Source organism: Sminthopsis crassicaudata, chromosome 3, assembly GCF_048593235.1.
Source record: "Sminthopsis crassicaudata isolate SCR6 chromosome 3, ASM4859323v1, whole genome shotgun sequence".
In the NCBI taxonomy this organism is placed as follows: domain Eukaryota; kingdom Metazoa; phylum Chordata; class Mammalia; order Dasyuromorphia; family Dasyuridae; genus Sminthopsis; species Sminthopsis crassicaudata.
Window position 1 is genome coordinate 113,076,981 of NC_133619.1, and position 144,179 is coordinate 113,221,159.

A 144,179-nucleotide genomic window follows, 5' to 3' on the forward strand; every position below is an offset into this window, starting at 1 on the left:
ATGAATGTATATGCATCCCAGTGACTTAAACCTCCTTTCCTGATCACCAATTCCTTGTATGTTATAATGGTCAGCATATAATTTATAATAAATGATTATTAATTATTAATTTTAGTCATTACAATTTCTCTAAGGTTAATTGTGATTTAACTGTATCAAACTTATCTTCCTTAAAAACAAACAAAAATATATTACTTTATGAGGTTTCATTATTTGCAGCCACATAGAATCAGTGAAAGATCCCTGGTATTTATTACATTACATTTTATGTTATGTCATTTTTTGCGATAAGTTAAAACTGAATCATTTCTCATGTTCAGATTTTCCAAATGATACAGGACAACAAGAAGGACATAAGTACATAGTGATTGTCCTCACAAAATGCCATAAAAAGATGAACTCAAGGAAATGGATAATCAAATAGAAGTATCTTCCATGTAGCATTAGCAACAAATAAGAGTTTTCATGTACTAGTATCTAAAGGATGATAGAAGACTTGAAGGATTGAATTTTTCTTGCAGAATATAAGAGAAAATATGGAGAAAACCCACAGATAATAAGGGATGGATTGAGTGCTATTCATAATACTGAAAAAAGTACTCACATAAATTCAGTGCACAATTAAATTAAGGTTGTTTTTACACAATAAGTAGCTTTATAATTTCTATTAGAGTTAAACAACTCATAATTGTGTTATTATATATTAACTTCCACAAGTTTAGAAATGTATTCACAAGTTACACAGCGAGGAGTATTAAGTGTTTGAGGTCAGATTTGAACTCAGGTCCTCCTGACTTCAGGGCTGGTGATCAGTCTACTGTGCCACCTAGCTGGCAGATATTATCTCTGTTTTCTTGAATATTTTATTTCCCTCTTTTCAGAGTAAAGCATAATATTGGCAATTAAAAATCATGTATACATTTAAGACATAATTTATGCAATAATTCTATTTTTTAAAATTAGAAATTAAATAAAATACATTACTATAATTACAATAATAATAACATTTTATTGGTTTTCCCCCTTCATTTTATTTGTTTTATTTATTAATTTATTTATTTATTAATTTATTAATTTATTGTTTATTATTTATTTTTTTATTTATTAAAATAGAATAGGTACTAATACCAAGAGTGAATTTTTTACTTGTCTTAGTCCATTCCCTTCTATATTAATATGGTTTTTCCCAGAAGTGCTTTCAGAAAGCAAAGTGTTTTCTTCTCTGACAGGGGAAAATAAAGAAATGTTAAGTGATTACTGTGCATATGTTTTCATTAATAAATTAAGACCTCTGTTTCTAACTCAATGTATTCCTTGTTTGTTAATTATTTTTTTCCAAATCCTTAATTATATTCATAACTACAAATCAAGGAGACTTTCATTAGAAATGTATTTTTTGAATTAAATGCTAATTTTGCTCCAAATTATTATGAAATTATATAAGATGAAATAGCTTTATAAAGAAGAAAACAGATGAAAACATATACATACCAGCAAGTCTCAACATTCTTATCTTTACGTTTGATTATAGTATTTTTGAAAGACAGGTCAAGATAGCAGAATATAGGCAGGAACTCATGTGAGCTTTACCCCAAAGCTCTCCAAATACCTTTAAATAATGCCTCTAAAAAATTCTAGAGTAACAGAATACACAAAATGACAAAGTGAAACACTTTTTCAGCCCAAGACAACCTAGATGTTCCATGGGAAAATCCGTTGCATCAGAGTGAAGCTTAGTTGAGCACAAGATATATCAGTACAGAGACTCCAGGAAACTGGGAGTAGGCCTTGAAGTGATTAAATTAGTGATACCAGTAGGAGTTTTTAGACCTATCAGTCCACAATGGTAAAGGCATTGGACAATGGTCAGAAGGATATTTACAGGGGGCTCTTTGCTGGCACCAGGAGCAGAAATCTTTTGCTTTGCCTGTACTTGGATCTAGTTCCAAAGTCATAGATCTTAGTCCGATTGTGAGGAGGAGTACTAGAACATCAGAACTTGTAGCCACAGGAGACCATACACCCTGGTCACTTTTCTAGGACTGAAAACAGTACAGAAGGATAGTAAACACATTTTCCCCTAAACCATATCACTTTAGAAGAGTCAAAAACTTCCAGATTCCCGTAATTATCTCTGAAACCAGGTACAAAAAGTCCTGAAGCTTGGGACAGTGAACTCTTTACTTGAGAAATCAGAGTCATACTTTAGCATAGAGTTAAAGGTCAAGAAATAGCCTAGAAAATGAGCAAACAAGAAACAAAAATAATCTGACCATAGAAAGTTACTATGATGACAAGGAAGATCAAACAACATATTGAGAAAAAGTCAAGAAAGTTAAAATCCCTGTGCCAAACAGCTCCAAGAAAAATAAAAAATGGTGTCAAACCCATGGAAGAACTTATAGGAAATTTTAAAATTTAACTAAAAGAGGAAGAGGAAAAATCGGGAGAGAAATGAGAGTGATGGAAGAAAATTATGAAAAAAAGAATCAATAGCTTGGTAAAGGAAACACAAAAATACCGGGAAAAAAATAGTGCCTTAAAAAAACACAGAAAAGGCAAAAATTTAATGAAGAGAAGAATGCCTTGAAAAATATAATTGGCCAAATGGAAGAAAAAGGTATACAAAACATCATGAAAGAAAATACTTCCTGATAATTTAAAATTGAGCAAGTGGAAGCTGATAACTTTTTGATGCATCAATAAATAATTAGAAAAAAATCAATTAATGAAAAAAGAGTAGAAAATATGAAATATTTTATTGGACAAACAAATGACCTAGAAAAATCAATCAAGTGAGCTAATTTTTAAGAGTTATTGGACTCTCTGAAAGTCATGAATAAAAAAAGAGCCTAGACATCATTTTTCCAGAAATTGCCCTGATTCTCTAGAACCAGAGAATAAAATAGAAATTGAAAGAATCCACCAAATCATATTCTAAAAGTGGTTCTAAACGAAAACTCTTGAGAATATTATAGACAAATTCCAGAGCTCCCAGATCAGGACTACATACTGCAAACAGCTAAAAAGAAACAATTTAAATATGGGAGTACCACAGTCAGAATAACACAATATTTATAAATTTCTACATTAAATGAACAGAGGACTTAGTATATATTATGAAGGGTGTAAGAGCCAGGATTACAACCAAGAGAAATCTACTCAACAAACTTAAGTATAATCTCTCAGGAAGAAAATGGGTATTCACAATTAAGGAAAAAAATGCAAAAGTAGGTGACTTAGCACTACCAGACCCTTTTTTCTGTTTTTCCCCTATTCCATGTTTTTTTTTTTTCTTTTGTTATGATTTTTCTCTCCCAACATTATTCACAAAATAATGTATATTAATAATTAATTTATTAATTAACTTTAATTTAAAAAAAATGGACATTCACTAACATAGAGTATTTTTAAGCATTACGAACGAACAGAGCAGGCTTGAAGAGAAAAATTGACTTTTGATTGTAAAATACAAAAGAAACATAAAAAAGTAAATAGAAAAGAAAAATCATAAGGAATTAAATAAGGTTAGATGTTAATATTTCTAGATGGAAAGATTTTAAAAATTCTCATTATTAAGGCAAATGGAAGGAGTAGACCTAGACAAAAAGGAGATGTAATTTGAATGTAATGGCATGATTATCTTAAAAATTAAAGTTAAGGGATGAGCAAAAAAATACACTTGAGGAAGAGGAGAAGGAGAGTTAAAATGGAATTAATTGTCTGATATGGAAGAGGCCTGAAAGCGATTGTATAATGGAGAGGAATGGGGGGGAAGCAGGAATTGAAATTGGCTCAAAAGTGGAGATAATATTCACATTCATTGGGGTATAGAAATCTATCTTACCATACAGGAAAATTAAGAAGGGAAGAAGATGAGAAGCAAGGGTGTAATAGAAGGGAAGGCATTTTGGAGGAAGTAAAAATCAGAAAAGAAATACTTTTGAGAATGAAAAGTGTAAAATGAGAGAGGCAGAGAGAGGTAGGGCAGGCATAAATAGGAGAAAATAGTATGCAGAGGAATACATAGTTGATAATCATTACTGGGAGGAAAATACTGTAACTTTATTTGATAAAGCCTTCATTTTTCAAATATAGAGAAAATTACCTCAAATTATTAGAAGTATTCCTCAATTGAGAAATGCCCACATGTTATGAATCAGAAATTTTCAGATCAAGTAATGAAAACTATCTATGGTCATATAAAAAGATCTAAATCACTGTTGATGGAGAAATGCAAATTAAAATAACTCTGAGCTACTATATCACACTTGTCAGACTGGCTAATATGACTGAAAAAGAAAATAAGAAATGTTTGAGTTGATGTGTTAAAGCACTGTTGTATTATTAGTGAAGTTGTATTCTGATTCAACAATGCTGGAGGGGAAGTTAAAACTATATATTAAGGGCTATAGAACCATGCAAAACTGCTAATGAAGTAAGCACTACTACCACTACTACTTCCATATCTAAAAGAGATAAAAAACAAACTGGAAAAGGACCTTTTTGAACAAAAATATTAATAGTAGTTCACTTAGTGTGGTGACAGTGAATTGAAAATTGAGGGAATTTCCATCATTGGGGGAATGGCTGAACAAATTGTATATGATCATAAAGCACTTTTAAAAATGATGATAACCACGATGCTCTCAGAAAACATGGAAAGGTTACATGAACTGATACAAAATGAAAGGAGCACAACCAAGATGACATTTTATACAGTAACATCTTTATTGTATGATGATTTTCTCTGAATAATTTCAGAGGAACAGTAGAAGGCAGGGAGAGAAGCAGGGAAATGTTTTTTAATGAACAGAATTCATTCTACAATTCTAAAATGGCATTCATATTTTTGAGTTGGTAAAAAAAAAACAGTGGTCAAAAAATCAAATAAACAATATCATTAAAATAATTAGTAAATGATATCAGGAAACAATAAGGTCTTTTCATGTATTAGCTAATAATGACAAAAATTAAACAGAAGCATTAAGACCTAGAAATTGCAATACATTTTCAAAAATCAAGGATATTTTTATAATTGGATGTAAATATAGCTAAAGTTATATTTAGTAAGCATCAGTTGCAATTAGAAGAATTCTTCAATTACCTCTCAACTGGTCATTAGATGATGGATTACTTCAACTCATAAAGTTCATATGAAATCTCTTATTGAATTGTCATTCCTCTGCCTCTATCTAAGGGAAAAAAGATATCTGAAGAGAAACCCTTACTTCCATAAAGTTAACCTCTAACACTCATAAAGATGCATTCTGTCTTTCTCATAAACTACATAGGTCCATTCGTTTTCATTTCCCAACTAGTATTTATGTGTATGCATGCTATGTATATTAAGAAATTAATTTATAATCTACCTATAAAGAGGTTTATACAACCTGGACTGATGATTGGGAGGATTGGAGGAATTCTTTGAGGGAAATATTTCAAGGCAGCATAGGTAATACTCTCCATTCTTTTTGAACAGCCTTTTCTATTTGTCCTGTTTTCTGAGGCTGGTTGATGCAGGATTATGAATTTCAGAGTATAGAAGAGCTATCTAAAGTATACATCAGCTTTTGCTGTGAATTTATGTATCTGTCAGTTTGAATGACAGAGCTTCCATTTCCATGGTCATCAGCCTTTGTATCTCAATGACTTTCCAATTTTATAAGCTGTATGGTTTTTCTGGGCTCTTATGAATCTTGTGAACTCTAGACAATTGTTTCATATATGAAGAACCCAAAATTTTCTCTATTTGTAAGATTTAGGGTAGGCATAATTTCTTACCTAGTCTTCTGAACTTTAATATATCTGCTGCCAAAAAGTAACCAGCTTTGCAAATTGAAATAGAGATAGATTTTGTTTTCAATCCTTATGGCTATCTGTTCTTTTATCAACTCAAAAAAGAAGAAAAAAACAAAATTTTAATTTTAATCCAAAATCCCAAGGTTGCAATGCATATAATAAATGGGCAGAAAGGTATCTTGGAGTCTTGATAATACTATAAAAAGAGAGTTCATTACTCACATGGCATGACCTGAGGTAAGAGAGAAATGATCTGAGCAATAGAGTTGTAAGGATGAAATATAAAGAGAATAGGAAGATGGAATTTATGAGAAAAATTGAGAAGAATGAAAATGTATGGAGGCAAGATGCAAGCCTAGAAACTATCTATCCTAAACCTTTCATTTTACAGGATGGGAAATAAAAATTCATAATATTACATGATTTGCTAAAAGTTATATAGGAAATTAACAGTAGAGGTCAGATTGAATTCCAGGTCTTCTGACTTAAGCACCCATGCTCTTTTCTCTAGCTGTGATCTGAATCAGCAAAGTAGGTATGCACACTTTAAAAAAAATGCTTCTAACTGTTCAATTATGAGGGTCTTCTCCCACATTGATTCTTTTGTGAAGGCAAATAAAGTTATTTTTTGTCTCACTTCTTACCTATACTTTAATCACTGAATGGGTTTTGCCTCACACAAACTGAAACCTGGAAAAGACCTTAAAGGTCATGATCTTTCACTGCATACAGAGCATCATCAGTGATCCTGATCCATGTCTTGACCCTTGACTCCATTGATGTCTGGAGGAATGATCTGATGATTTTGCAAAGTTCTGAGTCACTCAAATACAACTCATTTGCAGATCAATTCATCACCCTCCTGATGTCATTGGTCCTGTTCCAGAATGAAGTGCAAACAATAACAATAAATAATAACACTCATGTACATATACATATGTAATGTAACATATGTGTGCATGTATGTGTGGGTATGTTCACATATGTGTATATGTTATATAATATTTGAATATATACCCACACATGTATATGTGTGTACATGTGTATATTATATAATGTGTGTGCGTGTGTGTATATATATATATATATATATATATATATATATATACACACGCACACACACATACACACACACACACAAACAAATACACATATATAAACAGACATACACTAAGTTTTCTGGTGATAAACTTTCACATATATACCTGAATTGACTGGAACAACTCATAGAGTCAAAATTGAGATCAAGATTTGAGACTTTTGGCTTGAGAGGGACTTCCTATTTCAATAACTGAGGCATAGCTCTATTATGATGAAGAGCAGGAATGAGATTTGGGAGAATAATCAACCAGTCACTGTATTTATTCTTACCTAGTCAGAACAGAACATTATACTAGGTGCTGCAGGAAACACTGGTGACTATTTTGTTTAGCAGTAATATAATAATTCAGTAATGATTTTATTATGAAATAACAAAGGTTAAAGTAATTGTATAAAAATATCTGTAAATAATCATTGTTGGAGGCTTATTGGTTAAGCTATTTTACAAAAGTCAAATAGACTCAGAGCACTTTAACTACTATATAACAGAAAACTGTTATCCTATTCCCTAGGATTTCTTTGAGTTTTTAGTTAAATATAAAAAAATTATATTTACCAGGAATATAATTTAAATTAAAATCTGATCTTTAAGGAAAACATTTTTTATTTAACTTATAACTAAGTGTTCTCACCTTTTCTTCTTTCTGGACCATCTATTAAGAAATAGTCCCAGAGCACTTTAACTAATATATAACAGAAAACTGTTATTCTATTCCCTAAGATTTCTTTGAGTTTTAAGTTAAATATAAATATAAATATATATGTATATATATATGTATATTATATATATATATATGTATGTATATATGTATATATATATATATATATATATATATATATATATATATATATATATATATATATATATATATATATATATATATATATTTACCAGGAATCTAATTTAAATTAAAATCTGATCTTTAATGAAAACCTTTTTATCTAACTTATAACTAAGTATTCTCACCTTTTCTTCTTTCTGGACCATCTATTAAGAAATAAAGAAATTAATTAACTTGAGTCCTCATAACTGTTCCTATATGAAACAATTCGGTAGGGTATAGAATAATCCCTTAATCCAAGGGTATGTTGAAAAATATTAAACAATCTCTTCTCAAAGAAAAATAATACACAGGATACATTTTAAAATTTAATCTGAATTATTTCCATTTTCCCAATTCCTTCTAGATAATCAACAAAACAATAAATTGAGCCTTGATTTGTAACATTTGCTCATTTCTTAGTTGTAAATGCTTGCAAATAATATTTAATATTTAGTCCTCATGAGATGATTCAAGATGGCTGCAAAAAACCTCTAAATAATCTTGGTATTTTTGTTTTTCATTAGAATGAATCATACAATCTCATAAGTGGAAAAGATTTTTAGCAGTGTTACAATCCAATCACTAACATGTGCCTTCCTATAATACGTCATATGGTGACAAGGCCTCCCATTCTAGCTTTGGAAAGCAGTGTTAGGAAGGGATTTTTTTACATTTTAAAAAATTATTTTCCTTTTTGTACCTCCTACTTTTTGAGTCATTTCTTTTTTCTTTCTTCTTTTCATATTTTTTCTCAATAGTATTTTATTTCTCAAATGTATGCAAAGAATATTCAATATTTATTTGCATAAGACTTTGTATTCCAAATGTTTCTTCTTCCTGCCTTTCCCTGCTTCCTCCCCAAGACAGAAAGCAATCTAATATGGATAAATATATATAAAATCAGATAAAAAAGGGAGAAGAAAGAAAAGTAAACAAACAAAAATGTGTAAATACTATGATTTGATCTACATATATTCACTCTCCATAACTCCATCTGAGGTTGCAGATGGCATTTTCCATCCCAAGTCTGTTGTATCTTGAATCACTGTATTGCTGAGAAAAAGCTGAATTTATAACAGTTGATTATTACATAATCTTATTGTGTATTTATTATAAGTACATTGTGTACACTTGCTGTGTAACTGTGTACAATGTTCTGGTTTTGTTCCCTTCACTTAGCATCAGTTAATGTAAATCTTTCCAGGCTTTTCTGAAATCATCCTGTTTGTCATTTCTTATAGAATAATAACATAATTTATTAATGTATTCTCCAACTGATGGGCATCCACTCAATTTCCAGTTCTTGCCACTATAATAAGAGTTGTGCTACAAACATTTTTGCATGTGTAGATCCCTTTCCTTCTTTTATGATCTATTTACAATACAGATCCATTAGTGACTTTGCTGGATCAAAGGACATATACAGTTTTATAGCCCTTTGGGCATAAATCCAAATTGCTCTGTAGAATGATTGAATCATTTCACAACTTCACCAACAAAATATTAGTCTCCCAGTTTTGCCATATCCCCTTCAACATTTATAATTATATTTTTCAGTCATTTTAACCAATCTGAGAGGTATGAAATGGTACCTCAGAGCTATTTTAATTTGGATTTTTTCTAATTGATAATGATTTAGAGCATTTTTCATGACTACAAATGAATTTAGTTTCTTTCTTAAAGCCTTTAATACAGTTTCTTCATTTTAATAATCTATGGATTAAAATGTTCATACAAATAATAATAGTATCAATTGTGTCATTTAAGCATTACAACATGCTATTTGTGTAATTAATTATATATAGAGTGATTTTCACCTATTCTATCACAATCATATCTTTTACATATGAATTCATTGTCATTTAGATTGTAGAAAATTTTAGGGCTTAGGCCTAAATGCTGTCTCTCTCACTATGTGACTTTGAATAAATTATTAAGACTCTTAGTGCTTCCATTTCCTTACCAGTAAAATGAAAGGGTTAGGAATAGTTGGAATCTTTAGTTCTGTCAAATTCTTAATTTATGATGCTAAAATAAATTACTTAATATTTAGGAGAAAATATGAAATTATTTGGTAAATATGAGAAGTTGATGAACAAATTAAAAAAGTTCATAACAAATGTCTACTGAAATCAAAAGACAGACCTAAAAGTATGTTTTGCAAATTTCTAACTTATCTACAACAGCTATATAATTACATCAGGTAATTTTCACCTCTGTTTTTCCCATTGCACAGTGAAAAACTTTCAGCAACAATACAGTTGGGTAGTATTACAGAGAATTACAAGGGATATTTTTGTCAGATAATATAAAAATGGTCTTCCAAAAGAAAGAAAACAAATACTCTAACAACTATCAGAAGCCATAGCTTCACAGTAGATATCTATTAGATAGAATTAAAAATGAAGACTTATTTCAGACTTATTATTTCAGGGGTACATTTTTCCTGAAAATCCTTAATATCTTAAACTACACCATTTCTGAGCTTCTGACCTTGTTTTCTGAACACCCAGGAACACTGGGAAGTGAGTGTAAACTGTTAGCATTTTTTGTTTTTCTCATCAGATTATTTTTATTTCGGAATCCAATTCTTTCTTTACATCAACAACACAAAATTCATTTCTGCATATATATATTGTACCTAGGATATACTATAACATATTCAATGTGTATGGGAATGCCCATCATCTAGGGGAGGGGGTGGAGGGAAGGAGGGGAATAATTCGGAACAGAAGGAAGTACAAGGGATAATGTTGTAAAAAATTACCTATGCATATGTACTGTCAAAAAAATGTTAGAACTATAAAATTAATTTAAAAAAAATGAAAAAAGTATTCATCTCTTTCCTTTGATTTCTGGTGATTACAGAATATTCTTGTATTGTATTTTCCTTTTTCTTAAAGAAGTTTAAAATTTTGTTCTATATCTTTGGAATTATTAAATTTACTCACTATGTATCTTGGGATTTTGCAACATTTATGGTTGGGATTTTTTTTTTTTGCTTGTTTTTGTTTGTTTCTTTCTCCAGTCCATGAATTGGTAACATTTCCAGTGTGAAAACTTGTCTAGTCCTTTTCAAGGCTTCTCATACCTCTTTGCTATCCACCTGAAAGTCAATCCTCATCTGTGGCTCCAAAAAGCTATAGAATATACACTGGCCACTCACTCCTAAGCAAACTATTTCCACATACAGGCTAAATCAGTTGAATACATAAAAAAGCTCTCAAGCCAGTTGATGAGTTAGGGGTATCAGGGGATTCTTATTTTCTTCAAATAGATATACCTTATTTTGTATTGCATTTTTCCTGGTGCTAGCCCCTTTTCCAATATGTTCTTTATTTATTTTCTACATACTTATTTTGCATATACCTCTATCTGTTCAAATTGTTGCTCCCTAAGGAGGTGAGTTCCATAAGGGTAAAGAAAATTTCATTTTTGTCTTTCAATCCCCAATGCCTAGGATAGTGTCTCAAACATAGTAGGTACATAATAAATACTTGTTGATTAACTAAATATTTTAAAATGAGGAAAGCATATTTTAATACTTCCCAAGATCCTGAAGTCAATTATATTCAAAGATTGTTTGATAAAAAAAAAAAGTAAGTAGTCAGAATAGTTGTGTTACTCTAGTTATGTAAATGCTATGAACCTGTTTTCTTTTATATAAAATAAGATGAAAATGGCAGTGTGGCCTATGTCATTGTTTTGCCATAGAGAAATCACTTCTTGCACCATATAAAATATATTCATGCAGTTTATAAGCATTATAATTGAACCTAATGACCACTAAAGTTTTTTCTATTTATAGAATTTTGTAGGGACTACCTTTGTCTACTTTTTGTGCAAGTTCAGCCTGTAAATATTTGTAAATTTCTATTTATGTTATATATGTTTGACTTGAGGAAAATCAGATTTACTTAGAAAAATACTTCATGTAATTTTAAAAATAATATAAATAATTGAAGAACCAGTCAATAAGCATTTATTTAGAAACATCTATATCTTAGGAACTCTTCAGTACTTAGAACACCAAGAAAGACAAAAATACTTTATCAAAATGATAATGATAAGCAGGATGCTCTCTGGAAAAAAAAAAAAAAGCAAAAAACATCTGCATAGTCCTCTATGAACTCAAAGTGAAATGTACTGAATACAAAGTAATAGCAATGTTCTAGAATGCCCTGATGCAAATGGCTTTGCTACTCTTAGTAGTACAAACATCCATGACTACCCTGAAGGACTAGAGAAAGAAATAGCTGTGTCTGAGCACAGATTGAACCATTCTCTTTCTCTGTCTCTCTCTCTGTCTCTCTCTTTTAAACTTAATTTTTCTTAAGGATTTTTATTTTCATTAGGACAGGAGATGTATGTTTTCTTTCACAGCTTGACTTTTATGGAAATGTTTTGTATAACTTCACATGTGATTTCTTAATTGTGGGTGGAAATAAGTTAGAAAATCCAGAACTCAAAAATTTTAAAACAAATGTATTTTTTTTTGTTTTGAATGTAATTGGGGGAAAATATTAAATAAATAAATAAAATATTTTTTTTAAATACTCTCTTATCACAAGGAACTCACAATCTTTGTTCGAGACAACATGCAAAATATACATCGTCCATTATAGATGATAAATTGGAAGTGATCTCAGAGGGAAAGGCCTAAGTATAGAAAAATTTGTGAAAAACTTTTTGTAGAAGAGGTCTTTGAAGAAAGTCAGAAAAGCCAAGAAGCACAGATGAGGAAAGATTATGTTCTAGACTAAAGAATAGCCAGTGAAAATGCTCAGAATTGGAAGATGTATGGTTTTACATAAAGAAAAACAAAAAAACAAAACAAACAAACAAACAAAAAAAAAAAAAAACTTGTTTTTGGATTTCAGTGACATGGGACAGAATAAGATATAAGATTAGAACAGAAGTAAGGAGCCAGATTGTGAAGTGCTTATGTACAATAAGGAGTCACTGGAATTTATTAAATAAAATTCTAGGAAATTGGCCATGTCTGCACATAGGTTGTAAGCCTTAGTGAGCAGTAGAATAGAAAAATCCTTAGCAGTAGCAGGAATGTTAGGAACAGGGGAGCAGAGAGTGATTTTAGTTTTGGAAATTTCCTTATCATTTCTATTATTAGGAAATTTAGGATTACAAAAGGAAATGTGTGTGTGTGTGTGTGTGTGTGTGTGTGTGTGTGTGTGTGTGTATATACACAATTAGTGAGGGCAGTGACAAGGGTATTGAGAACAGAATCAGGAAGATCATTTTCCAAAGTTCAAATGTGGCCTCAGATTTATTAACATATATTATTAATAAAAATATAATTATTATTGTTAACCTATGGCAAGAGACTTAATCCCAGTTTCCTCATCTATAAAATAAGCTAAAGAAAGAAATGGCAAAACAATTCATCAGATTTGCCAAATAAACTACAAATTTGATCACTAAAAGTCAGACACAATTGACAAAAAAAAAAAAAAAAAGACCACTCTAAACAGCTATAGATCTACTTATATATATTTCCTGTTCTTTTAAGCTTTTTTCACTTATATTACTTCTTGATTGCTTATTATAAGACACAGCAAGAGCAAATTGTTCATACAGTTATACCAAAATTATGTTGCTAATATCAAGCATACCAAAAACATGCTTGATATTAGATATTTATACTGTGTCCAGCTTTAAAAGACAAAAAAAATTTTTTTCTCATAAGTATTCTGTGTATAATATTTATGTATAATATATTTACACACATACATATATGTCAAGAGTATATTGTGTGCTTGATTAATACTGATATACATTTTTATTTCTCATCTATTCCCCATTTTTTCAGGAGACAATAGGGATCTGAATTATCTATTATCTCTCTGTCCTACACAAATCGAACATGACAGTCACAACTTGATGAACAGGCATGTGTATCCTTCACAGAAAGTGCTGTGTATTGAAAGAAGGATATATTTGCCCTATTAGTGTGAGCTATTTGTATTGAAGAAAAAACAATACAATGTTGAGCTACAGGCATATTTAAGGGACTTTGATGTGCTCACCTGTTGGGAAATGATATTGTTACAATTGCCATAAGGCTGTACAAATAAACTTCAATGTGATTCATTATTACAGCTAGCAATGATTAAAAAAAAAAAAAAAAAAACACAAAACTTTTCACTGGAGTGAAGTTCTAAAAAAAAAAAAAAAAAAAAAAGGATGCACTAGGTTTTTCTAAGTGTGTTTACTTTCCTTTCAAAGAGCTTAAATCTAGGAATTGTTCCCAGAAAGGAAAAGTATACATTTAAGGGAATAGGTAAATAAAGGAAAACAATAATTCACAAGAGTATAGTGTTACATTATGGGGGTTAGAAACTAATAAAATAAGGAACTATTACAAATTCCATATTGTAATTAACTTTTTTCCATGACTGCCATATGAGTATCACTGATAGTTTCAAAAATGAGAATAGCAAATTGTAAATACAATTATGCCAAAATTATGCTGTGTAATATAATTCATATAGCTTGATATTAGGCATTTATGCTGTGTCCAGCTTTAAAAGACAATACTTACATATTTCTTTGCCAAAATATCCTCTCATGTTCCCTCTCACTTGAGAGGAAATACACAATATCCCTTTAATGTACTGTAAATGTGTGGGATAGGTCAGTGCAAGACCTTCTTCCCCATTAATTAATTAGAGACATCATCAGGTACAAAGAGAAAGCATTCATTTAATCTTTGCAAGGAGAGTCCTAGACACACCAGAGAGCCATCCCAATCTTCACCATGTGCACCTGGAATCTGGCCAACTTCAGGTTTGTCCAGGGTTTAAAAACAAAAGACTCATTGGATAGACTAAAAAGATGTAACCATCCTTGACCAATGGTTACCAATGCTAGCTGCCTCCCACAGGTCAAGTCACTTGCTGCAACTTTCTGTATGGCCAGATTCAAAGTTTATCCCTCCAGAGATCAAATGACCTCCCAAGGTCTCAGTTCTGGATCATATGACAATACTGAGAAATAATTCATCCAATCAGTCCCATTCATTAATAATATCTAATAATTTTTTTTACAATATTTTATTTTTATTTTTTTCATCAACATAAGGTAACAAACTATTGTGCCATAATTAATTCAAAAACATTTTTCAGGCAACTTCATAAGTTCTGTAATTTTATTACGTGGATAATCTTTTCACTAATATAAATAGGAAATTCTCTGTGATATGCCTTAAGTGACAATAGTGGAATCAGGATTACATTTCTCACTATAATATTATTTCCATTATACCATATTGCTTCCAACAACTAAGTCACATTAATACAGCTATGGAATCACCACGTCATGTATATAAATTATATGTGATATATTGTGCAGTAAAATCTATGGATTCCTGACAGAGTTCAAATCTTTCTGTTAATCTTTCTACTAGTCAAGATTTCTTATTTGACTATTATGAATACTTTCTTAGTTCAACTATATTTTTTGAATTTCTAACTTCATTCCTTTGATGAGTTTTTAATCATCATGTTTTGAATATGAATTCTGACTTTTTATAATATCTGTGTATTTTTTTTCATTTCCAGGGAAGCAGACTAAGCATATTAACCTTTGCCAAGATGTACCATGTCTAGGATAGAGTAGGCAAGATTTGAAGTGAATTTGGTCATAGAAAAAATGTTTGCTGGAGTGAACAGAAGAGGTTACTCTAAGAAGTAACAAGATTTGGAGATTAAACAAAATAGACCATTAAGAATTTTATATATCCACTCTTTGCAGATCACATGATGGTATACTTAGACAACCCCAAAGACTCTGCTAAAAAGCTATTAGAAATAAATCAGAACTTTAGCAAAGTTGCAGGATATAAAATAAATCCACATAAATCCTCAGCAATTTTATACATTACTAACACAATACAACAGCGAGAGATACAAAGAGAAATTCCATTCAAAATAATAGTCGATAGTATAAAATATTTGGGAATATATTTACCAAAGGAAAGTCAGGAATTATATGAGCAAAATTACAAAATACTTGCCACAAAAATAAAGTCAGATTTAAATAATTGGAAAGACATTAAGTGCTCTTGGATAGGCCCAGAGAATATAATCAAGATGACAATACTCCCTAAACTAATCTATTTATTTAGTGCTACACCAATCAGACTCCCGAGAAAGTATTTTCATGACCTAGAAAAAATAACAACAAAATTCATATGGAAGAACAAAAAGTCGAGAATTTCAAGGGAAGTAATGAAAAAAAAAAAAAAATCAAATGAAGGTGGCCTAGCTGTACCTGATCTAGAACTATATTATAAAGCAGCAGTCACCAAAACCATTTGGTATTGGCTAAGAAATAGACTAGTTGATCAATGGAATAGGTTAGGTTCACAGGGCAAGATAAATGAATAAAAATAGCAATCTAGTGTTTGACAAACCCAAAGATCCCAACTTTGGGGATAAGAATTCATTATTTGACAAAAACTGCTGGGAAAACTGGAAATTAGTAGGGCAGAAACTAGGCATGGGCCCACACTTAATACCACATACTAAGATAAGATCAAAATGGGTCCATGATTTAGGCATAAAGAACCAGATCATAAATAAATTAGAGGAACATAGGATAGTTTACCTCTCAGACTTATGGAGGAGGAAGGAATTTGTGTCCAAAGGAAAACTAGAGATCATTATTGATAGAAGATAGAGATCAATATTGATAGAAAAATTTGATTATATCAAATTAAAAAGCTTTTGTACAAACAAAACTAATGCAAGCAAGATTAGAAGGGAAGTAACAAATTGGGAAAACAGTTTTACAGTTAAAGGTTTTGATAAAGGCCTCATCTCCAAAACATACAGAGAATTGACTCTAATTTATAAGAAATCAAGCCATTCTCCAATTGATAAATGGTCAAAGGATATGAACAGACAATTTTCAGATGATGAAATTGAAACTATTTCTACTCATATGAAAAAGTGTTCCAAATCACTGCAAATTAAGACAACTCTGAGATATCATTACACACCTGTCAGATTGGCTAAGATGACAGAACAAATAACGATGAATGTTGGAGGGGCTGTGGGAAAATTGGAACACTGATGCATTGTTGGTGGAGTTGTAAACTAATCCAACCTCTGGAGAGCAATCTGGAATTATACCCCCCAAATTATCAATCTGTGCATACCCTTTGATCCACTAGTGTTACTACTGGGCTTATATCCCAAAGAGATACTAAAGAAGGGAAAGGGACCTTTATGTGCCAAAATGTTTGTGGCAGACCTTTTTGTAATAACTAGAAACTGGAAGATGAATGGATGTCCATCAATTGGAGAATGGTTGGGTAAATTATGGTATATGAATGTTATGGAATATTATTGTTCTGTAAGAAATAATCAACAGGATGAATACAGAGAGACTTGGAGAGACTTACATCAACTGATACTGGGTGAAATGAGCAGAACCAGGAGATCATTATACACTTCAACAATGATACTGTATGAGGATGTATTCTGATGGAAGTGGATATTTTCAACATAGAGAAGAGCTAATCCAATTCCAATTGATCAATGATGGACAGAATCAGCTATACCCAGAGAAGGAACACTGGGAAATGAGTGTAAACTGTTAGTATTTTTTGTTTTTCTCATCAGATTATTTTTACTTTCCGAATCCAATTTTTCCTTTGCAACAACAACAACAACAACAACAAAATTCGGTTCTGTACATATATATTGTACCTAGGATATACTATAACATATTTAATATGTGTGGGAATGCCTGTCATCTAGAGGAGGGGGTAGAAGGAAGGAGGGGAAAATTCAGAACAGAAGGGAGTAAAAGGGATAATGTTGTAAAAAATTACCTATGCATATGTACTGTCAAAAAAAGTTATAATTATAAAGTTAATGGAAAAATAAAGATAAAAAAAATAAATGACAAAAAAAAAATTCTATATATCAAAAAGCATCAATGGAGTTCTGATACCTGAAATCATTAAGGGCTAATACTGACTACTAAGTAAATCCTCCATGAGAGAAGACTGACAGATTTTTTCTAGATAATTCCATTTTAAGGAATGAATTGGGATTAGGAGTTAAGCAATCATAAATTCTTTGTTAGTGGTTCAGAGTACACTGTCAGAATATGAAAACAATAATTCCTCTATGATTTTCCTAAAGGTATTAATGGCCTAAGAAATCTTCTTAAGTGACAATTACTAGAATAAATGAGAGTTCAGAAGTGCAAGAATTTTGAGCTTTTCAAAGGGAAGATATTATAAGAATTAAAAGATCCTTTATTCTGGAATACAGAGAAATACTGACAGTAAACCTTATTGGGCCTAATAACAATGATGATAACAATCTAACATTTATATATTGCTAATTACAAGTTTGTAAAGCTCTTTACAAAGAGTATCTATTTTATCCTCTGTGGGAGGCAGGGCTATGTAATCCTGACTTGCCCATAGTCATATAGTTAGTATGTATCTGAGTCTTTATTTGAATTAAGGTGTGGTCTTTCTTTTTTTAGGATTACTGCTCTATTCAATTTTGCCATTTACACACAACAAAAAGGAGGAAGAGTTATAGTATCCTTTATACTATCCCTATATGCTCTATATATGGATATTCATCCATAACTGAGATGTATAACTAAGGTGTATCTCTTTAAAACTGTTGTTCTTTCTAATAAGTGTTAATCATCCCTTTTATCCCTTTCACTTTTCTCCTTCTAACAGTATCCAATTCAATACAATAGGCATTTACAAAGATCCTACTAAGTGGAAGACATTGTTTTAGGTCCTGGAACTGAAAACAAATGAAAAGCAATCAACACTTTCAAAGAACTTATATCCCTCTTTTTTTGTGGGGAAGGGGTTAGGAGGCAGGGGTAGTTTCTAAAATGAAAATTAATGAATATATTTTTTATTATTTATTTAAGGGAATTTAGATCATTAACTCCTACAATGTATAATGAAAAGTTGCTTTGCAGGAAGTCAGAAGGTCTAAGAGCCAGATATTTATATATATATATATATATATATATATATATATATATATATATATAGGTTCTGGGAAGTAACTAATGAAAAATCATGGAAACAAGAAGTGGAAATCGAGTTAGGAAACGTCTAGTGGGATGAAATAGAAAATTCAAACAAAAATAATATATTGGGAGAATATTCTCCCAAATTCAGGAATTTGGATGAGAGGAGTAGAATTAACATGTCTTTATTCCTGTCTAGTTAAAGATTGAACTAGATTATTTTTAAATTCAGTTATTCTAGAATGTAGTATATGGAATGCTATTGGAAAATTAAAATTTAAATTCTGCTTCAAACATATTTTCTGGATAAAACTGAAGAAGTCATTTAACTTCTTTCATCTCAAGTTTCCACAATATTAAAAAAAAATAGTAAAAATAGAACTTAACCCAGTGGGTTATTGTAAGGACCATAATTTTTATAAAGCAGTTCACAGATTTTAAAGCATGATATAATTATTATTGTTGTTGCTATAATTAATATTATTATGATGGTAACTAAAAGTGTTAAAGTGCTAGATCTGGCATCAGAAAGACTCATCTTTCTGAATTTAAATATGGCCTAAAATCTATATTAGCTGTGTGCCCCTGGGCAAGTCACTTAATCCTGTTTGTGAGTTTCCTTATCTGTAAAATGAGGTGGAAAAGGAAGGGACAAACAACTTCAATATCTTTGCCAAATAAACAAACAAACAACTCTAAATGGGGTTACAGAGTCAGATAGACTTAAACAACTGAACAATAGCAGCAACAACAAAAACATTATTATTATTATAAAAGCACTTTTTCCTGTTTATTTTCTAGGTAATAACAGAAAGGCTGGGCACCAATATATTTTTGGTTTTATCTTCTACAATTTAATAATATGGTTTCTTGCAGAGCAGTCTTAATAATGAAATTCCCCTGTAGTAATACAATTTGGAAGTTTCCTAGAGTATCTTTTAATGATATCTTACCTGTATTATTATAAGTTAAAATTAGTACAACTCTTAACAAAAAAAAAAAAAAAAAAAAAAAAAAAGCTAGGTCAGAGACATTGTGGCATACTAATTGAAAATTAAAAAAAAAAAAAGCTAGGTCAGAGACATTGTGGCATACTAATTGAAAATTAAAAAAAAAAAAGAAATAAAACTAAAAATATTGCTAATAAGTAGTTTGTCATTTTTAATCACTAGGAGTGGCCTTTTCCTTAGTTTTGTTATTACTAATAGGAAGGCACTGTTCCTGACATTAAAGTATAATCTAATTTAAAATGAAGGAGACTTGGATGAGTTTTCAGAAGAGCAATCTGCTCAGCTATATATACTTTCCATTTGAATAGATGTGTGCATTACCTCTACAAAATGGTCATTATAGTATATGTTTCTTGTTCTGAATTATTAAGAAAACATTTTTCAACTATATTAAACAAAGCTAAATCTCTCACATGTTCTATATAGATATATATTTTATATTTCATGTTTCCTGGTTATATATAAAACATTTTTTATATTTATGTTTAAAATTTTGAGTTCAAGATTCTCTGCCTTCTTCCCTGCTACTCCCTCATTGAGAAGGCACATGTCAATTTATGCAAATTATTTCTATAAAAGTCATATGGCAAAAGAAAATATAGATTCCTTCCCCCACCAAAATAAATAAATAAATAAATACAATTAAGGAAAATAAAGTGGAAAAGGAAAGTATGCTTCAATCTTAATTCAGATGCAATAAATTCTTTGTCTGGAAATGGACAGCATTTTTCACACAAGTCCTTTAGAATAGTCTTGGATCATTGTGTTGCTGAGAAAGTCATTCTTAGATGAACCTCCCACAACATTGCTATTTTCTCTCTCCTTTCATCCCCTCCCTTTTGACTACTCCTTCCTACAATACTCTTTTTTTGATCACCCTTCCCCTTTCCTGTATCCCCTTCCCCTCCTACTTTCTTGCAGGGGAAGATAGATTTCCGCACCTATATTTAAGCATGTATGTTATTTCTTCTTTGAGCCAATTCTGATGAGAATAAAGTTCATTCACTCACCTCCATCTTCCCCTCCACTGTAAATTTCTTTTCCTTCCTAATTTATGCTGTTTCACCTCTCCCTTTCCTTTCCTTCCATTTCATTCTTTTCAAACCCCTCAATTTCATTTTATAGATATTATTCTTCATAATCAACTTATACCTATGACCTCTCTCTCTCTTTCTTTCTCTCTCTTTCTCTCTCTTTCTTTCTCATTCTCTCTCTATATATATATCTGTCTCTGTCTCTATCTCTCTCTATATATATACATCCTATACATATACATACATATATATACCTATATGTACATATATGTATTTATGTATACACACACACATATATAATATATATACACCCTTCAGAAACAGATTTGACTATATTAAGTTCCTTATAATTACCTTTTCCTGATTACCCTCTTATGCTTCTCCTAAGTCATGTTTTTGAAAATCAAATTTACTATTCAGTTCTGATCTTTTCATAATGAATGTTTGAAAATTTTACATTCTATTGAATATTCACCTTTTTCCTTGAAAAATTATACTCAGCTTTGCTAGGAGAATGATTATGGGTTGTAATTATAGTTCCATTGTTCTCAAAATATAATATTTCAAGTCATCTGATCCTTTAATATAGATGCTGCTCCATTATACTTAAATTATTATTATTTTTTTCTGGATGTGTATATTATTTCCTTTATGACCTGAGAGTTACAAAATTTGGCTTTAACATGACTGTGAATTTTCATTTTGGAATCTCTTTTTGGAGATGGTCAATAGATACTTCCAATTAGAATATCCTAACATCATTTTCCTTGATAATTTCTTGCAAGATAATTTCTAGGCTTTTTTTTTTTTTTTTTTTTTTTTTTTTTTCCTTTTATCTTGGCTTTTAGGTAGACTAGTCAATTTAAAATTATTTCTCCTGGATCTATTTTCCAGTTCAATTGCCTCTTTGTTTTTGTTTTTGTTTTTTGTTTTTTTTTGTTTTTTTAATGAACTATTTCACATTGTTCTCAATTTTTCGTTTTTTGGGTTTGTTTTAGTGTTTCTTGATTTCTCATAAAGTCACTAGCTTCCATTTGCTCAATTCAAATTTTCAAGGAATGTTTTTCTTCAGGACACTTTTGTACTTCCTTTCCCATTTAGCTAATTTTACTTTTTCAGGCATTCTTCTACTAACAAGTTTGTTTGTTTGTTTGTTTTTATTTCCTTGTTCATCACTTTCATTTCTCTTCCTAATTTTTCCTCAACCTCTCTTATTTGCTTTTCAAAATTCCTCTTGAACTCTTTTATGTTCTGAGACCAGTTCTTATTTTTCTTGGAGGCTTTGGATATAGAAGCTTGGACTATGTTACTTTTTCTTAGTATGTGTTTTGATTTTCCTTGTAACCATAGTAATTTTCTATGGTCAGAATCCTTCTTCTTCTTCTTTTTTTTTTTTTTTGTTCACTTTCTCAATCTATTACTTAGATTTTTAACTCTGTTTAATTAAACCTCTGTTTCCAGAGTGAAAGTTTCATTGCTTTTGTGCAGTTGTTTTTAGAGATCCTTCTAGGTACCTATATTATGAGACAGCCCTACAATCTGGATTTCATTATTGTCAAAGCAACACTGTCTTGCCTTAGTGTTTATGAAGGAACCCATAAAATCTACTGACCCTTTTACTTGTTTACTATGTTATTATGTGTTTATGTAATCTATGTAATTATGTGTAATGCCTCCCATATTGATGGATTTATATTTCAAAATCATGACCACCCTATGTTCTAAATCAAAAGAAAGGGGGAGATGTTAGGTTCTTACTAAGTGCTAATGAGATAATGAGATATTAGGTTCTTACTAAGTGCTTAGTCGGTACTTAACAATTCTCTTGTTCTGGCCTTTACTGGGAGTTTTACTTCTGTGAATTCCTGGGGAGGAGCAAGTTCATTGGTTGAAGTAATTTTTCCCAGAAGCCCTTGCGTTATCCCACACCCATTCTCTGGGAGAATAAAAGAGGGCAGCACTCAAGAGATAGAGGGTCTGGACCAGACATGAGGTGGCTCTCTGGAGGAAGAAGTCTCTCCTCTAGGCCAGAGAACAATTGGCAGTTTCTGGAGATGACAGCACATTACAGGCCACTATATTTCTTGGCATTTTGATTTTAGGGTCCTTTTCAGTAAGTGATCCATGAGTTTTTTCAATGTCTATTTTACCCTCTGTTTCCAAAACGTCTGGGCAGTTCTCTTTGATAGTGTGCAGGCTCTTTTTTTCCTCACATTTTTCAGGGAGTCCAGTTATTCTCAAAGTGTCTTTCCTGGATCTGTTTTCTAAGTCTGTTGTCTTTCCAATAAGGGACTTGACCTTCTTTTCAATTGTTTTATTTTTCTGGTTTTGCTTGACTACTTCTTGGTTTCTCCTTGAGTCATTCATTTCTACTTGTTTGAGTCTAATTTTCAATGATGGATTTTCTTCACTCACTTTTTTAATATCTTTTTGTAATTGTCCAATTGAGTTTTTAAGTGAGTTTTTTTCTTCTATGGAATTTTTTTCCATTTCATCCATTTTATTTTTTAGAGAGCTGTTTTCTTTTTCCAACTCACTAATTTTATTTCTCAATGATTTGATCTCTTTATCCACTCTGGATGACTTCTACAGACACTCTTGCCAAGCTTCCTTTTCCTTTTCCCATTTCTCTCCTAGCTCTCTTGTGAGAGCCTTTGTGATTTCCTCTATGAGAGTTTTGTATATTGAGGAGCAGATCATATCCCTCTTAGGGGATTCCTCTGGAGACAGTCTGCTTTTTAGTCTCCTCAGGGTTTGAAGTCTGCTCTCTATCCTTACAGAAGCTGTCAATGGTTAGAGCCCTTTTAAATTTTTTGTTCATTTTGTCAGAGTGGGGATTGAAGAAAACAAATTGACAAGAGAAACAATTGGTCTGAATCTACTGTTCCCTTTACTTGAAATCTCTGAAAGATGCTGATTTTGCTACCACTTCTGTTGCTGCAGCACCTTTGTGATTTAGTGGCTCCCAAATTCCCTTCTTGGTTTGCTGGGATAGGCCTTATACCCTAGGCAGTGGTCCTCAAACTTTTTAAATAGGGGGACATTTCACTGTCCCTCAGACTGTTGGAGGGCCGGATTATATAGTAAAAACAAAAACTCATACTCTGTCTCTATCTCTGCTCCTCAGCCCATTTACCATAACCAGGTGGGCCACATAAATGTCCTCAGCAGGCTGCATCTGGCCCACCGGCTGTAGTTTGAAAACCTCTGCCCTAGTGAGATACATCTTTCTTGTCAATCTTCCAAGTCATCTCTAGTGTCTGTGGGCTGAGCTGTTTAGAAACCACAATTGCCACTGATTCAGAGGCCCTGCTCCTGGTTTCCTAATAATGAGGGAAAGGAATGGGGGAACCCCGTTTGTCAGTGCAAAGATAATCCCATGAGGCACAGTGTCCCTTGTAAATGAATTTACAGGCCGAAAACCTAGATTGATAAATAAAAGGTTTATTATAGAAATTTGGAAGTAAAGTTCAGTTAGAAAGACGCCTGGGCCAGAGGTGGCCACTGGGTGGGCAGGAACCCTTACATGGTCCGAAGGATACCATGTGTTGTCGGGGAGGGCTCCTGCAAAGAGAGTGCTCCGGCTCATTTCTTTTATACCTAGAAGATGATAGGAGGTATCCAAGTTCTTGATGAGCTTTTCAGTTAGCTCAGATCAGGTGAAGGCCGGGGGAAGCTGAGCTGATAGTGGGGCTGGGCCCGGATATTCAAAAGGGTGCTTTTGACCAGGATTTGTGAATCTAGGTCAGCCATGGGCAGTCAGAGAGGAATCTTAAAGGGACCTCAACCCCCATCACTAAGGCCAGGGCTGTACTGACCCTGTGTGTACAGGGTTGCTCTGCATTCCCACCCTGGTAAAACAAACCTTTTCTGCTGACCTTTGAAGTTGTGTTCAGCTGGAAAATGTTTCCATTTTTTTGTGGGTTCTGAAAGTCTAAAATTTGTTTAGAGTCATTATTTGAAGTTAATTGGAGGTGTTTGGGGGACAACTTGGGCTAGTCCCTGATTTTCCTCTACCATGTTGGCTTTGCCTTATGTCCTGAAATTTAAATGAAACAAATTCCTATAATTTTATTCCTAAAAGGAAGCTTTTATTTTCACATTGTTTCAAGTGCCAGTGAAAGAATTCATTGAATAGGAGAAGTGAAGAACATACAGACTAAAACCACAAATGACTAAATAAGAAACAAAAACACTAATTAGAAAAATGAGTTTTGAACTGACAGCAAATATCCTATATTTCAAACTACAGCTGGTTTCAATTTTCAATTCAAATATAATTATATGGAGATGAGAAGAGGAATAGGAAGCCAAAATTTCCTTTGCAGAAAACTCTCAATTAGTAGCAACAGATCAAGAAGCATTGTCTGTTCTCTTACTCACAGATGCCCATCAATATGTGATCTGAGAAATCAACATATTGAAACTCCTAAATAACACATAAGGACATGCCCAAAGGACTGTATGGGAGCAAATTCAAATATCGGCATGGAGAGAAAGAAAAGACACAAATGAAAAATAAAAAGAACCAGGGCTAAGATTCCAAAAACAAACAAACAAAAATGTTCATCCACATTTACAGGAAATCAGTAGCAGAAGTGGAAGCTGAATGTTACAAGGAAAGCATTAAAGACAAAATAGCCAATATACTTTTCCTGATCTCTCTTTGGAGCATTTCTGTTGAATAATTTGAAACTCCGAAGTGAGGACAGGGAGAAATTACTTTCCAAAAAGATTCCTCTAGTTTTCCAGCATTGAGTGGATTGATTTGTTTCCTCCCCAAAAACTATCATGTGCAAGTTGAATTGGATAAGATGGAGAAAACAGTCAAGGAGACTAAATGGGGAGCTATTGCAATAGTCCAGGTAAAATGTGATAAAGTCCTGAAATGGAGTAGCAGTTATGTAATTGGAGAGAAAGAGAATAAGATATATGGAATTATTAGTGTCAGGACTTAATTAATGATCAGATATGGAAGGTTAAGAAGAATCAGAAATATAAAGTTAGAAAGTTAAAAAAGTTCTCAATGGCCATAGGACAACCCATTCATGAAAGAATATTACTAATAACATACTTACCAAGAGGCCAAACATCCTCTGCTAAATTACTTTAAGAAACAGGAAATTACTACTTGTGAAGCAACCTTATATACATTGAAAAATTACTCTTGTTAGGAAATTTACTCTGGCATCAAAATGAAAATTGTCATTAGCCATTATTTTGTCTAATTTTATTCTTAGTGTCAAAACAGCACTCACCTTAAGATTTTTTTTTTTTTTAATGTGCACTTTTCAAATAAATAAATGAAAACAGCTATCTTATCTTTGTTGAATCTTCTCTTCTCTAGGATAAACATGCCTAATTTATTCAATATAACCTTTTGGACTTTTGGCTCTTTACCATCTTGGACTCTGTTCAGATAATAAATGGTCTTATTAAAACAATAAAAGTTAGAATTGAACAAATATTATTAAAGGTGTCTGATAAATGTAGAATAAAGTAGGATTGTCTCCTCTCTATTCCTATTAAATATAATTCTTCTAAAGTAATTTAAGATCACTATACATATACGCATATATGCACACTTATATACACACATATCTATGTAAACATATTTGTATATGTATACTTATATAACTATATATGGATGTAGATAGATAGATAGATATGGTCACCACATCACTTTGTTAATCATATTGAATGTGCACTTCAGTAAAACGCTCAGTTTTGTCAAGCTAATGTCTAAACCAGGGGTTCTCAAACTACGGCCCACAGGCCAAATGCGACCCTCCGAGGACGTTTACATGGCCGGCCAGGTTATGGCAAATGGGTTGAGAGGTGAGGGGCAGAGACAGAGTGTCAGTTTTGTTTTTACTATAGTCCGGCCCTCCAACAGTCTGAGGGACAGTGAACTGGCCCCCTATTTAAAAAGTTTGAGGATGACTGGCAATGACATCAACTTTATATTGAAGGTTATTTTTTAATACTTATGCAAGTTTTCATTTTTTCTGTTGAACATCATATTAAATATCACTCATTTCTTTAGTTTCTCATGATTGTTCAATATATTTATGTGAGACATGAAAGATAGAGAATGAAGTATTTTCAAGTCTGAAGAAGTGTATATTATAACGTGATAGACAAGTACATATGTATATGATTAATGCATATACATATCAATACACTAGATATGATGTCTAAAAATACATAATATTCATATAAACATATTAGAATAATTAATAAGAGGGGAAATAAAAAGTAGTGGAAAAAATAAGGTAAAACAGAGAGTCAGACAGAGAGACAGTTCACTAACAGCTAGGTAAAGACAATCATGAAAAAAGGGCTTATATAGGAGGAATTATTATTGATGGAAAAGATAATATCTAAGAAGTAGCAATTAGGAAGTTAATTCCAGTCTGAAGGGATAGAACTTGCAAAGGCACATACGTGGAAGATGGAGTATTTTTGTGAGGAACAAAGAAAGGTACTTGTCTTCAGAGTAGCATGAAAGTATGAGAATAATGTACAAGGCCAGGGTTTTTTTTAAGATTAAATTCAAACAGAGAAGTTTGCACTTTATCCTAGAGACAAAAGGGAACTAGTATAGTGTGTTAAGTAAAAGGGATTAAAGCAATCAGATTTCTGCTTAATGAAAATTACTTACATACCTGTGAAGAAGATGCATTATAGTAGGAAGAGAACTGAAACAAATAGCAATTAGGAGGGCAATGCAATGATTGACACAAGTGGTGATAAACAGGACTTACAGGATGTGAGAAAAAAGAATGGGGCAAGCATATGAAAGAAATATGGTAAAGGTGCAAATGGTAAGATTTACAACTGCTTGCATATATGCGATTGTGAACAATGGGAAATACAGAATGTAAGTCAAAAAATGAAAACTGAGAAATGACTATCAGAGTTGTCAACCTGTAGGTAACTTTGGACATAAAAATTTTAGTTGTATGATAAAGTAAAAAATTAATCTGAAAAAACTAAGGAGCATATAACAGGAAAGAAAGTAGAAAAAATGAGTGCAGGCAGTTTTTTGGGAGAAGCCATTTTAAGGGAGGTCATATAGGAACAACAGTGAAGGGAAGATGAGATCTAGTATATTTACACACACACACACACACACACACACACACACACACACACACACACACACACACATAATTGCCCTTAACAGGAGAAGATTGAGTATATTTAAAGGTAGAATGGACAGACTCAGCAGATAATAAAGAAACTAAATAGTAGAGAAATATGAGATGATGATTTAGGAGGTAGTGGTTAGGAAAAATGGAGGGTGTTAGAGAAAAAATCTGTGATTGAGGTAAATTGACTGTGATATATGAAATATAAATTTTATGCAAGAGAGAAAATGTATCAACATAGATATGGATAACCTGACAAAAAAAAGTAGCAAGTCATACAAGATAAGGTGTAATAAATAGATTTCTCATGTGCTCTTAATTCCTGAGGCCTAAAGAAAGACTGGCACATTGATTCCATTCCTAACATCACTATAGAAGTAGACAAATAGAAAACATAAAACTTTGGAGAAATCCTAGTAATTAACTAAGATGTAAAATAATATGCACTACATGTTTAAGGGTAACTTGAAATATATAGATAATATTAGCTTTTTCTGATTGTGAGAATATAAATAGCTCCATTTTCTTGATGATAATGCATATCAGATAAAGTTTAATGTGTACAAACAATGTTAGTATCAAATGCCAAGAGGCTAATAATTTATATTTTATTAGGTTACTCTGGGGCAGCTATGTTTTGCAAAGTCTTAATAAGCTTTTTCTTTGTCTCTTGTCTTTCTATTATTGCCATTTCAAAATTTACATGCTAATTAGAACCAGTATATGCTAATTAGTTTTCTTTTATATTTCTTTGTGAGAGACAGGATTCTGTGCTTGCCTAATCATTACTAAAGGATTAATGGGTAAAATGATAATATGAGATCATCTATTCTCTGTTCAGTAATCCCCATGTTTACATTTATGCTACATAGTATATAATTTTCAGCATAAGGAGAACAATTTTCCACAACACAGTTCTTATATCTTATAAGAGACTGTTTTTCTAAGCTTACTTTAATATAACTATAATTATTTGTTACATCATTTTTGGTACACAATTAGCTATTGAAATAAACATAAGATAGGCCTTGTAAATCATTTTTTATAAGACTACTGAAAACAATTAATTAGCATGCTGTGCTAAACTCGTCATTGGAGTTTGTGAGCTTGAAAGGACTTGAAGCTCCAATAATTTTGTATTTTATTATATCCTAATATGGTGACAGAGAATAATATGAATGAAGAGAAGTAGAATCATTCAATTTTGAAATCCTTATGGGGAAAAAATATTTTGGGGGGATGACCCCAAGCCAATCATTTTCTCACAAAAATAAATTTAAAATATTGCAATTTTATCTTCTATAAACAGGTTGAAGTAGGATTCTAGCAAGATAGAGGAATGGGTCAAAAAAAATTCCATGCTTTCCAAATTTCCCCCACAAACAAACAAAATTGCAACTCAGAATGAACACTGACCAGTGAAAAGGAAATAAAACTCAGACACAACAGGTGAGAGGAGTTGGATCTAAATCTGAGAAGTCTGAGGGAACCACAGCTGATTAGGAATGCCAGGCCCTGATGTTTTACAGAGATTGGGCACTGGGCACAAAGTAACCAACATGCCTATTGAGTGCAGAAGCAGTTGTGTAGGAACATTGCGGGCTGCCCACTTGTTGTGGAGCTTTTGGTTTTGAGTTCCAGTTCAGAGGGAATATCTGAAGTGAAATTAGAGGAACCATCCCACACCCCTAGAATTTGAGGTGGTTACACTAAAAGAGAAAGAAAAGAAAGAAAGGGGAAAAAAGAGAGAGAGAGAGAGAGAGAGAGAGAGAGAGAGAGAGAGAGAGAGAGAGAGAGAGAGAGAGAGAGAGAGAGAGAGAGAGAGAGAGAGAGAGAGAGAGAGAGAGAGAGAGAGAGAGAGAGAGAAAGGAAGAGAGGGAGGAAGGAAGGAAGGAAGGAAGGAAGGAAGGAAGGAAGGAAGGAAGGAAGGAAGGAAGGAAGGAAGGAAGGAAGGAAGGAAGGAAGGAAGGAAGGAAGGAAGGAAGGAAGGAAGGAAGGAAGGAAGGAAGGAAGGAAGGAAGGAAGGAAGGAAGGAAAGAAGGAAGAAAAAAAACTTCTATTTAAATAGCATTGAAATATACTTTTCCCATAATTCCTAAACTCATAATTAAGAATTCCCCTCAACTTCCTAAACTCATAAATAAATGACATGATTTCTTCATCAGCTCTAAAGCGATGGCATTCCAAAAGAGGAAGTTTACAGAACAAGTGAGAAGGTGTCAGCTGTGTGTAAAGTAATTGTAGCTTTGTTCATATAGTTACATGACTTCTAAAAGCATTTAATGACTCATTTTATTTTATTCCATAATACTTTTATTGCTCATTGTATATAAAAATGTCCATGAGTCCTTGTATCAAGCAAAACTCCATCTAATGGTTACCAAGATAAGTATTTTGTGCCAACTCCTTCCAAATGAAAAATGAAACAAACAAACCAAAAAAACCCACTAGCTGTTAAGTCAATTAAGGAGATATAGATGAAAGAGTCATGCACTTGGTGTCAGAAAGACTTGATTATGAATTCTTACTATGACACTGATTGGCCAAGTGATTCTAGGCAAATAATTTAACTTCTTAGTGCTCTAAGCTAGTTGTATCAAACTCAAATAGACATTGGAGACACTAGTCCATATACAAGAATCTCTTTAGGCTAAATATTGATTTAGTTTTTAGATAAAATATTATCTATTTGATGTTTTTAAAATTGTATTTTATTAAATATTTCCCAATTTTATTTTAATCTGTTTTGCACTTGTTCTAAAGATTATGCAAGTCTACCTGTGCTTCTTTGACACACCTGATTTTTGATTATTCACAAATTGATCTGCCTTATAGGAAAGGTTGTTGTCATCTTAAAGTCCGCCATACCAATAGATTACCCCATAGATCCAATTTGTTATCTCTCATATGTAGTATACACTATGAGGCAATTTGTATTTAATAAACTATATCAATTAATCAAATTATTTGAGATATGTTTAAAGCTTAAACTATAACTCACATACGTTTAATTATTGCTATTAATTGAAGGCTGAGCCTTCAGAAAAGGAAAGTGAATTTGGGAAGGGAGCATCTAGTTATGAAAATGGCAAAGAAGGATTCAGATATCTAGAAGATGGCTTAAATGAAGGAACAATAGGCTACTGAGAGAATAAGGATGCATAAATAAATAGAGACAGCTTGGTGAAATACAGTGCTAGTTCAGAGTCAGGAAGATCTGAGATAAAAGCTCTGCCTCTAACACATATTGATTCTTTGTAAATTTAACTTTTTTGTGTAAAGAATTCTATGCCTAACTCAGGCACTCTAAGTATCAATCTGTATTGCTGGAGCGAGTTTTGTATTTGTTTTTGCCCAGAATCCCAATGAGGAACTTCCTCTACACATCCATACCTGTTCTACAATTTATGATTTTGAAGAGTTGCCTTGTGACATTACATGCACGCACACAGGTGTGTGTACACATGCTACCATATAATTTTATAAATCTGTCTAAAGTATAACCAGGCTGAAACTGAAAAGAAAAGGAGTTGAAGAAAATTTCCTTCCGAAGTCTGCTGAACAAGATACTCTACTGAATACCAACTACATCAGAAGAAAAATTGAAATTTCTAAAAGTGCACACTCTAATCCAACAAGCATTTAACAACAACCATGTATGATATAGGATTTATGCCCCACTATGCTTAGTGCTGTGAATACAATGAGAAAAAGAACCTAATCCCTAGACTCAAGGAATAAAGAATTAGGTTAGTACATGATAATTTAAGGAGATAGGAGATTATTAATAACATGGGAGGAAAGGCTTCTTGTAGAGAATTATATGTGAGTTAAATATTAAAATAAGTTAGGGATTCTAAGAGTCCAATGCTATACATTCCAGGAACAGGGAAATAACCAATACAAAGATACAGATATATAATAGGGCAGAGAGGGGCAAATAGATTTTCATTTTTTTTCCCAAGGGAATGGGATTTCTGGAAGAAGTAGATAGGAGAATATAGGAGAAGCAGCACTAAATTTTGGGAACAAAAATTAGCTTATGTGGCTGAAATATAAAATTGTAAAGCTGAAGCTCAGCACACGTATAAAATAAGGAGCTCTTCAATTTGGAACTATGTCCAAAGAGTTAACAAACTGTGCAAATCCTTTGATTCTGCAGTGTCTCTACTGGGCTTATATCCCAAAAAACATCTTAAAGTAGTGAAAGGGACCCACATGTGCAAAAATGTTTGTGGCAGCCTTCTTTGTAGTGGCAAGAAACTGGACACAGGACCCATCAGTTGGAGAATGACTGAATAAATTATGGTTTATGAATGCTATAGAATATTATTGTTCTATAAGAAATGATCAGCAGGATAATTTCAGAGAGGCTTGGAAAAATTTACATGAACTTATGCTAAGTGAAGATTATACAATGATTAACTCTGATGGACATGGCTCTCCTCAACAATCAGATGATTCAAACCAGTTCCAGTTGTTCAGTGATGAAGAGAGCCATCTACATTCAGAAAAAAGGACCATGGGACCTGAGTGTGGACCACAACATATCATTTTTACTCTTTCTGTTATTGTTTGCTTGCATTTTTGTTTTCCTTCTCAGGTTTTTTTCTTTCTTTTCTTCACTTTCTTTCTAGATCTGATTTTTCTTGTGCAGCAAGATAACTGTATAAATATGTACACATATATTGTATTTAACTTACACTTTAACATACTTAACATATATTGGACTGCCTGCTATCCAGGGGAGGAGGTGGGGGGAAGGAGGGAAAAAGTTTGAACAGAAGATTTTGCAAGGGTCAATATTGAAAAATTATCCATGCATATGTTTTGTAAATAAAAAAACTATAATAATAATAATTATTATTCTAATATAATAATAATTGTTATTATTATAATATAATAATAATAATTGTTATTATTATAATATAATAATAATAAAGCAATAGTTAGGAAAAAAAAGGAAAAAAAGGAAAAAAGAAATGATCAGGAGGATGATACCAGAGAAGTTTGGAGAGACTTACATGAACTGATACTGAAGTGAAATGAACAGAACCAGAAGAGCATTATATACTTCAAAAACAATGATCAATTCTGATAAACATGGTTCCTTACAACAATGAGATGATTCAAATCAGTTCCAGTTGTTCAGTGATGAAGAGAGCCATCTATACCCTGAGAGAAGACCATGGGAACTGAATGTGGTTCACAACATAACATTTTCAATCTTTTTGTTGTTGTTTGCATTTTATTTTCTTTCTCATTTTTTCCTAGTTTGATTTGATTTTTTTTTGCAGCACAATAATTGTATAAATATGTGAATATATATATATTGGATTTAGCATATATTTCTATCATGTTTAACATATATGAAATTACTTGCAATTTAAGGGAGTGGTTAAGGGAATGGAGGAAATTTGGGACAAGATTTTGAAAGGGCTAATGTCAAAAAATTATTCATGCACATGCTTTAAAAAAAAACTTTAATAAAGAAAAAAATATGGAGTTTTTGTGTCTAAAGTTGTCCCTTTGGTTATAGCCTTCCCCTAAGTATCCTCCTTTTTATCAGCCGACCACACCTCTATTATCCCCATCCCTATTTACTTCCTTATAAGGCAAGGTAGATTTCTATATCTGTGTATGTTATTCCTTCTTTACGCCATATTACATTAAATATCTATAGGACTTGATATATAATATAACGTAAAGCAAAGGAGTTCGGATTACAACCAAGAATTATCTACCCAAAAACATTGGATACAATTTTTCAGGATATGAATATTTTATAAAATAGTGAATTGCATTCAATGATCTCTTTTTGTTGATGATCAGTGGGATTCTTTCCATTTCTGTTTTGCCCTCTCATTCTAATATCATGGCAGTTTTCTTTGATAATTTTGAAAGATTTTGTCGACTTTTTTTTAAAAATTGTGGTTTTTTAGTCTATATCCATTTTCCTAGGTCAATTATTTTTCAATGGAAAATTTCATATTTTCTTCTTCTTCTTCTTCTTCTTTTTTAACCTTTTTTGATTTTATCTCATAGAGTCATTACTTTCCCCTTGTTCAATTCTAAGTTTTAATTGTTTATTTTTGTTTGTTTTTTTTGGCTCATGCCATTGGGGTTAAGTTATTTGCATAGTCATACAGCTAGGAAGTGTTAAATGTCTGAGACCAGATTTGAAATCATGTCCTTCTGACTTCAGAGCTGGTGCTCTATCCACTGTACCAACAAACTGCCTTCATTCAATTCTAAGTGTTAAAGAATCATTTTCTTTAGAGAGCTTTTGTACTTTCTTTTTCACTTGGCCAATTCTATTTTTTAGGGAACTATTTTCCTCAGTAAAATTTTATATCTTTTCCCATGCTTTTTTTTTGTGTGTGTGTGTGATTTCTTCCATTATTTCCATTTCTTTTTCCAATTTTTCTTCTACTTTTCTAAATATTTTTTAAACTTTCCAAGAATTCTTTTTAGATCTGAGACCAAATTACATTTTTCCTTGAAGCTTCATATTTAGCCATTTTGATACAATTGTTCCCTTCTAATTTTATGCCTTGATCATCCCTAACAATCACCATATTAACTTTTAGTTTTTCCTTTGTTTTGTTTATTTATTGCTTTTATGCTTTTTGTGATTTGATGTTTTCATTTGAAAGCTGGGCTTTGGCCCTGGACTGTCCCAAGTTTTTCATGCTGGATATCTGTGTCTTACTACAGTCTTTCACTGGGGGTTAGGGCTCAGCTGTTTTCTTTCTATGTAAGGTAGGCTTGCCTTCTAACTTAGACTTCCCTGTTGAACTGACTCAGGGATGGGACCTTGTTGTTAGATAATTATGGTCACATACAGTTTCTGGAGGATGACCCTAGAGAAGGGATCTTGTTGCTGGTCTGCCCCAGGGATGGGACACTATGTCAATTGGTTCACTTTGATGGTAGGCTTTGGGAGGGGTCTCACTGTTGGCCAACCTTGGGGTATGGACTCACTGCTGGTCAGCAATGGGGTCAAGCTTTCCTAGTAGCTTATGCTAGGGCTAGGGGGGTTTTGGAGGGGGCCTTTCTGTGTTGCATAGATTGCTCACTTACCTAGGAATTACTAGTTTGTAGGAAGGTAGGGTTTTGCTGTTGGATTGCCCCATAGTGTAACCTTTCTGCTGTGAGACTGATTAGTACTGGGTTTGCTATCTGCTTCTTGTAGATTTTGTTGTGCTGGTAAGCTTCTACATCCCAGCTCCTAGATCAATTCTAAAACAGGTGTTTCTTGTAGTTTGAAGAGGATTTTGGGAAGGCTTCAAAGGATTCATTCCTCACTTTACCATTTTGAAACAAGATGTCTGAAGACAACTTTTAAGAATGCTTTTTTTTTTTCTCTAAGATTCTTCAGATTTTCTGAGTGAAAACATTTTAAATAAAAGGAAGGCAAAACATTTTAAGTTCTTTAAGCTATATAGTTGATCAATTCATACCATTATCTTATAGATGCTGATATCAGGAATTGATCCGTTTTGACAAATCATTTTTTTTTCCTTCCAAGGAACACAATAATACTGTTGTTTACTTCTGACACTATAGCAGCATGATTTTATCAAACTACATAACTGAAATTCCAAATACAACTTTTGGCTATTGTTTCTTTACATATCATCACTGTTCAGATCCTTTTTGGCTCAGGTGGAATATAAATAACATTCCCTGTTTCATTTATTACCAATTATTAATTACTGATTGGATATTGCCTCTGTTAAAGACCTTAGTTTAAAAAGGCTAACATATCTGGGGCCATCTCCAGTCAACCTGATTTATACCTTAACACATGAGGAGAAAGTGAGGCAGGTGACCTTGCACAGCTTCCTTGAAATCCAATTTATTTGCATGTCATGGCATCAACTCTCTGATATAATAGTTGCCTTTAAGAACAAGGGACATAAAACTACAATGTCATCTGAACTACATCTAAAATTTAAAGAAAATAGAAGCAATGATTTTTAATAGGGAATAAATACAGAAGAATAACACTTTTTCATTCTTCCTTTATATTCCAGTCTCAGAGGAGCAAGTGACCCTTCCTCCTTGCAAAGCCAGTGTAGCAAAGCCAATAAGGATTTGTTTCCATCTCTGCCCGTCTCCTGTGCTCTTCCTTAATTTGAAATCAGTTTACTATTCATTATTCCATGCTGCCTCTGTACTGATTCATTATTTAAAATTAAATTATTTAGTCATTGTTCAAGGCTGACATTTATTCATATATTATTGATTATGCCTTTTATTGTGTTAGGATCCATAAAGATATGTTAAATATTTCTGCCCTTTTCCATTTATTTGTCCTTTATGTCCTAGCACATTGTCAATTTTTGTAAAGGTGTTATGCAATGCTCAAAATAAGTATACACTTTAAGAATATCTTCAGTAATCTCCCAGGATCAGTCATGTTGATTTTTCTATTATTCTGTTCAGATTCTTAACTCCTTTTTTGTTTCTCTTTATATTAAATTTTATCCGAGGGTAAAAGAGACACACTGAGTTTTTCAACAATTAAAACTAACTCCCTAAGGCTTCTCCAACTTCATTTAGTTTTTCAATTAAATGTTAAAGTGCTTTTTCTGTTCTGAGCCTTGAAACTGAGAAGACTTAGGTGGAATCATTATTGAAGCTCTATATGCTGCTAGAGTACCTATTGAATTCTTAGTTGGACCTACCTTTAATTACCTTCTTTGAGGCAGTAGCCACCACAGCTACTATTCCAACCAATGTGTCTACATTAAGGAGACAATATCACTGTACCTGAAGCTAGGTAGAGAAGGTCAAGCTGGTGCTGGCTGTGATGGTAGCAGACTTAAGGAGTCTAGGAATGGGGAGATCAGAGAGGGTTTTGGTTATTATCTGCATCACCTATGTAGTTAGTTTCAGACTTTATTTAACCTAGTTTCAATAATAAAAATAAAAGCCTGTAAAATGAGGTTGAGGATAAGGGGCCTTAGGGTGAGCAGCACAGGTTACAGGTTCAATTTTTGGTATTTTATTTACTATATATTTTTTTAATTCTGTGAGGATTTTCTCTATAGAGTAGCTTTCCTTTGTTATCTTTTGAATTTTCCATTACTATTTTTGCTGCATTTCTTACTATATTCAAAGTGGTGGTGGAGAGGCCTAGGTTTGGCAAGGTAGTTTTACTCCAATGTCTTGCAGGAACAATTCCTTAGCTTGCCATTTAAACCCTACACAATTTGTTCCTATCTTTACTCCTTTCAAGTCTAATCTCATACAAATTTTCCTGTTTAGGTCAAATTTTATCTAGATTATTCAACTGGTTATTTCCTCAAGTTGAAATATCATTTACCATATCTCACTCCTTTTGCCCTTTTCCTCTTCCCTTTAAAATTGATAATTTTTCAAGACTCATCTCATTAGATGTTTTGTAGAGAACTTTTTCTGATCTCCCTCATTTATTAGTGATACTTCCCCTTTGAAACTACTATATATCTATTTGTTTGTTTATATGCTTTATCATCTCAATAGAATATAATGTCTTTGAAGGCTTTGCATATATTAGGTGGTAAATTAATGCTTTTGGAATGAATTCTATTTAACTGAATATGAATGGTTATATTTGTATTATATTTGTATAGCACATTGAAATAGCAAACTGATTTATCTACATATCTGATTAGATTCTCACATGTTAAAAAACAAACAAACAAAAAAACTTGTTCTACTGTAGGTCACACAATTTAGAAAACTAAATTTGCTGATTCCAATAGTCCATTGTAACAATGGAATAGGAATCAGAAGGGGGAAAATATGTCACCATAAAAAAAAAATTGTTATGAATATCAAACTGAAGAAGGAACCCCAAAACTCATTCTCCCTCATTTTTTTTGAGAGTTCATTTTTAAGGAAGAAAAGAAATAAAAATCAGAAGACTTATGTTTTTATAAATTTAATGTTGTCTATAATGTTTTAGATCCATGGAGTCCTACCTTCACCAAAAAAAGAAGAGGAAGTATTATGTTCTTATATCTCTTTTTGATGGTTAAACTTGTTCTTTTATTCTTCTAGATCATTGGATATTGATTCTTTTATGGTTATTTTTCTTATCATTTAAATCATTGCTTATGTTTTTAAGTGCTTATTTTATTTACATAAATTCATATAATCTCCCATGCTTCTCTGTATTCATTATATTTATAGTTTCTTTGTACAGATTTATATACAGTGAGTCAATTTGTTTTTGTCATTCCCTTATTAATGGGCATCCACATGGTTTCTAGTCATTTGCTGCCAAGAAATGCATTATACATATAATTTGTTTCATACAAATGGTTTGTGTATGAAGATTATAAGAGATTGTCTCTCTGAGCCTGCAACATGGAACATTCTGACATGACAATTTACTTAATGTGACTTGAAACGTCAAAGTACTTTTGATTGGTATTTCTCTTATTAGTGGTTTAAACATTCTTGCATATGGCTATAAATTTTTTTATAATCTCTTAATTGAAATTTGTTACACATATGTTTTCATCACTTCTCTTTTGAGGAATATTTCTATTTGTTGTCAATTCATCCTAGATAGCAAACTAATAACACAAAGATTTTTTTCCCCACTAGTTTCCTTTCTCCTCTTAAATGCATTAATTTTATGTGTTTATGTTTATCAAACAATGGGTTATTAAATTCATTTATTTTTGTTTCTTCTTTATCATCTTATCAACCTGATTCTTGATCAACTTTTCCATTTTTGCCATTATCAAATAGTCCTTATAACCAATGAAAGCATCTTAATGAAAATTAAAGCATTTTAACATAGTTTACAGACAAGGAGTACTATTTACTCCTACATTTCTACCTTTTTTCATTATCCTCCATGATATTCTATATATTTTGCTCCTCCAAATTAATTGTTTTTATTTTGTCTAATTCTGGAGAGGGAGGAGGGAGAGGGAGGAGAAAGAGGGAAGAAAGAGGGAGGGGAGAAAGAGAGGAAAGAGAGGGAAGGGGAGACAAAAGGAAGAGAGGGGGAGAGAGAGAAAGAGAGAGAGAGAGAGAGAGAGAGAGAGAGAGAGAGAGAGAGAGAGAGAGAGAGAGAGAGAGAGAGAGAGAAGGAGAAGGAGGGAGGGGGGAAAGAGGGAATATGAGAAGGAAAAAGAGAGGGAGGGAAAGAGTAAGGGAGAGGGGGAGAGAGGAGGGAGAGAAAGTTGGAAAGGTGGGGAGAAAAGGGAAAGAGGGAGAGGGTGAGGGGAGAAGGCCAGGAAGAGGAAGAGCGAGGAATGGAGGGGAAACAAAGATGGGGAATGAGTCATTCTAGGTATGGGAGACTGAAAACTGCAGAAAACTTTCTAAAAAGTAGTGCCTAAAAATGAGTACATTACAATAGATGTGGTCAAACTGTCACATCCTTATTTCTGGATATTATGTCTTTCTAAATGCAGTTTATACAACAATAAAAACTTATTATGCACCTGGGAAGCCCTGTATTTTAACTTGGAGATGTAAATGCAGTAAATGAAGTAATTCCTATTTATTTTATTTATTGTCAGGCAATTGGGGTTAAGTGATTGCGCATACTCATTCTTCTAGTGTTAAGAGTCTGAGACTACATTTGAACTCAGGTCCTCCTGATTTCAGGTATGGTAAGCCAGAACTTTTGAATCCTATGGCTATTATTCAAAATGGTGCCTATCTCCAAAATATTGAGCCAAAAATAGAATGGGTAAAGGCTATCTATAAAATTGAAGTTTCAAAATACCATATCTTTTACTCTCCAAATAGCTATTATTTGTTTATTTAATTTAATTTATATATAATTTAATTTATATGACTTGAAAATTTTATTTAAATTTATAATTTATAAAAATATATATAATTTAATAATTTTAAACCCTTGTATTTATGTGATATTTTAATTCGCTTAATTATTTAAAAATTTACAGATAGGATTATTTGTATATTTATAGGTATTTATTGAATTTCCTTCCTCTTCCCCCAAATAAACTATCAGTTATTTTTATTTGTTCTACTCCAATAATCTAGAGCAGAGAGCATTTCCCTAACAGCTTAGTTATCACTGAAAGCTATCTGAATCTATTTTAAATCTGGTTTGTTTGTTTTTTCGTATGAATAGTTTTCATTGAGGAAATTCATACATTTCAGTACTGTCATTTATGTAATATTTTGAGGTTAAAAAGTATATTAGTTAAATTATTTCATCTCGGCTTCATATTCCCTAGGATGTAAATAACATAGATGTTATGATCACAATTTTTCAGAAGACCAAACAAGATTAAATCATTTATTTTCAACTATATCCAGGTCTTCTTGACTCATATTTCAACTATCTTACCTCCTGACATAATCTACACATTAAGGTGTAGATATGGGAAGAATATTTACAGCTGAACATGATGAAATAAGATATGAATTAGGTGACCACAAACATGATAAAATAGAAAAGTTGGGGAAGAATGAATTTTATGTCCTTAACTTGGAATAAATACATTATAAAAATGAAGTTAGGTGCCAAATCACAACATAAAATATGGGAAAAAATATCCTGTGAATATACCCAAAGTATGAAGTATGTGTGGCTGTGGATAATCTACAACATCTAAGCACTGATCCATCATTCACCTTCACTTAGAAGTCAACACCTGATAATTTAATCAAGGCCACACTGCTGGTAAAATTGCCTGGTCTAGGAACGATAAATGTCACATCAAAATTTAAGGCATTGTCATTTTTCCACATAATATATAAATACATACATATACATATATATGTATTATGGAGAGATAAAAATGCTTCAAATTAGCACAAATAGAATTGCCATTTTAAAAAAATCAACATAAAGTATACAAGCAACCAAAAAGCTAGAAACCATGCATGAAAAATTTCTTTCTTTATGGGCTCAGAAGGAACATTCTTTCAGTGTAATGTAACACTATTTTAGTACCTAGATAATTTATTAAGCATCATTTAGAGGTTGCCCCTATATTTCATTTAAGTAAATCAAAAAAGAACTTTGAATGCTTCTGCTCTTCTTTAGATCCTGTTGAATTTTAGAGTTATGAAAAAGATCAAAAAGGAATTACTTGATTGCAATAGCTTCACATTACACATTCAGATTTATTGAATACAATACACATACCTCAAAAACTATAAATATATTTTTTTTAAATTTACATTTAACCAATTTGAATTTATGAATCTATTCACAAAGTATTCACAAAGTATCTACGTCACAAAGTTGGCATAATAATTTAGAAGCCTCACTAAAAAAAGCAAAATACAGATTTAAAGGCAAATATGTATATAGAGTCTAATTTAATCTCAATGTCAGGACAATATTTGGATTAATAAGAATACAGCTCTGAAGAAATTTGTCTCATCTTATTATTAATGTATCTAAGTATCTCTTCCAGAATCTAACTAATCATTCTGATGAATATATAGATTACCCTGTATTTTATAATTATATTAATAGATGCTTCATAGGTATAAAATAAATCCATAATTCCCTTGAGAACTTACTTGATTTTGTTATTAACAACTCTTATTTCTTGAAGATGATAATGAGATATAGAGGGGGGAAAAGATGTTCTTGAGGTTACATATTTTAACAATGTTATTAGCTACCCTAGAGAAGACTTTTTTTTTCCTCTTATCTTTTTTTTTTTTTTTTGCCAAAATTCAGATAATAATTTGGATTCCATCCCATTCATTAAAAACAATTCTGAGAAGTCATTGGGTTGCTTCAGTACCACAAGTTTTATAGTTGTGAGAAATATATGAGAAATCCTGCAATACCTAGAAGTTAAAAGAATTATTCTTAGTTCTTTATGGTTTTCACATACCCAAACATACTCACATACACACAAGCAACACGGTCATTCATTAAAAAGGGCTAAGAGACAGATGCTGCTTTCAACACAAATACAGATTTGAGGGTTTTCTCTCAAAACTATAATACTGGTTTACTTTTCCTCCTTCAACAAGAATTCATTTAAATAATTATATGCAAAAATGCTATATATGGAATAAAGTGAAAATAATTTCAGGGAAGACACTCAAAGAAGACTAGAAAAGGATCCTTGTAGAAGGTAGGATTTTGCCTGAGAATTGAAGAAAGCCAGGGAAGTTAAGAGGCAAAAAAAAAAAAAAAAAAGACAGAGTTCCAGCAATAATAAAGAATCTATTTTTGTTATGTAATTTTCAGTTGTGTCTCTACTCTTCATAACCACATTTTGATAAAATGATAGAAGGAATAGGAAGAAGAGAACAGGAGGAGGAAGAAGAAGAAGAGGAAATTTTTTATTGAGATGAAAATGATGAAAAAGATGATGAAGATGATAATGAAAAAGATGATGAAGAAAAGAAACTGATGATGATGAAAAAGATGAAGGTGATGATGTTGAAAAAAAGTGATGAAAAAGATGAACAAGGTGATGATGAAAATGGTAAAGAAGAAGGTGATAGTGAAAAAGTTGACAATAATGAAGAAGATAATGATGATGGAGATGATTATAAAAATGAAGAAGATGATGATGAAAAGGAGGAAGAAGTAAAGAGAGAAAAAAATGAAAGCATCACATAGACAAACAGAAAGAGACAGACTAGAGACAAAGAGAGAAAATGAGAAAAAGTGGTAGGCCTAGAGGGAGAAAAGTAGAAATGGAGAGAGGGGGGGGGAAGGAAAAGAGAAAAAAAAAGAAGAGGAATCGAGTGGAAAAGGAAAAGGGAAGGAAAATGAGAGTAGGAGGGAGAGAGGGAAAGGTGAGATAATGTAAGGAAAATGATGTAAAAACAAGTTGCTGTCTTGCCTCTTGCTGTCATCATTTAAAGGTTGTTTTTGTTATTTAATCTCAACTAAATGGTATAATGTATAGAGCACTGGAGCTGGAGTCAGGAAGACTAAAATTCAGCTCTTGAGTCACTTATTTGCTGTATCTAGACAAGCCACTTACCATCTGTTTACCTCATTTTCCTTATAAGTAACATGGAGATTAAATTATATGGATAATAATGTAATTAGTAAAAATAATAACAACAATGTCTAACTCTCAGACTTGTAAAAAAAAAACCTGAGATGTTGTATTTTATAGAACTATGTCCATTTTAACTTATGTTCAGTAATTATTTAAATGCCTTGTTCATTTTCATAGCTTCCAAAAAAAAAAACACCTTTCACTTTGCTTTTGTAAAAATAAAATTTGATGGCTACAGAAAACTTGTGAGTCTTTGAAAATTTTAAATGCAAGCAGTAATTCTCCAGTGAACTGACAATGACCAACTAAGGCAAGAAGAAGAAAAAGAAGAAAAATTTCCCTCAGGAACTGTGGATTGTACCATAGTTAATTAAAGACCTAGTATTGCCTGGGCAGAGTATAAGCAAGTGAACTACCACTTTGCAAGTTCCTGATCAAAACCTGCCCGATTCAACCTATTATAGAATATTAAAATTCATACATTAATTAAATATATTACTAATATTTTGCTCTTTTATGGTGATTTAAAGTTTTCAAATCTAATTCACATTCATTACCTCATTTGATCCTCAAAACATTGAAACAGGCATAATTTTCCTCTGCTGATACCCAATCATTATAGTGTGGCACGCAATAAAGAGTCAGGAAACCTATTTTCCTAAATCATTTAATTTTTTTAAAAATCAAATAAAATAATATACATGTCAGTTTGCAAACTTTTATTTTGATTATTATTATTTGTCAGTTACATATAGATTATTATTATTAATTTTAAAATATAGATAATGAATTAAAAACCCCAAATCACTTACAATATATGCCAGTTTGATAATTACAGGGAATAAAAACAAAAGCACCAAGACTGTTGCCCTCATGAAGCTTCTAAATCATAAAGGAGAAAACAACTCAAATAAGGGAGTACAACTTGGCAAGGAATTGAGAGGGATGTTTATGACAGAAAAGTCAGAAATACTGGTGAATGGAGTAATAGGGCAATTGATTTACTTGTCTTTAAAAAAATTGTAGTGTTGCAATCAGAATCTAACAGTTGTCCCTGTGGAGATAAATAACATTTTTTATCATAAGGTTTTCAGAAATATCTTAGATCATTACATAGATTAGAATATCCAAGTTGATCATCTTAGAAATTTGCTAGTACTGTACACAGTATTCTACTAGATCTTCTTACCTCACTCTGCATCAATTCATTTAAGTTTTCTGAGTTAATTTTTTCCTGAAATATCCTGTCTGTCATTTCTTTTAGCATAATAGTATGCCATCACAATCGGATGCCACAACTTGTTCTGCCTTTTTCCAATGCATGGGAAACCTCTCAATTTCCAATTCTTTGTCATCTCCCCCAAAAATATGCTGTTATGAATAGTTTTATATATCTAACATCTTTTCCATTGAGATAAAGACCTAGTACTGCTATCACAGGGTGAAGGGATATGTACAGGTTGTTTAGCCCTTTGAATATAACCTTACCTATTTCTCCAGAATAGTTGGATCAGTTCACATTTGACTAACAGTACTTTATTATCCCTATTTTTCTATATGTTTCAAAATTTTCATTTTCTTGTTCTAATAAGCATGTGATGTGTGATGTGGCACCTCAGAGTTGTTTTAATTTTCACTTCTCTAATCAATAGTAATTTGGAGCATTTTATTTCACATTAACTAAGAGATAGTGTTGATTTCTTCTTCTGAAAAATACTTGTTCATTTCTTTTGACCATTTATCATTTGGATAGTGATTCATTCTTATTTGTATTTTTTTTAAATAAATTTTACTCAGCTCACTAAATAGTTGAAAAAAGAAACATCATTTCTCAGAGAAATTCACTTTCATTCATATTAATATATAGAATTAGTATGTATTCTTCTGAAAACTACCTGTTTATATACTTTGACTATTTATCCCTTGGGGAATGATTTGCATTCATACAAATTTGACTGAGTTCCATATATATTGAAAAAATCTTTTATCTGAGAAACTTCCTATAAGTGTTTTTCATGTTACCTTATTCTCTATGGTCCTTTTTTATTTTATAGTTATAAATTTTTGACAGTATATATGCATGAGTAATTTTTTATAACATTATTCCTTGTATTCATTTTTCCAATTGTCCTCTTCCTCCCTCTACTCCCTCCCCTAGATGACAGGCAATCCCATACATTTTACATGTGTTACAATATAACCTAGATACAATATATGTGTGCAAATCCCATTTTCTTGTTGCACGTAAGTATTAGATTCCGAAGGTGTAAGTAATATGGGTAGATAGACAATAGTGCTAACAATTTACATTCACTTCCCAGTGTTCCTTCTCTGGGTGTAGTTCTTTCTGTCCATCATGGATCAACTGGAAGTGAGTTGGATCTTCTTTATGTTGAAGATACCCACTTCCATCAGAATACATCTTCATACAACATTGAAGTGTACAGTGATCTTCTGGTTCTATTCATTTCACTCAGCATCAGTTGATGTAAGTCTCTCCAAGCCTCTCTGTATTTCTCCTGCTGGTCATTTCTTACAGAGCAATAATATTCCATAACCTTCATATACCATAATATACCCAACCATTCTCCAATTGATGGACATCCATTCATCTTCCAGTTTCTAGCCACTACAAAGAGAGCTGCCACAAACATTTATGCACATACAGGTCCGTTTCCCCTCCTCAGTATTTCTTTGGGATATAAGCCCAATAGCAGCAATGCTGGATCAAAGGGTATGCACAGTTTGATAAATTTTTGGGCATAATTCCAAATTGCTCTCCAGAATGGTTCTTTCACAACTCCACCAACAATGTATTAGTGTCCCAGTTTTCCCACATCCCCTCCAACATTCATCGTTATTTGTTCCTGTCATATTAGACAATTTGACAGGTGTGCAGTGGTATGTCAGAGTTGTCTTAATTTGCATTTCTCTTATCAGTAGTGATTTGGAACACTCTTTCATATGAGTGGACATAATTTCAATTTCATCATCTGAGAAATGTCTGTTCATATCCTTTGGCCATTTATCAATTGGAGAATCTTTTGATTTCTTATAAATGAGGGTCAGTTCTCTATATATTTTGGAAATGAGACCTTTGTCAGAATCTTTAACTCTAAAAATATTTTCCCTATTTGTTACTTCCCTTCTAATCTTGTTCGCATTAGTATTGTTTGTACAGAAACTTTTTAGTTCGATGTAATCAAAATCTTCTATTTTGTGATCAATAATGATCTCTAGTTCTCCTCTGGTCATAAATTCCTTCCTCCTCCACAGGTCTGAGTAGACTCTTCTCTGTTCCTCTAATGTATTTATGATCTCATTTTTTATGAATAAATCATGGACCCATTTTGATGTTATCTTGGTAAATGGTGTTAAGTGTGGATCCATATCTAATTTCTGCCATACTAATTTCCAGTTTTCCCAACAGTTTTTTCAAATAATGAATTTTTATCTCTAATGTTGTTATCTTTGGGTTTGTCAAAGATTAGATTGCTATAGATGTACCCTTTTTTGTCCTTTGTACCTAATCTGTTCCACTGATCAACTGGTCTATTTCTTAGCCAATACCAAATGGTTTTGGTGACTGCTGCTATATAATATAGCTTTAGATCAGATACACCTAGACCACCTTCCTCTGACTTTTTTTTTCATTAGTTCCCTTGCAATTCTAGACCTTTTATTCTTCCATATGAATTTTGTTGTTATTTTTTCTAGGTCATTAAAATAGGTTCTTGGGAATCTGATTGGTATAGCACTAAATAAAGAGATTAGTTTGGGGAGTATTGTCATCTTTATTATATTCTCTCGGCCTATCCAAGAGCACTGAATGTCTTTCCAATTATTTAAATATGACTTTATTTTTGTGGCAAGTGTTTTATAATTTTGCTCATATAACTCCTGATTATTCTTTGGTAGATGGATTCCCAAATAGTTTATACTCTCAACATTTGTTTGGAATGGAATTTCTCTTTGTATCTCTTGCTGTTGCATTTTGTTGGTGATGTATAAAAATGCTGAGGATTTATGTGGATTTATTTTATATCCTGCCACTTTGCTAAAATTCTGAATTATTTCTAATAGCTTTTTTGCAGAGTCTTTGGGGTTCTCTAAGTATACCATCATGTCATCTGCAAAGAGTGATAGTTTGATTTCCTCATTTCCTACTCTAATACCTTGAATCTCTTTTTCGGGTCTTATTGCCGAGGCTAGTGTTTCTAGTACTATATTGAATAGTAATGGTGATAGTGGGCAACCTTGTTTCACTCTTGATATTACTGGGAAAGGATCCAGTTTATCTCCATTGCATATTATGCTTACTGAAGGTCTTAAATATATCCTCCTGATTATTCTAAGGAATAGTCCATTTATTCCTATACTATCAAGCCTTTTTAGTAGGAATGGATGTTGGATTTTGTCAATTGCTTTTTCTGCATCTACTGAGATGATCATATGGTTTTTATTAATTTGATTATTAATATGGTCAATTATACTAATAGTTTTCCTAATATTAAACCAGCCCTGCATTCCTGGTATAAATCCTACTTGATCATAGTGTATTATCCTGGGGATGATTTTCTGAAGTCTTTTTGCTAATATCTTATTTAAGATTTTAGCATCAATATTCATTAAGTAAATTGGTCTATAATTTTCTTTCTCAATTTTCGATCTACCTGGTTTAGGTATCAGTACCATGTCTGTATCATAAAAGGAATTTGGTAGGACTCCTTCATCCCCTATTTTTTCAAATAGTTTATATAACATTGGGGCTAATTGTTCTTTAAATGTTTGGTAGAATTCACATGTAAATCCATCTGGTCCTGGTGATTTTTTCCTGTGGAGTTGATTAATAACTTGTTCTATTTCTTTTTCTTTTTCTGAAATGGGACTATTTAAGCAATTTATCTCCTCCTCTGTTAATCTAGGAAGCCTATATTTTTGGAGGAAGTCATCCATTTCACTTAACTTATCAAATTTATTGGCATAAAGTTGGGCAAAGTAACTCCTTATTATTTCTCTAATTTCCTCTTCATTGGTGGAAAGATTCCCCTTTTCATTTGTAAGACTAACAATTTGATTTTCCTCTTTCCTTTTTCTGATGAGATTTATCAAAGGTTTATCTATTTTATTGGCTTTTTCATAAAATCAACTCTTGGTTTTATATATTAATTCAATTTTTTTTTTTACTTTCAATATTATTGATTTTTCCTTTTAATTTTTGTATTTCAAGTTTGATTTTTGGTTGGGCGTTTTTAATTTGGTCTTTTTCTAGCTTTTTAAGTAGCAGGCCCAATTCATTAATCTTCTCTTTCTCTATTTTGTTCAAATAAGCCTCTAAAGATATAAAATTTCCCCTTATTACTGCTTTAGCTGCATCCCACAGATTTTGGTATGATGTCTCATCATTGTCATTATCTTGGGTGAAATTATTAATTGTTTCTATAATTTGCTGTTTCACCCAGTCATTCTTTAAGATGAAATTGTTCATTTTCCAATTACTTTTTGGTCTATTTACCTGCAACTTCTTACTGAATGTAGCTTTTATTTCATTGTGATCTGAGAAGAAGACATTTATTATTTCTGCCTTCCTGCATTTGATTTTGAGATCTTTATGTCCTAATATATGGTCAATTTTTGTATAGGTTCCATGAACTGCTGAGAAGAAAGTATATTCCTTTCTATTGCTGTTCAGTTTTCTGCAAAGGTCTATCATACCTAGTTTTTCTAATGTTCTATTTCCTTTTTTAATTTCTTTCTTATTTGTTTTATTTGTTGTTTGTTGTTCTTATTTGTTTGTGGTTTGATTTGTGTAAATCTGAGAGTGCAAGGTTGAGATCTCCCACTTTTATAATTTTGCTGTCTATTTCTTCTTGCAACTCTCTTAACTTTTCCTTTAGAAAGTTATATGTTGTACCACTTGTTACACATATGTTTAGTATTGATATGGTTTCATTGTTTATGCTATCTTTTAGCAGGATATAGTTTCCTTCCTTATCTATTTTAATTAGATCAACTTCTGCCTTTGCTTGATCTGAGATAAGGATGGCTACTCCTGCTGTTTTGGCTTTACCTGAAGCATAATAGATTCTGCTCCAACCTTTTACCTTTACTCCGTATGTATCTCTTTGCTTTAAATGTGCTTCCTGTAAACAACATATTATAGGGTTCTGACTTTTGATCCAGTCTGCTCTCTGTCTCTGCTTGATGGGAGAGTACATCCCATTCACATTTACAGTTAAAATTATTAATTCTGTATTTCCAGCCATCATATTATCACCAGATTATGCTTTTTCCCTTGACCCCCCCCGAACCCCTTTCCCAATATTTAATTTATAGACCCCACTTGTGACGGGCAGCCCTCCCTTTTTAATATCCCTCCCCCCTCCTTCCAAGTCCCTTCCCTTATTCGCCTTTTCATTTTCCCTTTTCCTCTCCCCCATTTTAATGAGGTGAGAGAGAATTCTCTGGAAAACAAATATGTCAATTATTTACTCTTTGAGCCTCTTCTGATGAGAGTAAGATACACACAATGTTTCTCCCCCTCTCTAAATTGCCTCAGATATGGTATATTTGCTATGCCTCTTCCTTGGATGTAGTTTCCCTCTTTTTATCACTCCTTCCCTTTTTTCTGATACTACCCCCTTCTCTTTACTACTCAGCCTTTTTTTTTTTTTATATCAGTAAAATCAAATTATCCATGCAGACTTTCTATATATCCACAACAGAGATATAGTTGTCAAGAGTTCTTTTTACCTTTTTCTGTTTCTCCTCAGTCTTGTGGATGTAGATCACATTTTTTGTTTAAGTCTGGTTTTTTTTCTTAGAAACAAATGTAATTCCTCTGTTTCATTAAATGACCATCTTCTTCCATGGTAGAAAATGCTAAACTTGGCTGGGTAGTTTATTCTCAGTTGAAATCCTTGATCTTTTGCCTTTCGGAATATCACTTTCCAGGCCCTTCGATCTTTTAATGTGGAGGCAGCCAGATCTTGAGTGACCCTTATTGTGGCACCTTTGTATTTAAATTGATTTTTTCTAGCTGCTTGCAAGATTTTCTCCTTTGTGTGGTAATTCTGCAGCTTAGCCACAATATTCCGTGGTGTTCTTTTTTTTAGGGTCTTTTTCAGAAGGAGTTCAATGTATTCTTACAACGCCTATTTTCCCTTCTGTTTCTATTATCTCTGGACAGTTCTCTTTAATGACTTCATGTAAAATACAATCTAGGCTCTTTTTTTGGTCATAGTGTCAGGGGAAGTCCAATGATCCTCAGATTATCTCTCCTAGATCTATTTTCCAGGTCTATAGATTTTCCCAGTAAGTATTTGACGTTATTCTCCAGCTTTTCATTTTTTTTTTTTTTTTTGTTTTGTTTGACTGATTCTTGGGTTCTCAATGAATCATTCATTTCTATTTGTTCCGTCCTGATTTTTAAGGAGTTATTTTCTTCATTCACATTTTTTAGTTCTTTTTATATATGCCCAATTGAGTTTTTAAATGAATTATTTTGCTCTATTGAAGTTTTTTTCCCCACTTACCTAATTTTTTTAGAGAATTATTTTCTTTTTCTAATTCAGAAATCCTACTTTCCTGTGATTTTTTAACCTTTTCTAATTTATAAATTTTATTTCCCTGAATCTCCTGTGAATTCTTTATTTTTTCCAACTCAAATTTCAGAACGTTGTTATTCTCTATCATAGCTTCTCTTTCCTTTCCCCATTTTTCTTCAAACTCTCTTAACTTTTTAATAGTCTCTTCTAGGAGAGAGTTATGTGATGGGGGGCAGGAATTGTTCCCCTTTAAGCTGTTATCTGCTGACTCTCTGCTATTAACTTCCTTGGGGTTGGATACCCGCTCTTTCTCTGTGTAGAAAGAATTAATAGTTCTTCTTGGCTTTTTACTCATATTTAAAAAATCTTTGGGGTCTGTCCCTGGGGTAAGAAATTTATTTATTTATTTATTTATTTACCAGCTTCCTCCTAGACTGGATGGATGCAGAGGCTCCTAAGCCTGAGCTAAGAGAGAGCTCTGGGAGAGAGTTCCCCTCCCCCTCCCTGGAAGTGCCTCAAAGGTGATTAGCAGGGCTGCTCTTTGAGGGCACTGTGTGTCTTAGTGACTTCCCTGAGGTTTAAGACTGAACAGTAAAGGCGACACAAAGCCCAGCCAATGCGTCCCGTGGGGTGTGGATGTCAGCAGTTGATGTGAAAAGCCCCTTGTTCTCAAACTGGAAGTGTCTGCCCAGAAACCGCGGTACCTATTTCAAAGGGTCAGCTTCTCTGGGACTTCCATGGCTGAGTTCCACAGCCTCCAGCCGAGCAAGGAACTGTGTGGATTAGATATTGCCTTGAGATATGAACAGACAATTCTCAGATGAAGAAATTGAAACTATATCCACTCATATGAAAGAGTGTTCCAAATCACTACTGATCAGAGAAATGCAAATTAAGACAACTCTGAGATACCGCTACACACCTGCCAATTGGCTAAGATGACAGGAACAAATAATGATGAATGTTGGAAGGGATGTGGGAAAACTGGGACACTGATACATTGTTGGTGGAGTTGTGAAAGAATCCAGCCATTCTGGAGAGCAATTTGGAACTATGCCCAAAAAGTTATCAAACTGTGCATACCCTTTGACTCAGCAGTACTACTACTGGGCTTATATCCCAAAGAAATACTAAAGAGCGGAAAGAGACATATATGTGCCAAAATGTTTGTGGCAGCTCTTTTTGTTGTAGCTAGAAACTGGAAGATGAATGGATGTCCATCAGTTGGAGAATGGTTGGGTAAATTATGGTATATGAAGGTAATGGAATATTATTGCTCTGTAAGAAATGACCAACAGGTGAAATACAGAGAGGCTTGGAGAGGCTTACATCAACTGATGCTGAGTGAAATGAGCAGAACCAGAAGATCACTGTACACTTCAACAACAATACTGTATGAGGATGTATTCTGATGGAAGTGGAAATCTTCAACATAAAGAAGAGCCAACTCACTTCCAGTTGATCAATGATGGACAGAGGTAGCTACACCCAGAGAAGAAACACTGGGAAGTGAATGTAAATTGTTAGCACTAATATCTGTCTGCCCAGGTTACATGTACCTTCAGAATCTAATGCTTATTGTGCAACAAGAAAATGGTATTTACACACATGTATTGTATCTAGGTTATATTGTAACACATGTAAAATGTATGGGATTGCCTGTCATTGGGGGGGGAGGGAGTGGAGGAAGGGGGGGATAATTTGGAAAAATGAATACAAGGGGTAATATTATAAAAAAATATATAATAATTAAAAAAAAAAACTAAAAAAAAAAAAAAAAAAAAGATATTACCTTGAGCTGTGTCCCCGCTATTCAAGCTCTTAACTACCCCAAGGAGAAGCCCCAGACAGCAGAAAGCGGCTGCACAGCCTTGCTGAGATCTGTTAGGTCACTCACGGATTGGGGTGGTTCTAGTATCTGGCTGTATATTTTAAAGTGGCTTGATTTCTCTTCTGGACTGCTGTTTTATAAGCAAAGAAGAGCTAACAGCCTGTGCCAGATTCTTCTATCTCAGTGGTTTCTCTGATTCCAGAGTTCTCCCCAGCGCAATTGGTGCAGTCTGCTAGCACCCAACCGTCTGTGCTGGCCTCTTTTTTTTTCCTCCCCTGGGAACCGACCTTTTCTCTTCAGCTGGTAAGTTGTGCTTCCAGTCCTTGTGGTTTCTATCAGTCCAGCATTATTTTTGAGGCTGATTTAACTAATTGGTAATGAGGGAAGAAGAGAGCTTACAAAATTGTTTGTATCTTCTCTGCCATCTTGGCCCTGCCCCCTCTATGGTCCTTTTTTCAAAATATTATTTGTATAATTTTAATTAGGTTTATATTTGCTTTTCCTTTTATTTTTTCTGATATTATGGTTCCTACCGCAGACTTCTTTTTCTTCAGCTGATACATGATATATTTTTCTCCTTTGGGTATGAAACATTCTGATTCAAGTGTACCTTTTTAAAACAAATGTTAAACCTGGTTTCTAATTTATTTTACTACCCACTTATGTTTTATAAGTAAGCTAATCCTAGACATAGTCACATTTATGCTTATTGTAATTTTATGTTATTTATATAATTATTTTATATTTATTATAATTATTATAAATTTCCTTCTATCCTGCTTATCCTTCTGTCTTTTTTTTTTGTTTCCACAAAATTCTGTTTTGTTTGTAACCACTGTCTTCATTAATCTATACTTTCATTTATCACCTTCCTCTTTTTCTTATCCTTTTCCTCTCCTACTAACCTGTTGGGGAAAACAGATCTATATAAATGTCTGTGTGTCTCTACCTACAATTATCTATATGTATACATCTGTATATGTTTGTATACATATATATATAATGCATGTACATATACATACATGCATATGTACATATCTCTTCTTCAACCAATTTTATGAGATTAAGGATAAACATTCCCCTCTTCCCACTTTTCCCCAATATAAAAACTCTTCCTTGAACACTTTTTTATGTGACATCATTTATTTTATTCCATCTTTCCCTTCCCTCTTGTCCTAGTGCATCCTTTTTATCATCCCTTATTTCACCCCTTAAATTTTTTATATTATTCCAAAATTACCAACTAACATCAATTCCCATTTTCTATGTAGACTTCTTCTAATTACCCTAATAAAGATACAGTTCATAAGAATTACAGATGATGAGATGATATACTTAGAGAATCCTAGAAAATCATCTAAAATCCTACTTGAAACAATTCATAGCTTTAGCAAAGTTGCAGGATATAAAATAAACCTGCACAGCTCATCAGCATTTTTATATGTTACTGACAAAGCCCATCAGGAATTGATAGGAAGATAAATTCCATTTCAAATTACTATAGATAAAATAAAACACTAGGAGGTCTATCTGCCAAGACAAACCCAAGAACTATATAAACACAATTACAAAACATTTCTCACATAAATAGTCAGATATAAACTATTGGAAACATATCAACTGTCCATGGATAGGCCTAGCTAATATAATAAAAAATCTGTCTAAAATGACCTACTTGTTCAGTGCCATCCCAATCAAGCTGCCAAATCATTGTTTTTTAATTAAAGCTTTATTATTTTCAAAATATATGCATAGATAATTTCCAACATTCACCATTGGTAAATCTTGTGTTTCAAATTTATCCCTCCCTTGCTCTCACCAAGTAATCCAATATATGTTAAACATGCAATTCATCTTATATATGTCCACAAATATCATGTTGCGCAAGCATAATCAGATCAAAAAGGAAAAAAAAAAATGAGAAAGGAAATAAAATGCACACAAACTACAACAAAATAGAGTGAAAACACTATGTTATGGTCTCTGGGTGCAGATTGTTTTCTTCATCACAAGACCACTGAAGCTGGCCTAAATCATTTCATTGTTGAAAAGAGCCACATCCATCAGTATTGATCATTGTATAATCTTGCTGTTGCCATATACATTGATCTCCTGATTCTGCTCATTTTACTCAGCATCAGTTCACATAAGTCTCTCCAGGTCTTAAATCATCCTATTGATCATTTCTTATAGAAGAATACTATTCCATAAAATTCATGTACCTTAATTTATTTAGCCATTCTCAAATTGATGGGCATCCACTCAGTTTCCAGTCTCCTGCCACTACAAATAGGTTGCCACAAACATTCCACAACATTATTTTATAGAACTAGAAAAGTAATAAAATTCATCTAGAAGAACAAAAGGTCAAGTATATCAGGGGAATTAATGAAAGAAAAAAAAAAAAACTTACCAGCAGCTTACCAGTATTAAACCTAAAACTACATTATAATGGAGTAGTAATGAAAACCATTTGGTATTGCTAAGAAATGGAGTCATAGATCAGTTGAATATATTAGATACATATGACAGCATAATCAAGGCCTGTGGCAACCTAGAATTTGATAAATCCTCAGACTCCAGCTTCCAGAATAAGAACTCACTAATTGACAAAAATTGCTAGGAAAACTAGAAAATTATATGTCAGAAACTCGGTATAGAAATATATCTCAAACCCCCATACCAAAATAAGGTCAAAATAAGTACATGATTTAGGCATAAAGGGGAGTAACATAAACAAATTAGGAGAACATGGAATACTTTTCCTTTCTGATCTTTGGAGAAGGGAGAAATTTATAATCAAAGAAAAAGTAGAGAACATTATGAATGGCACAATAGACAGCTTTGATTAAATAAAATAAAATAGTTTTTGTAGAAACAAAAACAATAGAAACAAGATTAAAAGGAAAATACAAAGCTGGGGAAAAATCTTTACAAACAGTATTTCTGATAAAGGTCTCATTTCTAAAATATATAAAGAATTGTCTCAAATTTATAAGAATACAAGTCATTCCCCAATTGATAAATGATCAAAGGAGATGAACAATATTCAAATGATGAAATTAAATCATTTACAGTCATATGAAAAAATGTTCTAAATCACCATTGATTAGAGAAATGCAAATTAAAACACTTCTGATATATCCTCTCACACTTCTCAGATTGCCTAAAATTATAGGAAAAATAATTATAAATATTGGAGGGAATGTGAGAAAACTGGCTTAAGGCATTGTTGGTGGGGTGGTGAAATGATGGAACAATTCTGGAGAGCTATCAGGAACTATGCCTAAAGGGTTATAAAACTGTGCATACTCTTTGAAACAGCAGTGCCATTACTGGGTCTGTATCCCAAGGATAAAGGAAGGAAAAAGGAAAAAAATGCAGAAATGTTTACAGCAGCTGTTTTTGTGGCAGCAAAGAATTGGAAAAAATTGGATGCCCACCAATCGGATAATGGCTGAACAAGTTGTGGTATATAAAGGTAATGGGATATTATTCTTCTATATAAAATGATGAACAAGCTGATTTTAGAAAGACCTGGAAAGATTTGCATGAACTGATGCTGAGAAAAACAAGCAGAACCAGGAATATTGTGTACAACATAACAGCAGGAATGTGCAATGATTAACTAGGAAAGTTTTGGTTCTTCTACTGAGAAGTTCTTCTAATACTGAGTTCAGTGATCCGAAGCAAGTCCAATAGACTTATGAAAGAAAATGCAATCTGCAGCCAGAAAAAGAAATGAGGAGACTTAATGTAAATCAACACATTTTATGTATACTTCCTTTTTTATGTTTTTTTCCCTCTTTCATTTTTTCCTTTTTGCTCTGATTTTTCTCTCCCAACACAATTCATAAAACAATGTGTATTGAAAATAAATAAATTTCAAAAAGAAAATACATGTAATATCTTCTCATATAAGAATTTAAATGGTTTACCTTTATTGATTCTTATGCTTTCTCTTTCATGTTTAACTTTTTATGCTTCTTGTGAGTTTCGTGTTTAAATGTTAAATTTTTCTTCAGCTCTGATCTTTTCATCAGGAAATATTGAAAGCAATTATTTCATTAAATATCATCTTTTTCGCTTGAAGTATTATACTTAATTTTTCTGGGTAGGTTATTTTTCATTGTAATCCTAGCTCCTTTACTGTTCAGAATATTATATTCCAATTCTTTTTTTCCTTTAATGTGGAAATTGCTAAATTTTATGTGATTCTGAATATGCTCCACAATATTTGAATTGTTTCTTTCTTACTGATTACAATTTCTGCTTAACCTAGAAACTCTGGTTCTAAGCTATTAGAAAAGCTTTTTTTTAATAATTTCTTGAAAAATTATGGTTGGACTATTTTTATTGTGTCTTTCAGATATTCCAATAATTCATAAAGTATCTCTTCTCAATCTATTTTTCTGTCACATGTTTTTCCAATGAGATATTTCACATTTTCCATTTTTTTATTCTTTTTGATGTCCTTTTATCTTCTACTTGTCCTTTTAAACATTATTTTCTTCAGTTAACTTTTATGTGTCTTTTTAAAAAATTGGAAAATTCTAAAGAAATTCTTTTCAGTGAAATTTTGTGCCTCTTTTATCATTAAGCAAATTCCGTGTGTGTGTATGTGTGTGTTTGTGTGTGTATGTGTTATTTTTCATGATTTTGTTCCTCTTTTACCAAGATGTTAATACTCTTTTCATAATTTTCTTGTATCACTCATTTATTTTCTCATTTTTTTCTGTTACTACTGTTTTGTCTTTTTTTTAACTCTTCCAGTAATTCTTCTTTGGCTTGTGTCTACTTAGCATTTTTGAAGACTTCTATATATGATATAAGCAAATGTGTGAAACATGGAAAAAATTTTACCTTGCTTCCCTTATTTGCTTTTATTATATTTTTTGTCTAAATAAGGATCTTATTTTTGTGCACCTATTTTGGTGTACAATGTGAGATACTGACCTATACCTAGTTTGTGATAGCCAACTTTCAAGTCCCTCCCCCAAGGTTCTTATCAAATATTGAATTTTTACCCCTATAGTTAGGTTATATGGGTTTATGAAACCTAGCAATAACACTATGTCTTTACTCACAAAGAAATGAAAGAAAAAGGAAAAAAAAAATCATGTGTACAAAAACATTTATAACAACTCTTTTTGTAGTGGCAAAAAGGTATGTACATCAATTGGTAAATAGCCAAACAAGATGTATCATGTGATTGTGAGTGAGTGCTATTATGTTATTAAAATGCTGAAGGGCATAGTTTCATGGGGAAAACACAGAAATACCTAGATGAAGTGAAGCAAAGTAAAGTGAACAGAACCATAAAAACATTGTACACTAAAAAAGACATATTGCAATGATGACCAATTGTGAAAGACTTAGCTACTTTGATCAATACAATATTCCAAAAAAATTCCAAATAATTCATGATGAAAAAGTCTATCCATCAATAGAGTAAGACATTATGAATGGTGAGACAAAATTATAGTTTTCTCAATTTATTTTTCTTGATTTTTTGGTATAATATAGCTAATATGAAAATATCTTCTGCATGATTTTTTTATATATAACTGGTATATAGCTTGCCTTCTAAGTATATACAAAGGACAACAAGAAAAGAGGGAATTTTGATATAATTGTAATGTTAAAATGATGTTATTAAAAGAAAAAAAATCTTGTTCTTATATAAATGTTTGATTAAAACTATTAAATATGAAGAGACTGTAAGTGGGTGCAGACTGTAAATGTAACTTCCGTTTAAGGGGAAAATTGATATGGTTTGTTTTGATTAAACTGAACCAAATATTAAGTGTCTTCTTCATGCATAGGATTATACTAGATCCTAGAGATCTGGGAATTCAAAAATAAAAGCAATAAGTCAATATTTGACCTCAAGAAGATTTCATTCTACTATATATTATGTAACCAACATATACACAAGTAACTAAATACAAGATATTTGGATGAATTCCTAGAGAAGCAATTTTTAAAATGAGAAATTTGGACATTAATGAAGATAGCAACTGATTGGAACCTAGATGTATTGAAATGCTTTCAGCCTGGAAAAATAAGGAGGGAATGCATTCTGGGCATGGAGAATGAATTGTTAAAGTGCACAGAAGTGGGAAATTGCAGATAAATTTTAGACTTCAGGGAATAGTTACTCATACATTTGAAATGGAAAATCATTTAAGGCTCAAGGTCAGTAGGAGATAAAATGAGAAGCTGGGAATAAGGGAGAAAACAAGGGATCACTATAGAGAGAAGTATAACTTGAAAAATCTTTCAGTTAAACATGACTAGAAATCAAAAGAATATTTTTTCCCAGCAGCTTTGGGGATTGTGTGGAACATTCAATAATAAACATGGGTAAATTAAGCAATTTCAGTTTTGAGATCACTGGGATTTAGAAATCATTATAGAGAGAAAGGAATGTATATCTGAAATATTATAACTGAAGTATTGCAGTGTGTTGGTGGTTGACTAAATGTAGAAAAAAAAAAAAAAAAAAAAAAAAAAAAAAAAGGATGAGACATATAAAACTGATTAAGAACCCAGATGTCTCTGAAGGAGTAAGTGAGTCTAGTGATTTTGTATAGCACCCCCCTCCATTCTTCAATTCTGTTCACTTGCATGTCATGGCATCACCTCTCTGATGTAATAGTCCTATTTAAGTTCAAAGGACATCACCCAAAATGAATATGCTGGAAAACAAGTTGGTGATAAATTTCAAAAGTAAAAGGAAAGGAAGGAAAAAACCCACAAAAGAACAATAGGATGTTATTTAGAAAAGAGTAAAGAGATAATATGGGATGGGAGGGCATATCCCAAAGCTCATAAATTAAAAAAAAAATAGAAAAAGAGAATTTCATGATGTTCTTATTAGAAGGGTATTTTTCAGATCGTGTTCAGTAAAGGAAGATAAAATCTATTTAGTAAAAGGAATGTAACTGTCTGAATTTCTGAGAACCTAGATAAAACTTTACTTGATGTGAAAGGTATTTAGAATCTAAATGAAACCCTTGGGTAAAGGAAAGATACTGAGATGGTTTAATGATATTAAATAACAAGGGAAACTGTGCTAGTTTTCTTAGAATAAGATTGTTGAAACCTGGAACTATGATAATAGTAACCCTCAAAGAGAAAGCTGTGAAAAATACTTGAGAGAGAAAAGGAGACACTGAATATTGTAGAAACCACTTAGAATTTTGGAAATTTATAATAAGTTTATTTTTTCAGGGTTCTAATTTAATTAGAGAGGTAGGACCTTCTGAATAGTATGAAACTGACCATTAGTGTCTGTCTATATGTTTGTGTTTGATTATTATAAGAGAACTCCATGATTTTAGACACAACTTTCTCATATCTACCACACAATTCTCAGATCCATATTCCCAAAACATAGGTTTAATTATATTAGACCTTACTTAACAATCTTCATTGACTTAAAATTGCTTCTTAAAATACAACTGTCTCATTTGTGATTCAAAGTACTCCAATATCTTGTTCCTACATTTATTTATACAGTTATGGAATTTTTCCTCCCCATAATCTTTGTATTCCAACAACATTGACCTACTAACTGTTTTTTCAATCTGATATGACAACTTTCATCTATGCCTTTGGATAACCCATATCCTATTCCTACAATTCTGTGCTTCTTCACTTCTGACTCAGAAATTCTATTTTCCTTTAAGCCGCTCACTATCTCACAGATAGCCTTTCTTTTATCTGTCAAATAGTATTTTTCTACTGTTTTATGTATAATAGAAATATGTAATAATATTAATAATATATAATTATATTATATTCATTATTGTTAATTTCTATTAGTAAATATTAATTATTTTAATAATATATTATTAAATATTATTGCATAATAATAATAATGACATATAATAAGAATTGTCTTGTATCTTGCATTTTGTTTTATAAAAGGATAAGTAAGCTCTCTAGTTCATGTCATAGCTAGAGGTCTTAAAGAAACAGTCTTCAAGATAGTAACTAAGAGGAAGGAAAATTGGCTTTATGGTTGAGCAGCAGCATCACTGGATTAACTTCCCCAGTTCCACACATAACAAACTGAGCCAGAAAAAATAAGTCCTCATTGGAAACAGACAAAGGGATAAAGAAAAAGTAGGCAGCATTCCAATAGACTTGTGATGGAAAGAGCCAAACACATATATAGAGAAAATGTCAATCTTAATATAGTATTTTCACCTTTTATTGTTGTTGTATGTTTACTTGTTTTGTTTTCAATTCTTATTTTTTTCCTTTTAATGTATTTTTTTCTTGGACAGCATGATAAATGAGGAAATATGTTTAGAAGAATTTCAATTGTTTAATCTGTATTGGTTTACTTGCTATCTAGGGAAGGGAGAAGGTGGAGAGGAAAAGAGAAAAATTTGGAACATAAGGTTTTGCAAGGGGTGAATGCTGAAAACTATCTTTGCATGTGTTTTGAAAAATAAAAAAGTTATTACTAAAAAGAAAAGAAAGAAAGGAAAAGTAGCCAGAGTCAAGTAGAGTCCTATTTCTACATGAATCTCAGAGATTTAGCCTGAAGCCACAGATTACACCCAGGTCTTTAAAGACTAAATGGAATTCCAAGAAAAAGGTCTTTTCTCTACATTTTCCTCTTGATTTCTGACCATTGATATACACTATGTCACTCACTTCTTTTTTTTTTTTTCTTATTTCTAATATGAGAAGGGATCCTTCTTTTTTAAAGTGTTTTAATTTTTAAAATACATGCCAAGATAGTTTTCTACGTTCATCTTTGCAAAATCTTGTATTCCAAATTTTTCTCCCTCTTTCTCCCTCTCTGCCCAAGACAGCAAGCAATCAAATATAGATTAAAAGTCACACTCATTTCCAATAACATGACTTTTGCTTCAGCCTTAATAAAGCTAGGAGTTACCTAGATATAAACATAAATTTAAATTATTAAGAGAGGTACATATTTGTCTAACTATTCAGAACATTGCAAACTAGATTCTTTGAACAATTATGATTGCTCTCCTGATTTTTCTTGCTATTGTTTTTGTTCATTTCATGGAATTGTTTCAAATCCTGGAGACTCATCTCAGAATTTTTTAAATGTATAAAATAAAATACAAAAGATGTAAAGCATATCACTTATACTGATATGAGTTTAGGCACTTTCTCTGATACTCTTATGGACTGCATGTCACAAAATAAAATTGTCAACTTTGAAACCCTAAGAAATCAATCCTTTATGTACCGTTTATTTTGCAGACATTTATACTTCTTTGAGAGACTTTCTGAATTTATTTTCATTTCGAGTTAACCATTTTTTTCTTCTAGAGATGAGTAATTTAGAAACTGCTTTATATTTCCCTTGAAACGGCACATATATGTATTGGTAATAAATACCTAGTGTTATGGCCTACTCAATGAAAGGTATCATAATGTCTGGATAAAAGCCTCAAAATGGAATCTTTTTTAGGGGAAGATGTACATTTAATTTCTGCCTTTGATACTTCCTAACTGTATAATTTTGAATGTTATTTAATTTCCATAATTACTTATAATTATAGTTCCCTCTTTTCAAGGCAATTCTAATAAACTTTGGATAGAAAACATCAAATGAATCCAGAAAAAGAACTATGGAGATTGAATGTAAATCAGTACATGCTATGCTCACTTCTTTTTCCATTTTTTCTCCCCTGTTGTTTTTCCCTTTTGTTTCCGATTTTTCTCTCCCAACATAATTCATAAAGATATATGTATTTAAAAATTAATATACATAAATAATCAGAAATATAAAACAATTAATAAAAATAGTAACTTCTAATATAAACTGGAGATGCTTATATTTATAGTACTTGGAATGGATCACATCAAGGCCTATCTTTGTATTTAGGGTCAGGGGGAGAAAAACAAGTTGCTGCTGCCTACCAGAACAGATACAGGGTTTTGGGGCTGTGGTAAAAAGGACATGGTTAATTGCACACTCAGGTGCAAGCAGATTGTGTCCTAGTAAATTGGATGTCAGGAAGTTTATGTCCGGTTACGTGTTTCTATCCCCTGTCTTTCTCAAAATTTTGTCCAATCGTTATAAATAGCTCCTTCAAGAGGGTCTAACCAATCAACAAAAAGACATCTCCCCCCTTAGTTTTACCTTTCCCCTATAAAATGCCCACCTTGACATACCTCGTTAGATCAAATAGTCTTCCAATGCTGTTTTGTTCTGTCCTGTTTTATATGACAATAAAGCCTTTTTTTCCAAGAATTCTTACATGTTGAACTTGCTCTCCCACTGCAGTACCTTCCTAATTTTTTTTTTTAATGTGGCTCAATTGAGACAACATAAGCAAAAAGGTTTGCTTCATATCAGTTTTTATTTTATTGATTTGAAGGAATAAGTGATATTTTGAAGATAAAGACATAGTATGTATTCATTTGTTGGCAGCGTACTTAGAAATCTTAAGATTTTTTTCTACACTGAAATGGATTGGTGGTCATGGTTCATTTTGAAAATGTTTACCCAACCAAGGGTTGGGAAATGGGATAGGAAAGTGAAGAATAGAAGTCCAAGATATTCATCTTGACTTGAGCCTTTTTATTACATCCTAAAATATATTTGCTTTCTTCTAAGTAGTCATACAATCATTAATTTATGGTTTTTTTCTGAAATTATTTGATGAAAAAATATATTATATTGATGGATTATTTGGAACTTAGACAAATCAAAGTTCCAGACATCCTTTTCCATATTGCTATCTAAGAGTAAAATAATGACCTGGAAAGATTAAACCTTTTTCATTCTTTCTATATTCCTGATTATTCACTTTGCAAATACTTCCCATAGTTATAGAAGATGATGTCCTAATGGACTTTCCTGTTTGTTTATGTTTATACATGAAGTTTGTAGCATTGATTACAGTAAATCCAATCTCTTATTTTCTTAAACGTTCTTGTTTGTTTTTAATTTTTTTTACTTGGGGCTTTATTCATTTTATTTAGAAAGGATCTAAAAAAATTGCAAATTAGGTTGTTTTTTGGGGGGGTAATAGTATATGTCAGCACTATAAAATACACTGATTATCAAATACCCACACACATGTTCTATATATTTACATAAATACTGATAATTCTAAGTAACACATGCCTAAAATATATAATATATATATAATATATATATATATATATATATATATATATATATATATATATATATATATATATATATATATATATACACATATATTGCATTTAGGAAAGATTCCTATTCTTTTAAATTAAATTTAATATATAGTATAGCTTTAATGGCAGAATTGATGTGAAAGATAAAAGGAGATAAATAATATTTGATATTTCATTGTTTTTATAGGTTAAATTAAATTTTCATGTAATTATTTGAACAATATTTACTCAACTAGATCTATAGAGTTAGTTCCATTAATTTCATGAAGTAATAGTGTCAGGATTCAGGTATCAAATGTCACAGAGAATAGTGTCATGCTCTTTTATGATTTCCTAAATAAAAGGTTTAGAGTTTAGAAAGACGCCAGTGTTAAAAATTTCCAGCTGAAAAATGAAATTCTGAATGCCAAGTGCATGGTATTCAAGCCCATATGCTTCAAATGTCAAGGTTGTTGGGCTATATCAAGTGCTAGACTGATAAAAAAAAAAAAGGCAGTGAGATAGAACGTCAAAGAGAAACAAAATATGACATAGAAGAACTCTGTACAATACTATAAAAATGCAATATTATTTCATTAGAAAAGAAGTCTACTTGAATTCAATTGCAAATAAATAATAGGGGATTTTTAAAGTTTACTCATTATTAAGTCATGAAACAGGTGCCGCATGATAACAGCTCTTCCTACTGATTCTTTATACAGTCTGGATTTGAAAATTATATTGAGGCAAATCATGGACTTGATTCTATAATGACTAAAAACTCCAAACAGTAAGTTTATCAAAGTGAGATCTAGCAGCACTAGCAGCACTTTTTCTTTACAAGAAATTGTGCCACTTGGAGAGGAGGGGAGGGAGGGATAGAGAAGGAGGAAAGGAACCAAAGGCAGAGAGAGAGAGAGAGAGAGAGAGAGAGAGAGAGAGAGAGAGAGAGAGGAGAGAGAGAGAGAGAGAGAGAGACAGAGAGAGAGAGAGAGAGAGAGAGAGAGAGAGAGAGAGAGAGAGGATGTATAACATTTATTATGTTTATTTATAGCATTTATAGGATGAGACCTTTTCTGTAGCTTAGTCGACAAGATTACTATTGCCTCTTTGAAGAAAAGAAAATAATATTTTCCCATTGAGAAAGCATTTCAAAGCTGCACATAAATCTAAATGACACAGAATGTAATGTCTCCATGAAATTACATAGACCATGCCTTTTAAGGTTAGGCTATATAGATCATTGAAATATATCCTACATTTTGCTTCCTGGGAATATAGCCCATGAGTCAATGCTAACATAAACAAAATAGCAATAAAAGAGAAATTTGAGGCCCTGTGTGATATGATCTATCATACTTTTGTGTGTGTGTGTGTATATGTGAGTGCACGTATATGTATAATAAAAATAGAAAATGTAAGCACATTTATTCCACTTAGAAGTAGTGTAATCTTTCAACTACAAATAAAACCTTTTCCCTTCCTTTTTCCCCCCCTTAAACACAGAAGGTGTATTGTCACAGTTACAATTCAGGGCTAGTTTTCTCCAACATTATAATTTAGGATTTCTGCACATTATGTTTAATACCTAGCAATCAATCAACTCAAGTGCATTTATTAAGTGCTTATTATGTGCACTGAGTGCTAGCAGGCACTGGGCTAGGCAAAATAAAGACAAAAAACAAAAGCAAACAAACTCAACAAACACAAATCATACTCTCTGTTCTCAAGGATCCACAGACTAATGAGAGGTGGATGTATAAACTACATGTAGAACAATATACAGAATAAATACAAGTAGTTAAAGGGGGGCACTAGCAGCTGCTGGGGAGACCAGTAAAGACTTCATGAAGAAGGAGGTATTTAAGCTGCCTCTTCAAAGACAGGAGAAATTCTATTAAGAGAAAATGAAAAGTAATTGCATTCTAGGAAAATATTTTTTTTAAATTTCAAAAGAACTTTTGAGATTGCATCTAGTCTGTAACATTTAGTAATAGAATAACCAAGTTTAATAAACTGTCTTGGTATTCAAAGAAACAATCACTTTATAAAGCAGCAGGCTCTTCTGCCTGGAGGAAACAATAAGAGAAGGGACAAACACAATCAAGTAAAAGGCCTAATGAAAAATGCAATATATTATTCTTTTCTTCTCAAGTTCCTTTAAGCTGTTTCTTTGGGAATAGATGTATGTACAATTTTCTCTCATAGAAATATTTCAGGAGAAAAAGAAATGAAGGTAGAGTTGGCTAGGAGGAGGCCTTCATGTCAATAAATTAGAAGGACTGAAAAAATGTAAATTTCATGGGAGCAAGCAAAAATTGTAAGATGGTATAATAATTCAAGTACATAAGTGTGCAGTATAGATATATATACACACACACACACACACACACACACACACACACACACACACACACAATTTGTTTAATAAAAGATGAAAATCTTATTTTTACCAGTTTCCTAAATTTAGCAAAATGGCACTAAAATATACTTTAAAATACTTGCTATGATATGCTTAAAATATTTTAAAATTATTAAACTAACATTTTTCACATTTTATGCTAATTAGCACTGATATTGAAGAAGCTATTTAATACATTTGAAGCTTAGGCTCTTTTTCTATAAAATGAGGGAGTTAGACTACATGTTCTATAAAGTACATGCCTTCTAGTTTTAAAGTTCAAATATTATAGCATTTTCAAATATACATAGGAATACACAAGCCTATATATACAGAAATATATGCATACATTTGCATAGATTTGTAGAGAGAATGAGAGGAGAAGGAAAGAACAGAAGTCTTCATGAACTCCTAGAAGAATGCTTTTTTTTTTCTTCACCCCAATCACACATTCAAGACATTTATTTTAGAACAAATGTTTATACATTGTATGTACATGTGTGAGAGACAGATAGAGAGAGACAGAGACAGAAAGATAGAGAAAGATAGAGAGAAAGAGAAAAACAGAGAAAGAGATAGAGAGAAAGAAAAACAAAGAGATGAAGAAAGAGAAATCAGAGGGGGGGGGCGAAGAGAGAGAGAGAAAGGGAAAGGACAGAGAGATGGAAAGAGGCAAGGAGGGAGAGAGAGAATTCCAATCCCACTTTTTTCCAGTCCTGGTTTAGCTCGCTCTCTTCAGGGCTAAGCGAAAAAACAGGTAATCCAGCTCCAAGAGAGCTTTTGATTAGAGATCAGATATGTGTATTTGAGTGAAAGGTTCACTTTAATGGAAGCCATTACAGTATTATATAAACAAACCTCATAAGTAATTTTAAAATCTAGGTCAAGGAGGAGGAAGTTAGATTTCAAACATAGGAAGACACCTATTTAGCCAATATGCCATGTTATCTTTCAGCAGTTAATTTTAAAAACAGACATGGCTATTTCCATCTCTTTTTCCTCTCACCATCACGGAATACCTGAATGACTCCTATTTCATAGTACCTATACATGTAGAAATCATAATTTCTTGGAATTTAAGAAACTGTCCTTATAAGAAGATCCATTTCATCCTTAGTGAGAAAAAATTCACACTTTTGCCTATGTATTCTCGGAATTTTTTTTACCCCAACACTTGTCACTGAGAGGTTTGTAAGTTGAGGGTTAATAACTGCTAATTTCACTTTAAGGATATTTCTATGAGTCTACACTCCTAAAACTTTTGCCAATGAACTTTAATAACTCAAATCTACTGAATCTACTAATTCCCTCAATCTCTTTTCCTTCCTCTAGATGTTTTCAAAACCTGAGTACAGAATCTCTCATGAGCAGGTAACATTCTGGAGAACTCTATGTCCTTCCTCTTTTTTTTTTTTTTTTTTTTTTTTTTGCCTTGTGTACAGAATCTGTGCTGGATAGGTAGCTAATTTTGGTAACTTTGATGTGTTATATCATTCAGTCATCAAATTTCTTTATTTTTTAAAAATTAATTTTTTCCCTGAGGCAATTGGGGTTAAGTGACTTGCTCAGGGTCACACAGCTAAGCTGTGTTAAGTGCCTGAGGGCACATTTGAACTCAGGTCCTCCTCACTTAAGGACTATTGTTCTATCCACTGCATCACCTAGCTGCCCCTCAGCCATCAATTTTCAAAGGCTTTCTCCTTGATTCCATCATTGGCTTTCTTCTATGCTACCAAGAATTATTTTCCTTAAAGTTTATAACCAACTTGAATGCTACCAGTGTTTGTATGGAAAAGTATGACTATCTCTTCTATGTCATGAACTTCTCAATTTTCCAGAATGTTTGACTGATAGATGCAATGTCTCCAAAAAAGTCATTTTTTTTTTTAGTACTTTTGTGTAAGGAATTGAAGAACACATATTCATTTTAAAAATATATACCATTTTATCATTTTCCCCAATTACATGTAAAAACAATTTTTTAAATTTTGATTTCCAATTTCCCCTTGTCTTGCTACTGAAAAAGCAAACAATTTGACATAAATTATTCATGTGTGGTCATTCAAAGCATAATTATGATTTAGTTGTGTTGCAAAAGAAAACATTGACAAATAAGTCCAAGAAAAATGTAGTTAAAAAAAAAATATATATATATATATGTATATATATATATATATATATATATATATATATATATATATATATATATATATATATATATATATAAATCATGCTTTCCAAACAGACACAGAAACAGGAAAAAAAAAAAACAAAATAAAGCATCAGATAGCTTTCAAGGAAAAAAACCAATTCCACTTTCCCTATTCATAGCTCCAAATATTCAGTGGTCCTGCTTCTCATCCTTTTTTATATCATATTTTTAAAAACTTCAGATGCAGAAATCTATCTTTTCAGATCCCTTATCTCTTTTTTTTGTTTTCTTTTTGGAGTAATCTCTCTCTCTCTCTCTCTCTCTCTCTCTCTCTCTCTCTCTCTCTCTCTCTCTCTCTCTCTCTCAGTAATGAGTTTTTATTTTACCAAATACATGCAAAGATAGTTTCCAACATTCATTATTTCAAAACTTTGTGTTCCAAATGTTTTCCTTTTCTTTCCCAATCCCCTCCATAGACAGCAAGCAATTAAATATAGATTAAATATATTTCATTATTCAACATGTTGCACAAGAAAAAAATCAGATCAAAAGGTGAAAGAAAGATCAAAAACAGGAGAAAAAAAAGAAAACAAACAACAACAAAAAGGTAAAAACACTATGCTTTGATCCATATTCAGTCCCCATAGTTCTCTCTTTGGAGACAGATGGCTCTTTTCATCATAAGACTATTGGAACTGGTCTGAATCATTTAATTATTCAAAAGAATTAAATCCATCAGGATTTATCATCACATAATTTTGTTGTTACTGTATAACACTACTTTACTTAGCACCAGTTCATGCAAGTCTCCCTAGACCTTTCTGAAATCATCCTGCTGATTGTTTCTCATAGAGCAATATTATTCCACTTTCTTCATATATGGAATAATTTATTCAGCATTCCTAAGTGATGGGCATCTACTCAGTTTCTGGTTTGTTGCAACTACAAAACAAACATTTTGCACATGTAGGTCCCCTTTTTCCTCCTTCATGATCTTTTTGGGATACAGGCCTAGTAGAGACACTGTCAGATCAGGATATGCATTTTGATAGCCTTTTTCCAAATTGCTCTCCAAAATGGTTTTATCTCTTCCATTCTTTAAAAGAACACTTCTTTCCCTGAAAACCTGGGTAGTAAAGAAATATTCTACAATGTTCACCTTCATCTCTAGTATAAAGTACAGAGAGCTATTTGGTTGCAGATGCAATTTATATTTTGTCATACTTTTTTTCTTCCTATGCATAAATTACTTGGAATAAACATCACTAAAACTTAGAACTTGGAATAACAAAATTCTCTAACATCAGGTTGTTATTCTTTAAATTTTTGAGAGTGTTGAATGTTTTACACAAAGTATAATTCACAAAAATATGAGATGACTTACTTGTCCTCTTGGTTAATTACCTTTTTTAGACCAATGCCTTGGGATACAGAAAATTTTAAGATGCTAATTAGAGTTCCAGTATTGCCTTACCATGCACTTTAGATGGTTTTTTTTGAACAATGACTTAAGGCAGGTATAACAGACTAAAATTAAAAATATTTCTTTTTTAGTCAGGAATTTTAGTACATTGAATGATTTGAATCATAAGACTATGAGATATTCAGGATTTTTAAAATAATAGAAACATAAGGAAAAATACTGACTAAATTTGAGTTTCTTGGAAGGTATATGTAAAGCACTTATTTTTTCATATTAAGAAATTCAAAAATATTTTATCACTAATTTACATTCAAATATCATTCTAAGTAATTGGAAAACATGAGTCAGGATTCTATAATATGCATTTTGCTCATTGATTTAGAAATAAATAAAACATGGTCACTACATTTGAAAAGTTTGAGAAACGTCTTTGTTCTAGACAACTTTCAAATGAAGAAATTAAAACCATTTATAGTCATATGAAAAATGCTCTAAAACAAAATTTATCAGAGAAATGCAAATCAAGATAACTTTGTGGTACCACTATATACCTCTCAGGTTAACTAAAATGACAGGAAAATATAATGATGAATGTTGAAGGGGATATGGGAAAATTAATACATTATTGGTGGAGTTGTAAACTGCTTTGAACTATGTCCAAAAGCTATCAAACTGCATACTCTTTGAACTAACAGTGTCTCTACTGGGCCTGTATCCCAAAGAGATCTTAAAGGAGGGAAAGGAACCCACATGTACAAAATGTTTGTAGTAGCTCTTTTTGTAGTGACAAGAAACTGAAAATTGAGTGGATGTCCATCAATTGGAGAATGGCTGAATAAATTATGTTACATGAATATTATGGAATATTATTGTTCTGTAAGAAATGACCAACAGGATGATTTCAGAAAGGCCTGGAGAGACTTACATGAACTGATGCTAAGTGAAATGAGCAGAACCAGGAGATCATTACACATAACAACAAGAAGAGTATATGATGACCAATTATGATGGATGTGGCTCTGCTCAACAATGAGATGATTCAGGCCATTTCCAATGGACTTGTGACAGAGAAAGCCATCTACATCCAGAAGGAGTACTGTGGAGACTGAATATGGATCACAACATATTATTTTCACTGTTTTGTTGTTTGCTTGCTTTTTGTTTTCATTCTCATTTTTTCCCGCTTTTGATCTGTTTTTTTTCTTGTGCAGCATGATAATTGTTGAAATATGTATGGAAGAATTATATATATATATATATATATATATTTAACATATACTGGATTATTTGATATCTGGGGGGCTGGGGACAAGAGAGGGAAAATTTAAACCACAGGGTTTTGCAACGATGAATGTTGAATGTTTTGAAAATAGAAAGCATTATTAAATTATTGTAATAAAAAGTTCTTTGTTCTTTATTCCATATCTGGTTTAATGGCTCACTCAGAGACCATATTCTAATTCTTTCCGCACACATAAATAAATTCTTGAAGCAGTGTGTTACTTTCGCAAGAGAAAGCTTGAGTTCAGGAATTTTGATCTAGAGGAATGCAAAAATCAATCAATGTCTACACTTAGTCTGGCATCTGGCAACAGTATTGTTTGTCCCTAGGAGTAGGTCACTATAAACCTAAGAAGTACAAATCAGTATAATAAGAAAACTGGAACATTTAAAAATTTCTGAGTTAAAAAAGTAACGGCATCAAACTCTGAGTGATTGTTGCACTCCAGCCTGAGGAAGATAGAGAAATCCAGCAAAGTAAAAAAAGAGACAGAGAGACAGAGTGACAGAGTGAAGGGGGGAAGGTGAAGGTAATAAAGAATTTAGGAACTGACTGGACATATGGAATGAGTGAAATGAGAAGTTGAGGATGATACAATCATTGTAAGCTTGTGAAGAAAAAATAAATAGATGGCCAATTTTTTGGTGGGGATGGAAGAAGGAGATAATGAATTATGCTTTAGATATATTATGCTTTAGATGGCTAAAGGACAACCAGATAGATATATCCAAAAAGCTTTTAATTATATAGAAATGGAGCTCAGGAGAAAGTGTAGGGCTAGAGCTACAGATCTGAAGTCACATGCATAAAAGCATTAAGTGGAACCTTGAGATCTAATAATAGAGCAGAAAGCTACTACATGATGAATCAGGAGAAAATAATTAAATATAAAATGTTAGATTAAATTTAACATAAAATTGGATTTTATTAATTGTGAGGCATAATATATATGAACCAATCAATATTAATAAAATTTTTATTGTGGAAATAATTAAAAATATGGATCAAATATTTTCTTAAATCTCTCACATCCATTAAAAATTTCTAATATTATTAGTTGAAATGTAAAGATGTTATCATAATGACTTCTACATATAATAATTGTGTTGAGCATAAATAATAGTTCCAAAAAATCAAGTAAAAAAAAACAAAGAATTGACCCAACCCGTTTTATTTTGTATTGATTTTAAATAAATTGAAACAGTATTTTTTTTTACATCAAAGTTATATCTGGTAGAATCCCTCCCCCATTCCTCTTTCCCTTCCCCTTGCCTTGAATTATTCTTTAAAAGAAAGAAAACAAAGCAAAAACCCTAGTATAGTGACTTTAACTAGCAATGTAGATACTTCTGCCTTCCTGTGTGAGAAAAGTTTTTTTTTTAATTATCTCCTTAGCAAAATAAGTTCACTGTTTTATCAATTACTTATAGTTAGTTCAAATTCCTATCAGTAGTCCAAATTATGTCATTATATTAATTTTATATTGTTCATGTGCTCTTTTTATTCAATTGATACTAGTGTGTACACATCTTTCCACATTTCTCTAACTTCTTATTTTTATATTTCATTCCTTCCAAACTAATTTTCAGGATAATTTTATGCCATAATAAAATATATAGTACAGACAAAAACACACACACATTGTCCAATTGATGGGCAACTATATTCTTTCCAGCTTTCTGCTACCACAAAACTTATTATAATGAATATTTTGGTATACATTAAATGTTTATATGCTTAAGAGTAGGCTCCTGGGTCAAAAAATAAGGACAATTAAAGGTTTCTCTCTCATAACTCCAAATTAATATCCGGAGTTATTGAACAAATTCACAGCTCAACTAACAATGCATTCATATGTTGGCTTTCTTATCTGACCTCCAACATTTACTTTTCACATTTTTGAGGCAGCTAGATGGCACAATATATAGAGCAGTAGCCAGGAGCAGTAGCTAGAAAGACCTGAGTTCAAATCCAATCTCTGATAATTGATAGATTCTGTTTCCTGATCTATAAAATTAGAAAAGTAATGGTTTCTACCACTCTGGGTTCTTGTAAGGATCAATTGAGATAATATATTTAAAGCACTTTGCAAAACTTAAAGTGATATATATATATATATATATATATATATATATATATATATATACATATACATTCAATGCACATATCTATATGCTAAAATTATTGTCATTATTAATCATGCTTGACAATTTGCAAGACATGAACTAAAACTTCAAAGTTGTTTTCACTTTATTTCTCTTAATTTCAGTGATTTGAAGAAATTATTAAAATGATTATTTAAACTTTGCTATTCTTTTCTTACAATAGAACTTTTTCTCAGTATACAGGGGATGGAATCTATATTCTCCACTGTCACTAATTAAGCATTTCCCTTCCTTTCTCTTTCCACTAGAGGGCCATTCATTCTTTGAACTCATACATATATAACAGACTGGATTCAATCCTGGAATAGCATGGTAAGAAAGTTTATCGGATGTGTCCCCCTACATTTTTTGTTTTATGATAACCTTTATTTTGCCATCCTAAGAATGACAATTTTTTTCAGGATATCTAGGATATCTCCAAATGTAGGGGATAGAGTAACACTGAAAATAGAAAATGAAGCAAGTATAGGATTGACATGTATTTCCTATTCATAAAAGAATACTTTGGCATCAAATATATTGGTTATATTTGATGACATTTTATATTTACTACTCATTAGCAAAGCACTTATTAAGTACCTACTACATTCTATATTTTACATATTTGAGACATTTTTATTTGTATTGTAGTAAGTTTATTTTTAATATACCATACTTTATGAATCATGTTGGAGGAGAAAAATCAGAGCAAAATGGAAAAACCATGAGAGAAATGGAAAAACAAAAACAAAAACGGAAGAAGTGAACATAGCATTGTTGATTTACATTCAGTTTCCTTAGTTCTTTTTCTGGATGTAGATAGTATTTTCTAAGTCTATTGGCTCACTGAACCACAGAAGAATGGCTTACATAGTTATATTTTCTCACATTCTTGCTGTTATTGTATACAATGCTATCCTGGTTCTAGTTGTGTCCCTCAGCATTAGTTCATATAAATCTTTCTACTTCTTTTTATAATCAGCTTATTCATCATTTTTATACATTCATCATTCTAGGACCTTCATATACCACAATCTGTTCAGCAATTCCCCAGTTGATGGACATTTACTCATTTTCAGTTCTTTGCTACCACAAAAAAAGCTGCTACATTTTTGCACATGTGGGTCCTTTTCCCTCCTTTATAATTTCCTTGAAATATAGACTCAGTGAGGACACCGCTGGATCAAAGGATATGCACAATTTGATAGCCCTTTGGGCATAGTTCCAGATTTCTTCAAGAATAGTTGGATCATTTCACAGTTCCACCAACAATGTATCGGTGTCCTAGTTTTCCCTCATCCCTTCAACATTTGTCATTATCTTTTCCTATCATCTTAGCCAATATGAGAGATGTGAAGTGACACCTCAGAGTTATTTTAATTAGCATTTCTCTAATTAACAGCTTTTCTCTAATTAACAGCTTTTCACATTATTATAAATGACTTCAGTTTTAAACATGTTAAGTTTAAGATCCCCATGAGACATCCTGTTTGAGATGTCTAATAGATAGGTATAGATCTGGAGAAAAGTTAGATCTGAACAAATAGATCTGAGAATCAGCATAAAGTTGGTAATTAGCCCTCGTCATCAAACCTTGGACTGCACTTTGGAAATTGATGGAATGGAGGTAGAAAGCAAGACAGTCTAGAACTGATTCTTGGGATACACTCTTTGTGGGCAGTTGCAAACTGGATGAAGATGCAATAAAATGATTTAAAAGGAGTGATCTCACATGTAGAATATCAAGGTGAGTACTGTCAAAAAAACCTAGAGAAAAGAGAGTATTACATTAAAAAGAGTGATTGATAGAGTAAAAAGTTACAGAAAGGTCAAAAAGAATGAGGAGTGAGAAAAAAACCGATTACCTTTGGAAATTAAGAGTTGTTTATTTAATAACTTCAGATAGAGAGGTTTTAGTTTAATAATGAGTTCAGAAGAACTCTGCTGGAGAAGACTGGTTGAAATAGGATTACTTTTGTACATAAAAGGTTTTCTTCTGGCAGAGAAGAGTTATCTCTTCATGTGTCTTAGGGATGAAAGAGGATAATGGCAGAAAGCATTTGAATGATGTGAGATGAGGAGGAGGAGGTAAGAGAACCTTCTTGGAAAATGGCCTTATTTTTTTTTACTGAAATATATACAAGATTCTTAAATGAGAGTTTTGGAGGAGAGAAAGCCATAAGACCTTTGAGGAAGAATAAAAATTGTTTGAAAAATTCAACTGTAGTGATTGGGATAGTTTTTAGACTATTAACATTTACATTGATTGTCCAATAGCAACCCATTTGTTTTTGTGAAACATAAATATGTATGTTGTTTATCCAATCAGTATAATTTTACAATTTTATTTACCCCAGTATTATTCAACAGCATGTGAGTAGAAATAAGTGTAGTAGATGGTGGGAGTAATACAAGGCTGAGGCTTAGAAAGACAAATAAATAAAATGGGTTAGAACTGTAAGAAAAAAGTACAGTGCAGAGTTGAACTGTTTCACCAAGCAACCAAGATAAGGAAGGATAAGAGTAAAACTAGAGAATTGTAAGGGAAAAATAGTCTTTCTTTTAATTTTATTAGATTCTCTCATAGTCTCTCTATAGATACTCTTTTCAAATTCCATTGATTGTATGTGAATATGTACACAGGTGCAAAAAGTTTTACACATTTCATGTTATCAAAATTGTCACAGTTTTTAGAAATTTTATAGACTTCACTGGGCTAAAAATGTTTTACTAACCATAGCTATAATTTCCTACTTTTTTTCTTTCTTTTATTTATAATGTTAAGTTTTATATTCATATTAATGCCAATTTCTACTTCATTGTAGACATAGCTAGGCTGATTCATATTTAATTTATACCAAATTTTCTTTTCAGGATCACATAAGATTTCAACAAGTAGTACTTTTTCTCCAATTAATTTGTAGTCTTAGTTTTTTCAAAATTAGGCTATGATTTTATTTTTGATGATTACTTATTATTTCTCTCTGGTCAACATTTCTGCTTTTTGGCATGTGCAAAATAGATTAGATCATATTAGTATCATTTTATATCATACATTTTCTTAATACTCATCTCTGCCTTCTGTATACATATTCATAAATTATTTTCTTTCAACAAAAAAGCAAATGAAAACCAATAGGTAGAATACTCACGCTTAATGAATGGTTATGTTTGTGTTGTATACCACTTCTCTAAAAATAAACAGACAAGTAAATAAATAGATGGAGGGATAAATAAATATATTTATTTTTAATTCTTCTATAAAGCATGCAATGTTATTAAAATCATTCCATTATAGCATGCTTTCATATTTTATTTGGATTATTCTAGTCATTGGGCATATGATTCTTGTAATACTTCATACTCCTCTATTCATAAAAATAATTCAATTTTTTTTCAAAATCTTTATATTGGCAATTTCTTAAAAGTCTGATCTGTTATATGCGTCAGTTTGTCTGGCCATTATTCATTTAATGGGAACCCACTTTGTTTCAATTTTGATATAAATTTAATAAGAATTGTAAAGTCTCTTCATATTATTTCTATTTTTTATACATTTTCAAGTAGAGGAATAAAATATTGTTCTTTATAAGATGCAGAAATATACTGGCATTGACACATTTTTGAGAAACAGATTTTAGCTTTTCTGGATGTATGTTTTTCTGGATGGAATTAATGAACTAATTGGATGGGTATCAAGTTTTATATTATTCTTGTAGTTATAAGCAACATGAGTGATTCCCAAGCTAAGCAGTATAACACAAAATAATTCATGTGTGAGTCATCTCAGTTCAAATTTTTTTTTAAAGTTTTGCTTCAAAGTGAAAGACATAATCATTTATTTTAAAACAGTTTATCTCAATTGAAACATGAGATAAAAAAGTCAATGTATTATTATATATATCCATATATATGTTTACATATGTATATATATATATATATATGTATATATATATATATATATATATATATATATACTCAGAGATTAATTTTAAGGTTCTGAATTTTTATATATATATATATATATATGTATATATATATATATATATATATATATGTGTGTGTGTGTGTGTGTGTGTGTGTATGTATATATATATATATATATATATATATGCATATGTATATACATATGTGTGTAATTGATATCTTTTATTTTTCATAATCTAAATTTTACCCTGTATTCCTCCTTGTGAGCAATCCTTAATATATGATATATGTATGAATATATATATATAAATATATGTATAGATGTTTGTGTAACTAAATAGAAGGATAAATTAATTATTAAGTACTTACTATGCATAAAATATTGTGCTGAGTGCTAAAAATACAAACAGACCAGTAAGATATTTTCTGCTTCCAAGCAGGAAGGTAATTAGATGGAGTCAACATATATGGAAAGGTTTCAGCTGCAAATTAGATGGACAGGTAGGTCCCTTAGTTCTTAGACAGTTAGCAATGCCTCTTCTTTAATGATATTTATTAGTTTTTGATGATGAATCATTTGACAATGCAAAGGATTTGATAAGAATTCTTTTTTATCTTCAACAAGCATTACCATCAATGTCAAAGCTGCAAAGCCCTCAAGGAGACTAAGTACTGAAAAAAGATGATCAAATTTGGCAAGAGATCTTTGGTGATTTTAGAGATAGCAGTTCTAGTTGAATGATAAGACAGGAAACTGTATTGCAAGGGGTAGGAAGAGAGTGAGAAGAAAGTAAAGGCACATATGATCATCACTCTTTACAAAGAGATCAGACACAAAAGCCAGAAAAGATAGTGGATTAAAGTGGAAATAAAAGAGGGAAGTGATGTGTTTTTATGTTTGAAGAAGACATGGCCATCTTAGTATTCAGTAAAGAAAAAAAAAAGCCAATATATTGGTAAAGTGAAAATAAGTAAGAGAATCAGGATGACAGAGGAAAAAATTCACTGGGGGAGATGGGATATAATGGAATCACTTGATCTGACAGGTTATCCTTAGTTAAAAAAAAAAAAAAAAAAATTAGGTCATCTCCTCACCAGACAGAGGTAAAAGAAATATTAAAGCAGAAGGCATTTTAGTTGAAATGATAAAAACTAAAAAGAAGACAGTGTTAGTAAAATTGGTTCACCAGAGGTAAAAATGAAGGGGAGATGATGCTGCAGCCAAGATAGCAGTGTAAAGATGCTCAAGCTCTCCAAGTTTTCCCTAAAAACCCAAATGAAACCAAAGCTCTCAACAGAATTTGACAGAATGAAATCAGTTTTCAGTTCGAGGTAGATTGGGAAAATTGCAAGAAAGTGAAAAAAGTGTGCAGTGTAGCTCAGAAAGAATTTGGGAAAGCCAGTGAGAGGGTCTTACTCACAGAAAATCAGTCCTGGCTCAGTTGAAGAGCAGACCAGTGGAGCAGCCTCCAGTCCCATCTCAGAAAGCAAATTCTGAAAAGAAGACTGGCTATTTCCTAGAGAGGAGATAAAGCTACCCTTACAAACACAAAATTCCTGGGTGCTCAAAATCAAGGCTTAGAGCTGCATAAGAAGCTTGGGAGAGCACCCCTTTACCCCAAGAACAGAGCTCAATCCATAAAAGATTTTTGGCTTTTTTAGAAAAATTTTATTACTTTTATAATTATAATTTTTTGACAATACACATGCATGAGTAATTTTTTTTATAACATTATCCCTTGTATTCATTTTTCTAAATTTTCCCCTCCCTCCCTCTACTCTGTCCCCTGGAAGACAGGCAATCCCATACATATTAAATGTGTTACAGTATGACCTAGATAAAATAAATGTGTGTAAAACCAATTTTCTTATTGTACGGTAAGAATTGGATTACAAAGGTATAAGTAACCTGGGTAGAAAGACAATAGTGCAAATACTTTGCAGTTTGCATTCAATTCCCAGTGTTCCTTCTCGGGGTGTAGCTGTTTTTGTTCATCACTGATCAACTGGAAGTGAATTAGATCTTCTTTATTTTGAAGATATCCAATTCAATAAGAATATATCTTCATAAGTATCGTTTTTGAAGTGTATAGTGATCTCCTGGTTCTGCTCATTTCACTCAGCATCAGTTCATGTAAGAGACTCTACAAACCTCTCTGTATTCATCCTCCTGGTCATTTCTTATAGAGAAATAATATTCCATAACATTCATATACCACAATTTACCCAACCATTTTACAATTGATGGGCATCCATTCATTTTCCAGTTTCTAGCCACTACAAAAAGAGCTACAAACATTATGGCACACAAAGGACCTTTTCCCCTCTTTAGTATTTCTTTGGGATATAAACCCAGTAGTAATGGTACTGCTGGATCAGAGTATGCACAATTTCATAACTTTTTGAGCACAGTTCCAAATTGCTTTCCAGAATGGCTGGATTCTTTCACAACTCCACCAACAATGCATCAGTGTCCCAGTTTTCCCATATCCCCTCCAACATTCATCATTATCTTTTCCTGTCATCTTAGCCAATTTGACAGGTGTGTAGTGATATCTCAGAGTTGTCTTAATTTGCATTTCTCTGATCAGTAGTGATTTGGAACTATCTTTCATATGAGTGGATATAGTTTTAATTTCATCATCTGAAAATTGTCTGTTCATATCTTTGACCATTTATCAATTGGAGAATGGTTTGATTTCTTAAAAATTAGAGTCAGTTCTCTATATATATTGGAAAGGAGGCCTTTATCAGAACTTTTAACTGTAAAAATATTTTCCCAATTTATTACTTTCCTTCTAATCTTGTTTGCATTAGTTTTGCTTGTACAAAAGCTTTTTAATTTGATGTAATCAAAATCTATTTTGTGATCAATAATGATCTCTAGTTCTCCTTTGGTCATAAATTTCTTCCTCCTCCACAGGTCTGAGAAGTAGACTATTCTCTGTTCTTCTAATCTATTTATGATCTCATTCTTTATGGCTAAATCATGGACCCATTTTGATTTTACCTTGGTATATGGTGTTAAGTGTGGGTCCATATCTAATTTCTGCCATATTAATTTCCAGTTTTCCCAAGAGTTTTTTATCAAATAATGAATTCTTATCCCAAGAGTTGGTATCTTTGGGTTTGTCAAATAATAGATTGCTATAGTTGTACCCAATTTTGTCCTATGTACCTAATCTATTCCACTGATTGACTAGTCAATTTCTTAGCCAATACCAAATGGTTTTGGTGACTGCTGCTTTATATATAGCTTTAGATCAAGTATAGCTAGACCACCTTCATCAGACTTTTTTTTCATTAATTCTCTTGCAATTCTCTACCTTTTTTTTCTTCCATATGAATTTTGTTGTTATTTTTTCTAGGTCATTAAAATAGTTTCTTGGGAGTCTGATTGGTATAGCACTAAATAAATAGATTAGTTTGGGGAGTATTGTCATCTTGATTATATTCACTCGGTCTATCCAAGAGCACCTAATGTCTTTCCAATTATTTAAATCTGACTTTATTTTTGTGGCAAGTGTTTTGTAATTTTGCTCATATAATTCCTGACTTTTCTTTGGTAGATGGATTCCCAAATATTTTATACTCTCGACAGTTGTTTTGAATGGAATTTCTCTTTGTATCTCTTGCTGTTGCATTTTGTTGGTGATGTATAAAAATGCTGAGGATTTATGTGGATTTATTTTTTATCCAGCAATTTTGCTAAAGGTGTGAATTATTTCTGATAATTTTTTATTAGAATCTCTGGGGTTCTCTAAGTATACTATCATATCATCATCTCATTGCCTACTCTTATTCCTTTAATCTCTTTCTCGACTCTTATTTCAGAGGCTAGTATTTCTAATACAATATTGAATAGTAATGGTGATAGTGGGCAACCTTGTTTCACTCCTGATCTTACTGGGAAAGGTTCCAGTTTATCTCCATTACATATTATGCTTACTGACTTAAATATATGCTCCTAACTATTTTAAGGAATAGTCCATTTATTCCTATACTCTCAAGTATTTTTAGTAGGAATGGATATTGTATTTTATCAAATGTTTTGTCTGCATCTATTGAGATGATCATATTTCTAAAAATTTGATTATTAATGTGGTCAATTTTAGTAATATTTTTCCTAATATTAAACCAGCCCTGCATTCCTGGTATAAATCCTACTTGATCATAGTGTATTATCCTGGGGATGATTTTCTGAAGTCATTTTGCTAATATCTTATTTAAGATTTTAGCATCAAGATTCATTAAGGAGATTGGTCTGTAGTTTTCTTTCTCAGTTTTCAAACTACCTGGTTTAGGTATCAGTACCATATCTGTGTCACAAAAGGAGTTTGGTAAGACTCCTTCATCCCCTATTTTTTCAAATAGTTTATATAACATTGGGCTTAATTGTTATTTAAATATTTGGTAGAATTCACATGTAAATCCATCTTGTCCTGGGGATTTTTTCCTGGGGAGTTCATTAATAGCTTGTTCTATTTCTTTTTCTGAAATGGGACTATTTAAGCAATTTATCTCCTCCTCTGCTAATCTAGGAAGCCTATATTTTTGGAGGTAGTCATCCATTTCATTTAAGTTATCAAATTTCTTGGCATAATGTTGGGCAAAGTAACTCCTTATTATTTCTCTAATTTCCTCTTTATTGGTGGAAAGATCCCCCTTTTCATTTTTAAGATTAACAATTTGATTTTCCTCTTTCCTTTTTCTGATCAGATTTATGGAAATTTTATCTGTTTTATTGACTTTTTAATAAAACCAACTCTTAGTTTTATTTATTAATTCATTATTTTTTTTTTTACTTTCAATTTTATTGATTTCTCCTTTTAATTTTAGAATTTCAAGTTTAGTTTTTGGTTGGGGGTTTTTAATTTGGTCTTTTGCTAGTTTTTTTAAGTTGCAAGCCCAATTCATTGATCTTCTCTTTCTCTATTTTATTCAAATAAGCTTCTAAAGATATAAAATTTCCCCTTAATATCGATTTAGCTGCATCCCACAATTTTTAGTATGATGTCTCATTGTTGTCATTATCTTGGGTGAAATTATTAATTGTTTCTATAATTTGCTATTTCACCCAGTCATTCTTTAAGATAAGATTATTTAGTTTCCAATTATTTTTTGTTCTATTTACCCCTAACTTCTTGTTAAATGTAGTTTTCATTGCATTGTGATCTGAGAAGAAAGCATTTACTATTTCTGCCTTCCTGCATTTAATTTCGAGATCTTTATGTCCCAATATATGGTCAATTTTTGTATAGGTTCCTTGAACTGCTGAGAAGAAAGTATACTCCTTTCTATCACCATTCAGTTTTCTCCAAATATCTATCATGCCTAGTTTTTCTAATGTTCTATTTACCTCTTTAGTTTCTTTCTTATTTGTTTTGTAGTTTGATTTATCTAATTCTGAGAGTGCAAGGTTGAGATCTCCCACTATTATAGGTTTGCTGTCTATTTCTTCTTGCAACTCTCTTAACTTCTCCTTTAGGAAGTTAGATGCTATACCACTTGGTGCATATATATTTAGTATTGATATGGCTTCATTGCCTATGCTACCTTTTAGCAGGATATAGTTTCCTTCTTTAACCCTTTTAATTAGATCAATTTCTGCCTTTGCTTGATCTAGCATAAGAATGGCTACCCCTGATTTTTTGGCTTCACCTGAAACATAATAGATTCTGCTCCAGCCTTTTACCTTTACTCTGTATGTATCTCCCTGCCTTAAATGTGTTTCCTGTAAACAACATATTGTAGGATTCTGACTTTTGATACAGTCTGCTATCTGCCTCCATTTAATGGGAGAGTTCATCTCATTGACATTTACAATTAAAATTACTAATTCTGTATTTCCTGCCATCATATTATCCCCTGATTATGCTTTTTCCCCCTTTTCCCCTTTGAAGCCTTTCCCCAGAATTGGATTTATGGACCCCACTTGTGACGTTCAGCCTTCCCTTTTTAGTATCCCTCCCCCCTCCTTTTAAGTCCTTTCCCCTTTCTTGTACACTTCCTTTATTACTCTTTTACTTTTCCCTTTTCCTCTCCCCCCTTATAATGAAGTGAGAGACAATTCTCTGAAAAATAAATATATGAATTATTTACTCTTTGAGCCTACTCTGATGAGAGTAAGATTCACACAATGTTTCTCCCCCTCTCTAAATTCTCTGAGATGTGGTAGATTTTCTTTTCCTCTTCCTGGGATGTAGTTTCCCTCTTTTTATCTCTCCTTTCCTGTTTTCTGATACTATCCCCTTCCCTTTACTACTTCCCTTTTTTTATATTATATCAGTAAAATCAAATTATCCATGTGGACTTGCTGTATATCCACACAGAAATACAGTTCTCAAGAGTTCTTTTTACCTTTTTCTGCTTCTCTGGAGTCTTGTGGATGTAGATCAAATTTTTTGTTTAAGTCTGTTTTTTTTTTCTTTTTTTTTTTTTTTTTTCTAAGAAACAAATGGAATTCCTCTGTTTCATTAAATGTTCATCTTCTTCCATGGAAGAAAATGCTAAACTTAGCTGGGTAGTTTATTCTTGGTTGCATTCCAAATTATTTTGCCTTTTGGAATATCAGTTTCCAGGCCCTTAGATTCTTTAATGTGGAGGCAGCCAGATCTTAAGTGACCCTTATTGTGGCACCTTAATATTTGAATTGTTCTTACCTAGCTGCTTGCAATATTTTTTCCTTAGTTTGGTAGTTCTGCAGCTTAGCCACAATGTTCCATGGAGTTCTTTTTTTGGGTCTTTTTAGGAAAGTGTTTGATGAATTCTTTCAACGTCTATTTTCCCTTCTGTTTCTTTTATCTCTGGGCAGTTCTCTTTGATGATTTCCTGTAAAATAGAATCTAGGCTCTTTTTTTTTATCATAATTTTTGGGAAGTCCAATCATCTTCAGATTATCTCTCCTAGATCTATTTTCCAGGTCTATAGATTTTCCCAGTAAATATTTGACATTATTCTCCAGCTTTTCATATTTTTTTTTTCCTTTTGTTTGACTGATTCTTGGTTTCTCAATGAATCATTCCTTTCTATTTGTTGAATTCTGATTTTTAATGAGTTATTTTCTTCATTCACATTTTTTAGTTCTTTTTATATGTCCAATTGAGTTTTTAAATAAATTATTTTGCTCTATGGAATTTTTTTTCCATTTCACTATTTTTTTAGTGACTTATTTTCTTTTTCCAATTCACAAATCCTAAGTTCTTGGGAATTTTTTATCTTTTCCAATTCAGAAATCCTACTTTCCTGTGATTTTTTAACCTTTTCTAATTCACAAATTTTATTTCCCTGCATCTCCTGTGAATTCTTTATTTTTTCCAACTCAAATTTCAGAATGTTATTCTCTATCATAGCTTCTCTTTCCTTTCCCCATTTATCTTCAAACTCTCTTAACTTTTTAATAGTCTGTTCTAGGAGAGAGTTATGTGATGGGGGGCAGGTATCATTCCCCTTTAGGTTGTTATCTGGAGACTCTGCTGTTAGCCTCTTCGGAGTTGGATACCCACTCTTTCTCTGCAGAGAAGGTGTTCAGTTTCTTACTCATTGTTAACACTCTGTGGGGGGGGGGGGGGGGTGTCTGCCCTTGTCTAGGAAATTTACCAGCTTCCTCCCAGACCAGGAATAGGATGTAGCAATCCTGTGACTGGGCTAAGAGAGAGCTCTGGGAGAAAGTTCCCCTCTCTCCCCCCATCCCGGAAATGACTCAGAGGTGGTTAGCATGGCTGCATTGGGAGGAGTACCCAGTGAAGGACCCCTGTTGTGTGGCCTAGAGACTGCCCTGAGGCTAGAGGGTGAATGGTAAAAGCATCACAAACCCCTGCCAAAGCCTCCCATGGGGCCATGGATATTACAGTGAAAAGCCCCTGTGCTCAAACTGGAAGTCTCTGCCTAGGAAGCACAGTAGCTACTTCAGGGTTCCACTGCTGTGGGAGTTCCACTGCTGCTGGAGTTTTGCTACTGTGAGAATTCCACTGCCTCAGGCTGAGCCTGCACTATGTGGATTAGAGGCTGCCCCAGGCTGTGTCCCCAGCTGTTCAGATTCTTAACTGCCCCAAGGAAAAGCCCCAGACAGCAGAAGGTACCTGCACAGCCGTGCCAGATAGGTGTTGGGTCACTTCCAGTTTGGGTTGATTATATTTTCTGGCTTTTTATTTTAAAGTGGCTTTGATTGCTCTTCTGATTTGCTGTTTTACAAGCAGAGTAGAGGTATCAGCCTATGCCAGATTCTTCTATGTCAGTGGCTTCTCTGATCCCAGAGCTTTCCCCAGCTCATTTGGCACAATGTGCTAGCCCCTAGTCCAACTCTATCTGTGCCAGTCTTTTTTTTTTTTCCCTCTTCTTGGAACCGACCTTTTCTGTTGAAATTCCAGATTCTCTTTGGCTGATAAGTTGTGCTTCTAATCCTTGTAGTTTTTATCAGCCCAGTGTTATTTTTGAGGCTGATTTAACTAGTTGGTATTGAGGAAAGAAGGAAGCTTAGAAATTTGCGTGTATCTTCTCCACTATCTTGGCTCTGCCCCCACAATCCATAAAAATGAAAAAAGAACATGAAGAAAAACCAGAAAAGAACTTTGATTATGAAAAAGTACAAGGTGACAGGGAAAATCAAAACACCAAACATTTAAAAAACTACTAATCCCAATGCTATGTAAACTATTTGGAAAAATAGGTAAAGAAGGAGTCCTGCCATTTTCCTCCTAAGACACAAATATAGTGATGGTACTTAAACCAGAAAGAGCCAAACAGAGAAAGAAAATTATAGACTAATCTCCCTAATGAATATTAATGCAAAAAAAATAAATAAAATTTTTATACACTACAGCCAAGTGGGGTTTATAACAGGAATACAAGGCTAGTTCAATATCAGGAAAACTAAAGTTATAATCAACCATATCAATAACAAAACAAACAGAAATCATAGAATAATCTCAGTAGATGCAGAAAGAGCTTTTGACAAAATACAGCACCCATTTCTGTTAAAAACACTAAAATCTATAGGAATAAAGACAGTTTTCCTTAAAATAATAAACAGTATTTAACGAAAACCAACAGCAAGCATTGTTTGTAAAGCAAAGAAGCTAAAACCCAACAAGATCAGGGGTGAAACAAGGATGCTCTTTATAATCACTGTTATTTAATGTTGTACTAGAAATGTTGGCTTTAGAAATAAGAAAGTAAAAGAAATTAAAGGGATTAGAATAGGAAATGAGGAGATAAAATTATCACTCTGAAGATATGATAACATACTTAGAGAATTCTATAAAATCATCCAAAACCTACTCAAAACAATTCACAGCTTTAGCAAAGTTTCAGGACAAAACATCAACATTTCTATATATTAGTGACAAAGCCCATTAGCAAGAGATAGAGAAATTCCATTTAAAATAAATATTAGACAAAATAAAATATTTACAAGAGGAACCTAAGAACCTATGACCACAATTACAAAATGCTTTTCACATAAATAAAGTCCAATCTAAACAAATGGAATAAATAATAATTGCTCATGGGTATGCCAACCTAATATTTTAAAAATGACAATCATGCCTAAATTGGTCTACTTGTTCAGTGCCATACTAATCAAAGTGACAAAAAAATTATTTCAGAGAACTAGAAAAAATAACAGCAAAATTCATCTGGAAGAACAAAACATCAAGAATATCAAAGGAATTAATGGAAAAAAAAATTCAACGAAATTTCTAAGAAATAAGAGAACTGGATTAATGGAAAAGATTAGATATACATGCTACAATAATCAAGGCCTAAGAGGAATCTAATATTTGATAAACCACCAACTTCAGATTCTGGGATAAGAACTCACTATTTCACCAAAAAAGTGCTGGGAATAGAGGAAAATAATGTCAGAAAATCAGTATAGACCTGCATCTCACACCTCATATGAAAATAAGGTCAAAATGGGTACAAGATTTAGACATAAAGGGTAATATCATAAGCAAATTAGGACAGCAAAAGATAATTTACCTATCAGATTTTGGGGAAAGAAGGAATTTATGACAAAAGTAGAACTATGGAATATTATGAAAGTGGGCAACTTTTATTACATTAAATTAAAAAGTTTTGTGCAAACAAAAGCAACAGAAAAATATTAAAAGGGAAGTACAAAGCTGGGAAATATCTTTACAGCTATTTCTGTTGAATGTCTCATTTATACAATATATAAAGTACTGTATCAAATTTATAAGAGTACAAGTCACTGCCCACTTGATAAAGGGTCAAAGGATATGAACAGACAATTTTCAGATGACAAATTTAAAGCCATCTTTAGCCATATGAAAAAGTGATCCAAATCACTCTTTATTAGAGAAATGCAAATTAAAACAACTCTTAGGTAACACCTCACATCTCTCAGATTGGCTAATATGACAGAAAAATATAATGATACATTTGGAGGGGATGTGGGAAAATTGGTAAACTAATCCATTGTTGGTTGAGTTGCGAAATGATCTAACCATTCTGAAGAGGAATTTGGAACTATGGTCAAAAGTCTGTAAAACTGTGCATATCCTTTAATCCAGTAGTATACTTGCTTTGTATCCCAAGGAAATCATAAAGGAGTTGAAAGGACCAATGTGTGCAAAAATGTTTGCAGCATCTTTTTTTTGTGGTAGCAAAGAATATCCATCAATTGAATAATGGATGAATAAGTTGTAGTATATGAAGGTAATGGAATGTTTTTGTTCTGATAAGAGCAAGAAAGTGTGAGGATCAACTATGAAAGGCTTGGTTCTTCTCAATGGTGCAGTGATCCAAGGTAATCCTAATAGACTTTGGATAGAAAATGTCATCTGCATCCAGAAAAAGAACTATAGAGATGGAATGGAAATCAACACATGCTATGTTCACTTCTTTTTTCTGTGTTTTTTTTTTTTTTTCTATCTCCCAAGGTCTGTCCCTTTTATTCTGATTTTTCTTTCACAAAATAATTTATAAATCAATGTGTATTAAAGATAGAAAAATTGAAAAATGAAGTGGGGAAAAGAGAGAGAGATGTTAAAACAGGGGAGATACCATGTGAAAAAGTTGAGGAGTCAAAGAATTTTATATCACATATGGGCAATGTAATACAGCTAGTGTGTCTGAACTCAGGTATTGATTCCAGACTTAGTATTATCTCTTCTATACCACTTAACTGCTCAAAGCAACCATGTCATTTAAAGTGGGGATAGTATCAATGGGCATCAGGTTACTGATTGGTCTGAGGCAATGTGGAATAGGTACTTAAAGCAAAAGGCAGGGCTAGGTTGGAAGATGTTTACTCTTTGTTTATTAATTATAACATCTCAATGGGGATATATAATTCCTAACCATTGGCCAAATATTGAGAAAAACAAGAAACAAAAACATTTAAGAGAACTCAAGCTTCCCTGCATACTGTTTAGCTCCAAGTTCCATGAACCTGGGTGTGTGGGTAACTGTACCTCATTTACCACATCTCAAGCCTCCTGCAACTATCCTGGGGGGGCAACAACAATTTGTTTTCCTGTTTCCTGACCTTAATAATGAACCGAGGCTTTTCTGGGGCCCATAATGGCACCTGATTTGGGGTCTCTATAACTCTAGTTTATTTTCATTATAAGGTCATATTTTTAACATAATTTTTCTATCTTAAGTGTTATCCTTCATTCTGAGTTTATTCAAAATTATAACAAACATAAATGCATATATACATATATGCATATATATAATGTATATTGTGTGCTACTATATGTGCATATGTGTATAAACACACACATGTACATACAAACTTGTGCTCACATGTAGGTTTTCATAGCTTCATATAACATGTGTTTATATTATGTATTTATATTGTGCAATGCATGTGTACATATATGCATTCCGATGTATATATTTCCTATCTCACACAAAATATAACAAACATTAATGTATTTATTTATGTATGCATATCTATTTGTACTCATGCATGTATACATGCATGTACACGTCCATATCTCCACATAGCCAGATATTTAGTGCAGGAATTCAGGGAGTAGCAGCAATCTCACCAATCTGAGCCTAACTTTCACTTCACTGCCATTATTGGGGAAATCTGGTTCTTTGGAGAAGAGGCTAGGTATGTCTATTAGCTGCTGTCTGCCTTAGTTTCCATAAATATACAATGAGCATAAAAATAATAATGATAAAACCTTTTTAAAGTGCTTAGCACAGTGCCTGACCCATGGTAGGTGTATATAAATGCTAGCTATTTTTAAATTATCATTATCATCACCATTAGTATTAACTGTGCTGGAACTTGCATATTTAGAGTTGTCTGAGAGATTGAGATTTTAAGTGACTTTTCATTTATAACATCCCTAGTATATTTCCAGAAAAGAATACTATCTAGGTACTACATCAAATTGCCTCTTTGTTGTTATTGGCTTCAGTGATGAAGTGACTCTTCATGACCTCATTTGGGGTTTTCTTTCCAAAGGCACTGGAATGGTTTATCATTTCTTTCTCCAGCTTATTTTACAGAGGAAACAGAGGCAAACAAAGTTAATACTTTTCCCAGGAATCACACAGCTACTAAGTGAGTCTAGATTTGAGCTCAGGAAAAAGAGTGTTCCTGACTTCAGACCTTACCCTGTATTCAACTGTACTGGCTGCTTAAACTACCTACAGTCAAATGCAAAAACTATGAAATGCAAAAAGTGAAATGCTAATTGAATTCTAGGAAAGAAGTCTTTAATGAGGGGAAGGCATTGTTCAAGTAAAGCTTCTTGGAAAAGAAAGTTTTTAACTGTGTTTTAAATTTGAATATGAGTTCACCAAGAAATGAAAGACATTACTGACAAAGAAAGATTAAGAAGGTCATTCAGAAACAAAGAAAACATTGAAACAAAAAAGTATGTGGGAATAATCAGAAGTCTATTTACCTGCATTTCATCTTATATTTCTGCTATAATTTTTATAAGCAGTTAAATTTGGAGAATAAAATCCCAAACAATTTTAAAAACGCATATAGAATCCCATGCTGTATGTACATGGTAAAACATTACATTTCCATGGCAATGGAAAAGCTTGTCCTTTGTTTCCATAGTGAGGGAAGCTTAGCCAGTTGAAACAAAAACAACTTGAGTGCAGTTAATAAGGACTGTGTATGTGTGTGTATACACACATATGTACATTCACATATGTCTATTTATATGTATTAGTTTATGTATGTATATATACATATACCTTGTTGACTTATATAGATATGTAGTACTCAACTTCCCCATTCAACCTCCTAGTATCTGTTTGCATCCATCATCTTTTCAAAGCAACTGACCCCAAATTCCCATTTTCCTGTATAATCTCTTAGCACAAAACAGAATTCAACATATGAATACCAGACAGAATTCAATATGTGAGATAAAGTAAAAGGCTATTTGTTGTAAACATATTTTATAGGATGTAATTAGGAATATAAATAATAAATGATTAAGTAATGCTAGGGAAACTGAGCAAGATAGAGATTAGAGAGTATTTAATAATTTATTTAAAAGGGAGTAATTTATTGGGACCAAATGGATCCATGGTTTGGTCCCAGGACTGAATGAGACTGTTCTCTCCAAGAATCCAACAAACAATGTGAGTTCTCAATGACCTATATACACAGGGCTCAGAGCAAGGGAGGGGTGGATTCAGGGTGCTGAAAGCAGGAAAGGGACTCTGAAAGAATGGAGTGAGCCTCTGGAGAAGGATGATCTATTAGGGGGGTTTACTCCCCGGAGATGGGGAGAAGCATCTTGATAAGATGGTATCTGACATTCCCATAGCTTGGGATGGTGAGAGGCATTCTAATATTCTGAAACATAAGATATTTTATCCTCATCAAATGTTCTGATAAAGAAGGAGGGGAGGTTTTGCAGGACTGAGCTTTGAGCTGATTATTATAAACTGAAGCAGAACAAGGAAGGACTAGGTCAGGATAATTAGGGAAACTGAGTCAGGACAATAAAAGAGAACTGTGGCATAATAGTTGCTCAATTACCCATTTCTTAAAAGTAAATATTTTTATGATTTCAGTCATAGGAGATATGAATATGCATCAATGCATTGCTGCTTTATAAGGAGTGGCAAAATATGTTTGACTTATCTAGATGACTCTAAAGCTGAAATTACTTAGGAGTTCATTGTCTCTCACCAGAGGCATAAGGAAGTCATTATTTATTTCTAACAAAGAAGTGATTATACCTCAATGTCAAAAAATATTGACTTTGTTATAAGGAAAAGTGAGTGGGAAGCAAATTACTAGCACCACCAAAAATAAGATTTAGCCAAGGGAAATACCTGTGTATTTACTTTTATTTACTCTTCCTCTTTCCACATTTTTGTCTCCACTCTTCGTTTCTGTCTCTGTCTCTCTTTCTCTCTCTCTGTCTGTCTCTATCTCTATTTGTCTCTTTTTGTCTCTATGTGTATGTGGTCGTCTTTCTCCCATTTCCATTCCTGTTCCCAAATAAACCCATATATGCTTCATAACTGAAACAATTCCCAAATGAAGATTCAGACATTGCAGATCTGTTCCAGATACATCTACATCTGGAGGGAATGATTCCTGCTGTGCTTTATTACACATTATTGACAGTTTCAGTTCAGATCTGAGATCATTTAATATTTTTTGTCAATAACCCTACATGATGGGGACTCTGGAAAATATCTGAAATTCATGTTGAACACAAACTAGAACTTGGGAGTGTGGAGAGAGAAGAGAGAGAATCAATTTGATTTCATCATTACTGTGACAATGTGAAGAATTTGATGGATGCAATAATACAGCTTAAAGCTTGTGGTTTTGACTTATACTTAACAGCACATGGTAACATTCATTCCACTGCTATTTGTGACAGCTGCTGTTACCTAGATGCAGACAAAATTGCTAAATTTCTTGCTTGAGCAGTTGTTTTCTCTGAGCCTACACCACCTCTGTTTTCTGCACTTTAACCCAATAAGCAGAAAATGGGGAAACTCTGATAGCAATTAACTGTGACTTTGGATTCAAGTGTTGAAGAACACTTTTCTTCTCATAAACTTGGAATAAAAACTGACCTTACTCTGGTAGAAGCTGTGATAACCCACAAAGCCAAGTTAAATATACCCCAATATTCAATACTTATAATATGGTTTTACTAATGAAGCTTTGAGTAGCTTCAGAAATGTGAATAGTGATGAGACTAATTTTATATTTTAAAATCATTTAAATTAAGTGATAACATTTTAGGAAATTATAAGAATTAAACAAGGAATATGCTTAACAATTTTATCTTGGACTTAGGTACTAAATTGTGATTAAACTATTCTTACTTGGGGGAAAAAAAGAAAGTGGTTTTTGTTTTTTAAACATGTGAATGAGCTTGTTTTCTGAAATTCCTCTTCACACCTGTTTCTGTCTTTATGCTGCCTATTCCAACAAGTTCCTAAGTAGCAACCCACATGCACAAGATGCTGAGAAAGTGCTAGATAGTGGCCATCCAGGCTCAGAATTGTCAAGTGAGGAATTTGCCTAGAAATTTGGACTGTTTTCTTGGGCAGTCCAATGATGTATAATATTGTTCCCTTAAAAAGGAAAACAGAGCAGAATAAACGTTAAGATCTTACTAAACAATTTGCCAACATTTTATTTATTTATAATACTATTCTAGGAGATTACTTCCATGTTTGCTTAAAAAATATATTCAGATAATGAATCTAATATCTGCTTCTGAAAAGTTTTTTTTTTTTAAATTTAATGGTTTAGTTTAAGAAAATAAGTTGTTAGATTTAATGCAATGTTGTATATCTTCCATAAAATACATTGAGTAATCCATTTTACATTAGGTCAGTCTCTCTATTTTTAAATCTTATTTTAGTGTGGCTACATTAGTAAATTAGTTGAGTTTCACAGAGGTTAAGACCTGGCATTTTGCTGTGCTGATTTCTCCTGATAGCTGACTGGGTTCATGACACCACCTATTATAGAAAGTCATTTATTCTAGTGTAACTTCCATGAAATGGTAAAATAGTGGAAATTAAATATCTTTAGTCAACTGCAGAATGAAGAAGAAAGATGTGTTAGTAGATGGTAAAAAAATTAATTAACATTTTAAACTAGAACTAGAAAGAAAATTGAAGCTGTCATTGTTTTAAGTGTGAAGGTTTTGTTTGTGTGTTGTGTGTGTTTTCCCTTTTTGAAAGGTTTTGCTAGACTGATGCTAAATATCCAGAGTGGCCATGAGAAGCTTATTTTAGTTTATTGTTTTATCTCTGATGCTTACTTAACAGGGTGCTATGGAAGATTAAGACAAAGTAGAGGTAATAGGAAATGTCAGTGTGCTTATATTGGAGGAGTTTCTATTTGTGAGTTTCTTCTGTTCCACTGGCTTTGTCTCCATAAAGAGAGGCAATAGAGTATTCTCAAAACCAAAAAACAGAACTGGTTGAAGAAACCATTAAGAAGCAGAAACACGTGCTCACAACTGTTCATAGATGAGCTAGAAAAGAATGGAAGGCAAAAGAAAGAAAAGTGAGAACACATTAAAGATGCAGTGGTGAAGTAATAAGGACAAAGAATGTGAGAAATCTTACCAAGCTTCAGAGAATTAAAGCTTGCAAAAGATCTGAACTGCCATCTAGTCTAGCTACCCCCTTCTCCATTATAAATTCAGTGACTTACCCAGTCAAAAGGGGGAGAATTAGTCGTGCTCAGAATTTGAACCCAAGTTCTCTGACTCTAAAGCTAATATCCTTTTTCTTGCATTATATTGCTTTTTTTCATCCTTTGCTTATATAATGTATTCCTTTGCACCTGACAATGGTAACTTCACCACATGAAAAAAGGCATGAGCTAGAACCAATTGCTCATAGAGGAAATGTACATACCCTTTACTTTGCCCACAGATGCTTGGAAGGAAATGAAGGGAATAATATAAATTCTGTTTATAGTCTGAAGTTGTAGTGAAATAAGTAGAATGCGTTTTCATATAGATAGGTCTTCAAGTGCTGGCTCTAAATCTACTTTAGAGTTCTCTCTCTCTGTTTCTTTTTCTATGTCTGTGTGTCTCTCTCTCTATGTCTATCTATCTCTCCCTTTCTTTCTCTCTCTCAGTCTTCCTACCTCTGTCCTTGTCTCTCCGTCTTCATCTCTCTCTCTATGTCTGAATCTGTCTTTGTCTCTCTATCTGTCTCTCTCTGTCTCTCTTTATCTCTGTCTCTATCTCTATCTATCTCTCTCTCTTACTATCTGTCTGTCTGTCTGTCTCTCTGTCTAAGGGACCTTTTCAAGACCTTTTGAGTTTGACAAAAGTATTCATTAGAACACCTTTTTAAGGTCTATCTATAAAATATAATATATTTGCATTTCCCTTATACATATGCATGAGTGGATTCAATTTAATTTCTGTCATCTTAGCCAATCTAATAGGCATGAAGTGTTACCTCAACTGTCTAAAACTGTTAAATGATCTTTGCAAAATAACTTGTTTTCCATGTAATTTTAAAACATACTATACTCTTTACATTTTTTTTTTATGTTTCTTTTTTTGATTTTTTTTTAAACATTCCTTATTAAATCAGGGAATTATTTTCTGTTTGATCCACTATAATTTTCAGGAAGTTTAGTTCTTCTATCACATATAAAATTGTTAAGCTATTGTCTTTGATATTCTTTTCCTTTTAGATATTTAAATTTTTCCTTCCTTTTTCACTTCTTCTGGGAACTTTTGCAATTCTTGGGATCAGCTAAAGCTCGTTTTGGTTTTTTTGTAGAGTAATTCTCTTCTTAAGGGTTTATCCTTTGTAAAGTCCAAAGTAAAGTTTTCACTTTAAATCTAATTTTTTTGTTTGTTTGTTTCCTCATATGTCTACCCTCACTTGATATTCTTATACCCTGGGATAATGTGGGTATCTCCTAATTGGTCTTTTATGCATTGACTAAGAATAGCATTCATCTTCTATAAGAATTTTTTGGTCTTCTTAGTAGCTTGTGGTTCTAACTAAATCTTCCTAAAAGTTCGATTTGACCTGATGCTTCTCTGATGCTGAATTTAATTTAGGGCTACTGATAACTTACATTGAGTTAATGGTATTTAGTATGCTGGGCATGTCATAGAATATCTAACCATTACTCTCTGCCTTTTTCCTAGTGCTACTAGGGCATCATGACTGCCCTGTGCACCACTCAAGGTCTATTTTTCATTGGACTCACACTGTTTCTGGCTCTGTCCCTTCCTCTGTGACTGGACTATTTTAAAATTTTATCTTGTAGCTATCTTGAAGTGTCTCTGTTCAGGAGATCTGAAGGAATCCTCCAGGGTTTTCCTCCCACTACTGGATTGGATGAAGGGGTTTATAGAATGATTCCCTATAGTTTTCTTTGTCATTATTCCTTTTGGTGAATTTTAAGAATTTCATTTGGAAGCTTATAGGGGATCTCAGAAAATCTAAGTTATAAAAATGCTACTATCTTTCTACAATTCCAAGTATGTATGTGGCTTTGCAAAACTTTTTTAAAAAATACTTAGTATTTGAGATTCATTAATCAACCATGCAAAATGTGTTACTTTTTTTTTTTTTAAACTGATTTGGAGCTTTGCTCTTTAACTAATCTAATTATAATTCCATTGTGCTTCCCCCCACACCTTTTTTTTCTATAACTAGCTATACAGGAAATAATAGATATGGTATAAACTGCCCACAAGCCTCATAAAACTTGCATTCTTAGCAAACAATATAACACTGAGACATTTGAAAGGCTTTTTATAATAAGATAGTTTATGCTATTCATTTTGAGTAGGATACATACATAAATAGCATTGTTCATCGAATGCATCATTTAATTCACAGTAGCTCATGGTAAACTATCCCCCTCCTTTCAAAGTAGTAATTGAAATAGATACAGAGTAAGTGGAGAAGGAATTGTATTTAATTCATTGTATTTGTGAGCCAGTAAAAATGTATAGGCCAAAAGGAACATGCTCTTCTTTTCTGATACTAGTTTATACTGTCATTTAGTTGAATTTGGTGTCAAGTTGTATTAATAATATTGTAATACTCATATATTTGTACTAAAAAAAAATTCCCTAACAATGGTCAGTCTTTAGAAATAACTGACAACATAATAAACCTTTTACTACACTACTTTTCAGGAAGTCAAGTTGCATCAATAATTATGTCATTTCTTGGAGTTGCTCTGGAATTTCTATGGAAGACTATAAATAAGGAGGTAGTTTATCACATCTGATGATAGGAAAAGAAAATGCTATTGAAGGAATAATGTAAAATGTATTGTTTCTTGGAAGGGTAAATTTAGTAACCAGCTTCTTCAGTCTTATTGCTGACTCTGGGAAATGGAAATCAGGCTATTTGCCTATATGACCTTTAAGGTCCCTTTCAGTTACACTGTTATATAATCCAGGAATTCTATAAAAGTAAGAAGAGTAGCAACAAGCGTTTGCTTCATGGTTTCCACCTTCCATCCTTCCTGCTTATATTCATCTCTCCCACTGAAGACTGAAGAAGGGGTAGAGAATCACCAATTTTACTAGCATCTTAAATATTTTACTCAGATTTTGATGGTTAATTCAGATGGTCATGTTGTTCTAGTATTTACTATTATGAAAGATCTAATTTAATTTTTAGCAATATAAAAGAAAAGTTCTTCTGACTTGAAAGTAATTTTTTTTTATACTTTTTCTAAATTATTGTTATGTTGGCACTTGTAGGATAGAACTAAGTCATAAAAATGTAGAGAGATAACTTTTTTATGAAGAGAGGTGACATGAAATAAGGAAAAAGGTGGTGTTTCTCCCTAAGAAAAAGATAGCCCAAAGATCACTATTGTTGGCTCTTCTAAAATAATTCTAATTTTTCAGTCCTATTAGAATTGTTGGTAACAAAAGTTATGGCCTATTTTGACAAATCTAGCATATTTTAATTGAATATATCTATATTTTTAAAGTATCATATATATTTCCATATTTGTCATGCTGCACAAGAAAAAATATATCCAAAGGAAGAAAACACAAGAAAAGGAAAAAAAAAAAAAAAAAAAAAAAAAAAAAAAACACTCAAATAAAAAACAACAGCAACAAAAGGCAAAAATATTGTTTTGATCCACATTTAGTCTCCATAGTTCTTTTATTGGATGCAAGTAGCACTTGTCATCCCAATTCTATAGGAATTATTTTGAATGATCTCAATGTTGAAGAGCCAAGTACATTCAGATGATTATCACAAAATCTTGTTACTGTGTACAATGTTCTCTTGGTTCTGCTCACTTTGATACAAATTGTGCCCTGAAACTGTGTCCCCTTTAATCAGTAAAAGAAGGGTGGTTCAGGGCCTCAAGCTCTCCCATGGGAAAATCATACCTTTCCCAGACAACACCCAGTTAATCTCAATTGGAGATCCTGGCTTGATTGTCCTATGGAGTAGCTCAAACTCCCAAAATTAAGTAATCTCTTTACAATTGGAGATCTAGGCCCAAGGTATTGTCAACAATTGAGTGAATCTCATTCAATTTTGAATTGAAGCCCTTGCCTTAGAAGGCTAATAAAAGATAATTCTGAACCCCAAATCTTTGTGGAAGTCCTAAACAGGATTATGCTTGCTAAGGAAGCTTTATTCTTGGCAAGCTTCCCTGCCAGGACTTTTGCCCACTGGCAAAACTATTCTCTTATCAGTGATAATTTTCATTGTCCTTCCTAATAGGACCTTTTTAACATATTAAGAAGTCTGTCTTTCTAGCAGGCTGGCTTCTCAATGGCAAAAAATTCCTTTTTACCACACAGATTTCAGATTTGAGATTTTTTTTTTTTTTTTTTTTTTTTTTGCATAGGGCCTGTGCCTCTGACCAGAGGGGATTTCCCACCCCAATTCTCACACCTGTTCACAAGGACTAATCCCATTATTTGCAACTCATTAGCTTCACTTAGAATCAATTCTTATAATCCTTTCAGGCTTTCATGAAATCAGCCTGCTCATCATTTCTTAGAAAACAATAATGTTACATTAATTTCATATACTACAACTTTAACTATGCCTGAACTGAGACATTAACTCAATTTCTAGTTCTTTGGTGCTATAAAAAGGGCTGCTACAAAGATTTTTTGCACATGTGGGTCCTTTTCCCTCTTTTATAGTCTCTTGGGATACAAATCCAATGGAGATACTGCTGGATCAAAGGGTAGGTATAGCTTGATAGTCCTTTGGGCATAGCTCCAAACTGCTCTGCAGAATGCTTATATTATTTCATGATTCCACTCACAATGCATTAATGTCCCACTTTTCCCACATCCCCTCCAACATTTATCATTATCTTTTTCTGCCATTTAAGCCAATCTGAGAAGTATAAAGTGGTGTCTCTGAGTTGTCCCAATTGCAACTTTTTGTGATAACAAAAATTTGGAAATTGAGGGGATGCTCATCAATTAAGGAATTGGTGAACATATTGTAACTTATGATTGTGTTAGAATACTATTCCATTATAAAAATGAAAAACAGAATGATTTCAGGGAAATAAGGGAAATTTCATTCGCTTATATATAACATATCAAATATATTATATTAATAATAAATATTCATTACTAATTTACTAATATCAAAATTAAATATTGATATTAATTAAAATTTTAAAATAATTTATCTATTATTAATAATTAATAATATGTTACACCTTTATAATTTGGCTTATAAGTGGTAACAGAAAAAGGATAGCAATGAAATGGAAGAAAAAAGATAAATTTGACAAGCTCTTTCTCCCTCCCTCCATTCCTTCTCCTTCTCCTCTCCTCCTCATCCTCCTCTTCCTCTTCTCTTCTCTTCCTCCTTCTCTTTCTCTTCCTCCTCCTCTTCCTTCTTCTCTTTCTTCATCTTTTCCTTCCCCCTTCCTACCTTCCCCCTTCTTCCATCTCCCCTCTTCCCATCCCCCCTCTTCTCTTCCCCCTCCCTTCCTTCCTTCCTCCCTCCCTGCCTCTCTCCCTTCCTTCCTTCCTTCCTTCCTTCCTTCCTTCCTTCCTTCCTTCCTTCCTTCCTTCCTTCCTTCCTTCCTTCCTTCCTTCCTTCCTTCCTTCCTTCCTTCCTTCCTTCTCTTTCTTTCTTTCTTTCTTTCTTTCTTTCTTTCTTTCTTTCTTTCTTTCTTTCATTCTCTCTCAGATATATACACACACACATACAAACACACACATATACTCACACAAATGAGATAGAGAAAGTGGCAGCTCAGTACTAATTGTAGGGTAAATTTTGCATTCTTCTTCATGGAGGAAAAGAAATAAAAATATGAGCGAAACTTCAATTCTTGGACCCAGTTTCCTAGACAGAAAAGAAATAAATCATTGGTGTTAGAACTGAATGTATAGCATGGAAGTAAGCTATGAAGAGGAAGAAAAAATATGGATTTCATCTACCACTATTATTTGTAAATTATGTAGAATAGATGGTTCTAATACCCTGGAATGACTTTATACTTCAAGAATCTTATAAAATGCTTGTGGAAAAAGCTAGAGAGATAAAGACTAAATGATAATTCAGGTAAACAGATTCACAACATGTTGAATGACCAGATTCATGGAGTAATCATTCATGGTTCAATGTCACTTTGGCCAGAGGTCTTCAGTAGAATGGCCCAATATTTTCATCTGTGAGTTAAATAAAGGAATGACATGCTTATCAAATTTGTAGATGACAATAAATTACAAGGCATAATTAACACACTAAATAACAGAGTAAGAATACAAAGAAAGAATCTGACAGAGTATTGAGCTGAATGTAATTAGATAAAAATACAACAGAGATAAAAATAAAGTTCTAAAAAAATCAACATCACAAGTGCACCAGGAATTTAGACTTGGCATAAAAGCAGTCCTATGAAAAAAGATCGTAAGGTTTTATTGGAAATGAAGTTTTAGTATATTAAATGAGTAGCATATGCCAAGAAAAATGAGATTTTAAAAGTAATAGTATTAAGAATGTGATCATCACACTTTTATCCTGTCTTGATCAGACCACATTTTTAAATGTTATTGTCAGTTCTGGATCCCAAAGTTTAGCAAATTTGTTGGTAAGGTAGAAAATGCCAGAAGAAGCCAACCAGAATGGTGATGGACTTTACGTGTAGGTAAAGCAATTGGAGATATTTAATCTGGTTTAGAAAAAACTCAGGAGGAAGATATTAGCTCTCTTTTTTAGTATTTAAAGGCCTGTCATGTGTTAAAAGATTAGATTTTTATGTTTTGGTGGGAGGAAAGTATGGGCTATTCCTTAGGTGATTCTGTATTCCCTGTAATTGGACCAAAAGTTGTTATTGTTGAATCTTTCCTAACTCTTCCTCAGCAAATATACTGGAGTGATTTGCCATTTCTTTTTCTACCTTCTTTATAGGGAAAAACTGAGGTAAACAGGATCAAAGAACTTGCCCTGGGTCACACAATTAGTGTGTGAGGCTAGGGTTTGGACTCAAGAAAATGAGTCTTTTTGACTCTAACCCAGACATTTTGTCCACTGTTCCACCTACCTGACGAATTACTGAGTGTATTATAGATATCCCTTCTCAGTCAGAATAGAACTGAATGGCAATCAATTTCCCTTCCAAATGTGAAATTGCTAGATTTTATTAAAATATAAATCAAGATTACGTTTCAAAAAAAAAAAAAAAAAAAAGTCTAGTTTTTACTCAGTATTATAACCAAGTGGTAGTAGGGGAAGAAGAAAGATAAAATAGAATAAATTGTGGAATTGGGTATGATTCAAATACAAGCTCTACCAATTACTGTATTATGTTGGGCAAGCCACTTCTCTATTTCAAGTCTCTGTTTCCTCACCAGAAAAAAATGAATATTTTTGTACTACATGAATTCTAAGTTCATTGCCAGCTATGATCCTGTGGTGATATCTTAGAAAGTTATTATTTATGAGGTGCTGAATCATGAACATCAGACCTTCACAAATGACCTTGAAAGCCAAAAACCTAACTACTGCATAGTGAAAACACTATTGAATTTGTGTTGAGAATTTTAAAAAAAGGTAATCCTAGTTTAGTATGTATGAACATTTTATCAGGTTTAAGATTTATGGCAACATAGCTCTATCTATGTGACCATAAACCAGTCAAGTCACTCCATAGTAAGTGCCATAACCATTTTCTAAGATATTTAAATAGGAATATTCAACAAGGACATATTTTCCCTGGGGAAAAACAATAAGTAAGAACAAAATATTTGGAGGGAGAATGGGCAAAAGCTATTTAGTCTGTCAAAAATTCATTTTTATTCCTGTATTTCATCTTTTATTGTTCCATCTAATGATTATTTCTTAAGCTGTCTGGTGGTGGTTTTCCTTGAACAACCTTGTCTAATAAGCTCTTTTGCATGTTTATTATATTCAAGAGACTCCTTTCTCTGTTGTTTTCATAAAATGGATTTGCTACTAATTTTACTTTAATACTTATCCAATAATTAGTACTGTTCTAAAATAATATTATTTTAATAGTAGCACATATATTATGCTTAAAGACCAAGAATTGCCCTGTGCTACCCCCAGAAGTAAAGACCAAACTTATTGCGCTTGGTATTTTCAACTTTGGATTTTACTTTCAACTTTGCTATAAACTGACCATGTAACCTTCAGTATAACAATTAGCTTCCATAGTCCTCAAAATATAAATAATATCATTAAAGTATTTTCTCACCTTTATGTAATGAAAATTTTCCTGATGTGTAAAATTAAGGAGTTAAAAGAGATGACCTCCATAATTCTTCCTTGTGCAAATTATTTTATACTAAATCAGAAATATAGATGATCAATTATCAATCTCATAAGCTGGAATCCTTACAATATGTTGTTTATGTATTAGTTTTAAAAAACTTTGCCTAAGTAAGAAACATGGAAATAGATAAAATAACTTTCTAAGAAGATAGTCCTGAGAATAGTATTTCTATTCCTAGACCATGACTGTTAAATAAAAGAGTATAATACTTTCCAGGAACAGTTAGGGTTCACAGGAGTATAAATCCAAGAAGACAGCTAGTAGTAGAAGTCATATTTCAAAAATCGATATGCAAATGCTTAAAATGTCAATGAGCAAGATAAATTAAGATTCTTTTCACAGGGAGACAAATATGGTCTCACAGGTATCACTGACTCGACATATGGCTTGACATATATGTATCTTTTAGAAGAGTAGCAGAATGCTATCGAGTAGGGACTGAGGTTACTATTTATTATACAATGTATTAAGATGATATATGTATAAAATCCAGAGAGAGGTTTGGGGGAGTAAGGATGATGCAGATATTTGGATGCAGATCAGTGGAAAAAAGCTAAAATTATTTTACAATTGTAGTATATACTACAGGCCTTCCTTCCAGACAGAAAGAAGAAATATATTAAAAGTTTGGGAAACATATGGAAATATCACATAGTATATCTAGTCAGAAAATAAGCTCCTAGAGAGCAAAGATATCTTCAATTTTTGTTTCTATCCACAACCCAGCATAATACCAGATACTACATAAGGATTTAATGCTAGACATGGGGGATAATCCAAGAAAATGCCTAGAGATTGCCAACATAGAGGCCAATATCAGAGTATCAAAAATAAAACTATTTTATAATTACAATAATATATTTTCCACTTCCTTAGAATTGTGTGATACTCTTGCTCTCTAATTATTCCATTTTTTCAATACACTTCCTAAAATGTGGTGCTTGGAACTGGCTATAACTCAAGATAATGTTTGTCTACTTATCTATCTTTCTATTTACCAATTCATCCAGCCATCTATATTTCCTTATAAACATATCTGAAATAGCCCAAATGGATGAATTTCTGTTGACATGGATATTGTAAAGTAAAATACATCACATAAATATTTAATTTGCATTATTTCAACTTCAAAGAATAGCAATTACATGAGCATAGTTGCTGACATTCACTATCATAACCCCATTATAGTCTTTGAGACTTTGAGAATTTTGCAGCCATAAAAGTATAGCTCTCTAGCCAATCAAATGATGATTCACAGAGCTTAGAAACATTGGTCCTCAAATGCCCAGCCATACTCAGCACACCACTGAAACCATATAAGCATTCCAGTGTGGCAAGACCTTCCCAAGATAACATTCAACTGGAACAACAGTCAAATCCCAAGAGAATCACAGCTATCTCATGATAACACTAAAAATAGCATACTCAGAGTATTCAATATTAGGGTTTTTAAAAACCTGAATTATCAGGATTATTCCGGGAATTTTTTGGAAAGACATTAGATGTCATTGAGTTAGATTTCTAATTCAAAGTGGGAATAGTTTCTATCATATCCCTGATAGATAAACATTTAGCTTTTGCTTAAACACTTTCACTGATTGGAAGCATCCCCCTCCCCCCTCCCTTTTTTTTTTTTTTTTTTTTTTTTTTTGTCGGCAGAGCCTTTTCCATAAGATGCTTCTAATTCTCTTTATTTTGAGCAAGAATTATGTTCACATCATTTAAAGTCTGCTTTGGTTCTGTTTCTTTTCTTTGCACCATAATGTAAAAATTTTATTTCCTTTCCCATATGACCGTCCTTAAAATATTATATTTCCATTCCAAAAGTAGGACAAAACATCTCAAGGTCTTTTAATTGCTTGATATATCTCTTTAGGTCCTAATCCTAACAATATGCTCATGTTTCTCTGGATATATGATAGCTATAAGATTCCTGGACATTTTCAGTTTGGGGATAATAGATAATAATGATAATGATATGATTATCATTTACAAAGCACATTACAAACATCTTATCAATAATAATAACTTACCTTTTATAAATCATTTTAAAGTTACAAAATACTTGAAAACATTATTTTTATTTGATTTTCACAATAACCCTGAAGGGTTAGATGACATTATTATCCCGACTTCATAGATGAGGAAACTGAGACAGACAGGTTAAATGATTTGTTCAAGGTTCACATCTAGTAAATGTGTGAGATAATATTTGAACTAAGGTCTTCCTGACCCCTAGTCCAACACTTAATTCATAATATAATACCATCTGACTGCCTTTCAGGAAGGAATTGGCAGATTATATTTTTAATTTCTTTCTTGTTCTAATAGAACTAAAGAATTTTAGCATTTTTAAATATAGCATACAGGTTTTGTTTATGTGTTTCATCATAATTTTTTAGGGAATGCAATAATTCTTAAGTTGTTTTACCTGTACTTATTTTCTAGACTCATGGTTTTTGCATAATATATACCATATTTGTTCCTATCATTGTACCTTTTTAAAGCTGTTCTAAAATACTATTTCTTTCTTAATTTATTTGGTTCGCTCCATTCTAATTTTTCAAAATAAGATTTTTCCACTTTCTGTTCCTATTCATTCAACTTCAATTTGTTTTCCCTTAAAACCTGTGATTTCAATGAAACCAAACTTCTGAGTAGAATCTAATGGAATGAAATCATTCTTCAGCTCAAGATACACTGAAAAAAAATTTTCAAGAAAGGTCAATCTCAGCCCAGCTCAGATAGATTCTGGAAAAGCCTATGAGAGAGTCTTAATCACAGCAAATCAACAGAAATACTTCAATTTCATTTTTTAAAAAAATGCTTAATTTCTTCCAAACAATCTTGGAATTCTTTTGGTCAATCTATTCTTTTTCTAAGCCTCTACTTCTACTTGATACTGTCTTTTTCTAGGGTTACCTTCTTGAACTTTTCAATACATAATATTTATTTATAATGTTTGGAGCGTTTTATTTTTTAATTTTTTTCTTGTTTACTCATAGTTGTAGGATCAAAATGGGCTTTTGTGTCAGTACCAAGCTTACTTGGTCACCAAAATGGGTCTAGCAGGTTTATTTTGACCCTAATCTTCTCTGTTGCTTGTTTACCATGAACATTGTAGTTCTTCTTGGACTGGTTGAAATCATTCCTAACTCTCTGATGCAATCATTGACTCCAGCTTCTCTGACTCTATGGCTGTAGATGATTGTTGACCTTGACTTAAATGTCCTTCTATAACATCCTTTTGGTAACTGGATCCTTCTTCTGTTGTAGCTCTGGCATATTTCAGTTTTAGATCCCAAGTTCCACTGGTTTCAAGCCTCTTTTCAGTTTCCTTTGATAGGAAAATACTATTTAGATCCTTTTGTCGCATTTAGTGATTTTGAATGCTTCTAGGAATATAATGCCTGGCTGTGTCTCCCATTATTACAGACATGATTCAACCCCATGTTCTATTGTGTCCTACAGGTTTGGGTCAAATTCTCCCTGCCTTCACTTTCAGAATTTAGCTATAGAAGGTCATGTTGTCATGCCCCTTTGTACATATTTTATTAGAATTCCTAGGATTTTAAGCTCCATTTAATGAAAGTCAGGCTGGCTTCTGACTGCCCAAATTATCACCATGTTCAGATTTCAAGCTTTTGGTTCTATTTACTCGGGACTGTGCTGATTTGAACATCCTCATATATTTGAAGACTGTTGAGTGCTTATATGCTTTAGTGTCAGAGTCTGAACTAGTTTTAGTTTCTCAGAGTGTGGCCCTAAGATCCACAGGTTTCTAGATACTTTTTTGTGTTGCCCTAGATTGGAAAATGGAACATATTGCTCTTTATTTTTGATCTTCAAGACAGTTGTTTCTTCAGGATTCCTTCTAGATATTAAGCTCTTTAACAAGGACTGGGTTTCCATAATTCAAGAATGTGTTTCACTGGATGGTCTCTGGGACCAGCTCAAACCCTGAAATTATGTGAATCTGGGAATGGTATCCAATAGCATAATAAATTCTTTATATCCCATTAGAAGGAGAATGAATGAGAAGTGCTATGAACATACAATCACATATATGTAACACATATATGCGTTCATCTATGCACAAATACACATAAATGTATATGTGTATACATATATATACCCAAATATATCACCTGTTGCTTTTAGTGATCTGTGCTTTTTTTCAAATATTAATGATTTTGAACATTTATTTCCCTTAATACAACAAATTAGAATTTATTTAGACAAAGAGATTTAGTTAAAAAACATTTTGGAAATGAGCATAGTTTCAAATTTACACAGGCTCTTACACAACTAATTTTGTCATGTCACATAACTTCTATGACAGAATGTCAAGTTGTCTTCATACTATCTAGTTTCCTAACACAGCTCCTGCCTTTTCCCTACTTTCCTTGCTTGATATATAGCTCAAAGTAATCTGATATGTTCCATGTTGAAATGATAGTTATTAACAAGTGTCTACTATCCTTTGTAATGAAAAGTAACTTTTTTATTTTTATTTTTATTCTTTCCAAATCTGTTATTAGCTGTCAGGTCTCTCAACACAAATGCTTTTTTGGTAACAAATTAAATGTCACCACTTTAAAAAATATGACAAAAATGACCTTGTGGATATTGCTGTTTTAGTTACTATCATTCTTGATCTCTTAAGGTGTTTCAGCTAGGGAAAATCATCAAAGTATCTGATGAAGTGAATTACAAGGAAGGAATTTATTCATTTGACATATAGTTCAGAGAATCATAAATTTAGGAACAGTGTATTTCGTGCCAGAGGACTTGAATTTTAACCCCAATTTACTTCTGTATAAAGCTTTGGGTTTTTTTCCCTAGGATAAATCAATGAAACCAGTCAGAACTGCTTGATAGCAAAGGAACTCCATGCATGTATTTCTCTAGTTTGGATGCTACAATGAGTTTGTAACTTTTTATTGTTTATTTTTTCATTCAGTTTACTAAGAAACAGTATATTATTGGATGAATAAATAGATGTTCTGTCTTATATAAAGTTACTATGCTCATTTCCAAAATATTTTTTAACTAAATCGAACACTGAAAAAAGGAGAAGCAACAGACACCAGGTTTATGATATTGATGTTATTCAGTGTCTATACTCTTATAGAATCTAGAAGAAAAAATTTGATAGGTGTTTTTCAAATGATTTATTTTATGCAATAGTGATTTATAATTCTTTGAATTAAAAAGGAAAGCTTGACCTTTTAAAGAAGTTTTTGGCAAGAAGTGACACATGGTGAGCAGGATACACATTACAAAATGGAAATTACTCATCAATCAGTAGAGAAGAGAAATAAAATAAGTCGGGAAAATACTTCTGAAGCACCCTTCTAAATAGACATATACCCTAAGGAATATATTGGCATATAAAGAATACAGAACTACATATAGGAATATTTATTTTTCAATTAAATCTTTTCTTTTAATTTTCAAAATATTTACAAGGATAATTTTCAATTCACTTTTACAAAATCTTGTGTCCCTCCCTTTTTCTTACCACCTCTCCTAGACAGCAAGTAAGCCAATATATGTTAAACATGTACAATTTTTCTATATGTATTTGCACAAATATGCTGCACAAGAAAAATCACATCAAAAAGGAAAAAAAGAGAGAAATAAAACATAAAGCAAGTAATCAACAACAAAAAGGGTAAAAATGTATCCATACTCGGTTCCTATAATCCTCTCTCTGGGTGCAGATGACAAGACCATTGAAACTGCCCTGAATCTCCTCATTGTTGAAAAGAACCACATCTATCAGAAACCATCATATAATCTGGCTGTTTCCATATATAATCATCTCCTGGTTCTGCTCATTTCACTGAGCATCAATTCATGTAAGTGTCTTCAGGTCTCTCTGAAATCATCCTGATGATAATTTCTTATAAAAAAAAATATTCCATAACATTCATATATCATAATTCATTCAGACATTCTTCAACTCATGGGCATCCTCAGTTTAGGAATACTTCTAAGAGATGGCAGATATATGGCAGAGCTTATGGAAGAATAAGGATAATAATAAGAATAATAACAAGATAATAAGTATGGGCAGGGTTATGACCCTATACTGTGGAGATAATAGCACATCAGTGAGATCCTAAATCTATTTAAGTATTGCAGTTAGTGAGATTTTTCAATTGCTTTATTTCAATTACAGAGAATATTCAAAGTAAAATAAATAAATCAAAAACAAATAAAATATACAATAAATTAACTAATTATATAAAAATAAAATTTAAAACTTGGACAAACATAAAAGAAACTTTTTCTGAGTTCAGAATTCTGATGGCAAAGTATAACAATGCAATACCATGCACATAATACTTGAAGAATAAACTTAAAAGTCTTAATTCAAGAAGTTTAATTCTGAAGGAATCAACATGAAGCATAACCACAATGAAATCTATACTTTATTTTGTTCTAATATTGTACATTCCCAGTTACATGGAAAACATTTTTTACATTTGTTTTTAAAACTTGAATTTCAGATTTTCTTCTTTCTTCCTACCATCTCCTTATTGATAAGGTACATGTTAATGTATGCAAAATATATCCATACAAGTCATGTGCAATGTCCTTTAGAAATATCACTGATACATATGATGAATAACAACTATGAGACTGAAATTAGATATCTACATTGATGTTCTCTCAAGCTCTCTACCTCCTAGTTCTTCAGCCTATTTAATTCCATGCTCTACATTTTTTTGTACTTTGTTAGCCACACATACACACAAGTGTTCTACTTCCTTAATGAGAAACTGACATTTCTCTCTATACTCATAATTTCCTATCATACCAGACTTACCCTTCCTAAATCTATTCTTCACCCTCATTGAGATTTCCAATTCCGCAGTCTCTTAGAACTTTCTCAAGCTATTAATTAAGGCTGTTCTGATTTCATTTCTTTCCTTTTCAGTCTTGACTATAGAGTTAACCTATTTCAAATCTGCCCTCTCCTCTACTCTCATTACTTTTTTCTATTCTTCTCTTACAATTCATCACTCACTTAACCTTAGCCATGATCTATTTCTTCTTTCTCCTCTCTTTCCTATCATAGACTGCTGAATAAACTGGAGGAACTCAACCAATCTATATTATTCGGTATTTTATAAATTTATGTTATTTAATTTCATCTGGCTCACTGCAAGGCAATTCTTTTATTCTTTCATAATTGATTCCCTATATCACTGCTCACTTTTGCTATTATAAATATTGTCTTATTTTCTTAAACTTTTCATACCGCCTTTTTTTTCCTCTCTCTTTTTTTTTTTTTTTTTTTTTTTTTTTCTGAGCTAAGGTCTTCACAGCTTACTTTACTAGAAATTTCAATTATGAATTTCTTCATGACAATGCTTTTGACATAGTGTCCTATTCTTTCCTCTGTACTGTTCTTCTTGCCAAGAACTTCACTTCCTTTACGTAGTCCCTTGGAGTCATACCCTGCTATCTTCTCCATTAGATTGCTACTTCAATGATCAAGCATTCAACTGAAACTACTCTCACCAAAGTTATTAATGATCTCTTGATAACCTAATCATTCTCTAATTATTCTCAGCTAATAATACTAATTTTCAATTTCTCTGATGTATTTAACAGTACTTCTTACTTTTATCCTATATCTCTGATGTCTAAGTTTTCATGATAATTCTCTTCCTTGGTTCTTCTATTAGTTTGGCTGTTCTTCTCCATTGTCTTTGCCAACTCATTATCTATGCTATGCCTTCCAATTATAGATGTTCTCCAAGGTTCTGTTCAAGATTCTCTTCTTTCTCTACACTCTCACTGTCTTTAAGGAAATCATTTAACTTCTTTCAACATAAATTTGCTCATTTTGAAATTAAGGAAGAGTCCCTTTTCTTGTCCGTATCTTTTCTCTTAATCATATCAATGTGACAACCATGTCCCTGGGTTTCACTCAAACATAATACAGTTCTAAAATAATATAAACCCTGAGTAGACTTTATGTAACAACTAATTATTTACCACCTCTCCAATTTTGCCAAGTAGTGAATTTTATTCACAAAAGTATTGCCTCATTGCAATGTTCTTTTTTGTTTTTTGCCATTTTATGTTTTTAGTTCATTAGGCTCCCTTACCAGTTGCTTCCAATCTCAGTCTGGATTTTATAATCAACAATGTCATCCTAGCTAAAACCCTTGAATATTTCTCAACATTTGAAGAAACAAAATTTTATGAAGTACACATTGTATCAGGGATTGTTCTAGTCATTTGAGATATAAGAAACAGTTCTTAATCTCAGAAATCCTGTATTCTCTTTAGGAGAATAAAATGTAAACAAATTAGTAAGCACATTCATTGAGTAGCACAAAAATCAGATGTTCAGAAATTAAGGTGATCTAAAACAAAAGGCATTGGTAGTATTAAATAAAAGATGATACATTATAAAATTCTACTCAATAAAAAATAACAAAAAGAGAAATACCTTTGGGGTTCAGATAACCCTCAACTCAGTAACAGTTAACAATAAGATGTAGTACCCTCAATTAATTAGCACAATGTTTGATTCCATTAATAAAAACAATAATGTAATGCTCAGATAATAGAAAAGATTAAGACTACAGTATTTTGCACTGCTCAGACCATGTTTAAATTAATGTGTTTGGTTCCAGGTAGCATAATTTGAAATTGATTGAACAGAATGGTAAGGGAATTGAAAGAGTTATATTGTTCTTGTCCTTGATTCTCAAAGAGAACCAAAAAGAAATTACTCTGTTGGAGTCAAGGTGCAGTATGTCCATTTGTGGCTGATCAGACCAATATGAACTCAGAAGATTTTACCACAGGTTCAATACAAATAGTCCATATTTACATTTGGAGTAGAGATGTTTCTCATTTCTTCTGAGCTAGTACAATTTTGTTTCACACAGAACAGAGCCTTCTTTTGCTGCAAGCATGTCCTGCTGTATGGTCCTTTATCAGTATTTACCATGACAAGTTCTTCAGAGAGACCTTGAGATATATTAGTTGTATTACTTCTTCTGACCATGATGGAAGCACCTACCCTGCATGATTTGTCTGTAAAATAGATTTTTATGAAAACATGTTAGGCATTCAAAAATGAGAAATAATTAAAGGAATTGAATTGAAATTTAGAAGTGGAAATATGACAGATTTATAAAGTATTGCCATGCAAAGATAGTTATACATTTATTCTAAAAAGCACAAAATTAGAAACAATGGAACAAATAAATGGAAGCTATTGTACAAGGAGAGAGATTTTACTTCACATAGAAAGAATTTTCCAATAATTAGAAGTATTTGATGGAAAAGTCTGCCTGAAAAAGAGAAAAAAATTACTAAGTATAAATGTTTAAAAAGGGAATAAATATTAAGGATTTACCAACAAGCATATATTCAAAAAAATGCTAGCATTCTGTAAAATATTTGGGACACAATGAAGAAAAAAGGACTTCCTTTTCTTAATAAACATAGTACATTAGCAGAAGTGTCATTTATATGAATATATATGTATATACATAAATAAATGTGTATATATTTTATATATGTATATATATATGTATATATATATATATATATATATATTTATGTATGTTGAGAGAGAAAAGACATATACCCCAAATAATGATAAATTGTTAGTGTTTTCATAGGTTCAAAGATGTAGTTTTATTCTTATGATAACGCCTTTAGAGGCAATGGGAGTGACATGATCAGACATATGTCTTAGGCATATTATTGAAAATGCTTCAATCCATGGAAACTGAATCCACTGTCAAAGGACATATGGAAAGAAGAGGGCCCAAACCAAAGATTTGGGGGACAGCTATGGTTATGAAGTAGAACTTATATGATGATACAATAATGGAGATTAAGAACAAACAGGATCTGAAAGCTAAGAGAATCAGCATAAAAACAAGGTCAGAAAAGTTAAGAGTTTCTATGTGGAGGAGGTGATCACCAGTTTTAAAAACTGGTGAAAAGTCAGGAAGAATAATGGCTGCCATTATTCCAAGCCTTTTAATAAAATCCCTAAACCTAAGGGATTTTTATTTTCAATTCATACTTCTGATCTGTTGAACAATGTCAAAGAAAACACCAAAAATGCATACTGGATCTTCTTAAATTTACTTGGGACCTCAGGGATTTTAAACAAATAGTTCATTCATATGATAACTTTCTCTTATATTTCCCATAATTATTTTCCTAGTCAAAAGTTTCTGCACTACTCAATACATACATAAAAGCAGTTCAAACTATCTCATAAGATGGTTATATTTCCAATGTGAGCACTTACATATCAGAAATCAGTAAATGCTACAAATAAGCATTTGATATGTTTTGTTCTTGATTATCTACACTTAAAGTAATGGAGAAAATTTTAATAATTCTTATTAATCTTAAAAACATGCAATATACATATTTTTTCAAGTCAGTTGTTAAACATTTGCACTATTGGTCATATTTTACCTCAACTGTTGCCTCTAAAGAGATAACTTTCTTACATCTAAGGAAAAGTCTGTGGTCATACAATATGAGATCCTTTAATTTTTCTCCTCTCCATATTAAAATTCCTCTCAATAGTCACACATTCTTTTTTTCTTCTTCTTCTTATAAAGGGGAAAAATGATATACCATCTTTCCAAAACTAAACTTTTGATCACATTCACTCTCATATTCTCATAAGTTATTGTTCTACTAATATTCTGTTCTTCAGTCATTTTTTTTCAGTTTTGCCAATTCTTCATGATCCCATTTGGGCTTGTTCTCTTGTCAATAATATTGGAATGGCTGGTCATTTCCTTTTCTAATTCTTTTTACAGATGCAGAAACTGAGGCAAACAAGATTAAATGACTAGTCTAAGGTCACATTTAAAGCCAGATTTGAACTTAGAAAGATGAGCCTTCCTATCTCCAGGTCCAACATTCTAATCAATGTGTCATCTAGCAGCCTACCAATATTGAACCTTTCTTTTTATATTCAATCCCTCTTCTCAATAAAAAAAAAAAAAATAGTCTTAATAACTATAGACATTCTATGTTTTCAACCATCATAAGGAGGAAATAAAAACAAAAAGTACAATATTACTAGATATCACTAACCTCTCAGACTTTCTTCTCATCATTTTCCTTTCTATTAAAAACTTTCTATAAAATCTACACTTATTGCTTCAATCATGACTTGGTATTTTTTATGCATAAGGAATTCTCAGTGAGAAGCTGTCTGTACTGAGACAGCTCTCTCCCTACTTCTCTGTGATGTGTCATCTTCATGTTGTGAGGCATTGAGAAGTTGTGTCCCCCAAGATCACCCAACCAGTATGCGTAAGATATGAGATGCTTAAAGACCCTTCAAAATGATATCTGTCCTACCCTAATCTCGGGGCTGAAACTACCTATTTCAAAGTCTTCATTATTTTCCCACTTCACAGTTTCTATGACCTGTTTCTTTGGATTTCATCCTCTGATCAAATTATTTTCTTTTTTATTATTATTAGAGCTTTTTATTTATAAACTATATCCATGGATTATTTTCAACACATCCTTCTGAAATCATTTTGTTCCAAATATTTTCCCTCCCTTCCTCCTATCCTCTCCCCTAGATAGCAAGTAATCCATTATATGTTAAACATGTACAGTTCTTCCATATATATTTAAACAAATAGCATGCTGCACAAGAAAAATCTTATCAAAAAGGGAAAAAATGAGAAAGCAAACAAACAACAAAAAGATATTGTGATCCACAGTCAGTTCCCACAGTCCTCTCTCTGGGTACAGATAGCTCTCTTCATCACATGGCCATTAGAACTGGCCTGAATTATCTCATTGTTGAAGAGAGCCATGTCCATCAGAATTGATCCTCGTATAATCTTGTGGTACCTTGAATAATGACTTCCTGATTCTGCTCTTTTCACTCAGCATCAATTCATATAAGTCTCTCTAGGCTTCTTTGAAATCATCCTGCTGATCATTTCTCATAGAACAACAATATTCCATAACATTCATATACCCTAACTTATTCAGTCATTCTCCAGCTGACAGGCATCCACTGAGTTTCCAGTTTCCAGGGCTGCCACAAACATTTTTGCACTTGTGTATCCTTTTCCAGCATTTATGATGTCTTTAGGGTACAAGCCCAGGAGAAACATTGTTGAATCAAAGGGTACACATTTTGATAGCCTGTTGGGATTGATTCCAAATTGCTTTCCAGAATGGTTGAATCAGTTTACAATTCCACCAATGATGTATTAGTATCCTAGTTTTCTCACATGCCCTCCAACATTCACCATTATTTTTTTCCTGTCATCTTAGCCAATTTGAGAGATGCATTGTGGTACCTCAGAATTATCTTATTTAGATTTCTCTGATCAATAGTGATTTAGAGAACCTTTTCATATGACTAGAAATGATTTTAATTATTCATCTGAATACTCTCCATCATATCATTTTTTCAATGAAAAATAACTTGAATTCTTATAAATTTTAGTCAATTATATATTTTAGATATGAGGCCTTTATCAGAACTCTTGAATGAAAAAAAAAAAGAAAAAAGGAAAAAATCCCCAGTTTATTGCTTTCCTTCTAACCTTCCCTATATTAGTTTTCTTTGTACAAAACATTTTTAACTTAATAAAATCAAAATCTGTTTTGTATTCAATAATATAATCCATTTCTTCTTCTGCCACAAAGTCCTTCATTCAACAAAGATCTGAGAAATAAACTATTCTTTGTTCTTCTAATTTGTTTATAATAACATTTATTACATATAGGTCATGAACCTATTTTGACCTTATCTTGGTATGCAGTATTAGATATGGGTCAATGCCTAGTATCTGCCATACTAATTTCCAATTTTCCCAGCAGTTTCTGTCAAATAGTGAGTTCTTATATAAAATGTTGGTGGTCTTTGTGTTTGCCAAACAAACATTTTGTCTTGTGAACCTAATCTTTCCCATTGATATACTCTATTTCTTAGCTAGGACCAAATTGTATTAATGATCGCGCTTTATAGTATTATTTTAAGTCTGGTACTTTTAGGTAAGCCATCTTTATTTGCATTTTTTCAATAAATTCCTTTGATATTCTTGATCTTTTGTTCTTCCAGATGAAATCTGGCTTTATTTGTGTGGAAAATGTTTTGTAATTTTTCTCTTATAGTTCCTAATTTTGTCTGGGCAGATAGATTCCAAAACATTTTACTTATGGGCAGTTATTTTAAATGGAATTTCTCTTTGTATCTCCTGCTGCTGAACTTTGTTGATAATACATAAAAATGCTGATGATTTATGTGGATCCTGCAACTTTGCCAAATTGTCAATTGTTTCTAGTAGTTTTTTTTTTTTTTTTTAAGTTGATTTTCTAGGATTCTAAAGTATACCATCAAATCATCTGCAAAAAGTTATGATTTGGTTTTTTTCCTTACCTACTCTAATTCCTTTAATATAGTTTTCCTCTTTTATTGCCAAAGCTAACATTTCTAATATAATATTGAATAATAATGGTTATAGTGGGCAATCTTGTTTCTTTCACCCTAATCTTATTGGGAATAGTTCTAGTTTATTCTCATTACATTTGATGCTTGCTGATAACTTTAAATAAACACTATTGATTATTTTAAGGAAATCTCCATTTATTTCTACACTCTAGGGTTTTTAATAGGAATGGGTGTTCAATTTTGTCAAATAATCTTTCTGCATCTATTGAGATAATAATATGATTTTTGTTAGTTCGGTTATCAATGTAGTCAATTATGCTAATAATTTTCTTAATATTGAACCTTTCTGTAATCTCTTTGCTAACATTTTATTTAAAATTTTTGCATTAATATTCATTAGGGATATTGGTCTATATTTTGCTTTTTCTGTTTTTACCCTACCTGGTTTTTGTACAAGCACCATAGCTATATCATAAAAGAAATTTGGTAGGACTTCTTCTTTCACTATTTTCCCAAATAGTTTGCATGGTATTAGAATTAATTTTCTTTAAATGTTTAATAGAATTCACATGTAAATCCATCTAGCCCTGGAGAATTTTTCTTAGGGAGTTGATTACTAGTTTGTTTAATTTCTTTTTCTGAAATGGGAAGTTTTATTTCATATATTTCCTCTTCTGTTAATCTAGGAAATCTCCGTTTGAAAGTATTTCTCCATTTCACTTAGATTATCAAATTTATTGAGATGTAGTTGGGCAAAAATTCCTATTATTGTTCTAATTTCCTCTTCATTTGGTGGAAAGTTTTACCTTTTCATTTTTGATACTAACAATTTGACTTTTTTTTAGTTCCTTTTTTTAATCTGATTAACTAAAGGTTTATCTATTTTTTTTCATAAAACTAACTCTTACTTTTCTTTATTAATCCAGTAGTTTTCTTGCTTTCAATTTTATTTACTCTCCTCTTTTATTTTCAGAATTTGAAATTTTGTTTTTATTTGGGGGTTTTTAGGTTGTTCTTTTTCAAGCTTTTTTATTGATCTCTTCTTCCACTATTTTATGCAAATAAACATTTAGAGATATAAAAGTCCCCATAAGAGCTGCTTTTGTTTTCTCTCTACATCTGATTTTTCTTGTGCAGCAAGATAACTATAAATATGTATACATATACTGGATTTAACATATATTTTAACATATTTAACATGTATTGGACTACCTGCCATTTAGGGGAGAGTGTCGGGAGAAGAATTTGGAAAATTTTGCAAGGGTCAGTGTTGAAAAATTATCCATGTGGATTTTTTATAGATAAAAAAGCTTTAATAAATAAAAAAAGGAAAAAAAATGCTGCTTTCCCTGCATCCCATAAATTTGGTATGTTGTGTCATTATTTTCATTCTTGTGGATGCAATTATCGATTGTGTCTATGATTTGCTGTTTCACCCACTCATTTTTTAAGATTATTTAATTTAAAATTAATTTTGGTTTATTTTCCCCTAGTGTTCCCCTAGCATATTTTATGTAATTTTATTCATGTTATTTTTATTATATCATATCTGAAAAAATACATTGAATATTTCTGCCTTTCTGCATTTGATTTTGAAGTTTTTTGTGTTCTAATACATGGTCAATTTTTGTACAGGTTTCATGAACTGCTGAGAAAAAATATACATTCTTTTCTGTCTCCAAATCTCTCATACTTAACTTTCCTTGAATTCTATTTACCTCCTTAACTTCTTTTTTTATTTATTTTGTGCTTGAATTTACCTAGTTCTGAGAGAGCAAGGTTGAGATCCCCTCACTAGTATAGTTTTGCTGTCTAATTCTTCTTGCAGCTCCCTTAACTTCTCTAGGGATTTCGATGCTGTACCACTTAAAGCATATATGATTAATATTGATGTTACTTCATTAGCTATGGTGTTTTTGAGCAAGATGTAGTTTCCCTCCTTATTTTTTAATTAGATCTAGTTTTGTTTTTGCTTGATCTGAGATCAGGATCTACTGTTTTTGTTTATTTGTTTTTGTTTTTTACTTCAGCTGAACCATAATAGATTCTGCTCCAGCTTTTATTTTATTCTGTATGTAGCACTCTGATTTAAATATGTTTCTTGTTTTCTTTCTTTTTTTAATGGCTTTTTATTTACCAGATATATGCATGGGTAATTTTACAGCATTGACAATTGTCAATTTTTTTTCCAATTTTTTCCTTCCTTCCTCCCACCCCTTCCCTCAGATGGCAGGTTGACCAATACATGTTAAATATGTTAAAGTGTAAATTAAATATAATATATGTTAAATGTTTCTTGTAAACAACATATTGTAATCCAGTCTGACATTCATTTCCATTTTAGTTAAAATTACTAGACATTCATAGTTTAAATTACTCTGCATTTCTCTCTATCTTGTTTTCTCCAAATTATACTTTTCTTTTTCCTTTCCCCTTTTCCCTCCTCCCCAGTATTTTTCTTCTCACTATTACCTCCCTCAAACAGCTTCCCCTTCTACAGCCCTTCCCCCTTTCTTATACTTCTCCCCTATTACTTCTGTTCTCTGTTTTCTTAGCCTCCCCCTTTCCTTTCCTTTGCTATACTACTTCCCTTTAGGGTGAGACAAGTTTATTTGTGAAGGTAAATATATTCTCTTTTTGATGCAAATCTGATCAGAGCAAGATTCACACAATATCATCCCCCTTTTCTTTTCTTCAATTACAATATGTCTTCTTTGGTTTTCCAGGAAAGGTAATTTGCCCCAATTTAACTCCATTTTACTCTTCTTCTAGTAGAATCATCTTTTCTCTTCTAGTTTCTTTTTTTTTATAATTACATTTAAATCAAATTATACTTACATCCTTTAAGTATACCCATAATAGAGATACAGATCTCAAGAGTTAAACATATCATCTTCCCCTATACAGAAATAAGCTTTTCAGGTTTTAAAAGAAAGGCATTTTTTTTTTCTTTTCTTATTACATGTTTATGCTTTTCTTAAGTCCTGTATTTGCAGATAAAATATTCTGTTTGGCTCTGGTCTTTTTATCAAAAATGAAAGAAATTCACATATTTTATTGGATGTCCTTCTTTTTCCCTGAAAGATAATGCTTGATTTTGTTGGATAGTTGATTCTTGGCTGCAATCCAAACTCCTTTGTCCTACAGAATATCATATACTAGGCCATTTAATCCTTTACATTGGAAGTTGCATGTTCCTGGATTATCCTGACTGTTACTCCTTGATAATTGAATTGTGTCTTTCTGGCTATTTGCAATATTTTCTCCTTGTTCTGATAATTGGGAAATTTAGACATGATATTCCTTGGGGTTTTAATTTTGGGTTCTCTTTCAGGAGGTGATCAGTGAATTCTTTCAATAGCTATTTTACCTCTCATTCTAGGACATCCAGGTAGTTTTCCTTGATGATATCCTGAAAGATGATGTCTAGTCTTTTTTTTTTTTTTTCAATCATAGTTTTCAAGTCCAACAATTCTTGAATTTTCTCTCCTAGATCTATTTTCTGGGTAAGTTGCTTTTCCAAAGAGGTGTTTTGCATCTATTTTTCATACTTTTTAAAAATTTTATCTGACTGATTCTTGAAGTCCCATTGAGTTATTTATTGCCATTTATTAAATTCTAATTCTAATAATGTAAGTTTGCATTCTTTTGAGTTATATAAAGTTGAGATAATGAAATATTCTTGATGAAATAGGGAGATGAGACAATGATAAATTTAAGAAATCTTATATAAGAATTTTTTTTCCACTTTAGATTGACTTGAAATGGAATCCAGATAATTCCAAGAAGCCTAGGACTGAATAGGGATCCAGGCAGGAATTCTACATCTATGAAAGAGATGAGTCGGCTTGACCTTTCCATGTCTATCATCTTTCTACCTTCAGTACCCATATTAAGGGCAGGTGCAACTCTGCAAATGCAAAGTATTTTTGCCTATTTCCCTTACATACACTTGGATTGAAGATTTCCTTGATGGATAGGAGAAAAATGAATAGACTTTCATAAACAATTTTGATATCCCTATAGTCATATAATATAGAATAAAAGCATAAAGAATACAATACATCACAATATTTAATACTGTGTTAATGAAAGAATTGACATTTTAAAAATATATATCTTTTAGAATTTTTGCCATGAAATAAGATGAAATATGCCAACTTCAATTGAGAAGACTCCATCCTCTTCCTATTTTTTTGAAGATTAGGCTAATATTTGTCTGATTTCAGTCTTGCACTACCTCTTTTGGTATCAACAATTTTTCAAAGACTGCTGACAGCAGCTCAGTAATCATATCTGACAGTTCTTTCAGTTAACTGCAGTGTAGTTTGTCCAGTTCTGGTGACTTGAAATCACAAAGAATAGCTGGGAATTCTCTTACCAATTCTTGTTTATAGTCCATGTTAACCTTTTTTTTTTTTTTTTTTTTTTTCTTAGTTCAAAGTCTGAAAAAAAAAGCCAGCAATGTGTAATTCTGTCTCTTCTTTACCTTCCACTGTCATCATTATACAAAACTGTCAGGAACCTTCCCCAACCTTTCCCCTTGCTCTTCTCCCCTCTTGAACAAACCCAGGTCACCACGGCCCTGAGGCTGATGATTTCTGAGGAATGTCAAGACCACAGTTCCCAGAACTGATATGGAATAGACAAAACTACGTTGTTCCACCCCGTCCTTGGGCCCCTAACCGTCTCATAATCTGCACCTGGTAAATGTTACAAAAATATTTGACTCATCTATCATGCTACCCAATCCTTATGCATACATGGCATTGCGGTTTTCTGCCTATAAATTCTGTAACTGTAAGCCAATAAACGAGACATGCTTGACCATTGCTTTGAGTAGTCTCCCCTCTCTCTCTCTCTAGATCCTGTTCCCGGGCTGTCTTAGCCCCCGCAGGCTTTTGCCTTAATTTCGGTCTATGTCCTTCCTTTTTTGACCCACGTTGAAGACCTGCTGGACAGGTCACAAAACTGCAGTCTTTCATTTTTTATTTTCTCTTTTCTTTTGCAAAAAGGTTTTTAAATCTTTTCTGTTGTTCTTTATATTAAACAGTAGATACATTTTATTCTGAAATTTAGTGTTTTTGTCACTATTTTCTAGAACTTGCATTTTTACTTGCTACCACATGACTACTTTTCTTTATTATATAGTTTTAAAACTCTAAGTCTGTTCCGGTATTAATATATCAACAATTTTAGATTTCTCTCTGTTATAATGTAATTATCATTATTTGTTTCTGAATTTCATTAGAGTTCTTCAGCAGACTGTCCTCTTCTTGAGCCATGTTTATTCTTTATAATTTTGTGACATTAGTTTTTGATTTCTTTTTGTGGGTGTGTTTTTTTTTTCTATTTGTATCATAGTTATTCTGTATATAATTTTTTATTCTACTCATTTCACTCTGTAATAGTTCTTTTAAATATTTCCAGTGTTATTTGTATTTGTTATTTCTTTCCTACACATTAGATTCATGGTACATTTATGCACCACAATGCCCACAGTTAATGGGCATCTAGACAGCTCATTGATATTTCATTGCATTCATATATCACAATTTGTTTAGCAAGCTCACAATCTACTCCATTTCCAACTCTTTGCTATCACAAAAAAGTGTGTATAGGGACTATATTCTCATCCATGCCCTCTTCAGAGGATAAAGGGTATTGATATTTTAGTCACTTTATTTGCATAATTAGAAAATTGCTTTGCAGAATTGCTTACTAATTCATACTTTCATGAAAAATACAGTAGTATGCCTTTTCCCTTAACCTCTCTCAGACAGACTATTCCCATATTTTGTCAGCTTTTCCAAATTACAGGATGTGAGATTACAATTTTAATGTCCATTTCTTTTATTTTTATTGATTTATAACATTCTTTCATGACAATTAATAGTTTGCAAATCTTTTGAAAAGACTCCATGTATTTTCACTAGATATCTCCTGGATATGAAATTGTCCCTCTACCTCAGAAACCTCCTGGCTTCCTTGACACACAGGTCAAATTCCTCTTTCTTCAAGAGATCTTTCCTATTGTCCTCCTTTTTAACTCTGCCAGTGCTCTTCCCCTGAAATTGCCTCTTATACTTTCTCTGTATAATTTAAGGATACATAGGTGCTTGCATATTGTCTTCCTTATTCAAATGTGAACTCCCTGAGGAAAGACATCATGTTTTTGTCTTTCTTTGTATTTTGATACAATAGTTCCCCAATTGTATGTGCTTTATAAATGCTTGTTGACCTTTCTTCCTGTTCACAAGCTACTTATTGTAAGCAAATCCCTGCTTTCCCATTCTGAAATCACAAACTAGGTAAATTTATAATTGTTATGGGAATAGATCATACTATTATTCTCTTATGGTTCCTTTCAGCATATGTGTAACTTTCCATAACAAAATAATACTTCTTGGACACAACAGCACTATTTGGGTTGTCTTTCCTATAATAAGGAAAGTTCTTTGAGGAGAGAGAGTATCCAAAATCATATACTGATATCCTCAGCACTTAGCACAATGTTAGTAATGTTAGTGCCTAGTAAGTAGCTTATAATTTATTTTGTTCATTCATTCATTCATACAGTGCAAATTAAATGATTTGTACAATGTTATACTAGTCAGCAACAGAGCTAGATTTTTAGACAACACCATTTACTCCAAAGCTATCATACTTATATTATAAAGGCTTTGTTTTCTTAGTCATAATTCATGGCTACCAGGATTTAATAGTTGTACAGTTTGTTGAATTCAAAATGACTTTATGAAGGGAATGTATCAGTTTCTACAGTCCCACATGATTTTTAGTGTCATTTCTAATTTTGCTCTCTTTCTCTGTCATTCAGTTATCATTCCTTTTCTCAGTTTCATACTATTAATCTCTACTACGGAACCCAAAATTTAGTAATTTCTGTCTATAGACCTTTAAATAATATTTCCTTACTTCCTCAGTGACTATAATACATAGCTCACAATTTTTATTTTCTCCTCCTCCTCAATTCTTGCTCTTATACTTAGGAATTTATATATATATATATATAAATATATATATATATATATATATATATATTTATATATATATATATATATATATATTTATATATATATATATATATATATATATGTGTGTGTGTGTGTGTGTGTGTGTGTGTGTGTGTGTGATCAGACAGACAGAAAAACAGAATCTCCTCAAATACTCTATTCACTCAGGTCATCGAACTATTTACTTCCCATGATTATTCCTTCATCCTACCTCAGTAATACAAAAAATATTCTGAATTCAAGAATTCTGAAATTTAACATGCATTCTACTGAATAAAGGGAACAAAAATCGTGTAATCATTCTGATTGCAAAATTTTTTAAAATTACAAATTTATGACACAATCTCAACTCCCCCTCACTAGGCAATTCTGTTATACCTTCCTAATCAATTCACTATACCACTTTATATGATAGCTCTTTTAAAATGGTTAATGTCTTCTCAAACCTTTTATGGCACTCAAGTTCCCACATTTCACTGAGAAGCTTGCTTTGTAATTTACAGGAAAAAAATGAATCCATATGCCACAAGCTTCTTCTTTTCCTCTATCCCCCATATCAAACCACTCAGAAGCCTCCAGTTACTATTTCCTCCTTCACTTAGTAAGGGAAGTGAATTCTTATCAAGTCTGATCCCATTATAAATCAGTGATTTCATTTAATCCCATCTCTTCCAACAGATTATCCCTTCACTTATCCTTCCTCTGTCACTTAATGTCAATTTATCCATAATTACTAGCTTCTTCCATGAAGCTTCCAAATATGCTCACATCTTCCTTTTCCCATATAGACTTCACATGGCTCTTCTATTTCTGCCAACTTTTGTTCTCTATATATTCATAGCTATATTTATGGATAGATAGATGTAGATATAGATATCCACTACAAACAAAAGTTTTGAAAAGGTAGCCTATAATATTTGTCTCCATTTTCTATGCTTTTAGTCACTTCTTATTGCCTTACAATCTGGCATCTAACTTCATCATTCCACTGAAACTGTTCTCTTTAAAATTACCCATGCTCTATTAATTGTCCTATTCAGGGACCTTTATTAAATTTTCATTTTCCTAGACTGCTCTGTGGCCTTTAAGACTATGGATTACTTGGTTCTCCTTGATAATCTCTTCAAATTAGGTTTTTGGAACATCACTTTTTCCTGACTCTCCTATTTGACAACTCCTTATCTCCTTTGTAGCATCCTGATCTAGGTAATGGGGCAATTAGCTAGATGTCATGATAGATAGAGCACTGGGCTTTAAGTCTTGAAGGCTCGTCTTGTTGAGTTCAAATCTGGCCTAGGAAACTAGCTGTGAGACAATTTAGTTTTCCTTAGTTTCTTTTTCTTTAAAATGACCTGGATTAGGAAATGGCTAGCCATTCCTGTATCTCTGTCAGGAAAACCCCAAATGGTGGCATGAAGAGTCAAATATGATAGAAAACTACTGCATAAGAACAATAATATCTGAGTCATCTACTCTAATCATAGGTAGATTACAATGTTCTCTCCTAGACCCAATTCTTTTTTCTATACATTCTAATTCACTTGGTAAACTCAACACTTCCCATGGACTGAATAATCATTTCTAAATTCTCAAATCTTCTGACTCCTTTTAAAACTCTTTGTGGATCTCCAATATTATACCTGCAACTACCTTTCAGATTTCTCAAATTAAATGTCCAGTAGACATTGTAAATTGAGTATGAGGCACAGAGCCAAGATGTCAGAGAGTAAACAGGTTTTATCTGATCTCTTCTTGGCATCCCTCAGATCAACTCCAGATCAAGCCTCAGAACTGGTTTTGAAATGACAGAAAACACAAATATTTGGAGTGCAGCAAATTTCCAGCAGAAGAAAAAGAACTTCAGAAAACATCTATTTCAATGGGAAGGAGGGTTCATAAATCTGTAGATCAGCAGATTAGCAGATTAGCTGTGAGACATCTACAAAAAACAAATAGTGAGCCCCTGAAACCCAGAATAATGAAAGTCTTGGCCACACCCACTCAGCAGGAGAAGAAATTCAACAACAATGGCCCCAGGTCAGGGTGAAGCTCTATCACCTGTAGAAGAAGCTTGGAACAACCTCCCTTTTGGCCTAAGAGCAAATCTCAACCTTTAAAAATAAGCAAAATAAGAAATAGAAAGAGCTGTGTAGATAGCTTTTATGGAGACAGGAAAGAGCAACCTGACACCCTGAGGACACTAAAGGAAAAATATCTCCAAATGAAGCTCCAAAGGATGATATGAATTGGTCCCTAGCGCACAAATTCTCTTGGAAGAATTGAAAAAGGATCTTAAAAGAGAGTTAGAGGGGGACTTCCAGCGCGGATTAATTGACTATATCGATAACCGAACTAACAAAAATCATATTATTATCTCAATAGATGCAGAAAGATTATTTGACAAAATTGAACACCCATTCCTATTAAAAACCCTAGAGTGTAGAAATAAATGGAGATTTCCTTAAAATAATACTCCCTAAACTAATCAATTTATTTAGTGCTATACCAACCAGACTCTCAAGAAACTATTTTAGTAACCTAGAAAAAATAACAACAGAATTGATGAGGAACAACAAAAGGTCAAGAATTTCCAGGGAAGTAATGAAAAAAAAAAAATTAAATTAAGGTGGTCTAGCTGTACCTGATCTAGAACTATATTCACCAAAACCATTTGGTATTGGCTAAGAAATAGACTAGTTAATCAGTGAAATATGTTAAATTCACAGGGCAAGATAGTGAATAAAAATAGCAATCTAGCGTTTGACAAACCCAAAGATCCCAACTTTTGGGATAAGAATTCATTATTTCACAAAAACTGCTGGGAAAACTGGAAATTAGTGTGGCAGAAACTAGACATGGACCCACATTTAACACCACATACTAAGATAAGATCAAAATGGGTCCAAGATTTGGGCATAAAGAATGAAATCATAAATAAATTGGAGGAACATGGGGTGGTTTACCTCTCAGACTTGTGGAGGAGGAAGGAGTTTGAGTCCAAGGGAGAACTAGAGACCATTATTGATCACAAAATAGAAAATTTTGATTACACCAAATTAAAAATTTTCTGCACAAACAAAACTAATGCAAACAAGATTAGAAAGGAAGTAACAAATTGGGAAAACATTTTTACAGTTAAAGGTTCTGATAAAGGCCTCATTTTCAAAATATACAGAGAATTGACTTTAATTTATAATAAATCAAGCCATTCTCCAATTGATAAATGGTCAAATGATATGAACAGACAATTTTCAGATGATGAAATTAAAACTATTTCCACTAATATGAAAGAGTGTTCCAAATCACTATTGATCAGAGAAATGCAAATTAAGACAACTCTGAGATATCATTACACACCTGTAGGATTGGCTAAGATAACAGGAATAAATAAAGAACAATGTTGGAGGGGCTGTGGGAAAATTGGGACACTGATGCATTGTTGGTGGAGTTGTGAAAGAATCCAACCATTCTGGAGAGCAATCTGGAATTATGCCCAAAAAGTTATCAAAATGTACATACCCTTTGACCCAGCTGTACTATTACTGGGCTTATATCCCAAGGAAATACTAAAGAAGGGAAAGGGACCTATATGTGCCAAAATGTTTGTGGCAGCCCTTTTCATAGTGGCTAGAAACTGGAAAATGAATGGATGTCCATCAATTGGAGAATGGTTGAGTAAATTATGGTATATGAAGGTTATGGAATATTATTGTTCTGTAAGAAATGACCAGCAGGAGGAATACAGAGAGGCTTTGAGAAATTTATATCAACTGATGCTGAGTGAAACAAGCAGAACTAGGGGATCATTATACACTTCAACAATGATACTGTATGAGGATGTATTCTGATGGAAGTGGATATCTTCAACATAGAGAAGAGCTAATCCAATTCCAATTGATCAATGATGGACAGAATCAGCTACACCCAGAAAAGGAACACTGGGAAATGAGTGTAAACTGTGAGCATTGCTTTGTTTTGTTTTGTTTTGTTTTGTTTCTCTTCCCAGATTATTTTTACCTTCCGAATACAATCCTTCCTTTGCAACAGCAACAACAACAAAATTCGGTTCTGCACATATATATTGTACCTAGGATATACTATAAGATATTTAATATGTATGGGAATGCCTGCCATCTGGGGGAGGGGGTGGAGAGGAGGGGAAAAACTCGAAACAGAAGGGAGTATAAGGGATAATGTTGTAAAAAAAGAAATTACCTATGCATGTGTACTGTCAAAGAAAATGTTATAATTATAAAAATTAATAATAATAAAAAAGAGAGTTAGAAGAATAATAAGAAAAGGAAATAAGAACTTTGCAAGAGAGGCTAGAAAAAGAAACCCAGAAATTATCTGTAGGAAATTCCTTGAAAATAGATTTAAAGAAATGGGAAAAGCACATAACTCCTTACAAAATAGATTTGACAGAATGGAAAAAAAGAAATCAACATATGGATAAACAAAATTTGTAAAATGGGAAAAAAAAACCTAATGAACAAAACAACTCACTTAAAAGTTCAATTGACCAAATAAAAAAGAGATAAAAAAGCTATTTTAAGACAATAATTCACTAAAAAATAGAATTCAACAAATGGAAGTGAATGACTTAATGGAACATCAAGAATATGTCAAACAAACAAACAAAAAAAGAAGAAGAAGAAGAAGAAGAAGAAGAAGAAGAAGAAGAAGAAGAAGAAGAAGAAGAAGAAGAAGAAGAAGAAGAAGAAGAAGAAGAAAATACAAAATGCCTCATTGAAAAACAACTGACCTAGAAAATACATCCAAGAGAGGAAATTTAAGAATTATTGGACTTCCTGAAAACCATGATGAAAAAAAGCCTAGAAACATCTTTCAGAAAATCATCAAGGAAAATTGCCTTTATATATTCTAGAACTAGAGGATAAAATAGTCTTTGAAAGAACTCACCAATAATGTCCAGAAAGAGACTGCAAAATGAAAACTCCGAGGATTATTGTAGCTACATTTCACAATTATCAGATCAAGAATGATATATTGCAAACAGCCAGAAAGACATAATTCAAATATCAAGGAGCCAAAATCAGGATTACCAGGACCTACCATCTTTCACTTTAAAGGACTGAATGATCAGGTATATGATGTTCTGGAGGACAAAAGAGCTTAGATTGCAGACAAGAATCAACTATCCAGCAAAATTAATCATTATCTTTCAGGGAAAAAAATGTGGATATTTAATGAAACATATGAATTTCATTTATTTCTGATAAAAAGAGCAGAGCAGAAAATTAGATTTCAAATATAGAATTTAAGTTCACAAAGTTAAGAAAGAAAAGAAAAAAAAATAATCCTTTCTTTTAAAATTTAAAAGTTTACATCCTTATATAGGAAGATGATAGATTTAAATCTTGATAACTGGATCCCTCATCCAAAGCAATGGCAATAGACTTTGGATAGAAAAGGCCTTCAGCATCCAGAAAAAGAACTAGACTAAATGTAAATCATCACATGCTATGTGCACTTCTTTTTTCTATTTTTTTTAATTTCTCCCATGGTTTTTCCCTTTAGTCTGATTTTTCTCTCCCAATATGATTCATAAAATGATGTGAATTAAAAATAAATAAATTTACTAGGAAAAAAGTAACCTAATAGTGATATTGCTAGATCAAAGTATAGGCATTGCTTTATATCAATATTGTTTTAAAATGCATATTAAAATTATAAATACTATAGAGAAAGTCTATTAAAATAATCAGTTGCCTGTTGAACAAAAAGCAAACACTACTAATAAAAATTGGAAGCAGAGCAATTCTGAGATTCTACATGAAATCTATCAAATTTGACCAAAACTAGTGACAAACATTAGGTAGACTATTTTAAAAAGCACATTGATACATGGTTGGAGCTAGAAATTAGTTTGTCCATTTGAGAAAGCGCTTTAGAAGAATTCCTCTCAAATTATTAAACTTCCCTTATCCTTTGATCAAGAAATGCCACTACTTGCTCTCTATCCTGAATAGATGAAAGGAAGAAGCAAAAGTAATTTTATATGTACAAATACTTTAAAAAGTTTTTTTTTTTTTTTTTTTTTTTTGTAGTTGCAAAGAATGAATAGATACCTAGGATGACTATAAATTTGGGATGTGTTGAACAAATTATAGAAAAAAATTTATATATATATATATATATATATGTATATATATATATATATATATATAAGAAATGATAAAACTGATGATTTCAGAGAGTTAAACTGATTCAAAGGGAAATGGAGAAAATTAGAAAAATAATTTTTACCAAACAAATTTGTAAAAATTATTTTAAAAGACTTTAAAAGTTTAATCCATAAAATTATTAACCATGATTTCAAATGATCAGTGATGACCACTATATAAACTCTATTAATAAGCAGAATAAGAACATTAAAAAAAAAAAACAAATATAACTGTTTTTTTCAAATCTATTTGTTGTAAGAGTTTTTGTAGGGGAGAGATGAAGAAAGGTGCAATGACTAGACACTTAAAAAGGAGAGGAAAAACTGTACATCTGTAATGGGTATATTTAGAAGTATAAAAGACACCAGAAATGGAAAGGGGATTGTACTGGAAAAAGAGAAAAATGGAAATAAAATAGGGCAAAATACATCTCATAAAGAAGCAAAAAAAAAAAAAAAAAAAAAAAAAAGACCTATTAAAACTGAGGAAAAGAAGGGAGAGGAATGAGCATAGTGTTAACCTTGCTGTTATCAGATTTGACCAAAGAGAGAAGATCAGACATATTTACCTATATTTACCTTATAAGGAAGTAGTAGAGGAAAGGAAAGGAAAGGAAAAGGAAGCTAAGGGAAGGGAGAACAGAAGTAAAAGCAGAAAGGTATAAGAAAGAGTGAAGGGATATAAAAGGGGAGGTAGTGGTCAGAAACGAAAGGGAAAAAGGAAAGAGAAAAGTATAATTTGGAGAAAATAAGATGGCAGAAATATAGAGTTAGGAATTTTACATGTGAATATGAATGTGAATGGGATGAATTGTCCCATAAAACGGAAGTGGATAGCAGACAGAATTAAAAGTCAGAATTCTACAATTTGTGTTTTACAAGAAACATTATTAAATAGAGAGATGTTTACCTTAGAGTAAAGGTAAAAGGCTAAAACAGTATCTATTATGCATTAGCTGAAGTAAAAAAGGCAGGGGTAGCAATCCTGATCATAAGTGAAGCAAAAGCAAAAATAAATCTAATTAAAAGATAAGGAAAGAAACTACATTTTGCTAAAGAGTACCATTGATAATTAAGTAATTTCAATACCAAACATATGTACCAAGTGGAATAGCATTCAAATTCCTAGAGGAGAAGTTACAAAAGCTGCAAAAAGAATTAAAAAGCAAAACTATATTAGTGGGGGATCTCAACCTTGTTCTCTCAGAACCAGGTAAATCAAATAAGAAATAAGAAAGAATTTAAGGAGGGAAATAGAATTTTAGAAAAGCTAGTTATGATAGCCCTTGGGACAAAATTGAATAAAAACAGAAAGGCATACTTTTTTTTTTTTTTTTTTTCCTCAGCAGCACATGGAACATACACAAAAAATAATCAAATGCAGAATGACAAAAATGGTAAATGTATCTTTTTCAGATCTTGGTGCAATAAATGTATATGAAATAAAGGGCCAGGGAAAAATAAACTAAATATTCATTGGAAAGTAAATAATCTAATTCTAGATAATGAGAAGGCAAAACAAGAAATCATATATCGTAGTGATAATTTTGCCTGAGAGAATGATAATGTGACAACACAAAATTTTGTGGGATGCAGGAAAAGCGGTTTTTGGGGGAAGTTTACATATATATATATATATATATATATATATATATATATATATATATATATATATATATATATATATAAGTTTTACACATACATATTTATATTTACAAGTAAATATATATAAAACACATAGCGTGCGTTGATTTACATTCAGTCTCCTTAGTTCTTTTTTTGGATGCAGATTGCATCTTCTATACAAAGTCTATTGGGATTGCTTTTGATCATTGAACTACTGAAAAGAACAAAAGCGTTTATATTGATCATCACATATTCTTGCTGTTATTGTGTACAATGTAGTATTGGTTCTGTTTGTTTCTCTCAGCATTAGTTCATTTAAATCCTTCCAGGACTTTCCATTATCAGCCTGTTTATCATTTTTTTTACAGAACAATAATATTCCATTATCTCCATGTACCACAAGTTGATCAACCATTCCCCAGTTGCTGGGCATCCACATCTTTTCCAATTATTTGATCCCAAACACAAAAAAAGCTGCTACAAACATTTTTGCACATGGTGAGTTCTTTTTCCTTCTTTATTATAACCTTGTGCTACAGACTCAGAAATGGCACTGCAGGTCAAAGGGTATGAAATTTTATAGTTCTTTGGGTATAGTTCCAGATTGCTCTCCAGAATTGTTGGATCATTTCACAATTTTCACAAATTTCACCAATAATGCATTAGTGTGCCCACTTTTCCCCCATCCCCTCCAACATTTATCATTATCTTTTTCTGTCATCTTAACCAATCTGAGAGGTTTGAGGTGGTACCTCAGAGGTTTTTTTTGTTTGTTTGTTTTTAATTTGCATTTTTCTAATCAATACTGATTTTAGAACATTTTTTATATAAACTATATATGGCTTTAATTTATATAACTATAAATGGCTTTAATTTCATCATCTGAAAATTGTATGTTCATATTCTTTGACCATTTATCAATTGAGAAATGCCTTGTATCCTTATAAATTTGACAGAGTTCGTGATATATTTTAGAAATGAGTCCCAGTGTAGCAAAGTGGTGCAGTGGATAGAGCATCAACCCTAAAGTCAGGAGCTCCTGAGTTCAAATCTGGTCTCAGACATTTAACAAGTCCCAGCTGTGTGACGCTGTGCAAGTCATTTAACCCCAATTGCCTCAGCAACAAATAAATAAATAAACAAACAAATAAATAAATAATAATAATAACAATAATATTTACTATGACAAAAAATTTTTTTAAAAAAATGAAATGAGTCCTTTATCAGAAATAATGGCTGTAAAGATTTTTTTCCAGCTTTGCACTGCCCTTTTATTTATTTTTTTTTCTGTTTATCTTGTTTGTGCCTTTCATAAAGTTCTGGAGTTCTTCTTTGGTCATAAATTCCTTCCTTTTCCAATCGTCTGATAAGTAAATTATCCATTGTTCTCCTAATTTGTTTATGATAGCATCTTTTATGCCCAAATTATATATCTATTTTGACTTCATTTTCTATATGTGGTGAGATATAGGTATGTGTCAAGTTTCTGACGTTATTTTCCACTTTTCTCAGCAATTTTTGTCAAACAGTGAGTTCTCATTCCAGAAGTTGGAGTTTGGATTTTTATCTAATGATGGACTGCTAGAAGCCTTAATTATTGTGTCATGTATCTAGTCTATTCCATTGATCCACCAATTTATTTCTTAGCCAGTACCAAATGGTTTTGATGACCGCTGACTTATAATATAGTTTTAGATTTGGTACTGCTAAGCCACCATCCTTTGTATTTTTTTCAATTCCCTTGATATTCTTGACCTTGTGTTCTTCCAGATGAATTTTGTTATTATTTTTTCTAGTTTTTATTGATAGCAAGTGAAGTATTCTACATCCATTTATTCTCTTCCCCATCCAACTAATGTAAATAACTATTTTTTCCTTAACTCTTCTCTGGGTACACAATATTTTTCTAATTACAAGGCATTTAATTTCAAATTGTCATTGCTTTTCTTCACATTGTAGTCACTAAACGCTTTCCAGTTTCTACTTTTTTTGCTCTGTGAATTGTGCCATGATCATAAGATTTATGAAGTTTGAAGGTTTATTATTGAATTTTCAATCAGTAACAGAGGTAGCATTCTACCCTATCATGCCCCCCTGGTGATAGAGATACGGTACAATTCATAACTAAGATCCTTGGTTGAATATGTATCATAGCATCCAAATGTTATTCACTGTTGCTGAGGGAGCAGTCCAGGAAATAGCTTAATATGTATTCAAATTGGGATTTATTTACATAGAAGAGTCAGCAGATTGTCCAAGGTCTCAATGAATGTCTTAATTCTATATCATGTTAAATCATTGAATGTTAAGTGTATATAGTATTTTCTGTGTCATAAATCCACGTGCCTAAGAATGCCTAGTCATAGAATAATATAAAATGTATAATACAGAATAAACATTATGAATCATAAGAGCAAAACCCAATTCTGGAATAAATAATGCTAATCAAGGCATTACTGTTCAAAAGATGTAGTAATATACACAATCAAGGAACTGATCCAGATGAATAGTAGAGAAACTAAATTAAAGTTGTGAATAATTTCATGCGGAACTGGGTTTCAAGAGTCCTTACTAATAGCAGGATGAGAATTTCCAGAATAGGTAAATATAATTCAAAAAGATCAATTCTTGAAGCTCTGCAATGTGAGCATCTTTTAAATGAAACTATAAGTTGCCTTGATAAAGACAAAATATATTATTCACATTTTAAAAGTCATTTCCCAGTAGCCCAGAAAATGAAATTTTCAGACATCACTGTGCACCACAGTGATGAATTAATGAACTTGGTATTTTGATTTCTATTTTAGTTTTCATACCATGCACTCAGAATACCTTAAGGTTGTGCCTGAACATTTCTTAAGATTCTCAAACTGAATTCAAGAAGTTTCTATTCCTCATTTCTGTGGTTTTTATTATAAATCAGCTGCTGTGATCCAAATATATTTCTACCTTTTATGATAGATCTTCATTTTTCAGAGTATTCAGAAATTCAGGAGCATATACACAAGCTAATTAGCTTAGTACCCAAAATATCTTTATAAATAAAAACGTTAATATATTCAAGGATGTACAAAAATGTTATATTAGAAAGTGATCAAAGCATGACAAAAGATCATCAAAAATAGATTTCCACAAATGATGACTGAACAAAAAGTCTAATACAAAACTAATTGAATTCTACTGTACCAGCCCTGTTATGAGTTTTTCTAGAAAATAAAAAGAAAAAATATTGTTGCGAGCATAATATGTGGTTATGATTGTACTAGGGAAGAGAAATATAATAGTTCCTTTCATGAAGATAATATTCTAATTGGCATATTGGAGGCTTATAAATATGGATGTTTGGTGACTGGAGATGATGAAGCCAGAGGACAAATGGGAAGATGCCCTAGCTTAATGATAAAGAAGGAACTCATTGGGAGTGTAGGGCTCACCTTAATGAACTTTATTCTAGATCATAGAAACTTACTTCTTGACTTTTTTCAAGAAATCTAAATTCAGAAAACTATCATTCAATTAATTTATGATTCTAATAAGTAATTAATATCCAACATTATTTATATACAAATCAAGCAACCCATTTAAAGAAAACATTAATATAATAAATGGGTCTATCTAAGAGACCATAGGGTTATCTAGTTGAAATAAATGTTAATTATGTTTTACTCCAATTCTTTCATTTTCTGAAAGAAAAATCTAAAACCAAAATAGTTGAAGTTACCTAACAGTACCAATTTAAGAATATGATGTTAAAGATGACTCCTAAATAATTATCAGGATGAATTGGGATATGATTTTGTTTATAAAGAGAAGAAATGTTATTTACAGGAAAGTGTGAACATGAGGGTAAACCACATTGTAGAGAAAAAGCACTTAAGCATTTCTGAGGCAGAAGAAAAAGTAACTTCCTTACCAAGTACATTATTGTTGAGAAAACTTTGGAAATTTCACTAAAGATTATACAAACACACATATATAAGTTCATATGCACACACACATATAGCATTCATCTATATATCTATTTATTTATATATGCATCTATCTATCTATCTATCTATCTATCTATCTATCTATCTATCTATTTTCCAGTAGATGAATGGATAGAATACTGAGCAGGAAACTGAAAGACTGAATTCAAATCCAGCCTCAGAAACGTTCTATCTGTATGACTTTAAGTAAATTAACGCTGTTTGCCTCAATTTTCTCAAGTGTAAATAGCACCTACCTCATAGAATTATTTTGAGGATCAAGTGAGATATGTGAAATATGCCATTGGTACAATGTCTAACACATTACAGGTTCCGTATAAATGCTCACTCTTTCCCTTTCTTTGTTTTCCCTTCACAAAGAATAGAAGGCCCTGACAAAGTAGTTCCTTAATAATTGGTGTTGGGAGAGGAAATTTTGATGTAAAATGCTGGTTTCCAATTGCAAAAGGCCTTTCAGAAACTTATGGTCTTAGGAAGGAGAGCAAGGTAAATATAAGGAAACTACTTAATATAATCAACATTAAATGTCTTATTTTTTATTTGTCTTTCATCCCAGTTATTTTTCAGCATATTTTCTTAAAGGAAACAAACAATAAAACAAGGAACAATGGTTTTAAGAAAACACACACCCTATAAAAGAAATCACTTTTTTAGAGAACTTATTAAATTCATAGAATTTTCACAGAAAATGTATTTATATTATGCATAGATATGAACAAATTAAGATCTTTGTGGTGTTACCAATAGAATAAATGATATGGTGCCAATAGAATAAATATTTAAAGCCAAAATATATGTAGTTTTCTCAATTAATGTTAGCAGTCATGGACACAATATATATTCAAAAAAATCTATTTCCTTCCAAATTATCAAACTGGAATTTAGTACTTTAATTTTTAATGTTTCATATATAATGCTTCATTATAAAGTTCATTCATAATCAATAGAAACTTCATATTTTTGAGTAATCTATCTAATTCCCTGGGAAGCTGCCTTATTTAAATGATACATCTTATTTAAATGAATAACTCTTATAATGATAACCAATCTGATCACTTAGAAAGGATAGACTATAGAGATAATAATCGTTCTGTCTCTCAGATCCTTAGGAGAACATCTATGCCTGCTGGCCTTTCAAAAGCCTGAGTGTATAGATTGTCAGAATTTGGGTTTGACAGTCCAGAATATATTATAATATGAAATAGGACATTTCACAACAGGAGTTCTGATTTACATACTTTCACAATGTTTACTATAAATGGGCATTTATATTATTAAAATATATGTGGATTGAAAAATATTGAAGTAACCTAATAAACATTTTATATGAATGTGAAATGACAAAATAATAAAAATTTAACATAATATTTTATATTTAGTCATGGGGTTTATAACAATTTTAAGTTAAAACTTCCTGATTGAATATTGTCCCCATCTTGCAGACTGTAAAATTGAAGAACAGAAAATTGTTTATCTGTATATTATGGTTTGGTAGGTTGATTATTTTTCTTCATTCTCACAGATATCACATATTTACAATATGTCCAACCTTGGCTGATCAAACTAATATGAGTTTGAAAAGCTCTACCGCAGGTGGAGTATAAATACTCGAAAGGACCATTTGGAATGCAGATATCTCTAACTTTATACATCTTGTGTTTCTTTGGGGCTACTGCAATTCTGCTTCACTCACAGAACATAGAATTTTTTTTTTAATGTGGGTATAACATGCTGAGCAACCCATGTCTCCCATATCTCACAACTGATTCTAAAATTCTTTAGAGGTATCTTGAGAGTGCCCTTGAATCATTTCCTCTGACCTTCATGTGAGAGCTTGCCTTGTGTAAATTCTACATACAATGGTCTTTGAGGCAAATGTATATTTGGGATTCCAACAACATAGTCAGCCCATCAACATCATGCTCTCTGAATTAGGATTTGGCTCAAGAAAGTATTTAAGTGTTCAAAAACTTACCTGGCCAGGTGTCTTTGTAAGACAATTAAAATATATGTATATGGTGATATATAAATCTTAGTTATTATTATTAATTCTTCTTATTATTATTATTAATAGATATAAATCAACCATCAATCTACAAGAACTCATTAACACCTACTTTGTACCAGCCAAGAAAATAAAAGTATTTGTCATCAAGACATTTTCAATAAATCTACTATTATTAGATGAGCGGCCATCTGGCTTAATAGCCAGAGGACTGGCTTCAGAGTCAGAAGAACCTTAATTCAACTGTAGCCACTGAAATGTATTTTTTGTCTGAATCTGCCAAGTGTCTTAACCTCTAAGAGCCACAGGCAGTTCTCCAAAAGTACAAGTTAATGAGCAGTTGGAGATTTTACTCTGTAAAGGAGTTTTCAAACCCACAGAAAATCACATATTTGGACCAATAATAATAGCATAGCTGGGCAGTCTCTGAAGTAAATATTCATTAATATCCAAGTTTAATATAAATTGAGACAACTGCATGAACCTTTTGAACCCATTCATAAAAAATGCCTTCCAGGATTTGTATTCAATCAACAAGCCAGAGAAAAAATCATCTTGGGACCTCTGAGATTAGTCTCATTTTATACACAAATTAATTCCAGGAAACAAATGCTTTCTCAACATTTATCAAGCAATTCAGATTTTAAGCTCCTAATTCAACTAGGAATTAATAAACAATAATCTGTTACTAGGCACAAGGCACAAATCATATCAATGCTTTCTCAATTTATACAGTATTTTTCTGAAAATCCAGAAACTTTTAAATAAAGGAATGATTATTTCCATTTTATAAATAAGGGAAATTATCTATAATCCTAAAGCTAGTAAATGATAAAATCCAGGGCTTATGATTCCAAGACCAATGTTTTGTTTTGTTTTTGCCCCTAATGAAATTAGTCTATTTTTTCATGCCTCTCTCAGAGTCTTATGACTTTTCTAGCAGTTCTAGAAGAGGAAAAACAATCATGGCAACAAATTATTATCCATTTGCAGCAAATGTGTTGGGAATCTCTCTCCTGCCAAAATGCACATAGTTTTTTATTTGTTTTTGTTTTGTTTTGTTTTGTTTTGTTGTTGTTGTTTTGTTTTTTGTTTGTTTCTTTGAGCAGAGCTTCTTAAAAGTCACCAGTATGCTCCCCCTTTCCTAGGGTTCCTGGGATGTTTCAGGGCTTAAAGTATTGGACCTGGTATCAAGAAGATTCATTTCCCTGAGTTTAAATCTGATCTCTAACATCTTCTAGTTATGTGACTACAGGCAAGTCACTTAATTGTGCCTCACTTTGCTCACCTGTAAAATGATCTGGAGAAATAAATGACAAACCACTCCAGTATTTTTACCAGAAAAACCCCAAATGGGTCAAAATTAAGAAACAACAACCACCAGACCTCTTTTTCTAGAAAGCTCTTTCATTACGAGATCCATAGATTTTTTTTTTTTTAAAGACTAAAAGAAATATGACCTTTTCATAAAGATTCTCTCTGGTCTTAGGAAGGGGTGGTGGTGTATCTTTTCCACACTGAAATTCCCATAATAAAAACATTTTTTTTTTCCCCTTCTTGAACAACTGCCACTGGTCAAAGTTTAACAGAGACAGAACCAGAATTTATAGTTTGGGTGCTCATATTCACTCAATCCATCATGTCAGTCCCTATTCAATAAATATCAATGGCTCCCTAATGCCTTGAGATGAAACACAGAATTCTCTGTCTGGCATTCAGTGCCCTTCAGAGTCATGTTCCCTGTTATCATTCCAGTATTATTACACTTTAAGAACATACTCTTTGACCTTAGTAATGCATTAACAAGGCCTTCTATAACTTCACTCTGGATATTTTCTCTGGCTGTCTCTTATACCTGAAGCACTCTTCCTTCTCTGTTCTGACTAATGAACTCGCTGGTTTCCTTTTAGCCCCAACTAAAATTCTTTATCTTCCCTAATATCTGTTAATTCCAATGCTTTCTCTCTTTTAATTATTACCTAATGGTATAGTTTGCTTTGTACACATTTGTTTTCATGTTGTTTCATACATTTTATTGGATTTTTTATTTTTTATTTTTTGGTTCTTGAGAACAAGTATTAATTTTTGCCCTCTTTTTGTATTCCCAGAACTTAGCGCATTGCCTAGACCGTAGTAGGCGGTAAATATTGACTAATTGGTGATTTATTTATTATATTAGTGAGACCTGAAAGAGTTCTTGAGTAAGCTTTAATTGCCCTCACACTTCAGCTTTGATAATCATCTGGTCCTGGTAACATTCTATATTTTGACTTGAAACCATATCAAAATATGTGATTACTCTTCACTTCTAAGTGAAGGTAAAGAAAGGTATGTGTTGCTGTGGAGCCCACTCAATTATATAACAGAGTAAAAGTTTGGGCATCTAATCTTATGGACAGGAACTGAAAAAAAAAAAAAAAAAAAAAAAAACACTCAAATATGTATCCCTTGGTGGTTTAGTTGTAAAATATATAAATGATATATGATCATGCCCCCCAGGAGGGATAAGGAGATGTTCAATGTGACAGTCTTAAGAATCAAGATCTCTCTTGTGCTCAGGAAAGTTATTTGTCATTCTCATAGCTGTACATTCACTCTCCTGCCACAAACTAATGTACATAAGGAAATATACATGTAAAACAGATGTCTAGATCAACAACAAAAGCTTATGAGGAATAAAATTAAGCCAGCAAAATTTAACTTTTAGTAAAATAAATAAATGAATACATCCAGTTTAAGTAATGTAGATAAGGACATTTGTTTTCTCCATATTTCTTGGAGTATGGTATTCTTGCCACATTGGCCAAAAAGCCATAACTTGTGGGCAGCTAGGTGGCGCAGTGGATAGAGCACCAGCCTTGAATTCAGGAGGACCCGAGTTCAAATCTGATCTCAGACACTTAACACTTCCTAGCTGTGTGACCCTGGACAAGTCACTTAACCCAACCTCAGAAAAAAAAAAAAGAAAAAGCCATAATTTGGGTCTCCTGACACAAATAAACAAAAAAGCAATTGCAAGGTTCTTTTTCCTCTTTTAATTTTCAATTCACTCTATGGGGTTCAGTCATTGAAAGCTATTGTGATAAACTTGCTTTCACCTACTTTGTCGATGTGCTATTGCTGATATTATCATGGTAAGACAGTGGAATGAGAAGCTTACACATGGAAAGGAAGGTATAATAAGCAGAATAGGAGATAAGAATTGCCTTACTACAATGAGATTAACTGAGATTATCTAACATACATTTATAGTGGATGCATTCAGAATGATTTCACTTCCTTCAGTAGCAGATGGCTATGATCAAAGGAGGCAGGTGGGAGCAATAATCAAAGTTTTTTTTTTTTCTTTTTCTTTTCTTTTTTTCTTTTTTTTTTTTTTTTTTTTTTTTTTTTTTTTTTTTTTTTTGAGCCATGACAGAAAAAGAAATACATGTTTCTAGAATAGAGAATAGTGTTTAGTTCAACTAGCTAAAGTATGGAAGAAAGTGAGACTGGAAAATAAAGAACATGTTGCCAGAACCATATTGATCAGCATAGTAAGGAAGGATGACAGGATTTCAAAACAGAGTAAGAATGAAAAACAAACTTAGGAAGAAAAAGAAATAGAAAGGGAAAAAAGAGGATGAATAGGAAATTATGTCCTTGAAGTATGAAATGGAATGCTAATGACTGATGGCAAAATTAATCTTCCTAAACCTGCTACTTCATCCTCATGTACCTAATCTCATGGGTAACTGAAGTGCAGTTGGAAAAATAAGTCATGCATATTGAGAAGATTAAGGAACTGAGAATTCAAGGTAGCAGAGAAGAGAATCACTGCATATGTCGAACTCTTCCATATTGAAGAAGGGAGTTGGAGTAAGAAAGGAAGATTTGAGAGTCAGTGACTTAACTATTTGGGAAAATAAAAGGGGATATGTTACGGCTTATTAGACCATCCAAATTGTCTACTAAATCCATTTTGGAGGATAAAATTGAATTAAGTAAAGCAAAAGGGAGACATTGCTGAGAAAATATAGTAAAAGGAGAAATGGCAATGAGGAATAAAGGTAGACATGGAATTGAACGCATAACTAATGGTAGAAAGAAAGAGTATTCAGAAATGTAGTGTCACATGAGGGAGAATAAGGTCTGTTTTATTCCTTCATCGTTGCCTGTTAACATTGTTTTTCTCCTGGGAGAGTATTTATGTATGGTATATTCATATGCTACTTTAAAAGGCCTGCCATCAGAATCTAAGATATATATACAGAGTTCATGTTTGCCAAAGAAATTAATGTTGGCTGAGTTCAAGAGGACTTCTATGAAGAAAGATAACAAGGGCTTGGTCCTTGATAGAGAAAGGATTGCCTTCATTTTCTTGAATGCTGGCAGTAGTGAAAATACTCAAGGAGCCTTCTATTTGAAACCTTGCCCGGGGCCTGTTTTACATTGCCATATGATGAACTTTGTTTATGCCTTGGGCAGAAAATGCAATGGGAAGAAACTAAATGTATATATTTTTTAAAGTCTATCTTTAAAGAAATCACCTTTAAACATTATACATAATTAACTTCCTTTAAATTATGATATCTGTTCATTATCATTTCTATTTTCCCCTGTTGTCGTCCTACTTCTTGATTTTCTAGTCTATAAAAATATAAAATACATGTCAATATTTCCTCCAGTCCCTATAATTTTACAAGTAAAGTAGGCTTGTGCAGCCATAAATAAGCACTAACATCAAGTGAAGTTTTCAAATATTAATGAAGTGATATGAGGTCACTTCATTGGAAGTGTTTGCACGTTCAGCCAGATGCAGTCCTTCCATGAAGGTTTGAATTGTCTTTGCACAATATTGGTTCAGAGAGGAATTAACTCTTCCACTCTATATAAGAGAGTTTCATTTTATAAGTTCCAGTGGAGCAGTTTCAAATTTACAAGATGTCAAAGGCCATGGAGAAGTTTATGATCTTCTTCTGCTCCACCAGTAACCCCCAATTTGGTGACAAGGAGTATCCAGTAGAATACCCCAAGGATTTGTGTTTGTTCCTGTGTTTGCTAATATTTTTATTAATAATGGATAAAAGGCACAAGTGCCGTACTCATGGAATTTGCTGACAACCTCATGCTAGGAGAAATAGCAAATATACTGGATAACAGCTGGTTAGAGGCAGCTAGTGATGTAGTAGATAGAGCTCTGAGCCTGGAGTTAGAAAGCCCTGTCTGAATTCAAGTGGCCTCAGCCACTTAATAGCTGTGGGATTTTAGGATAGTGATATAACCTGTTTGCCTCGATTTCTCCAGCTGCAAAATGGAAATAATTACAGTATCTCTTTTCCAGGATTATTGTGAATGGTTACATAGTGGATGCTTAAAAAAATGTTTTCCTTTCATTTTTCTTTCCCCATTAAAATCCAAACCTATACCAGTAATTTTACTAAGTGGCAGTATCTCAGATATCAAAGTTGACTTCTTCACTCAAAGATGAGTGTTTTCCTCTCCACTCCACTCCAAACTTTTTATTTGTTTATTTGCTTGAGTTTTTGAAACTATGAAAAAATTTTGTGCTGGTTTTCATTTTTCTGAGATCCAACCCTATAGGAGTCTTTGAGAAAAATCCTGGAAAGTTGGAACAAAGGTGTTAAAACTGTCCCTTTGTTTAAGAAACCCTTGGGATCTGGATCCTTGAGGCAGTCTGATAACCAATTGATCTTTAAAAATGCCATTCAGGTCTATTAGTATTAATTCTAATAATTTCTATGATATCTAAGAAATTAAATTTTATATTTCTCCCATCATTTTAAATATACTTACTTGTCACTTTCCACAAGTGATATCAAATAGGGGACACTAAAATGTACAAAAAAGGATCCTTTTGGATCACAATATTACCTGTTTTATTGATTTATTTTGCTAAATATTTACCTAATTCATTTTAATGTAATATGGATTGTACTGTGGCTTATTGCAGGCTATAGGGCTACAAGTTTGATAACTCTGTTCTACCAGATGGAAAGATTGTTATAATCCAGGTGATTTCATTGGTTGTAAAATTAAATGTAAGTTGGATATAACCCCATCTTAGGTTTCATCAAGAGAAAAGACAGTGCCCTGAATGGGAAAAGTGATAGTTACATTTTATTGCTTAACAATCCACAACCACTATTATATACTCTTTGCAAGGCACTATATTAAGTCCAAGGGAAGCAAGGACAACAATGAAATATCCCCTTATCCTTCAAGAACTACCTTCTGCAGTAGAAAATATGTACATATATTAGGGTAAGTGGAGTCTGCTGCATAGGCAGGCCTGATCAAACTGATTGATACAACTTCCATGTGTGGAAGAACTGAGAACCTATTTGAATTGATAACTCCTTTGATATTTAAAAGCTATCATGTTGTATAATCAGAAGCTTTGGAAATTTCTCTCCATCAAGACCACATGGCCTTGAGAAACAGGCATTGGTCATTGTCATTTGAATTTTTACTTTTCTTTTTGTGTATGGAATTTGGAGCCTACAACTTTATGAGTTTGAAAGGTTAGTCACCTTTGTCTTAGTCAGACAATCAATGAACATTTTTAAACTTCTATTTATATGAGGTATAATCCTCTGGGTATTCTACTAGAAATTCCTTATCATCAAATAGGGGGTTAAAGATGGAAGCAGGAGAAGGGAAGGGAAGGGAAGGGAAGGGAAGGGAAGGGAAGGGAAGGGAAGGGAAGGGAAGGGAAGGGAAGGGAAGGGAAGGGAAGGGAAGGGAAGGGAAGGGAAGGAAGGGAAGGGAAGGGAAGGGAAGGGAAGGGAAGGGAAGGGAAGGGAAGGGAAGGGAAGGGAAGGGAAGGGAAGGGAAGGGAAGGGAAGGGAAGGGAAGGGAAGGGAAGGGAAGGGAAGGGAAGGGAAGGGAAGGGAAGGGAAGGAGAAGGGAAGGGAAGGGAAGGGAAGGGAAGGGAAGGGAAGGGAAGGGAAGGGAAGGGAAGGGAAGGGAAGGGAAGGGAAGGGAAGGGGGAAGGGAAGGGAAGGGGGAAGGGAAGGGAAGGGAAGGGGGAAGGGAAGGGAAAAGGGAAGGGAAAAGGAAGGAAGGGAAGGGAAGGGAAAGGGGAAGGGGAAGGGAAAGGGAAGGGAAGGGGGAAGGGAAGGGGGGGAAGAGAAGGGGGGAAGGGAAGGGAAAGGGGAAGGGGAAGGGAAAGGGGAAGGGAAAGGGAAAGGGAAAGGGAAAGGGAAAGGGAAAGGGAAAGGGAAAGGGAAGAGTGAAAGGTACCTTCCATGGCTATCTTGGAAAAATCAAAGAAATCTAAGCATATAGATGACAATTTAAAAAAAAGTCCAAAATGTAGTCTCTTTAAGATCTTGGTGTTCAAAGTTTGGGTTTGGAAATTAGTGCAACAACCACAATCTCAGAGGTGATGAATGACCTTTGATAGTTGTCATTCAAAATGTCATTTCAGCTGTAGTGGAGATTGACTTATTCCACTGTCAAGCTGTCTTTACATATGAACTTGTTAGAAAAAATATTATATAGGAATTGAACTAAAATTTAAGTTTAATACTACTCACAGACTAAAGTTGAAAGGGGGAGGTTATACTTCCTGAGATATTGGGAGAATATGCTTATTCTTTGTACTTGCCATATCATTGAAATATATATTCATTTGGAAAAAGTGGTTAAATGAAAGTGGGGCACTAAGTCAAAAGTGCTTAACAGATAGGCAGTACATTGCCTGTGGTGATTATAACTCTCTGGTAGTAAAGAAAGAGACAGCCCACTCCTAAGGGCTACCCTAGAATTCTAAGAAACAGGGGTAACCACCCTAATTGTGAGAAAATGACACAGAACATACTAACTACATTCAAAAATACAAAATCTACAACATATACAGCACATGTTATTTTTCATTTTGAGCTTATATTTTAAAATAATAATTGACAAACATGAGTGTGCCCAAACTAGAGTGATGATCAGGTTGGTGAAAGGACTTAAAAATTCTATCCTAAGAGTGATTGATTGAAGGGTCTTAGTTTGGGGAGGATTTAATCTAAAATAGATTTAGAGCTGGATGACAATTTATTTCAAACATAGCATTATGTAATGGTTGCAGTTTGGGAACACAAATCAAGAGAAACTTGGATTAAAATCTTGCCTCCAACATTTAAGTATTAACTATGTGAATGCATATAAGTCTCTTAATCTTGATGACAACTAATTAAATCATACCTAAATTGAGGATGACACTACTTATATTACTTGTGTCATTGGGATACTGTGAAGTTGTATGCCCAGAACTTATCAAAGAGTCTAGCACATAGTTGGCAGTGTTAAAAAAAAAAAACAAACAAACAAACAAACAAAACAAAACCCTTACCTGT